General features: G+C 42.7%; 2 protein-coding genes across 8 annotated transcripts; both read left to right on the top strand.

Annotated features, from left to right (window-relative positions):
- The first annotated feature begins 32271 nt into the window (after window positions 1-32271).
- Window positions 32272-73275, top strand: IL2RB (interleukin 2 receptor subunit beta). 4 transcript variants are annotated; one of them, XM_061639049.1, is made up of 10 exons: window positions 32272-32306; window positions 41451-41558; window positions 45316-45430; window positions 48826-48895; window positions 50929-51034; window positions 55571-55722; window positions 58020-58182; window positions 62872-62998; window positions 64885-64969; window positions 67495-73275. In XM_061639049.1, the coding sequence occupies exons 2-10, from the start codon at window positions 41453-41455 to the stop codon at window positions 68281-68283; spliced, it is 1713 nt and encodes a 570-aa protein (XP_061495033.1). In that variant the 5' UTR covers window positions 32272-32306; window positions 41451-41452; the 3' UTR covers window positions 68284-73275. The 4 variants fall into 4 exon arrangements, with proteins under 4 accessions (XP_061495033.1, XP_061495031.1, XP_061495034.1 ...); XM_061639047.1 differs by lacking the exon at window positions 32272-32306 and adding an exon at window positions 37526-37666; XM_061639048.1 differs by lacking the exon at window positions 32272-32306 and having other exon boundaries at window positions 41124-41558.
- Window positions 73276-78454: 5179 nt separating this feature from the next.
- On the top strand, window positions 78455-123219 carry TMPRSS6 (transmembrane serine protease 6). Of its 4 annotated transcripts, none has more exons than XM_061639044.1 (18): window positions 78455-78515; window positions 80447-80603; window positions 85437-85579; window positions 86291-86358; window positions 87099-87283; window positions 100827-100868; window positions 102777-102981; window positions 103952-104088; window positions 105946-106058; window positions 106537-106646; window positions 108812-108957; window positions 112083-112181; window positions 113960-114073; window positions 114656-114772; window positions 117845-118013; window positions 119040-119311; window positions 120968-121104; window positions 121283-123219. In XM_061639044.1, exons 2-18 carry the CDS (start codon window positions 80453-80455, stop codon window positions 121442-121444), a joined length of 2370 nt encoding a protein of 789 aa, XP_061495028.1. In that variant the 5' UTR covers window positions 78455-78515; window positions 80447-80452; the 3' UTR covers window positions 121445-123219. The 4 variants fall into 4 exon arrangements, with proteins under 4 accessions (XP_061495028.1, XP_061495027.1, XP_061495029.1 ...); XM_061639043.1 differs by lacking the exon at window positions 78455-78515 and adding an exon at window positions 78527-78686; XM_061639045.1 differs by lacking the exons at window positions 78455-78515; window positions 100827-100868 and adding an exon at window positions 78527-78686.
- The last annotated feature ends 1948 nt before the right edge of the window (window positions 123220-125167 follow it).

Here is a 125167-nt window from a genome sequence, read left to right as displayed (position 1 = left end):
TGCCCTCAAAGCTAGCCTGCTGCCTTCTGACTCAGTGGAGGACACTGCACTATTGCCAGTGTTGAAGTAAGATTCAACTGCCAATGTGATTGGTTTTTCATACATGGAATGAGAAGGGAGGGCACCATTCTGTCCTTCACCTCAGGCAGCAAAACTCCTTGGACTGAGCAGAACCCTCTCTTGCCTCCCTGTGGTCTGTCGCCCGAGTTGCCTTTTTCCCTAACCCAGAACTGATGCTGGAATTGACCAAGAGAAAGATGCCTGAGATAATGGGCCACAGGAAGACAAAACAGCAAGGTTGTACTCCCCTCACTTTTGAGCCGCTTTTGATATTAAACACTTAAGCACACACACACACCCCTACCTCTTGTTTTATATATGAACAGGGCCAGTCTTGTAAATTGTCAAAACCTGGCTGATGGTATCATGTTTACTTTGGCCTCCTGAGTACGGCCCCCAATGTGTGATTTCCTCTTTCTTACAAGCTGTAAGTCTGATAAAAATCTGTAAAATAGAAATAGATTTTCGTGGTTGAGAAATGGTGGGTGTGTTGTGCTTGTAGACTAGGCCAACAAGGGCCTGTTCCAGGTTTGAGCAGTCCCTGGGCAAAGTGTCCTGTGGTGACCCCCTCCTCCTGGTGGTGCTTATCTGGAAATGGTGGCACTGGCACTCTGAGCAACACCGGACCACTGGGTCTAGCTACCATTTCTATTAATGCTTCACTCTGGGGCATTGTGGGAAATTTAAATGACTGCTGGACCCAGTCACCCAGCGCTGCTGAGGAGCACAGGACCAGAGCTGTTGTTTTTTGAAAGATGAGCCTGAAGCAGGTGTCAGCTGGGGCCTTGGCAGCAGCCCAAACACCAGTGTGGACATTGACCATGAGGCAAGCTGTCTACTTCTGCTTCATAGAAGAGCAATGCTTAAAGCAGCCATTGGTCTGCTTTTACAGAGGATGGTGGTGGTGCTGCTGCTGCTTAGACCTCAAAACACCTCCACCTTGGTTTACCAGCTCTTCTTCATCTGGCAAGGCAAGCCCTGCATTTAAGCACTTGCCTGGTAGCTATACATGACAAAGGATTGCATGCTGGTAAGTGAGTGGGCTGGTAGAGAAGGGAGACAGTGCCCCAACCAGGGTAGGTTTCTTGAGGGTGGGGTTGCAGGCTAGTGACATTTGTGGACTTATTTGCAAGGCTGGGCAAGGCTCCTGGACTTTCAACAGCTCCAAAACACACAAATTCAGTTGGTGAAGCTTTTTTCATCACTTCATGGCAGGAAAGACTGCCTTTTCCCTGTCAGGCAGGCAGCTGTTAAAGGCACAGAAGCCCTGTCATAGGAAAAGCTGGGAATCTTTCCTTTATATTACACACAGAACAAAATGATAGAAACGTGTTCCAGGCATGGGACAATAGGAGACTGTCAGGACATCTTAAAATGTGCTATAGAGATTAGCATGCATGCCCATTGCCCATTAGAACTCTTTATTTTCCTTCCTTTTCCTCTCCCATCTGGCTCATAGGCTATCATGACAGGAACAGGATTGAATCACACCATTTGATTTGGATTCCTGCATTGAGCAGGGGGTTGGACTCAATGGCCTTGTAGGCCCCTTCCAACTCTACTATTCTATGATTCTATGATTCAAATTATAAAAGCAGGGGATGTGTCGGATCCAAGACAAAGAAAGTATGCTAAATTAACGTACCTAGTCTGTGCATTCCTACTTTGCATCATTTTTGTAGGCCCCACATCTTTTGCATATGCAGTTTCCTCTTTTTAAAATATTGCTCTCTAGCAGTGCTCTTTGGTGCTGAGGGTGACTGAAAAATGAATCCCCTCCTCTGGACTCTGGCTTCAACAAATCACACTTAAATTGCTTCCTTATTAATTCCAAGGCTGGGTCTCATACTGTACCAAAGTAATCCACATTCTGTGCTAAGAATAGATTGCACAGATTAAGCACATTTGCATTTATTTACTTTGCATAATTTGTTCTGCTTCCATGATTTGGTTCTTAAAAGGGGTTGACATTGTTTGACCATGAAAAGGGCGACAGAGGTCTGAAGGGAGAAAGGGAGATTGGGGTGCAGGACCGGAAGGGACAACGGATACGGTGCTTTTCTTATACCACTGAGTCATGACACATATCTGAAAGCTAGAGGTTTCCATGTATCTCTCTCTCCTCATCCAGACAAGCAGGAGGCATTCAATGATCATAGCTCAGGGACAGTACCAGCCACGCAAAACAACTTGACGAAGGCGCAGAGCAGAGCCAGCGAGGAGTGTGGCCTGGGGAGGGAGCATGGCCTTGACAGGGTCCTGGGGGCCCGCTAAAGAAGCCACGTTCGGCCTGAGGTTCTCCACCCCTGCTATACATGTCCAAGCAAATCTCATTGAGTTCAATGGGGTTTATTTGCAGGAAAGCAGACACAGGATTAGAGGAGCCTTAACTGTCTTCTGTGAAGGACAATGTTTTGCTCCCTAAAACCTTATTTTGGCCAAAAAAAGAGTTACAGATCCTCTCAAAGATTCTGCAACCAACTGGTACAGAAATGGGTAGAGAAATACTATCTTACTGTTTGGCAGTGGTTCTGCTCCTACTTGGCGGGCCGTCTCCAGAAGGTAGTGCTTGGGGAGCATTGCTCGGCACCCTGGGTTCTCCAATATGGAGTTCCGCAGGGGTCAGTTCTGTCCCCCATGCTCTTTAACATCTACATGAAGCCGCTGAGTGCCGTCATTAGGAATTTTGGAGTGCGTTGTCACCAGTATGCTGATGACACGCAGCTCTACTTTTCCTTTTCATCTCCATCAGGTGAGGCTGTCAAGGTGCTGAACCGATGCCTAGCGGTGATAATGGACTGGATGAGAGCGAACAAATTGAAGCTCAATCCAGACAAGACTGAGATGCTGTTAGTAGGTGGTTCCCCTGACCAGATGGTGGATGTTCCACCTGTCCTAGATGGGGTTGCACTCCCCCTGAAGGAGCAGGTTCATAGTTTGGGAGTTCTTTTAGAACCATCCCTGTCATTGGAGGCTCAGGTAGTCTCGGTGGCACGGAGTGCTTTCTACCAACTTCGGCTGGTGGCCCAGCTACGCCACTATCTGGACAGGGAGAACCTTGCTTCAGTTGTCCATGCTCTAGTAACCTCTAAAATAGATTACTGCAATGCACTCTACGTGGGGCTGCCCTTGAAAACGGCTCGGAAACTGCAGCTCGTGCAAAATGCGGCGGCCAGACTGATTACTGGGACCAAACGGTCCGAACATATAACACCGATTCTGGCCCGCTTGCACTGGTTGCCTATATGTTTCCGGGCTCGATTCAAGGTACTGGTTTTAACCTATAAGGCCTTGTACGGCATGGGACCACAATACCTGATGCAACGCCTCTCCCGATATGAACCTACCCGTACACTGCGCTCAACATTGAAGGCCCTCCTCCGGGTGCCTACTCAGAGAGAAGCCCGGAAGATGACGACAAGAAAAAGGGCCTTCTCAGTGGTGGCCCCTGAATTATGGAATACTCTTCCTGATGAGATACGCCTGGCGCCAACATTACTATCTTTCTGGCGTCAGATAAAAACCTTCCTCTTCTCCCAGGCATTTTAGCATTTTTAGCTTTTAGCATTTTTACCATTTTAGCATTCTAACATTCCTGCATTTTAGTATTTAATATGCATTCAATATGTGTTTAATTATGTCTTAACTTTTGTATAATTAACTTGTTTTAATTGATGATATGTGGTTTTAATTGTATGTTACTGGTTTTGTTTGTTGTAAACCGCCCAGAGAGCTTCGGCTATGGGGCGGTATATAAATTTAATAAATAAATAAATAAATAAATTTGTCCTAAATTATAATTGAGCCTTGTTAGTTAATTAGATTGGACAAATATTAAACAATGAGCTAAATAGCATACAGTACAAATGGGATATAAAAGGAGACAGAAGGCTCTGGGGCAGAGTTTATCGGGTTCCAGATGAGATTATCAGAGTGAGTGAATCTAAGATGTTGTATCATCACATTCTGAGAACAGCGCTGGTACTCTGGACATTTTGGTAACTAATTTAAGTTTAAGCAACTCCCCTAACAGGAAAAGTTATTTGGGGCTTTTTAGTTTAGAGAAAAGGTGAGTAAGAGGAAACATGATAGAGATGTATAAAATTACTCATGGTCTGAAGAATGGATAGAGAAAAGTCCCCCCCCCTCCAATACTAGAACTCACGCACATCCAATGAAGCTGAATGTTGGAAGATTCAGGACAGACAACAAAGTATTTCTTCATCCTGTGCATAGCTAAATGATGGAATTTGTTCCCACAAGAGGTTGTGTTGGCCACCATCTTCGATTGCTTTAATAGATAATTAGACACATTCATGGAGGATAAAGGTATCAATGGCTACCAGCCACAATGGCTATATTCTCCATTCACTGTTGGAGGCAACATGTCTCTGTATACCAGTTGCTTGGAAGTGCAGGTGGGGAGAGGGCTGTGGCACTCAGGTTTGCTTGCAGGCTTCCAATAGGCATCTGATTGGCCGCTGTGAGACCAGGATGCTGGACTAGATGGGTCTTTGGCTGCTTTTGGTTCCACTGACAGAAAAACATACCTAGGACATAAGCACCCACATTTGGAGAGTACATTTTTGACAGGGAAATGACATAAGGGAAAGGGTTAAATACTCCCTTCCTCATCATAGCTGCTTTGATGAAATTTGGAGTTTCCTACAACTGCTTTTAAAAAATCAAAAGGTTTGATCACATATCTCCTGCTTAAGTGTGGCCTTAAACATGACTAGCAGACTAGTCAGTTTCAGCTCTTTGTGTGCTCCCTGGTTGCAGGCTGAATGTTCTCCCTCTTATACACTGGATCATTATCTGTTCTTTTAAAAACAGGGCACCGGCGCAGCTATCACCCACTCAGAGCATGGCCACGCCCATGAGTGATGAGTGACTTTGAACCAGAACTTACCAGACCAACATAAAAAAGTTAAAATGTGTTTAGAACCTGCCTGCTTTTGAACCAAGCATATGGAAAAAGGAATACTCCTTAACGAGAAAAGAATACTCCGTTCTCTGTGATTAATTCCCAGCTTCTGCAGCTGGTGTAAACAGATAATGCACATCAGAAGGAATTGCCTGCCGAGCCCTACCTTTTTAGAGGAAGTGCCATGGAAAACTTGAAAGGGTTCTGTTTCAGGACCAGCCCTTTTAACTGGATGCCTGTTGTCGCTTTCATGGTGATTTGCAGTTTGAACACAAAGTTTAAAGTGGCAAATGGGGAAAGCACCAGGCAAGGAAATTGCCTTTGCAGCTGGAAGAATGGTGACACGATGCCACACACTCCAGCACAACAGCTGCAGAGAAGCTGTAGAGAAGCTCCATTGCCACGTGTTAAAAAGAAAGAGAAAAAGAAAGACAGAAAAAGAAAGAGAAGGGCAGATGTAAAGAAAATCCTGAGAGGGACACAGAAGGGAGGGACCAAAGCCGAGGGGGGGGGAGAGAGAGAGGGAAGCCACAGAAAAATCCCAGCTGCACAAATTTAGAAAGGGGAAGGGCGGGTGCAAACAAAGGCAAAGAACAGGGCCAGGGGAGAAGAAAGGAAGCTCAGCCTTGCGGCTTGCAAGCGAAACACAATGAGAACTGGAGGGAAAAGTGTGAATCATCCCCTTGTCTATCTAGTGATTTTTAACAGGCACAGTTATGGAATTCTTCCTTTGCTGCTCTCCTAAGTCTCAAACACATGCGCATGCGTACACACACACACACACACTTTGTACATGCGGTGTTATGTTTCTCAGCCAGCTGGGTGATGTGGCTGATTGAGGATTGCCAGCTGGCCGGTTTTCAATTTGTTTGTTTGTTCTGCCTTTCAGGGCAGACTCCCCCCCTCTCCATGCCACAGTGCTAGTGAGTGGGCATTTTAAATTCTTCATCTGCTTAAATGAATGGCCAATCATATGTAAAAGAGCAATGGGGGGGATGTCTCACCCACCTGCCCAATCTGGAATGGCCAGCAACCCTATGCAAAGCTAATATGACTTAATAGTACATCTGTGATCAGAGGTGGAAAAAATAGTCAGCTTAGCAGAACAGAAAGAGGATATGAAATCTTTGCAGTGCAGCAGCCCAGCTTCTTTCTTTTTGGCCCTGGCAGCACATGAGAAAAGTGCTTCTGTTAGATATGTTAAGAGAGAGAAAGAGAGAGAGAACCCCAATGCCTCTGGGAAATATCACAAGTCTTCGTGAAGCTTTTAGCATCCCTCATAATTCCTCAGTCATTTTGCCCAAGCAACATTTGACTTGAAAATCTCTTGAGGCAATGGAGATGCATGGGATTTCTGAGATTTGTTGCCTGAGCAGGATCCTCCAAACTTGCCTCAACTATCACCTTAGGCAAAATGTGGTAACAACTCGAAGCTCCAGAATAGCCCTGCCTATCTCTTCTATAGGCATAATGGTGTAAAATTGTTTCCCTGTTTGGAGGAAGAGAGAGGGACTATACCTGCAACTTTTTTCAACCAATACCAATGCTGTCTGTTTGGCTGCCATCAGGCAGGTCAAACTGCTGCTTGAATCTTCCATCTGGGACTCTATGCCTTCCCACCTTCTTTCTCACTCTTTCAGGCATCATGGCCAGGCTGTGTTAGTTTGCATGGGGCTTATTGCATTAGTTTAACAGATTAAAATGGTAGCGCTTCTGTCCCGATTTCTAAAATTCCTTTCACACTGCAGTACTTGTGTTAAGGAACAGTAGATTATCAGCCAACATACCAGCATTTCATGCAACTATCTTTCACACAGCTGTAATGAAACGTCTTGTTTTTGTCCGTCACCCATTATACACATGCAACTGTAGTTCCCCACTGTGTAGGATGTCTAAGATCTCATCCTGTCGCCATGCAACTCCTCTCCCTTTAGCATCTGACGTGTGTGTGTGTGTGTGTGTATTGTATAGACACGGGGGGGGTGAGGGTGGGAAAAGCTGCTGCTACCTGCGCCTGAGCCAGAATACTGGGCAATATTTGTCAGGCAAAAAAAGTGAGCACCTAAAGGGCGGGAATGCAATGCATGCTGGGATGCCTGTTACATGAGTGGCTGCCACTAGTGAAAAACTCCTGCAATTTTCCCGGTTCCCAAGCTTGCAAACAGGTTATTTCTGGTACTATTTATCACAAAAATTAGCATGCATTATATTCCACTAGAATTCCAGGCATAGCATGTACATTGTGTGAAAGATGTATAATGTGCAAATTACCAGCTAAGAAATCATCAAAATAACGGAATAAAATGCCATGTGAAAGTAGCCTCACTCTGTGAATCACAACCCCACTCATGGTACCATGTGTCTTGTATTAGTGAAGAAAAGTGGAAACTGTTGTAAACAAATAGAGGAAATGCCATAGTTCAGTGGTAGAGCATCTGCCTTGCATGCAGAAGGTCCCAAGGTCAATTACTACCATTTTCAGGTAGAACTGGGAGAGACCTTATGAATCAGCAACCTCCAAGAGCATCTGTTGTGAACCACCCTGTTCAGATCTTGTAAGTTCAGGTTTATGGCTTCCTTTATGGAATCAATCCTCTCTTCTTTGATCTTCCTCTTTTTCTACTCCTTCCTGTTTTTCCCAGCATTATTGTCTTTTCTAATGCATCATGTCTTCTCATTATGTGTCCAAAGTAGGATAACCTCAGTTTCATCATTTTAGCTTCTAGTGATAGTTCTGGTTTAATTTGTTCTAACACCCAATTATTTGTCTTTTTTGCAGTCCATGGTATGCACAAAGCTCTTCTCCAACACCACATTTTCAAATGAGTTGATTTTTCTCTTATCTGCTTTTTTCACTGTCCAACTTTCACATCCATACATAGAGATCGGGAACACCATGGCCTGAATGATCTTGACTTTAGTGTTCAGTGATACGTCTTTGCATTTGAGGATCTTTTCTAGTTCTCTCGTAGCTGCTCTACCCAGTCCTAGCCTTCTTCTGATTTCTTGACTATTGTCTCCATTTTGGTTAATGACTGTGCCAAGATATTGATAATCCTTGACAGGTTCTATGTCCTCATTGTCAACTTTAAAGTTACATAAATCTTCTGTTGTCATTCCTTTAGTCTTCTTGACGTTCAGCTGTAGTCCTGCTTTTGTGCTTTCCTCGTTAACTTTCATCAGCATTTGTTTCAAATCATTACTGGTTTCTGCTAGTAGCATGGTATCATCTGCATACCTTAAATTATTGATATTTCTCCCTCCAATTTTCACACCTCCTTTATCTTGGTCCATTCATTTCATTGGCGATCACTCATGGCCGAGTAAGATTGTCTTCCAGGGTAAAGTCTTTAACAGTGTGCCCATAAGTGACTGTGGAGGCCAATTCTGGATCCACACAGCCTCCCACAGTGAGGACATAGGTTTCCAGATGGAAGATGGTCGCGATGAGGATTTGCTTGACGTGCCTTCTGCTTAGCTCGTTTGTCCCTTTCGCCCTGTACTTGTGCTTCTTCAAAGTCCATAGCACCTTTGATAATGGCCGACCTCCAATTGGGACGATCATGGGCCAAGGCTTCCCAGTTCTCGATACTTATGTTACATTTTTTCAGATTAGTTTGGAGAACATCTTTAAACCTCTTTTACTGTCCACCAATACTCCTTTTTCCATCCTTAAGTTGGGAGTAAAGTAGCTACTTTGGAAGACAGCGATCAGGCATTCGAACAACATGGCCAGTCCAGCGAAGTTGATGTTGGAGGATCATTGTTTCAGCACTGGTGGTCTTTCCTTCTTCTTGCCAAATTTTGTGCTGCAGCCATTAAAATTCGCCATGAACTGACTCTAGCCATCTCGTAACTCCTGTCCTTTGCTGGGATCGCATAATTATGTCTTTGATAACTCTATTTTATAATGTCATGTTTTAATATAACATAACAATTTTATTCTACAATGTTTATGTTTTTAACAACCTCATTTATTTTTATTCTATCCCTTTTATTGTATTCTACCTTTGTATATATTGGGATAAATTTTCCCCCCTCCAATAGTTTTATGTTTTATATGTTTTCCTTCCCTTTTCCCTTATGCTGCTCACTGACCGTAACAATAAAGATATATAGATGTTGGAGGATCGTTGTTTCAACACTGGTGGTCTTTCCTTCTCCCAATACGCTAACATTAGTCTGCCTATCTTCCCAAGTAATTTGCAGAATTTTCCAGAGGCAGCGTTGGTGGAATCTTTCAAGAAGTTGGGAGTGGCATTTATAAAAGGTCCATGTTTCACAGGCGTACAGTAAGGTCGGTAGTACAGTGGCTTTGTAAATAAGCATTTTGGTCTCCCTGCGAATATCCCGATCCTTGAACACTCTACACTTCATTTGGGAGAATGCGGCACTCGCAGAGCTCAGACAATGTTGAATTTCTGCGTCGATGTCAGCTTTCTGTATTGTCCAGCAATGTCCATATATTCCATGTTCCAAAGTTCATTTGTCTTTTGTGACCGCTAAGTGGTGACCCCACTGGACGCGGTGATCCAGTCAGGGAGAGAGATGAGGAAGACTGTGTTTAGGGTACCTTTCTAGCCCCCTCCCCATACAGGGTGAGCAGAGTGGATCCTGAATAGGACTGCTCAGTCATGGACATAGCTGCTGAACTACTCAACTGCCTTGGTCCTTGAGCCAGGATGATTGAGTCTGTATCCACCACCCACGTGCCAGTCCATGACTAGGGGCTTCTGGATTTCACAGTCCTGCCCCCGTTGCCATTTGCCGATCACCATGGGGCTTTTGTTTTGTTTTGCTTTGGTTGGAACATGCCTGTGCATGAATTTGTTTTATGTGGGGAGATCGGTGCATGACAATCAACACACAATCTTGACAGAAAAAGGCTTTCATCCAATGGCATGGATACCACAACGATTGGAAGTGTTTTATCTGCTGCAGCCTTCATCTGCCTTCACAGCCGTTGTAACATACACATTGTTATCCTCTGCCTGTTCTGCCATTGAGGACATTCTTGGATCGTTCTTTGTCTGGTTCCTCCCCCTTTGGAGGGGGAGGGAAGGGACAACAGGGAGGGGATAGGAGGGAGGAGAAGGGAGGGTGGGTTTGCTCAGTTGCATACTTTTTGAGTTCAATGGGATTTATTTCTGTGCAATCATGTTTGAAAATGGAGATGGACTGCCTTCAAGTCGATCCTGACTTATGATGACCCTATGAATAGGGTTTTCATGGTAAACAGTATTTAGAGGTGGTTTTACCATTGCCTTCCTCTGAGGCTGAGAGGCAGTGACTGGCCCAAGGTCACCCAGTGAGGTGTGTGTGGCTGTGTGGGGAACTCTGGTCTCCCAGGTCATAGTCCAACACTGACCTGGAGGAGGGGCAGAGAGGGTAGGAGGAGGGGGAGGGGAGGAGATTGGGTGGGTGGGCACTGGGCAGAAGGGAAGCCCCTTTTCTTTCAAAAAGGAAAACATTGTGAACAGTGTCATTGCTTTGCAGCGTTTCCCCCACCTTTTTATTCTACAGCAGGCAGATGTAGCCTCCCACCCAAATTTAACCAAAGCTGTCCCTGGTTACATCCACACCAGGCCTTTATTTCACTTTGGAGAGTCATGGCTTCTCCCAAAGAATCCTGGGAAGTGTAGTTAGTGAAAGGTGCTGCAAGTTGCTAGAAGATGCCCTGTTCCCCTCACAGCACTTCAATCAGAGTGGCTGACTGTTAAACCACTCTGGCCACTGGAGCTCTCTCAGGAGAATAGCAATTTCCTCTCAGCACCCTTCACAAACTACACTTCCTAGGATTCTCTGAGGGAAGCCATGCCTGTCTCCCCTAATTAGGGAAGCCAAGCTGCTGTGAGTCTGGCTTTTAGAACACTGACAGTTGGTTCTTACTGAGCATGCCTGACATTATCATTCAGTTCAATGCAAAATTTCTTAAATTAATTAAAAATCAGCCCGGCATTTTTTTAAAACTTTTGAACTGCAGAAGATGAAGGTCAGAGTATGGGGCAAGGTCATTAACAGGATTACAGGTCCTCTGTGAACATGGCTGATTTTTAATGAATTTCAACGAAGTATGAGAACTTTCAGGGGGGAAAGTTCAAAAGGGGTCTGGGTTTCTCTCTCTCCCTCTCTCTTTAGACTTTGAACTCTCGATTCTTTCTGGCTGTTTTGATTATCACCATGAAAATTGAGAGGGTTGTTAAGCAAGTGTTTCTGAGTTCAGGACTGTAAGTTTTGTAAGGTTTTGTTTTGAAATGAGCTTATGGGAAGCATCAGAATGGCATGGGGGTATTTTCAATTTAACATTGCGGAATGTGGAAAATCCATGCTGGCTATAGTATACAGCCACTCTTGTGGCTGTATAATTGAATACCACCCATGGTGTAGAGAGAGAAAAATTTCTCCCTCTCTCATAATACCAGAACTCAGGATCATCTTCTGATAAATTCATGGCAGCAGTCACTGATGGCTATGTTAACTTTAGTATCAGAGACTATATTTATTTCCTGTTTGTGGGCTTCCCCACAGAATCCCTGAGCATTCTGGGAACAACGCTGAGCAAAATGGGTATTTGGTCTGATCCAGCAGGGATCTTCTCATGTTGTTACCTGGCGATGTGGGAAATTACTATCATCTTTAGCATGGCTTCCCATTTTCCAGATCTGGATCCTTGGTCAAATTAAAACAGGCCCAGCCCTCCCGTTTTGAACTATTACAAGGAGAGAATAAGATAATTAGGGGGATTTGCCTTGCATTTTATAGTGGTGTGTTTGTATAGAAGGGTGTCTCATGCTGGCATGGTCATATCACACAACATGATCTTTTTCTCTTTTGTTTGCCAGTTTGATGGCTTTAGCTGCAAGGGAACAAACAAACAAAAGATAGGGGGATTATAGAGTTTTGTATCTGCTCATTTTGGAAAGCACATTGTCCAGCTCTATTCAGACCTGAGGTTTGGGTATTAATGGGGGAGGGAGGCAGAGAGGATATGAAGTGAAGTGACTGTGTTTGACTTCAAAAGCCAGTGAAACCTCAGACTTCAATTTCAGGGTCATAATAGAAAAACATTGTCCAATGCAATAGGTATTCTACCGCTCAGAAATGCAAAATACCAGGAGTTCCCCCCACCTTAAAAAAAGCTCTTTTTCACTCATCTACAGAAATATTTCACATGAACAGTGGCAAATAAGACAGAGTGGCAGTGGTGGCTGGTGACTGCATGTCAGTGGGGCAGTGGAATCCGCTCCGAGTTTTAGTCCACACTTTCAAGGAGCTCTTTGAAAATTCAGACTAAAAACTGCAGAGTGGTTCAGTTTGGATGCAATGCTAAACTGTGGCTTAGCATTACATCCATGAGCCTGTCTCCAAGCCTCAGGCTCTCCATCTCCCCCTCTCTTTTCCTCCAGGGTGGCTGTAAGGAGATTGCCATGACCCCAGCCTCAAGCTCAAGAGTCAGAGGAGAACGAGATGGCTGAGTCCAGGGCTTCTCTACCACTGACTGATGGTTCATGTTGCTGAATTTGAGGCCAGTGGCCAGACGCCTGCAGAACCTGAGCCAGGAACCTCCATCCCCCTCCATGGATACCTTTCCTCCTAGCCTGATTTGCCTTGGGGGCCAAGTACCTCCTGCTCCACTCTGCCTGCCCACCAGTATAGGAAATGCTCAAGACAGGAGAACATAGAATGAATGGAAGTACATGGTTTCAGGCCAGAGAATTGGCTCTTTAAAGATGCAACACTTGTCAGGCAAGTAGAAGCAGAAGACTAGATGAAGGGACTTGTAAGGCAGGGATGGGGAATATTCTTCAACTTGAGGGCCACCTCTCAGGGGCCACATGCCAGTGGTGGGTGGAGCCAGAGGCAAACGTGGATGGAGCTACTGGTATGACTCGTCTTTGCAAATAGTAGGCTACTTTCCACCCAAGCAGAAGTCAGAGGTTGCTCCACACACCTCTTACCATTCAGGCATGCAAGAGGCATTGTCAGAGTCCAAAGACATATTCCAGCTGGGCAAAAACACCCCACGTGGATGTGGAGCAGGCCCAGGGAGGGGTACAGCCTGGAGAGAGAGAATGAGAGAGAGCATTGCCTGGGGAAAGTTCTGCAGGCCATCATTCAGGTGGGCCTCATTCAGCCCCCAGGCCTGATTTTGTGCATTTCTGTCCTAAGACACCAGTTCATCTCCAGCCTTAACAGTGCAGGCTGCTTTCTTGGAGCTTTCCTTGCTGCTTTGCCTTGTGGGTTCTAGCTATGTAAGGATCAGAACAGAGATTAGAAACATGCACTTCCCTTTTTAAACTATCTAGACTTCATCGTTATGGGCTCATTCACACAGGAGCTGAACTTCGTATTAAAGACAAACTTTTTCCATCGCGATAGATTTGCAAGGTTCACACTTCCTACCTTCCAATCCTCTGTTTTTCATTCACACTGAAGGGAAAGGATTGATCACACAGCTTCCTGATGACCATGCCCTCTTAAGGTCAAATACCACTTCCCCTGGTTGCCTTGGCAACCGAGCATGGTTTGTTCCAGATTCATTAAAAACAAAAAAACCTGTGATTATTTGTATTGTCACAATCCAGCTGAAGTACATATATTTGTTTGAACAGTGTTATGCTTTTTTGCACAAGTTAGGAGGAAAAGAAAAATAAAGCACCATTTGCAGCAGGCTTGCAGAATGGGAGCCAGCCGCCAAATCTTAAATAAAAGAAGGGAGGAGGAGGGAGTGGGTGTGGAGAGGGGAACGATTGACACACCTACCTAGAAGCATCAGGGCATAGTGTCTGCCAGCACTAGAGATATGAAATGGAGATGGTTTTTCCTTCCCTTTTCGGATTTTAAAAGGATTGGAAGCTCAGGTTTCGGCTGTGAGCTGGGCAGCGCTGTATCAACTCCATCTGATACAGAGGCTGCGCCCCTACCTTCCCAATCATCTGCTCCCATTGGTGGTACATGCCCTGGTCTCCTCTCGCCTAGACTACTGTAATGCACTCTACATGGGGCTACCCTTGAAAATGGTCCAGAAGCTGCAACTGGTACAGAACGCGGCGGTGTGCCTGATTAAAGGCAGCCGCAGATGAGATCATATCAGTCCAGTGCTAAAAGAGTTGCACTGGTTACCAGTTGCCTACTGGGCCCAATTCAAGGTGTTGGTTTTGACCTTTAAAACCCTATATGGTTTTGGCCCAGTCTATCTAAAGGAACACCTCCAGCATCATCAGCTATGCCATCCAACTTGATCAGCCTCAAAAGAGCTTCTCTCCATCCCATCAGTCAAAACAGCCAAACTGGTGAGGACTAGAGAGAGGGCTTTTTCAATTGTAGCCCCCACCCTGTGGAACTCCCTCCCAAATGATCTCCGCCATGCCCCTTCTATGATGAGCTCCTGCCGGGCCTTGAAGACCTGGCTCTTCAGGCAGGCTTTTGGGGTGGGTTAGATTATATCTTCATTGTTTTTAGATTTTTAATGCCTACGTATTGTATGCCTATGTTGTATGTCGCCCAGAGTGGCTGGACAGCCAGCCAGATGGGCAACTAATAAATTCAATAAATAATAATAAAAATAATTGATGCAGTGCAATTTGATCCAATTTGCATTTAAAAGTGAATCTACCTAATTTACACTTTTTGAAAAAATCAGAGAACCAAAATGCAGCCATCCTTTGAAATTGACACTTCTTTGAATTTTGCAATGTAGTTCTTCAGCCAAGTAAGAATGCAGAAGAATGTATATACTCAGGGCCAGCCTTAGGGGTGGGTGAGTGGGGTGGTTGCTCAGGGCACCAAGCTGAGCTGAGGGGGGTGCCAAGCTGAGCTTGGTGGCTGTGTTTTTTGAATGTACTGTCTACAGTGAGCTAGGATGGCAAAAAGGAAGTGTCTGCAACCTTTTTCTCAAGGTTCTACAGGTTGTTTGGGTACTAACTACAAAAAAGATAATCCTTCAGTTAGCTTTAAAATATGATTCTTTTTCAGTTTCCACTTTGATGTCATTTGCACTAGGTAAAAATCAGTGGAACACAGCTTTCCTTTGAGGCAATGTCACTCAGCACTTAGCTCTTCAAACACTATAAGTGCTATATAAATTATAATAAAATAAAGCTGTAAGAGGTCAGCTGGATACCTTTTTGTTTATAACTTTTCTTTATTTTAAAATATAAAAATAATGGATATTCTAAAATAAAGAATACTTATCAAAAGATAGGAACTGCTACAAAAAGTATTAAAAGTAAAACCTGTGATAGCTGAGAAGGGGGTGTTGGAGCTCAGGGAGAAGACCTTGCAGCAGAAGCCATTTTGTGTGTGTGCTGAACTTAATAAAAAATAGAGGCCTACCCCTCCATGAGGCTTACATCTCCATAAGACTCGTCTTTTGAGATGACTCTTAACAGAGACCACATGACAGAGACTTCATTGGGATCCCAGAACAGGAGCAGGAGTCACTGAGAGCAGAGCAGCAAATAAGAGGTAGTTTTCTCTGGGCCCTTGTCATAGGTATTGCTGGGGAAAAGTCTGGGAGTAGCAGGGTCTGTTACACTGCTATGTTATGCAATCCTGCACAAGCCATACCCCTTGGTAACACTGCAAAGATGCAGGACTGCCCAAGGGGGGGGGACTGGGGCCATTTGCCCCTGGTCCCTCAAAACAAGTTCCTGTGTACCATTGGTCCCTACCCTGACCTTGCCACATTGCTCAGCAGCGTTCTTGGTATTTTGTTTAAAGATTTCATAAAAAGAAGAAATCATATATTAGAGTATAAGATGACACTGAAACTCAACACGTATGTAATTGTGGCGTAATAGGACCTCTCCCTAGACATGTTGAAGTAAATATTTTACATAGTTGTGTATGAAACAGAATGTATGCTAATTTGAGGCTTAAGCTGGCTGTAAAATATATCCTTGGGAGGCTGGAAGAGAGCGGCATACTTATTAGCTAGGCCTGAGGCCCAGTGTAAGGGAGTCTAAACCAATCACAGTAAACTAAAACCTTTCTTTATATCTGAGCAGCAATAGAGATTGGATTGGTCAAGCAGGCTTATGATTGGCCCAGGCCATGTAGCCCCGGTTACCAAGTCTGCTGTAAGTAGAGAAGGAACAGGGAAGGCTTTAAGGAGGGATTCTGTGACCAAATAATAATTCTTGTAGGGATCAGCAGCAGGGCCCCCAACTTCACACCTGCTCTGGGCCCCTTAAACTCTCTGGATAGCCTGCAAAGCTCACCAGGGGAGTGCCAAAGGCACTCCTCTCCCAGGGCACTATTCATCCTAGGGCTGGCCCTGTATATATCAGAGAAAAATCTGTGTAAAAATTGCATATAGTAGTGAACATAGCATTGAAATACATTTTATTGCAGGAAATTGCTTTACAAAAATGTGAAAATGTGGAGAACTGAACTTAAGATTGAAAAAATGAGAAACTGAGAAACATTGACGTTGACAGATTCCCTCATCCCTACTCACATTAAAGCAATAATGTTGGTTGATCATTTGCTAAATTAAAGAAGCTGCTCATCTAAGCTTGCCTTAAGATTCTGAAGCAGAAAATCTAGACTATATCAGATTTTGACAGGGAAAAGTACTGAGAGGGATGCAAACAGGAACAATGTCTCCGCTCACCCGCACATAAGCTTATTTATTTAAAAACCTGGTTTCAGGGTGTTTTTGTGTGTAGGGTGTGTTTTTTAAGTTTTAGAAGTTACTATAGTGGAGGAGATATGGGCTGGCGGGGGGGGAGGGAGGAAATTGAGATGGCCAGATGAGAAGATAAAAGGAAAAGGGGAAATGGTCATTGACGCAAACACTAAGCCGATGGCCCACATGCATACCACAGTGCAGTTACTTTCCACTTTGTCTCTTTTAGCTAGAATGTCTTGGCCGTCTGTAGTTCACACACATGGGGACCACAGCCCCCTCAAACACCCACGCTCTCCCTCCCCTGAGAGAGAGAGAGAGAGAGAGAGAGAGAGAGAGAATATGTTCCCCAGGCTACCAACATCACAACAAATTCAAAAGGTCAATATTAACAGGCCACCAGTGACCCCCCCCTTAATGAAATTAAACGCTGTTGTCTGTTTGGGTCCTTTTCTTAGGGGCAACAGTTTAACAAGAAAGTGTAACTAAAATAACAGCTCTGAGGAAATCAAACAATTTGTCTTAATGCTGTCAAAGGGCAGCATGGCCTTCAGAAAAAGCAAAATGTCTAGCCACTAATCTCCCACACAACAAACAGCCCAGGCACAGTTCTAAATACAGAAAGGTTAACATCCTGTTTACATATTTGAAACAACAAACCTCAAAGTTCTGAAACTTCAGTTGAACATACTTGGAATCCATTTGCACTGGAATGGCAGAAGGCATGGAAGGGGTCACTCTTTTACCTAAAGAAATGTTAACTCCACATAAGATAAGATGCAACTGTTACATTGGTTGAGTGGGAAATATATAATGAAAAACCCTGGGAAGGCTATGTGCATGTGATCATTTTATTATTGTACATATGTATATATTTTTATAAGATTTATATTCTAGCCTTCAAACATATCTTTCCAGAGCAGCTTAAACACATAAGAAGAGCCCTGCTGGATCAAGCCGAAGGGCCATCTAGTCCAGCCTTCTGTTCTCACATTGGCCAACCAGATACCCATGTGAAGCCCAAATGCAGGACCCGAGTGAAACAGCACCCTCCCTACTTATGTTTCCCAGCAAAAGGTATAGGAGGCCACCAACGGCAGAAGCAGAACAAAGTTGTGGCCATTTATAGCCTTATCCTCCATGAATTTGTCTAATCCTCTTTTAAAGCTATCCAGGTTGGTGGCTTTCACTTCATCCAGTGAGAACACATGTCATAGTTTAACTGTGTGCTATGTGAAGAAGTATGTCCTTTTGTTTGTCCTGAATCTTCCAACATTCAATTTCCTTTGATGGCCCCAGAGAGAGAAAAACCTTTGCCTATCCATTTTCTCCACACCATGCATAATTTTATATACCTCTATCATGTCTTTCCTTAATCACTTTTTTTTAAAAAACGGAAAAGACCCAAATGTTGTAAACATTCCTCAGAAGGGAGTTTCTTCAAACCCTTGATCGTTGCAACATATTAAAATTAAATACAATTAAATATACAGTAAAAAAACGCATATAAAAGTATAAAACCAATAAACACAAGATCAGGCTCTTAATAGTGTGGGCAGATGCAAAAGAAGGCAAGGCTCCCGCAACTTTAATAGCTGAACAGAAGAGGGAATTTCAGAAGTTGTAGCTTGCATGAGAAGCGTTCAGCTGAGGAGCTCAGATGAATCTTTTTAAAATGCTGGTTATACTTTGGCTTTTTTATTCATTCTCTTAAAGAATGTATGACATGAGTCATGGTACAGTCAGAAGGTTTTTATAATTGCTCTGTGTGTATAGATCACCATGTGTACAGATCACCATATGTAACTTCCACTTGTAAGCAATGGCTGAAGTGAATGAAAATAAATCCCTAAGCCTCATCCTCTCACATGCAACAGGACTGATATTACAGATGGTGAAAAACAAGATATTTAATACGATTATACAGCCACGAAAGTGGCTGTATACTATAGCAAGCATGGATTTTTTTGTATTCCGCAATGTTAAATTGAAAATACCCCCATGCCATTCTGATGCTTCCCATAAGCTCATTTCAAAACAAAACCTTACAAAACTTACAGTCTTGAACTCAGAAACACTTGCTTAACGTAAGTTAAGTTTTAAGTTTTCATGGCGATACGCAAAAGAGTCAGAGAGAATAGAGAATTAAAAGTGTAAAAAGAGAGAGAGAAAAACCCAGACCCCTGTTGGACATTTTTCTGTCAGGAATTCTCATAATTTGTTGAAATTAATTAAAAATCAGCCATGTTCACAGATTACCTGTAATCCTATTACTGACCTTGCCCCATACTCTGACCTTCATCTTCTGCAGTTTATATGTTAAAAAAATGCATGGCGCATTTTAAATTAATTTAAGAAATTTAACATTAAAGGCAATGATAAGCCTGGGCATGCTCAGTGAGAACCAACTGCCAGTGTTCTAAAAGCCAGACTCATAGCTGCTTGGCTAATCAGGGGGCCACATCCATGCCAGACCTTTATTTCATTTTAGACAGTCATGGCTTCCCGCAAAGAATACTGGGAAGTGTAGTTTGTGAAGGGTGCTGAGAGGAGACTCCTATTCCCCTGACAGAACTCCAGTGGCCAGAGTGGTTTAACAAGGAGCTGCTCTGACTGAAGCTCTGTGAAGGGAACAGGGCATCTTCTACCAACTCTCAGCACCCTTCACTAATGACACTTCCCAAGATTCTTTGGGGGAAGCCATGACTGTCTAAAGTGAAATAAAGGTCTGATGTGGATATAGCCAGTGATAGCTTTGGTTTAAATTTGGGTGGGAGACTACATCTGCCTGCTGTAGAATAAAAAGGTGGGGAAATGCTGAAAAAGAATTGTACTATTCACAATGTTTTCCTTTTGGAAAGGAAAGGGGGTTTCCCTCTGCTCAGTGCCCACCTACCCACCCAATCTCCTCTACACTCTTCCTACCCTACCCTCCCTCCCTCTTCTCCCCTCCCTGCCCCTCTCCCAGATCAGTTTCACCTAGCCTAAGCATGATTGCACAGGAGTAAATCCCACTGAACTCAAAAATCATGCAAATGATCAAACCTGCCCTCCCCTCCTCCTCCTCCCTCCTCCCTCTTCTCCCCTCTCTCTTGCCACTTCCTTCCCCTTTCCTTTGCTTCTTTCTCCCCCTCCCCTTTCTCTCCCCCTCCCCTTCCTCTCCCCCTCCCCTTCCTCTCCCCCTCCCCTTCCTCTCCCCTCTCTCCTCCTCGCCCTCAAGGTCAGTTTTTCCTACCTTAAGCATGATTGCATGGGAGTTAATCCCATTGAACTCAATAAGCATGCAAATGATCAAACCTGCCCTCCCCTTCTCCTCCCTCCCAACACCTCTCTTTTGCCTCTTCCCTCCCCTGCCCTTTCCCCTTCCAATCCCCTCCTTCCCCTTCCTTCTCTTCATCCCGCTCCCCCCTCCCTTCCTCCTTCCCCATGATCAGTTTTATCTACCTTAAGCATGATTGCATGGGAGTAAATCCCATTGAACTCAATAAGCATGCAAATGATCAGCCATGCGTTTCCCCTCCTTTCCCCTCTCCTCTCCCTTCCTCCTCCCTTCTTTCTCCCCTCCCCTCTTCCCTGTTCCTCCTCCCCTGCCCACTCCAGCTCTCCTTCCCCCCAATGGTCAGTTTTACATATGCTAAGCATGATTGCATGGGACTGAACTCAATAAGCATGCAAATGATCAAACCTGCCCTTCTCCTCCCCTCCCCCTTCTGCCTGCTCCCATCCCCCTCCTCCCTTCCTCCCCTTGAATCCATTCTTAGCAAATTTGCACAGGATCCCATGTCTTACCTCCCAGACTAAAAAGCAGAGAAATTCACTAATAGGCCAAAAAAAAAAACAACACCTACCTTGCAGTTTAAGAATGTACCTATAGCCCACAGATACAGTATTTCTACCAAATGTTAAAAAGCAGGGAAATTGGGCAGCTATAGTGAATGCACCAGGGGAGCAGGAGACCTGACCTCCTCTCTGAGGTATTGTACTGCCCTGTAAATTGGTCAAAATGCAAACACCATTTGGGTTGGTCTTTCACAGTCCAATCCACTTTCTGTGTAGCTTGGAAGAATTTGGTAACATGTGCCTCTGAACATATGGTGAGTGGTAGCAACACCTGCAATCAGCCCAAATAACAGAAACAAGACATATGCTGTGCTGATCCTGTTTTAGCAGGAAGGAAGCAACAATATTAAGAGAGTTGATTCAGGGCTGTTTCACTTAGCGATTTAATGTGAAATTGGTCCTACTTGCATCCCTGTTTAATTCACGGGGTTTATATGACATTGCAGGCAAAGGGAAGGTGTGTTGCTGCTTTTCCCTTTAAATCCGAATTAAATCAACCTGGTGAAAATGCAAAGTGAAGGAAAAGTCATCTCCACTTCTCTGCGCTCCTCCCATGTTCCAATGTTGGCTGCAGGTACATTCTTAAACCGCAAGGTGGGGGTTTTTTTGCCTTTTAGTGAATATTGCTTTAAATGTGTAGTACAGATGTGGCCTTTAAGACAGTGGTGTATAAAATTCTATATGGAGAAAATGAATACAGATATTTGTTTCTCCCTCTCTTATAATGCTAGAACTGGATGACATCCAAATGAAGCTGAATGCTGGAAATTTCAGGATACACAAAAGGAAGTACAATTTGGATCTAATACATATAAGTTTAATATGGGCATTTTACTGTTATAGATGAGATTTGTTCAGCACATAGACATTTTATTGTTATACATGATTGTTTTATACAAGGTTTTATGAATGCTAGCTATTTTATGTATGTTAAACTTATATGGATTAGAAAGACTTAGCACAAAGAATCGCATTGATATATAGGGAAGTTTTTAATTATGTCCCATGACATAATTATGTCCCATGATAGCCATTTCAAACATTATAAAATTACATGTAATGTTTGAATAGATCAATCTTCTAGCCCCACTGAATTCTTCCAGGCTTGTTTATGTTGGGTTTCTTTCCTTTTAGGTTCAGAATCTGAGTCACATCAAGCCTGAAAGGAGTTTCATGCAGGACAAGTCTGGGGGGGATTTGAGACTGTGCATAACTACATGGTTCAAAAAGCCTCAGAAGACTGTCCAGGGAGCTGATGAATAATGTCTTCACTGGAATCTATATAGGTCCTTATTTTGTGGTTTTCACTGCAACTGTAGTTATTCTTATTGCTGCTGAGTTGTGCTCAAGTTGAAACAATTGTTCTATGGAAAAGAGCTTCCTGGAAATGTGAAGAAACAATGTACAAAAAATGCCAAGTTGTTGTTTTTTAAAACCAATTTCTGCTCCTGTGCCTTTTACAGCAGTTTGCAAAGCTTTGCTTGCTAAATCCTGAACATCAAGCTGGCATTAAAGGCACAACAGCAGTCCAGGCTGTCTCCCTATGTTTCCTTTTCTGTAGGCTACTATTCTTAGTAATCAAAAAGGAGGGCAGAACAATCTTGGCTAAGCCATTGGCCAAGAACTAAGGGCTACTGGGAGGCTGCACCCCCTGCCTTCAAGGAACAACATGGTGGCAAGGGGGAGACCAACCTGGTCCCATCCATTGGCCAAAGAAGGAGCAGCTACAGGGAGTTTGCTTTCCCCCATGTTTAAGCTATAAATAGAAAGATGCAGCATAAATTAGGCCTACAGCAAAGCTGTATTGAAAATGAAAGCTGTGTCCAGAGAGGCTTGGAGCTATTTGCCTAGAAACAACTTCCCGCCCCAGGGAACATGCTCTTCTTAATTTCAGTTCCATTAATCGTGTTATATCTTCCCTATTTTACAAAAAATAAAGGAAAGAACACCATTCAATGTACTACAAACCCCCACTCCCCATGCTTATGAACAGAATTTACTAAAAATAGGTCCAAGCTAGAGATTTTAATCTTCTTAAGTCTTTGAGGTACTCTGGTCTTCTCAAAAGGTGTCCGCATACTCTTGGTTTCTGTGTCTGTCTCTTCCTTAGGTGAGCCTCTTCCTTCTCTGTTGAGCTGGCTTCTGTCTTTCTTCATTCCCTGATGTTATCTGTTGGTCTACCAGATTCCCCAGGTGATGTGTCTGGTGGATCATAGATGTTTTCCGTTTATGTGGACCACTTGGCCTTCCTGTATAACTACTTCATGTGTATAACCACTTCATGTGCTCCTTATTTATTTTATTTATTAAATTCTATTTGCCCATTCTTTCTGGTTCATGATACTGGTTGAATATTAACAGGAATGGCTGGAGTTAGAAGTGGTAAGCCCTTTGCTGACCTATTATAAAGGGATGCTTGTCTCCTCTGATTGTTTGTAATTTCTTCTCTGCATTGTTCCCCTCTTGCTGCCTGCAGAAGGTCACCTCTCATTGGCAATGAGGTTTTGGTTCAGTGTTCCATCAATGCCAGTGCTGGGCTGGTTTGGCAATCCTGTGATGGAGTATTCCTGTGTGCCAGGAAGGTTAATCAGAGGTCAGAGTCTGCTAACATTGCCTTGGCCAATGGCAGAGCTAAGATTGTTCTGTCTTCATAGCATATTCCACCTTGCCATTACTTAGTGAGTATGCTAGTATGCTGGTGAGTATGCAGGTGGTCATACTCTGTGTTCTTTTCAGATGAATTAAAGTCCTCTGAAGCAAATTGAGGCCCATTATCTGAAAATACTATGTTGGGGGACTTCCGGGAAGGGTTGCTTTGCCTGTGCTGCCTCTGAGTTGAGCTCTCGTCTCAGAAGAAGCTTTTCCAGCTTTAAAATCAGTCAAAACGTTCTTTTTGACTGGTAAAGATTTTCTCCCGGACAGGGAGAAACATAGAGATTAACCACAAAGCCTGTTTTTGTGGAGAGGACTGGATTTCATTTATTTATGAGAGAAGGTTCAAACTGCAATGCCGGACGGACTTTCATCAAGCTCTAGCTGATTACAGCGACACGTTTATCTTTTCTTCAAAGAAAAATGGACTCTAACAGGCAGATAAGCATCCTTCTTTCTATTGTCTTTTTTCACTTGGTTTAAATTGTTGCAGCAAAAAAGAGATTTGTCAATGAATCAGCTGTGAAGAACTTCTGGGTGAGTTATGGCTTTTCTCTTTCACTCACGAAATTAAGGAGGAAAGAAATCGAAAAAGCTTATATTTGTTTTTATTGCAAAAAGCTGTCCTGGAGGTGCATTCTAAAGATACCAACGGAAGAGGGATTTCTATTTCGAGGAGGGGGAAATTTTTTTATTTTTTTTGAGTCTATTTCATTTTGACGAATCTGCTTGTTCATGATGCCACTAATTGTTTTGATGTTGGGAACTAAGTTTGTTTTGTATTCCTGAACACATAAAAGATAAGGCAGGCTGTATTGTCTACACTGATGTCAGCAAGCCTGTAATATTAACCCAATTGTGGCTGAAATAATTTTTGTTTCTGTGGTTTTAAGAATGACAACCAGGAAAGTGATTGAGACCATGGAAGAAATTATGTTTCAGAAAATAATGGGTGAGATTGAGATAACGAAACAAACCCTGACACAGGGTAGACTGGAGATTAAAATTGAATTTAACAAAATGACGCAGGAGCTTAAAGAAATAGGAGATTCTGTGAGAGAGGTGTTTGATGAGATTAGAGATGAGAAAAGAAAAATTAAAGGGAAGCTACAAGCCCTGGAGATTGGAACAAATGTGAAACTGGAAAAAGATTTGGAGTTTATGGATGTTAGAAATAAAGTTTACTGTTTGGAATTCAACGTTGTCTCTGAAGAAACTAATGAAGATTTTGGTGGTAAAGTTATCAATGTCTTGGATAATTTTCTGGACTGGAATGATGTGATGGAGCTTGACATAGAAAAAATTTATGGAATTAACTACAGATATGTGACAATGGAAAAACTTTTAAGAGATGAGCCAGTGCATTTTGTAAAAAAGAAGAGCAGAGATGTGACTTTACAACAATATTTCAGCAACATATTCAGAATTGATGGCAAGGACATATTTGTGATGGGGGAAATTCCCATCAGACTCTTGTTATATGACTATGGCTATGACAGCAAGATCATCATGGGATACTGATAATGGATGAATGGATACTGAAACCACTGGATTTAACAGGACTATGGAAGATGGAAGATGGAATTAATATTGATAATGCAAGAATGGTTATGGAAATTATTGGACCTAACAGATTTGACGAGATGGATTAATCAATATGTTTATTTGGACTATGGCTATGACGACAAGATTATTATGGGATACTGATAATGGAAGAATGGCTACTGAAATTACTGGACTTAACAGGATTATTGAAGATGGAAGATGGAATTAATACAGACAATGGAAGAATGGCTATTGAAATTATTGGGCCTAACAGATTTGAATCAGATGGATTAAGCGACATGTTTATTTGGAGAAAAATTGAAAGATATCTCTCTCAAGGAATTGAAACCTCTGTTTGACTTTTTGTGGAAAGAATAAAGTAATGTTTATGAGTTTTGATGATTAATTAAGATAACTACTGGAGGAAAGTGATTTTATAATATAATTTTAGAGACAGGATTGTTATATATTGTAGACCTATAACTGATCTGCGACAAATCGGAAGTCAACATTTTATTTTATTGTTTTATTGTTTTTGTTTTGTTTTGTTTTTTGTCTTTGAAAATTTGAATAAAAATTAATGATAAAAAAAAATGAAAATACTATGTTGGGGATGCCATATCTTGCAAAATGAGCCTTCACTTTACTGATGGCCTTGTTTCTTGAGTCTGACAGCACACCAATCTCCCAGAAATTACAGTAATTATCAACTGTAGCTAGCTGTAGCTTCACTTTGAAAGTAAAGAAGTCAACTTCACCCTTTTTGTCTGATGGTATGATGAGTAGCTCCTGTGGTAAAAGGCTCTCTTTCTTTTGTTGATTATCATATAATCAGCAAGGATTGACATGTTTCATGGCCAACAAACACTGTCTGGCCCTCCTAAGACATCTGTCAATGGCCAGGTGTGATGTGGGTATTTTGTGCACAATTTCCTTATATAAGGAAGTTAGAAAAACTGTTTTCTGCCCTCTAAAGACAATTTCATTCTGTACATTGAGTTCATATTTTGTTAGGAAATATAGTTCTGCCCCTAATGGTACATGACTGGTGTTCTCAAGCCATCCTTTAAGTATTGCTTCCTTGACGCTCTGAAGCTAGATGTCTTTTTCAGTATCTTCCTTAATTTTGTAGAGTTTGGTTGTTGAAATTGGGAGAAAGTGTAACATATTGATAAATTCACTCTCTGGGTCCCCTTCTCCAGATGTACAAAGATGCTAACACCAGTAATTGACCTGCTCAATGTTTAATCTCTACATCATAGCACAGGTGCATTGACATGCACTATAATCTCGTTGGAGCACTTAGAGATTTCATTATTATGGTCTCAAATAGTTTGTGGTCTGATAGTACTCTGAGTGCATCACCATAAGTGTACTGATGGAATCACTCCACTCCCAAAACCACTGCTAAGAGATCTTTCTCTATCTGGGCATAACCCAGCTCAATCCCTGAGAGGACTCTGCTTGCATAAACAATTGGGTGGCCCTGTAAAGACTTTTCTTGAATGTATCACATAGTAGTGTTGTCCTGGCTGATACTTCTGCAAGACTGATGCATTGGTAATCATTTTTCACCCAACAAATCAAAAGCTTGCTATTCTAGACCTTTCAATTCCTACTCAACATCCTGCCTTATTGCATTGGTTCAGCAATGGTAGCCAAATGAGGACACAATTCAAAATAATTTTATTTATTTAACAGAATTTGTATACTGCTTGATTTTAAACAAAACCTCTCAGCAGTTTTCAAAGAATATAAAATATTTACATGGAAACTGTCAATAAAAGTTGCATTGCATCTCTTTTGTTGGAGTTGTTATGTCTCAGATTGCCTCAGTCTTTCAAGGGTCTGCTTTCAGTCCCTCTGCTGTTAGTACATACCCAATATATATTCCTACTTTCTGCTTCAGTCATATTTTTTCTGCATTCAGTTTGACATTTTTGTCTCTGCAGTGCTATAGAAAGGTCTGCAATTACTTCTCCTGCTCCTTCTTCACTTCTGTGACACCATGGCTCTTGTCTACTATGAAGATGTCATCTGCTATTATATTCATTCCAGTCCAAGAAGCCTTTTCTGTGTTTGGGATAGGCTCTTATGGAGCTGGACTGATCCCCATTGGCATACTAAGCCATCTTAACTGACCAAAGGGTGTTGTAAAGGTATTGAAAATGGAAATGGACTGCCTTCAAGTCGATCCTGACTTATGGCTACCCTATGAATAAGGTTTTCAGGGTCAGCAGTATTCAAGGGGGGTTTACCATTGCCTCCCTCTGAGGCTAGTCCTCCCTAGCTGGCTAGGGCCTACTCATCTTGCCACAGCTGCACAAACCAGCCCCTTCCTTCTCCCCAACTGCCAGCTGGGGGGCAACTGGGCTCCTTGGGACTATGCAGCTTGCCCACGGCTGCTATTAAGTATACTGGAATCTTCATCTAATCTTGCATGCCAAAATCCATTCATTATGTCACAGACTGTAAAGATTATCACTTTTGAATGTTCTGGCAACCTGTCATCTGTTGAAGCTAGAGGGTAGTGGCATCTCTTCAGTGCTTTGTTCAACTGGTTTGGGCCAAGGCAAATGCAAAGTCTGCCTGATGGCTTTTTTACCACTAGCATGGTGCTTACCCAAGTAGTACTGATTTTTCATGGTGCACTTGGTAGCTTTTTCAGTTGCTCTTCCACTGGGTCGTATAGCTCAGCAAGACTGTTTTCTTCGTGGCAAACACCCTGAGTCCACTGCATGGTCTACATCACCTCATAGCTCACCTTCCAGGCAACCTTGTCTCCTGAAAACATCCCCATAGGATCCCCATGGTTCATGTGAACGTATTCCTAACTTCCTGAATATATGTTGTTATTGCCTTGAGAGATGTTTCATAGGAAGCAATTCATAAACAAAGTAAATAAACAGGAGCAAGGACATTCTGATGCTGGAGCTCTATCAGATCTATGGCCTGTATGGCAGTGTTTCCTCACACAGGTTTGTTGCTGCCTCCTTCCACAATCACAAAAGTCAGCCGGTACCAGCACTTATGTCTAAGGTTAGGTCACATCCACACCATCCATTTAAACCAGTATCCTACCACTTTAAACAGTCATGGCTTCCCCAAGGATTCCTAAGAAGTATAGTTTGTTTAGGGTGCTGGGAATGGTAGCTCTGCCTCAGCAAACTACAGTTCCCAGGATTCTTTAAGGGAAAGACATGACTCTTTAAAGAGACATAAGAGTGTTTTAAATGGATGGTTTGGATGCAACCTTAATTATTATAATGTTGCATTTTCCTGCTGACTGCATGGAGCTGTCTGATCTGTTTGACAGGGGTGTTGGAACCCAGTTCACTTTGCAGGAGTCACCCTGCAGGAGGCCCCACTATCCAGCTGGAAACGCATAGCCCATCATCCCGCCAGCATAGCTGCATTGACTGCAGTTTGTGTAATGCCTCTTTTCTCCTGTGACTCAATAGAAGTCATTTTTGTGGGCTGAGGAAGAGAGCCATGGTGTCATCACTACCGTCTGATGTGCCATTTTCCTCCTGTACAAGTCTGACAGTGTCTCTAGTGAGCTTCCCTTTGCTTTTTCACATACTGCTGAAGTGATTCAGTCAGTTGCCATATCCCCTGCAGAGCTGCGCTAATGCTGGATGCTTCTTCATTACTTTCTCATGCTGTTTGCCATAGAACATACATCTTCCACTGGGTATGGAGGATTGGGTTACTGGTTTCAGCTGTTGTCTCACTGCATGCATTTCTAAAGAAGAAGCACCTCCCAGGGCTTTCAGTCTTTCTCGCAAGACTTCTGCTACACGCTATCTAGGCATCTGTCTAGTGTGAGATTATTTTTCCTGAGAAGCTGCAGTGAGTGGTCCCAGATTTCACAGACTGTCCTATGCCTAATCAAAATATATTAAATCTTCAAAACTGTGAGTTTTGTAGCCAGTGTGACCTGACAATGACATAAGAGGCAATTCTTTACCCTGTGATAGCTCTCTGGTGAAAAATGTGTGCCTCTCAACAGCTGCATTTCTTATAGGATAACACCGAGGCTCCCAGTACTGCTGTCAGGGTAGAACCTATGCTTAGTTTTAGGCCACACCTGCACCATACATTTAACGCATTATCATGCCTATAACTCCTGTTCGTACCAGCCATGTTGTGCTGGCACCTACAATACTTTTATCAAGATATGAATACCAGCACTTCATTGTTTACCAAAAAAGCATTGATAATACCACTAACAGTCTGTAGCCGATGGAAAGAAGAGTTCAAACTGTATATAAATCAGACTGTGCAAGAAAGGATAAAGCTTTTGTTTTATCTGTTATGGAACAGTACAGATTGGTATGTGCCACTCTAATTAGACTACATCAACACCACACATTTAAAGCACTATTATACCACTTTAACTGTAATGGCTTCCCTCAAAGAATCCTGGGAACTGTAGTTTGTGAAGGATGATGAGAGTTGTTAGGAGACCCCTATTCCCCTCATAGAACTATAATGCTCAGAATGGTTTAACAATCAATCCCTCTTCCCAGGGGACCCACCCCTCACTTAAAGCTTGCTATATTTTGAAGAAGTCACAGTTCATCTGCTGCTGCCATATTCAAGTTGTGAAAAGAAAGATGCATTGCACACTAGTCCAATAACAAAACTTTATTGAAAATAAAAGCTGTGTCCAGAGCGAACAGCTGTTCACCTGGAAGCAGCTTCCCCCCAAGAGAACATGCTTTCTTGAACTTCAGTTTCATTAATCATGTTACAACCCTCTCCATGACAGGAAGAACACTCTGCTGCCAGTTGACCCGGGATTTCAAAAGCAAAGAGAAAGGGCACTCTGGAGTCATCCATCAGCCAAAGGAACAAGAGCCATCAACTGCTATGCAAGGAAGAACACCAGGAAGGGAAGATCAGCTTGACCCAATCTGTATATAAATGCTTCTAACTCACCACTTTGTTCTGACTTTAAAGAACCGATCTTTCCCCTCTACTGCTTCCCTCCACTTCCCTTCCCTTGTGTTTTTTAGTTTGTAAGCCTGCTGGCTGGGCCTCTCTCTCTCTCTCTTTTGATGTAAGCCACTTTGACAGACAAGTGTCTGAAAAGCAGGATAAAAATAAAGTAAGTAAAATAAGTACTGCATGGAACCTGCAACAAAATATTGCACTCTAGAATGATCCTGTTCTCTATTCCAGCCAGCCATGTCCTCTTTCAAAAGATTCCATTCCATTCCCCACCCTCCAGATTTCTGTTTCCCTCTCTACACTTGTGTGTATTTTGTGACCACTGAGTAGTCCTCATTCGCCTGTTTTGGGGGGATGAGGTGGGGGAGGGATTTCCACCCTTAATTTCCCCCCTTAACATCCACCCTAAATAATCTCTTCTACTTCTGCAAACCTTGGGACTCCGATAAGCATGCAAATATCTCCCTCATGCTTCTCCGTGGCCCTGCTTTGACCACAGTCCTATTGGCACTCACCAACTGAGTTCATTGTTAGAGGGCATAGTACTGAAAAACAATTGTGGATGCATTCCTACACACAACCTCATCTTTGTGAGCACCACTCTGCCTCACATTTGGGGGAAAAACACTTTTCGATATGTCAGAATGCAAACATGATTGGCTCCTCCAAAATCCTTGCAAAAGTGGGATGAGCTAGTGCAAACAGGATTGTCGAGAAATGAATTTGGTTTTATAGGGGGGGTCATTGGTAGTAAACACGTTTAGGGATGGACCTGTATTGTTTTCAATATAGGTCTAATATAGGTGTACATCATGGGTCACCAAAGTGGTGCCCGCAGGTGCATATGTGGCCAAAAGGCCTACCTATCCTGGTGTACCCAGGGTCCCCTCCCCTTCCCATGCTGAAAGTAGAAAGAAGCATTCTATTGCCACCAATCAAATAGGCTGCAGTATGTGTTCACTGCCCTCAAAAGTTTCTCCAGTTTGCAAATGAGCTCAGGAGTCCAAAACGTTTGCCAACGTCTGGTCTATCTCTTTATGGGCATGTTTTTGCAATATATTTAAAGCCCTCCTGGGAATACACCTCTTCAGCCTGGCTGTTCCTGAATGACTGTGTAAGGAATACACATCTACTCAGTAGTCAGCCCCACTGAGTTCAATGGGACTTACTCTGAGTATAAGATTGCAGCCCGATGGTCCTTTTACTTTTATTTCCCCCATCTTTAAATAATTGAAAGTCTGTAGGCAAAGTTTTGCCTTTTTTTAGTCATTATATAGCACAGACTGATGGGAATCGCTGTCCAAAACATATGGAGGGCAACAGTTTGAGGAAGACTGGTACAGCACCTAGGAACTGGAAATCATCATTATCATGATCCATCATAGTGTGACAGGATAAGGGGTTGGTTTGGATGATATCTTTGGGTCCCCTCCAAGCCTGTGGCTTTATATCTTTAAGATGGGAGTCCATAATAGAACGAAACCAGCCTGTTAAGCACCCTTCTTACATGTCTCAAGAGAGTCAGGTACAAATATGTTGCTTTACAGACAACTAGCTAGTGATGCCTCCAGAATGAGAGTGTATGCCTCCACCCCTCACCTGGCTGGACACATTATTTATTTATTTGTTTATTTATTAGTCGCTCCCCCCCCCGAAATGGAACTCAAAGCAACTTACACACAAAACATTGTGCTCAAAGTGGCTTACAAGAAAAGCAAACAATTATAAAAACAATTTCATAATAAAATAATACAACAGCAGTAATAAAACAATAACAAATGTCGCAGCAAACAAAAAAACCTTTTCAATACCATAAGTATAACATATCAACCTAGAGGTAGGAGAACAATAGGCCAGGGGCTAGCCTCGACTAGCTTCATTTGGAGCTGGTAACCTATGGCTTTGGGGGCCTCCCTGGAAACCTAATGGGGAAACAAGATCTGTTGGAGTATTAAAGCTGTGAGCCCTTCCATCTTATGTTCAGGTTGTAGAGATGTGAAAATAAAACCATATATCAAAAAGACACCACCGTCTACAGTGACCTTCACTCCAAGGCAACCAAACCTGAGGTAGGGGCTAGCGCCCCAAAGTCTCTCACAGTTCAGAGACTGGGATGCGTATAACACTGGTGTCAGAAGTTGGATAGTGTTTCCTGAGAGAGGAATTGTGAATCAAATTGAATATGTTTATTGATCCAGCAACCATTACAGAAGAGGAACAGTGAGCAAAGCATGCCTGAGTCATAACAGAGGGAGGAACTGAAACACTCCAGCCGCAGATCCAGCAGCAAGCAGAGCAGCAAATGCCAGGGCCGGAGCAACTTAAAAGCAGTCTTGAATGGTAAATGTGAAGGCTTCCCATATTCAGCTAAAAGAGTCTGTAGTCCCTACTATAAGGAGGTGAGGGCTCTGCTTGATCAGCTGCTACAATGAACTGAAATTGATCCAGGAGCCCAGCTTCAGGGCATCCAGACCAGAGTAGCTAAAGAGATCCAGGGAGTGGATGGACAACTGAAGGGTTTGGACTATAAGAAATTGTAGTCAGCAGCAGAGAAGGAAGAGGCTATGGTGGTCCAAGAGCCTGTCAGTGAAGAAGACACCAGAAAGATAGAAGGAAAGCCCCAAGAACTGGAGGAGAACAGGCCAGAGAAGTAGGAAGAAAGTGCCTCAGAGAAGAGTGAACTCTAGGCTGGAGGTGAGGATCTGCTGTTGATAATTTCTTCACCTCATGTGTACCAGCTGTGGAAGAAAAAGTGCAGGAGGAACAGTTGGAGGAGTGTGTGCATGTGCGAGAGGGGCAGGCAGCACTTGGGAAAATGGGTGAGATAAAATCCTCAAGTGACTTTGCCCCTTGGCTAGCCCAAAATGGCTTTAGAGGGTAGGATCCAGCCCCTATAGGAGGTGCAGACCTTAAGCAGCAGCAACCTAGCGGTAGGAGAACAATAGACCAGGGGCTTGTCTGGGCTAGGCTCATCTGGAGCTGGGAAGCTGGACTTGTTCTCTGTGCTGAAATGAAAGCTATGGTTTTCCAGGCCTCCTTGAGAACTTAATGAGGGAACAAGATCTGATGGAGTGTTAATGCTGTGAGCCCTTCCATCTTATGCTCAGCTTGTATATATGTGTAAATAAAACCATATATCAAAAAGATACCACAGTCTCCAGTGACCTTCATTCCAAGAAAACTAAACCCGAGATTAGTGTTGGCATCCCTGAAGTCTTTCACTGCTGGAGATTGAGATGTATTTAGAAAATATTCTATCTTCATCAATCCAAAGGATTTATTGAAAACTGCCCTAGAAATTGTTAATTGAATGGCAACGTGTTTTCTTTATAAACAAACAAACAAGGGACAGTTACTGCAAAACCCCATAGTGGTAATATTGCACATCCCTGATCCTTATTGGAAATGTGGCGTAGCAGAGTCAAATATGTTATCCACCACTGATCAACCGGTAAAGCATATGCATATGCAAATCATCACATGTAATTCTTTCCCACTGAAATTAATGGGTCATATATGTAGGGATGGACATGTTAATTTATTTCCTGTCTCTTTCACTTTGGGATGTGCTCACTTACAAGTCCATTCCATCCTGTTTCTGCATTAATCTGCAGGGTTCCACCACTTTTCCTTCTTTCTTTTAAAAAATCCACACAAAACTCTGCATTTCAATTAATAATGTAAATATATGTTTAAAGCCAGCAGGGGAGGCCTTTCTTATTGTCCTGCCATTGGCTATTGTACACTAGGTGCTGACACAGGATCAGGGCCTTCTCTATTGCACCCTATGAAACTCTCTCCCACTGGAGGTGCAGAATGCCCCATCTGTTCTCCCAGGCATTTGGTGATTGAAAAGTAGGCTATTAAAGATTTTAGGGGGTGTTAAACTGCTGCTGTTATGTGTGATACTTTTATAATTAATTGATAATTTTACTTGTTTTGTATAATATTGTTTTATAGTATTTTCTAAAACAGTCTGTGATTCTTTTGTAATGAAGAACTGTCTAAACATTTCATTAAGAAATAAATGCATTTTCTCTCAGAATGCATTGAAAAATGTGTAAAAAATTTTTCTTTTGTTTGACCATGAACTGAACCAGATCACTAGGAAATGTAAAAGTTAGTGGATAATCAACATTTTTTGTCTGGGAGATACAGATCAGGTCAGCTTGTATCAGAATTCACAAAGATTGAATTCCTCAAACATCCTTATTTATTCACTAATAGGCAAAATACCTTGCGGTTTAAGAATGTACCTATAGCCCACAGATACTTCTCTCAAACTTTAAAAAGCAGGGAAATTGGGCAGCTATAGTGAATGCACCAGGGGAGCAGGAGACCTGAACTCCTCTCTGAGATATTGTACTGCCCTACAAATTGGTCAAAATGCAAACACCATTTGGGTTGGTCTTTCATAGTCCAATCCACTTTCTGTGTAGCTTGGAAGAATTTGGTAACATGTGCCTCTGAGCATATGGTGAGTGGTGGCAACACCGCCATCTCCAAAGATGGAGAATTACATTTTTGTATGTTTGTTGGTGTTCTTACTTTGCTTCTTTCCTGTGTTATTATTGTTTCAACAGAGAATCTAATCTAGAAAATTTTATTTCCCTCATTATTCATCCTAGAAATCTGTGTCAAATTTATTTTTATTAATTTCAAAGCCTTTTTATTGGTCAATGTCATATGATGATGAAGACAGCCTTTTGTGTTTCCAATTGGAGGTAATGTTCTATTTCTATTTTTGGTGCATCAACAGTTGAATCTGAAACTGCAGTTTGATGTGAAATCAAACTTAAGCAATGACTCTAGCTATTGGAAAAAACAACTTTTGCCTGCCCAAGATGCATGGTTTCAGCCTGCTATATTTAAACCACTTCATTTAAGGAAAGGTGGGCATGGTCATTTAAAAACATAGAGCACACCTAGAATTTTTCTAGAATATATTTCACCTCCCACTGTTTTATCTTGTGCAAACTGAGACACTCCTCATGTCCACTGGAGACTGTTCTGCAGAATCGTGAGTGCCATTGTTCCACAATTGTTTTTGGAGGTTTTTACTGTATATTTTGCAAAATGTTGCTGCGCTTCACATATTCACAGGAACAGAAGCAAAAGAAAATGATTTACTATAGGAAACTACACAAAAATTGCAAAGTAAATCAAACATAATTAAAGTGACTATCTGAACTATATCAACTGTATCTCTTAATATTGTTGCTTCCTCCCTGCTAAAACAAGATCAGTACAGCACATGTCTTGTTTCTATTCTTTGGGCTGATTGCAGGTGTTGCCACCACTGACCATATGCTCAGAGGCACATGTTACCAAATTCTTCCAAGCTACACAGGAAGTCGATTGGACTGTGAAAGACCAACCCAAGTTGTGCTTGCATTTTGACAAATTTGTAGGGCAGTACAATATCTCAGAGAGTAGGTCAGGTCTCCTGTTCCCCTGGTGCATTCACTATAGCTGCCCAATTTCCTGGCTTTTCAAAGTTTGATAGAAATATCTGTGGGCTATAGGTACATTCTTAAACTGCAAGGTTTTTTGCCTATTAGTGAATTTCTCTGCTTTTTCATCCGGGAGGTAAGAAATGGGATCCTGTGCAAGTTTGCTGAGAATGGATTGATCATTTGCATGCATATTGAGTTCAGTGGGAGTTACTCTCCTGAAATCATGCTTAGGATAAGTGAAACGGACCACAGAGGATGGAGAGGGGAAGAGGAGGAGGGTGGAGGGGAGGAAGGGCAGAGGGGAGGAGGGGGAGAGGGAAGGGGAGCAGGTAGGAGGGGGAGGGGAGGAGAAGGGCAGGTTTGATCATTTGCTTGTTTATTGAGTTCAATGGGATTTACATTTACTCCTGTGAAATCATGCTTAAGATAGGTAAAACTGACCGGGGGGGAGGCAGGGAGGGCTGGAGTGGGCAGGGGAGGAGGAAGAAGGAAGAGGGGAGGGAAGGAGGAAGGGTGAGGAGAGGGAAAAGAGGGGAAAGGCAGATCGGATCATTTGTATGCCTATTGAGTTCAGTGGGATTTACTCCCATGCAATCATGACTAGGATAGGTAAAACTGACAATGGGGGAGGGGAGGGCAGAATAGAGGGAAGGAGGAAGGGGGGAGAGGGGAGCAGAAGGAGGGGGAAGGAGGGGATTGGAAGGGGTGGGGCAAAGGAAGGGGGAGGGAAAGGACAAAAGGGAGGTGATGGGAGGAAGGAGGAGGGGAGGTCAGGTTTGATCATTTGCATGCTTATTGAGTTCAATGGGATTTACTCCTGTGCAATCATGCTTAAGATAGGTAAAACTGACCATGGGGGGAGAGGAGGGGAAAGGGGGAGGAGGGGATTGGAAGGGGATGGGGATGGGGAGCAAGAGACAAAGGAAGGGGGACTAAAGGGGCAAGATGGAAGGGGAAGGAGGGAGGAGAAGGGAGTGTGCATTTGATCATTTGCATACTTTTCAATGGGGTTTATTTATGTGCAATCATGTTTATGATAGGTTAAACTGACCTGGGAGAGGGGCAGGGAGGGGAGGAGGGGAAAGGAGGAGACTGGGTGGGTGGGCAGGCACTGCGCAGAGGGGAAGCCCCTTTTCTTTACAAAAGAAAAAACATTGTGAACAGTATCATTGCTTTTCAGTGATTTCCCCACCTTTTTATTCTACAGCAGGCACATGTAGCCTCCCACCCAAATTTAAACTAAAGCTGTGCCTGGCCACATCCACAGCAGGCCTTTATTTCACTTTAGATAGTCATGGCTTCTCTCAAAGAATTCTGGGTAGTTAAAGAAGGGTGCTGAGAGTTGCTAGGAGACGCCCTGTTCCCCTCACAGAGCTTTAGTCACAGTGGCAGACTGTAAACCATTCTGGCCACTGGAGCTCTGTCAGGGGAATAAGAGTCTCCTCTCAGAACCCTTCACGAACTACACTTCCCAGGATTTTGGAGGGCAAGCCGTGACTGTCTCAAGTGAAATAAAGGTCTGGTGTGGGTGTGGCCCCTGATTAGGCAAGCCCAGCAGCTGGGAGTCTGGCTTCTAGAACACTGATAGTTGGTTCTTACTGAGCATGCCCGATATTTTCATTGAGTTCCATGTAAAATTTCTTAAATTAATTAAAAATCGCCAGGCATTTTTTTTAACTTTTAAAGAGCTTCCCAGCCTTTGGGACACATTTAGGGCAGTGATGGAATCCATTGGCTAGTGCCAGTTTGAAAGCATTCCATCAACATAATAGGCTGGTATCTACTCCAGTTCATTCTTTATCGGCTAGCCACTGCTTTTACCCATCCACTTTTTTCCTCACAAAAAATACAGTATTGATATTAACATTGATAACTTTAAAGGAAATATAGATAAATAAAAGGAAATATTGATAAACCTTTTGTTCTTACTATCTAATTTTAGAGGGATTTTTTTTAAAAAAAAAATTCAGAAATAACTGTGGAAAATTGCTACATAAAAATCTGGTCTGCAGCTATAGAGAGTAAGTGAATGAATGGGAAATTCGGTACCAAATCCAAACTGGGTGGAATTTTAGCGCATCCCTAGTTTAGGGTATGACTGAGGCTCTTTCTTCCTCTCTAGGACCATACAGTTTTGACAAGGGGCTATCTGGGCAGAGCCATGCACCCGTCTATCAATAATTTCAGCCCCCTTTGTGCTATACAACTTTTGACACTTGGTTCTCCCCACCCATTCTCCCCACCCGTTCACATCACCTTTACAAATCAGGAAGTGGGATGTGGTGAGGTCTGGGGCTTTCTCGCTGTCAGCCTTCCAAGCCCTATTGATACTTCGGGGCCCCATCTCACTCTGAGATGGCAAACGAGCGCAGCTTCCTGTGCAAGATATTAAGTGTCAAGAAAGAGTGAGTATGAGATGTTCACTGTTTGCTGACAACTCATTCCTTTCTGATGCTGTCAAGTCTGCTCTATAGGGTAGCGGTCTCACAGCTGCAGAATTTGAGACCAACTGTCATAGTAGTGGGGTATCCTGAACACTGACTCAATGCCAACCTGACTCATGTGACTGCAAGACAAAGAGGACCATTATATAGCCAGGTAAAGAACATAGATATTAAATAATTCTCCAGTAGGGATGTTTTAAGAGAGTAAAGCTTTCAAAGCGAACTTATGATCTGGCAGGTTTGGGGTGGCTGAGAATGCTTGTTTAATTATTGTGGCTTACGTCTCATCCTGAAAGCTCTGAAATGTCTAGGACAGGGAGAGGATTTGTCAAGCAAAAACCTAGACCCCACGTTCACTCGTAAGCCCCGTAGACCACAGTCAGTAAATATTGTGTAGAGTTGTGCTGCACATCCCACTGAAAACTGGGACATACGTCAGTCAGAATTAATTTATTCCATTTCCTTCAAGGGGTCCTACACACAACTTTATTTATTTATTTCATTTATACCCCGACTTTCTTCTCATCATAAAAACCCAAGGCAGCTTACATATGGTTCCCAGGTGGTCTCCCATCCAGGCACTGACCAGACCTGACCATGCTTAGCTTCAGCAGGGTGCTGGCCTCATGTGCCTTCGGATCACTGGCTGGGAGTGGGATGCTCTAGCTTCCTGATATTCTGTGACTGAGTTCCTGGGGGACTTTTTCATCCCCTTCTTCACAGTGTAGGTTGGGCAGTTACATGTCACTAAAAAAAGTAGAGGTTTGCATACAATTTGCATAGAGTAATTTATAAGTATAAATGCAAATTCAGAAATTGGTATTAAAACTCACTGTACTATAAACAGAAATAATAATAATAATAATATTTTATTTATTGGTCGCCTATCTGTCCAGGTTAGTGGACACTCTAGGCAACTTACAATAACAAAAAGCTATACATAAAATACATATACAAAAACAAACCACAGTCCTAAACAATTTAAAACCAATTTCCAATTAAAACTTCATAAAATTAATCCTCCTCAATCCCACAAAAAAAAAAAAAGCAGCACACAAGAAACAAACAAAAAACAAACAAACACCCAGGCCACCTCAGCCAGCCGGCTTATGTATCCCTCCAAAGAGGGACAGGTGGTAGCAATCAGTCCCAGCTGGCTGGGTACCTGGGGCTTGGTCCTGCAGGATGCAGGTCTGCCAGGCAGAAGTCCCACAGGGAAGGGTGGTGGAGGTGGTGATCCCATAGCAGCAGCGGACTCTCCTTCCCTGGGCAGCGATGTTCTCTTCCTGCAGGCCCTGGGTCTCCCAGGCCACCTCAGCCAGCCGGCTTATGTATCCCTCCAAAGAGGGACAGGTGGTAGCAATCAGTCCCAGCTGGCTGGGTACCTGGGGCTTGGTCCTGCAGGATGCAGGTCTGCCAGGCAGAAGTCCCACAGGGAAGGGTGGTGGAGGTGGTGATCCCATAGCAGCAGCGGACTCTCCTTCCCTGGGCAGCGATGTTCTCTTCCTGCAGGCCCTGGGTCTCCCAGGCCACCTCAGCCAGCCGGCTTATGTATCCCTCCAAAGAGGGACAGGTGGTAGCAATCAGTCCCAGCTGGCTGGGTACCTGGGGCTTGGTCCTGCAGGATGCAGGTCTGCCAGGCAGAAGTCCCACAGGGAAGGGTGGTGGAGGTGGTGATCCCATAGCAGCAGCGGACTCTCCTTCCCTGGGCAGCGATGTTCTCTTCCTGCAGGCCCTGGGTCTCCCAGGCCACCTCAGCCAGCCGGCTTATGTATCCCTCCAAAGAGGGACAGGTGGTAGCAATCAGTCCCAGCTGGCTGGGTACCTGGGGCTTGGTCCTGCAGGATGCAGGTCTGCCAGGCAGAAGTCCCACAGGGAAGGGTGGTGGAGGTGGTGATCCCATAGCAGCAGCGGACTCTCCTTCCCTGGGCAGCGATGTTCTCTTCCTGCAGGCCCTGGGTCTCCCAGGCCACCTCAGCCAGCCGGCTTATGTATCCCTCCAAAGAGGGACAGGTGGTAGCAATCAGTCCCAGCTGGCTGGGTACCTGGGGCTTGGTCCTGCAGGATGCAGGTCTGCCAGGCAGAAGTCCCACAGGGAAGGGTGGTGGAGGTGGTGATCCCATAGCAGCAGCGGACTCTCCTTCCCTGGGCAGTGATGTTCTCTTCCTGCAGGCCCTGGGTCTCCCAGGCCACCTCAGCCAGCCGGCTTATGTATCCCTCCAAAGAGGGACAGGTGGTAGCAATCAGTCCCAGCTGGCTGGGTACCTGGGGCCTGGTCCTGCAGGATGCAGGTCTGCCAGGCAGAAGTCCCACAGGGAAGGGTGGTGGAGGTGGTGATCCCACAGCAGCAGCAGCAGCAGACTCTCCTTCCCTGGGCGGCGATGTTCTCTTCCTGCAGGCCCTGGGTCTATGCATCTTGCCATAGTTTGGAGGATAGTGTCCAGGAGACCTGCCTGCTTGCTCAGTTTGAGGACCAGGTGCTAACTATGTTAATGAGCAGCATCAAGGCTGCTGCTCTCTTCTTATGGTTCTATATCTTTAAAGCAGACTTGGACCAGGCAGGCCTTCAAACAGAGGACTGTCCTCCATAAAGTAAGGACACATAGCTACCGTATCACAATGTCCAGAGCCCTCAAAAATGGATGACAGCACAAGCTGGTGAATGGATGCAAGTCCATCTAAAGGCCATTACTCTCCAAGTACATGTGCATATGATTACAGACTTAGATAAATTCATGGACAATAGATCTGCCTATGACTGTTAAGCCACCTAGTCTAAGAACAGCAATTCTAGGTATAGAAGCAGTATGATTATCAGATACTGGGAACAAGCAACAGAAGATGGCCATCTTCAGCATGCTCTGCTTATCTAATTGGCCACTTCTGGAGGCAGGACACTATACTAGAGCAGACTAGACTTGTCTGAACCAGAAAGGAAATTCTTATATTCTGGTTCTTATCTTTCTGAAATCAGTAGTCATCTTACAAATCAGCCTTGGGCCCAGTTCTTCAAGGAACAGAAGTTTTATTCATATCTCGGCTCTGTTTATTAAAAAATAAAATATAAGCATAACTTTCACACAAGGAATCATCAGTCCAGAGGGGATGGCTTTAGCCCTGTCAGTCCCTATGTTTTCCATAAATCCCTATCTCGGATGGTGACGAGGAACCTGTTCCAAATGAGATCTGGGTCTCTAAATCATGCTCTGCAGCTTAAGTGGGTGTCAGTGGTATGGAAACATTCATTCTGAGAAACCTTTTTATTCTGAAATCTTCCTCTGAGAGTTTAAATGTCAGTACTGCTGATTAGTCTATAATTACTGAGAATGTATCCAGGAAAGGAAATACAATGAACATCTGCACGATCCATTTGAGTAATGTGATCTGTTGATATTCTGGGTCACGAGAAAGCCCCAGGAAAGGATGGTCCATGATAGTTTGCTTTTTCACATCTGTTCGGGGTGTGTGTGTGTGTGTGTAAGAGAGAGAGAAAGAGAGGATACAGTGCTGCTGAATTCCTTTCCACAGACTTGGGCTGGCCCAAGATATTTTGCTGCCTGATGCACAAGACAGGGTGAAACCACCGCCTCATTCCGTGTAGGAAATGTGACTGGACTGGCAAATGAATCTTGCCAACACTGGCAATGGGCCTGTGGAGCTCAAAGGACTGAGTGGAGCTCTGGGTATTCCAGTAACTTAGGAGGTGCATGGCACGCTGTGTGGCCCACACAGCTCTGATCTCCAACAGCGGGGAATGACCGGGGGCTGAGGAGGAATTGCTAGGAGGCCTGCTGCCCTCCAGGATCTGCTGCCTGAGGCCATTGCCTCACATTGCCTAGTGTTAGAGCTGGCCCTGGCATAGAAGCATGCTTGCTTGCTATAGAGATTCCATCCTGGTTGCCTTTTCCCCCCCTCCATCAATGTTTCACTTTCTACAGTCATGAAGACCAGCCCTGCAGTACTGCTCTGTGTTCTGTCATTCACGATGGCATCCATGGATGTGTCTTCGCAGCCCCAATCTCATCACCCATCTGAGCCCTCTCCAGGTAAGTGGCAGCAATGCTGGTGTCGGGAGGGCATCTCTGCCCCACCACATCAGCTGCTGCAGTGTTCACCCATAAGTCTATTTCAACCCATTTCCGCATCAAGCTGCAGCATTTTTTAATTAAAAAATGCACAAAATTTGTACTTACAGTAGGACCCTGCCTCACTCATACAGCAGGTTATGTTCCGGACCCCCGCTGTAAAGCGAAAACCGCTGTAAAGTGAAACCCATTGAATAGAATGGCACGCAATGCCCGAAAACCTCCGTAAAAGCGGAACAAGCGCCATATGAGTGGGGCTTTAGTCTAATTGCGTCTAATTGAGACCGCTGTATTAGCGAATTGCTGTAAAGCAGGGCCCTACTGTACTAGCTAAGTAAGCAATGTGTATTTTGTCTCAACATATGCAATTAAAATGTATTTTGACACCTTTTTATTTTTATTTTTGAGCTGAAAACTATGTCGTAACATTGAGGGAAGCGAGAGGGATAGCTACATTATCCAGGGGTTTGAGAATCAGATTGTTTTGTTGCAGAATTTGCAAGGATCCATTTCTTGCAGCATCTCTAAATGGGCCACAGAACATGCCCCCAAATCCTCGGCTATGTGCAGATGTGCCATGGTAGGAACTCTTCAGCACACAAGTTAATGTGGAAACAGTTTCCACGTAAAATTTGTTGCATATAGCCAAAGGCCTTTGCAAATCTCACTTAATTTATACTACAAATTAACAATTGTCAAAATAATGATGTATGTAAATAGCATTCATAAAATCCATCACTGATAAAATCCATATCCATCATATTTACTGTTCATGTAGTGCATGTCAATAAAAACCACTAACAAAATTAATTTAAAAGCAATGGGGCTTGTGGCTATGATATCAGTATGGCAATGAATCTGCTGCAGGTTTTAGTCCAAACTTTCAGGAGCTGTCCAAGGTGCTTTGAACAGTTCCTTGAAAGTTCAGGCTAAAACCTGGAGTGAATTCACTGCCCTGCTGACATTGGAGCCACCAGCCTCCATTGTTTAAAAGTGTGCATATGATTTCTTGATAGCTGTGACAAATGACACCACCATATAATAAATAATATAAAGCTGGTATGTCTAATAATCACTCTGCCACAATGTCTTGAGGTGTTTTATTCAACTACTGTAAAAGGGATATTTGATAAGAATTTTTCTCTTGGGTCAGCAGCATGTAATGGATAGAATAATAAATAGTGGGTTATCTCTCCATATTATAGAATTGGATCCAAAGTAACATTTTGGCTTCTGCTATGCCATACTGTACCTGCATACCTCCCTTCCAAGATATGCAAATGGCATTATTTGGAACCAGAGTTACATGAAGTTCCTCCATGTTTGGGAGATGAATAATGTTTGAAAATAATGTGTTCTCATATACAGCCCATCCAGACTAGTAGAGCTTTTTGCAGCTGTATTTTGCAACATATCATTGATGCAATAATTATGCATTAGCAGAGCTTGGAAAAGTTACTTTTTTAAACTACAACTCCCTTCAGCCCAGCCAGCATGGCCACTGGATTGGGCTGATGGGAGTTGTAATTCAAAAAAGTAACTTTTCCAAGCTCTGTGCATTAGTGGTGGATTTATATTGAATCAACTGCATATCATTCTCATTTATTAGTTGTTCTGCGATGCTTCCCTAGTGCATTATAACCCCCTGGAGCAGCCCTCTTGTGCTATAGTGCAACAAAAGCAGGACCAAAACCAAAATGCACTGGAACATTTGTGGTAGTAAACAGAATTTCAGCAGGAACCTACAAGACAGGCACCGATTGGAAAGAAAGCCATATGTCCACCCCGGAACTTTTGAAGGTGCAAATAGTACTGAAAGTGGGATCATGTGTAACTGCTCTGCTACCATCATGAGCACAATAATCCTGGATGCACAGTAAAAGGCTGTCTGGAGGGGCCCATAGGCTTTCTTGATCTTAACATACCACTGGGAGAAGCATGTGTGAATAATGACTTCACCACCTTTATGCCCATTTTAACCAAAAAGCACTCCCAGGCTTAAATTGCTGCATAACATGGGTGATCAGAAGAAACTGGGGTCCAAAGCCCCCCAGATGTGTCTTTTCCTCGATCATAAATCTGTTGGAAGTGTCACAAAAGGCAACTGACCAATTGTTACTGTTTATATTTGATCTTTATCCCCAATGAAGCTTCTTGAAATGACACTACAATACATACCCACAACCTAACCATAGCTTATTTTCTTCCCATGATGAGAGATCCACTTGTATTGATGTCCACTGCAGAAACTGGCAGCTAGTACCAAGTGGGCTTCATTATCCTACTATGTCTGGAAGTTGTAAGATGGAGGGGTTAGTCTAGATGTCATCTGAGAGACCCCTGAAGCCTGGTAATTCTTTGTTGTATAATTGAGGTTTGGTCAGGAGAGGATTAATGGAATGACTGCCAGATATTATTATCCTGATGGCCTTGGCACAATGGTCACTGATCCCCCTTTCTTAAAGACATGTTGCTTAATCAGCAGTTCTGGAAAGAAAGAGCATTTTGGAAATCAGGAATCAGCTTCTTCCCCCACCCCCCAAGCGGGTGGGTGTGAATGAAGAAAAGTCGGTCTTATCTTACAGCTGGAGCTGGGAATATACGGAGGCCTCATGTGCTCTCTGTAAGAATCCAGAACAATGGCTTTGGTGACCTCCCCCAGAACTCTTAACAGGGGAGCAAGATCTGTTGGAGTGTGAATGCTACAAATCTGATGCTCAGCCCATATATATGTATAAATATAACCATATATATCACAAAGTCACCAGGAACCTTCATTCCAAGAAACCCATAGTCAAGGCATGCTGTGAGACCCCTGGGATATTTATTTATTAAAGTATTTACATACTGCGCTCTTGCAAAACATTAGCAATATAAAAATACTTGAAAAGCAATACAGAATAATCCTTAAATGACTGCCTGCTCAAGAAAATGTTAAACAGCTGCCTAAGCCTGTCAGCATAAAAAAAGTCTTCTCTTTCTGCTTAGAGATTAGGGTGTGTGTATACCATGTGTATATCATAAGGTATTTATTTATATCGTGCTGTTCCTCCCAAAGGGAGCCAGGGTGGCAAAGTAGATTACATTGTTGGACATCTCTCAGATGAGCCCCTTTAAGAAACATATTACAAATAACTTTCAGTGGGCAAAGATGACAGCATTCTGTTTGGTAAAGTCTATGACATTGCCTGTGTTCAAAGCCCAGGTGGACTACAAAGTTCAACCAAAGGCAAATGGAACACCCCAGAATTATTATATGGAATGATGCCACATTGCTTCATGCCCTGGTTATTGTAGCAGTGGTGAAGAAAACAAATTATGGTCATTAGGGAGACATTACTAGCGATGAGTGATTTCCCCTCTCCCCAGGCCAAATCAGTTTGGCTTGGAAATAATCAGAGCTGTTCTCCCATATTTGAGAATAGCTCTACTTTTTTTCTGAGCCAATCCATCTTTGGAAGTCACCCGCCCGCAGCCTCACACCCTGATCTACAACTCGACAACTCCTAACAACACTGACCATTGGCCATGCTGGCTCAGGCTGATAAGTCCAGCAACATCTGGAAGGCCACAGGTTCCCATCCTTGCATGAAATGAAATTTTCTGTGCTTGTATGAAAGCTTTCTTATGCTCCCTGAGTAGAATAACTTATCCCAGTATTTTTCACGGAGCATCAAATGAAACTCCATGCTATTTACTTTCACCTCTTCATTAACAGAATCCTCAAGTCTGGTTTGCTTTTATGACTCAGTGGTGACTATCATTTGCACTTGGACCCCAGTGAAAAATGCCACTGAAGCGCAATGCCAACTCACAGCTTCTGTTACGTTTAAGTGAGTATTTAGTTAAACATATCTGGGAATGGTAAAGAACAGCCTTGTTGGTCTGTCAGGCCTGTTATCCTGTCTTCAGTCTTCATTTTTAACAAAAAAGGATCATATGCTGCCTTTTATCTGAGGAGGCTGTTATATTGTCAGGAAGATATATAGGATGTTTGCCTCTGAAAGATCTTGCAGCATCCTGAGCTGTTCCACCTGTGTGGGAAAGTGGGGAAATAAGTGAAATATCCATTGTCTTTTGTTCTGAGCTTTCAGTGCTTTTAGGAATAACTTGTGCCTGAAAATCCGTGCCTCCTTCATCCTGGGAAATAGCGGGTCCTTCCTGTCCTCTAAGAATTTGTTTAGCTCTTAGCTTCGGTCATCACATACATGATTGTTTATTGCTTGATGTCAACAACAGCATGTCAAGGCTCACATATGTGAACAAGCCATAACAGCTATGGCTTGGCCGCTGTGATACATGTGTTCGTAACCTCACAGTTGGACTACTGTAATGCACTCTATTGGTCTGGGATTGGTCTAGAAGCTACAGCTGGTTGGGATTGGTAAGGAAGGTACATCTGGTGCAAAGTGCTGCAGCCAGATTGTAAAGTGGAATGCCTGAATGTACACATATTGCACCTCTGCTGAGGGAACTGCACTGGCTGCCAATCAGCTACAGGGCCATGTTCAAAGTCTTGTTTTTAACATACAAAGTCCTGAACAACTCAGGACCAGGTTACCTGAAAGACCACCTACCCCGTGAAGACCTGTCAGATCACTTAAAGCATCTGGGGAAATATTACTCATGGCACTACGCCCTACAGAATATTATAAGGTGGTGACCCAAAAACTGGCATTTTCTGCTATTGCCCCTGTACTATGGAATGCCCTTCCCTCTGCCACGTGTGAAGCAGCAACCATCAGACTTATCTTTTTGCCCAGGCCCTCTCTGTTCAGGCCCCGTTTTATGTGTTTGAATCCTCTGGATTCCTGTTTTATTTGTTTTTGTATGCCTTTCTATTACTGTTGTGTTGGTTTTATGCTGTATTTTTGTTTTAATGATATTCTTTTTATATCATACACTGCTTAGAGATTTTAAAAATATTCAGCAGTTTATGAATGCTTCAACATTAAATAAACATCATAGGGTGACATTTTTGTCACCATGAACACAAAGTTTTTCAGTGTGGGCAGTTTGCACAGCATTTCACACATGCATTTATTATTATTATTATTATTATTATTATTATTATTATTATGAAGAAGAAGAAGAAGAAGAAGAAGAAGAAGATTTATATCCTGCCTTTCCTTCCAGTAGGAGCCTAGGGCGGCAAACAAAAGCACCAAACACACCCTAAAATATCATAAGAACAGACTTTTTAAAAAAGAAAACATCCTTAAAAACATATCAAAACAAAACATCTTTAAAAAATATCTTTTTTAAAAAAGAAAAAGCTTTAAAAAAATTTTTTTTAAACCTCTAAAAACATGTTAAAAAGCAATTCTAACACAGATGCAAACTGGGATAAGGTCTCTACTTAAAAGGCTTGTTGAAAGAGGAAAGTCTTCAGTGGGCACCAAAAAGATAACAGAGATGGCGCCTGTCTAATATTTAAGGAGAGGGAATTCCAAAGGGTAGGTTCCACTAAACTAAAGGTCCGCTTCCTATGTTGTGTGGAATGGATCTCCTGATTATTATTATTATTATTATTATTATTATTATCATTTATTGCATAAGATGGTTTCTGCAGGAGCCCCTCACCTGCAGAGTGCAGTGATCAACTGGGTGTATAAGGGATAAGACGGTCTTTCAGGTATCCTGGTCCCAAGCTGTATACTGCTTTGTACAAAAAAACCAATAACTTGAACTTAGCCCAGTAGCTCATAGGTAGCCCACGTGATGTAGTCCATCTGATTTTCTTTATCCTTGATTCCTCTTCACTTAGGCTTGCTTCACACATTTACATGCTTTCCTTGGTTTTCTAAATTTTGCTTACTGTACATTTTAGTCTTTTTCAGATGTTCAGAGAGGAGATCAGAGCTTGGAAAAGTTACTTTTTGGAACTACAACTCCCATCAGCCCCATCCAGTGGCCATGCTGGCTGGGGCTGATGGGAGTTGTAGTTCAAAAAAGTAACTTTTCCAAGCTCTGGCGGGGATGCGCCAAACACATATAAGATTGGGTAGGTGGGCAGGCTTCCCCCCTCCCCTATGTGTTTCTCATCACATGTCTGGAATGTGTGTATGCTTGTATGAGTGTAGGCACCTCTCCCTACAACAGGGGTATTGATTGCACAGATGACAAGCATAGACACTTTACAGACATGCAACAGCACACACGGGTTGGGGTGGAGGTAGCCTGCTACCATGGCACCCCCCCCTTCCCTGCTTCCCAAACATCTGAAAGGAGAATGGATGACTGACGGGTAAATGTGACACAAATGAGAAGCATTTAAGGCAATAAGCTAGTTCTAACAATAGTGTAAGTCTAGTGATGGCCCATTCACACATGCAATTTATCTCTTGATGTTGCAGCTGCAGTCAGCAGAGATGAATAAGCAAAAGTGAGCTAGGCATAAATGGCTGTCAGATGAACATGTTGACCTGACTCCATTGAAATCCATTGTGCATGAGACAAAGTGAGTCTAAATCAGGGAGAGCAAATATGATGCCAGATGTGTTGGACCACAACTCCCATGATACCTGACCATTGGCCTTGCCACTTGGGGCTGATGGGAGTTGGAGTCCAACAACATCTGGAGGATACCATTTTGGCTACATTCTGTCTGCAGTGTTATATCTGAGTTGATTCATGTATTCATCATCAATTGCTTCATGTTGCAGCCATCCAGCGATGAGCATATATATGTAAATCATCCCAAGTGTATAGTACAGTGCAAAGAAAAATCAAGCAAAATGTGTGTGAGCCAGCTCCTTGCTTCTACCAATGGATGTAATCTTTACCAGAGAATCCTAATGTACATTTGTCAATTTATTATCAGATTTCCCTTTGACTCTGTCCTAAACAACTCCTAGAGATTCAGGTCTGCCAGGGCAGCAGCTCCTGACAATGATAAAAAACTATCAACTAAATCTGAACTTCTGTTGGGCACATCTGATTGCATCTTATAGGAAGTCAACAGTGCAATGTTGATTTACAATTACAGATGGCTTTTGCACACTATGTACACCAAAAAGTATGAAGTGCAGATGCAGCAAGAAATTGCTTCATGGCAGCTTGTAGCAAGTGTATGTATCATACAGGTACACTTTCCAGGAAGCCAGGATTAGCTGTGGCTCCCTGTAGAGTTCATACATAGTGGCAAACCTGGGCACCCTGCCTTAACATTGTATGAAATGACCACCCAATGTGAATTTGAGCATCTCACAGGAAATGTGTCCTATAGGACTTCCTGGGAACCTAAGTCATGTCAACTGCATGGTACTTCTAACAAGAGCTGCGAGCTGATCCTTAAGGTGAGTAATCTAATGAGAAGGTACAGGCTAATATTGGCTAATGAGAGGCTGTTCATATCTTTGTTGCTCCCATTACTGTAGGCTGAAAATACGGCATTTCCTGGAATAAACTAGTCTTTCAAGTGCCACCAGACTCCCTGTCTTTCTGTTACAACAGACTAAAATGTTTCCCTTTTGTGAGCATCTCTGCCATAATAGTTGTAATCTCAGCCTAGGGATGGGGTTTGCTATCTGATTCCATTCCATTTTTCAATTCGTCAAATGGGCTGCTAGTTCCTATTCTCTATAAATTGTGTTCTGCTAGTTACCCTGATTCCTGGTTCTCCCTTTTTTTGTTATTTTTTCTGGAAAATTATGTAATTTTCTCCATTATTCCTTATGCTGCTGTATATTTATATAATGTATACAGCAGCAGCAGATTACGAAAATAGTTATGTAAATAATTATGTAATTCTCGCCATGGATTTAAAAAAATAATACGGTGTTGCTAACAGCCACAAATGCACACAAAGAGTGGGAGCCTGTTCAATAATGAGATGAACTTGCGGATTATCCCAGAATTCGATACCAAATCCAATTTTGTGATTATTCTACACCATCCATATCTCAATCTCAACGGCAGATAATAATTCAGATTTGTTTACTGTTGGAATGTAGGGAACCAGAGGATTATACCTCCATTATCCTCTCTCCATGTTGTTTTAATCATTTCCTTCTTCCTTGGTAAGAGAAAATAGAAAGTGGCAATGCTCCTCTTTCACTAAAGCCATTGACCTTCCATGGACCTATCTACACTACAGCCTGAAAACTAATTTAATCGCCCTAGGTTGTGTATTTTATTTTTTATTTATTTGTTGCATTCATATGTCACCTTTCCACAACTTGAGTGGCCCTCAAGTTGGCTGACAATCACAATCCATAAAATTACTCATAAGTAAATAATGTTTTATTATATAATTAAAAAATGCACCATTGAGACATCAATAATAATAATAATAATAATAATAATAATAATAATAATAAAATATCAAAGTTGTGCCTCCTTCCAACGGGATGTAAGCATGAAGCCTCCAGTCAAGAATGGGGAGAAATTTGATTCAGTTGGCATTTAAAAGTGAACCTGCCTTAATTTGCACTTTCTGAAACAATGCACAAATCAAAAAGCAGCCATTCTTTCAAACTCACACCTCTCTGAATTTTTCAGTGCAGTTCTCCAGCCAAGTACTATCTATAAAAATGTATATACTAAAGTATGCATAAAATGGATATTTTTGTGAAAATAACATCGAAACATGCTTAATATTGGGGAATTGCATTGCAAAAATGTGTCTCTTAGAAGAAAATGCATAAAAATGTCTGTATTAGGAAAAATTTTCACTAAAATGCTGATGGATTTTCATTAGGACTTTTTTAAAAAAACGCAAACTGATGTGGAATGGCACTCAAGAGTAGAAAAAAAAGAGAAACGGTGAGAAACCAAAATTGAGAGATTCGCCCATGCCAACCTCCAGTTTTAAAGGGGGGGGGAGTGTGTGCCACAGGTATCAGAAGTTCTTGAAACATTAGCTGATATGTTCAAATTATACATACCGGTCTTTCCAACTATTCTTTCCAATGTCATCACTGTTGTTGTTGTTGTTGTTATTAATTAGATTTATTAGTCCCTTGATACTCAAAGGTCCCCAAGCGACTTACACAATGTTAAAACAAAAACAAATAAAACACATTATATAAATATATCAATAAACAACAACAAAACAATAACAATAGCACCCCACACAGCTACAGGAAGGTTTGGCAGCATATTAGAACAAAACATTATCTCAATCTATCAAATGCCTGGGAGAGAAGGTACATCTTTACCTGGTGCCGAAAATATGTCAATGAAGGTGCCAGGCAGACCTCACTGGGGAGCATATTCCACAGATAGGGAGCCACAACTGAAAAGGTCCTCTTCCTTGTCACCAGCCTCCGTGCCTTTCATAATAATAATGATTGATTTGTCTTCTAATAATGTTTTTATTTCTCTTCAGGGTTACTCCTTGACAGTTACAGATGATATTCTCGTTGTTGTGTCTTGCCATACTGGGGAGAACTGGGTGCATATTCAAAATCAAACATTTGACCTTTTTCAGAACAGTGAGTTGAAAGCGCTTAAATTTCAGTTCTGGATATCATGCAGTATGCTATCTTTTCAGACTGTATAAAGTGGTGCTTTCCAGAAGTTGTTGGACTACAGCCTCCATCATCCCTGATCTTTGCTCATGCTAGCTGGGACTGATGACCCTTGGAATCCATGAACATCTGAAGGGCTATCACATTGACAACCCTGATATAACACCTTTTTGTATTTACTACACCTGAGCTTTGGCTTCTATATAGCCAGATTAGCACTCAAGTATAAAAAATAGAAGATGGGCTCATCTCAGGGCCAAGTATCTTACTTAGATGATAAAATGCCCCTTCTGGGTACCCAGACGCATCCACCGTCATCTACCAATGCCTTCTATGAGATTAGTCAATGAGAGATGTTCAGCTAATCAACTATAGTGCCAGTATAGCATTTTAATAGTTGTATCTATTGCTAGTCATACTTAAAGCAGACCCACTTAAATTAATGGGCTTTGCTAATTTAGGTTTATTAATTTCAGTGGGTCTACTCTGAGGAGAATTTAGTTGTACACAAACAACCCTATGTTATTTGTATTTTATGCAAATTTTATGCAAACTGTGTATATATGTGTGTGTGTGTATGCATATATGTGTGTATGTACTTTTGTACACATTGCTTGGCTGGATAACTGCCCTGCAAAATTTGGAATTTGGAATTTCATGTGAAAAATGACTGTTTCAGTTAGTGTATTGTTTTGGAAAGTGCAAATTAGGTAGGTTTACCTTTAAATGCAAACTGAATCTAATCCCTCCCCCACCCACCAGTTCCTACTTATGTCTGAGTTTGGTGCCATTTTGGTCCCATACACAACAATGCTCAGAGGTAAAATGCTGGAAAGGTATTCCAAGACTGTAGCTTTCTATCCCATTAGGGCTCCACCCTATACATATTTCTCTACAACTGATTGAAATCAACTTATTCCTAAGCATATCTGTTTATAATGAAGTTCTTATCTATCCTTTTTTTTTCTTTTGCTTCTGCTTCCAGTTGGGAAACTGAGACAGCCAGGCTGGGGAAATTCCCTTCTGACATTTGTGCCAGCCTTAAGATCCAAGGTACACATGATGGGGAGATCTGGGATCTCCAAAGCTTTTAAAGCTGTAAAAGCTGAGATGAGGGTGGGCTGCTAATTCGGCTTGGAAAGTGGCACTTGGGATGGGGGGTGTTTAGACTTTTCTCCCCACGTCATTTTCCTGATCAAAATTAAAATGCAAACCAAACTGAATTTCTCCTCCAACCCTACTGAAAAGTCAATGCTAGGAGTGCTCAGAAGAGATGGATATCAGTGGAAATCTTAACTGGAATCAGAAGCCAAGATAAGGAGCAAAACAACCAATGATGTTTAATATCTATGTGAAGCCACTGATAGATATCGTCTGTAGCTTCAGAGTTGGGTATCATAAATATGCTGATAACAACTGTGGAACTCAACAATTTCCAGGGAGCTAACATAGCTTCTCCAGCAAGCACCCATTGAGCATTATCAGAGCACACCCATTGAAGTACCAGATGTTCCAGAAGATAAAAAAGAATTATATGGTCTATAGCAACCTAGTGAGGAAGAGCCACCGCTCAGTGGTAGAGCATCTGCTTTGAATGCAGAAGAGCCCAGGCTCAATCTCCAGCACCTAGAGAACTGCTGCCAGCCACAGTTAGACAATACTGAGCTAGATGGACCAATGGTCTTACTTAGTATAAGGCATATTCCTGGCTGGGGGCGATAGGAGTTGTAGTCCAAATCATCTGAGGATGCCTGGTTGGGGAACTCTGCTCTATAGTATCAAAAGCTGCTGACAGGTCCAAAGGAATCAACAAGGAGGAATTCCCTCTAGCAATCTCCAGATGAAACTCGTCAAGTTGTCTCTGTACCATTATTAAGGTGGAAGCCAAACTGGAAATAGTCAAGGAATACCAGAGATTGCAGAGCCATGACATATTTCAACACCTTAGTCAGAAATCAATTGGACACCCATCAAAGGTTTTCCAGATCTTCTTTGTCCAATGACATATTTTAAAAGAGTGGATGAGCCAGTGTTTCTCTCGGGCCATGTGGAAGTTTGCAATTTTGCAAAGAGAAATGGCAGTTTTGCCCAAAAGGTCATTCAGTGGTACTTGGCTGGCTTTAACCAGCTATGATGGACGAGGGTCCAACTTACGTTGTGACCTTTACATTCCCCTGTGATTCACAGGCACCCACAGTAATCCACTGGGCAGCACTATTCCCAATCAATCCCTGGGAACTCAACACACAGCCGAGGCTAGGCACTGGCTCAGTTCACATGATCAAATCTTGTGACCAAGCTCCATGCATTTATATGTAGCCCCTTTGCTCCTGTTTTGCTCCTCGCTTTGCACAAATAGGGAAACCAACCAGAAACTGCAGTTACATGACAATTGGGAACTATGGTTAATTGTTCCAAGCAATCCAGAAGCCAGCTGTATTAAACCATGGTTTAAAGTTGGCTTCCAAATTCTGGCTTGTTTAGAAACCATTAGCCATATTTTTCCAGTCTGCACATAATGGGAAGCTATGGTTAAGTGCAGCTTCCTGGTTTGTTTCACTGCTTGTGTGGTGGAACGAGTGAAGCAGCAGCAAATGGACTGTGTATGGTACATACAACTTGTGTAGATCTATTGGGAAGGGTCATCGCTCAGTGGCAGAGCATCAACCACGGATGCAGAAGGTCCCAGGTTCAATTGACATCTCCAGGTAGAACTGGGAGAGACTCCTGTCTAAAACCCTGGGAAGCTGCTACCAGTCAGTGTGCACAATACTGAGCTAGATGGACCAATGGGCTGAACCTCCCTATGTTCCTAGCTTATTAAGCCAGGATTTGGTTGTGCGAATGCACTCACTGTCTCTTAGTGTACCTTGATAAGGAGAAAGACTCATGGAGAGCAACAGCCAGGCAGCATCCATCTCTCAGGGCAAGGTTAATGATGGATGAATTCATAACAAGTAGCACCAAAGTTTTCCTGCTAACCTCCAGGTTTCAGCAAAACATGCCAGATCTACTTCCTCCTCTAAAATAAGGCCATGAAGGAGAGATGTGTTATTTTTTAAGCAATCCGTCATTTACCATCATCAAGGTCCGCAAAGGGTAATGTGTGTATACAGAACACACATCATTTACGATGGGTGAAAGATTAGACTAGGGGTGAGGCCAACCACATTTTCCATCTTGATGTTTTATGTGGTATTTTTCTTATCCCACCATTGTTATCTCCTATTTCTAGGCATCAAATTGACAGTAAATGAGATAGTCAGAAGTTCCTCCACACTAGCAAAACTATCTTGTCAATCAGCCACAACAAACCCAATAAAGATACTCCTGTAATGGTTATGACCCCAGCAGGGTGTACTGGACTGACATCTCAACGTGCAACAACAAACATTTGGCTCTTTCATTTACTAGGTGGGCAGGGTTACTTTGCCAGTGACGTCGTTTCTCTCGACACATCTCTGGCAGTGACAGAGGAGAGAGCAATGTGGATGGTAAACATTTCTCCCTATCCCTTTCACTAAAGCTGTTGTGGCTGTGACTCCAGCATTGATGGCTACAAAGGGATACAGAGATACAGAGAAAGTGGAGCGTTGGTTCCTGACCCTGCAGCAACAAACACTCTGTTCTTTCAGTTCCTTTACCTGCAAAGATATTCTTTTGTTCCTCCAGTGGCGGCAGATGTAGGGTAGAGGGGAGGACAATGTGGATAGTACAGGCCTCACCATACCCTTCTCACTGCAGATCTTGTGGCTGCATTTTTCTGTCTCTGTGAGACAATCATGAAGGGAGAGGTGGAAAAAGATATATATATATATATATATATTTAAAGGCTAGTATTACTGATGCCACTGAGGGTTACTGCCACAAGGCCTGACACAGGGATGTCCTAACACAGACATTGTTGGACTCCAATTCCCATCAGCCCAAGCCAAGGAGGCCAAGGATTAGGTATAATGGGAGCTGTAGTTCAATATTTGACGTGCCCCAGGTTCCCCATTGCCAGGCTAGGAATGGGAGAGAAGTTCAGTTCATTTTGCATTTTAATGCAAACCTAACTAATATGCAATTCCCAAAACAATCTGCAAGCCAAAATGCAGCTATCTTTTGATATTTTCACTTTTCAGTATTTTGTGATGCAGTTCTCCAGCCAAAAAATGTGCATAAAACTACGTAAATTAGAAGAAAGTGTGCATAAAAATGATTCACATATTAGTGAACATAGTAGGGAAAATTGCTTGCAAAATGTGTATATTAGGCAAAAGTGCATATGGAAATGTGTATATTGGGAGAAATGGACACTAAAACACTAACAAATTTTCATGAGGGAGTCTGTATTTTTGTTTAAATTGTAAATGGTTGTGGAAATGAATTAAACTGCACACTAGAAAAATGAGAAACTGAGAAAAAACGAAACTGACAGACTTATCCCTCCCTCTCCTTGGCTAACAGTTTCGTTGTTATTCATGTTAGCTAGCAGTCCTCTCTTGTTCTCTTTAGTTCAGCTCAAGCCTCCTTGCAATGTCCGACTCGAAAATGCCAGCAAGCCTTCCTACAATTTAACTTGGGAGCTCTGTGTTGTCTCCTATTATTTGACTTCGGCAGGAATGCTGGAATACGAAATACGGTATAAAAGAAATGATTTTGGTGAGGTGAGTGTGAGGAGACTTCCTTATGGATGGTAAAGATTTTGATTTATTCTTTTTCAGCCCACTTTTCTCTCCTTGGGCACACAAAGCTGCTTTCATATAAGATTCAAAGCAATAAAACCTTAAGACAAAGTGATACAATTCAGAGACATGGCAGAAGCCCCGCTTCCTCTTGAGCAAGAGAAGAATTTGTTGGTTAGTTGTCCATGCTCCTCATTTGAGAAGATAAGGACAAGGTCAAACAAATCAGGATATCATGCCTCAGTCAGTTGATCAACCTTAAACCAACAGATCAGGATAATCACAGGGCAGATATCCATGGGGAATGGTTGTGCGGGTCCCAGCACAATCTGGCGCCTCTTTTATTCATATATGAAAAGGAGAGTTTCACAGGAAGCTGCCTTTTACCCGGTTAAGCTATTTGCCCATCTAACCAAAAGTTAACCAATGTGGTGCCCTTCAGATGTTGTTGGACTCCAATTCCTATCACTTCCAGCTGGCATGGCCAATGGTCAGGGATGATGGGAGTTGGAGTTCAACAATATCTGGAAAGCACCATGTTGGCTATCCCTATAGCCCAGCCTTTCCCAACCAGTGTGCCTTCAGATGTTGTTGGACCACAACTCCCATCAGCCTCAGTCGGGATTGCCAATGGTCATGAAAGATGGGGATTGTGGTCCAACAACATCTGGAGGCACACTGGTTGGGAAAGGCTGCTCTAGCCCAATACTGGCTAGTCTAACAGATGGAAGGCTTTCCAATCTCCAGCTATCCAGTCCTTTTAACTGGAGATACAAGGCATTGAACCTGGAACCCTCTGCATACAAAGCAAGTGCTCAGGTAGGGAGCTATGATTACCTCCTCCCTCCCTGATGACAAGCTTGGCAAGGTTTCAGTGATCTGCTATATTCCTTTGCTACTCATCTATAGAAGCAGAGTAAATTTTGCACAGTAATCAGATCTATAGCTAGCTCATTTTAAAAAGTAAGTCTTTCTCCATGGAGCTCAAAGTATGTGTCAACTGAGGAGGCTGCTTGATACATCTCTGTATGATTTACTGCTCTGGTTTTGCCTCCTTCCATTCAGCCTCTGCTGAAAACAGATATTTATCTGCCCTGTTCTTGAGTTGTCCAATCATTCCAGATCATTCTACTGAGTCAAATCATTAACCACTCCCAACATAGAAAAGCCACATAAATACTTGCCCTCATAGGAAAGATCCATAGAATAATGACTCCTACAGAAGCACAGGGGTAGACTCTTCTCAACACATTACTCCTATGCATACTTTCCACATGTGATAGCCACTGTCAAATAGTTGTTAGAATACTGGTCTAAGCCTTTTACCCAGTTAAGCCAGGTAACCGGCTTTCCCGGTTAAGGGAAAGCCGAGTTCAAATCCTTTTTCAGCCCTGAAGCTCATTGAATGACCTTGGGAGAGTCACTCTCTTTTAGCTTAACCTACCTTGCAGGATTGTTGTGAAGATAATATTGGGGGTGGAGTGGGAAGATAACTTTATAAGCCACCCTGAGCTCTGTGGAGGAAGAGTGAAATTCCCACCATGGGATACAGATTTAATAAAACAAATAAAATAAAATATTGTCAGGGCGAAAAGTGAAACATACATCCAATTTTGATCCTGATAAAGTGGTCCACAGCTATCTGAAGTTACAGAAATAACTGAAGAAGACTGAGCACGGGGTGGCACCTAATTTTATGCCTGGTCTGAAGTGGGATAGGACATCAGTTCTAGGACAGTCTGTTGGATGAATCATTTCCCAAATTCAGGAAAAAGCTGTCTGAAAAGCCCTTGCCTCAAAAAGGATATAACAGAGCTGGAGAAAGTTCAGAACAGGCAACCAAAATAATCAAGGGAATGGAGCAACTCCTTATAAGGGACGATTACAACATTTGGAACTTGTTAGTTCACAGAAAAGGCAAGGAAGAGGAGATATGATAGAGATGTATAAAATGATGCATGTGTGGACAAAGTGGATAGTGAAAGGTTTTTCTCCCTCTCCCATAACACTAGTACTCACGGGCATCTAATGAAGCTGAATGTTGGAAGATTCAGGACAGACAAAAGAAAGTCCTTTACACAGCGCATAGTTAAACTATGGAATTTGCTGCCATAAGAGGTGATGATGGCCATCTACTTGGATGGCTTTAAAAGGCGATTTGATAAATTCATGGAGGATAAAGCTAGCTAGCAATGGCCATGTTCTATTAGAGGGCAGGGAATGGGCAAATCTGTCGTGTATAATCAAAATAATTGCCTGTCTTTGACTCCATTTTGCAGGCTAACACAATCCTCTTCATGGCTCAGGATCAGAAATGGCTAAAATTTGAGAGTCTTTCTCCTGACACAGTCTATGAGGCAGCTGTCCGCGTGATACCACGTGGGTACAAGAGCATATGGAGCAATTGGAGCACACCTGTAACATGGAAGACTGAACCTAAAAGTAGGGCTCACAGAAGAAGGCCTGTGTGATACTTGAGTAATGGGGTAGATAAGGACTCCAAAGCCTTTACAAAAATGGGGAAGGAGGACCGAGTGTCAGGTCACACAGATCATGTAAACAAGTGTGCATATATATGTTGTGGGATATGGGAAAATGTCTTTGAGACGTGCAGATACCTTTTCAGTATGTGAGCAATATGTTGCATGATCAAGAACATTTAGGGTTGGCCACACTTTACCCAGACTTTAGGGATAATATCGCACAATTTACACCTTCAAATGATTTAATAAAACTGACTATCCCTAAAGATAGGAAAGCTTTTACATTAGCCAAGTTCAATGTTTTACCTTCCGCTTTCCTGGAACCAGATATAAGAGAGTACCCTATTGAGAGCATCTGTGCCCTTGTGGTTCAGGAGTGGTGGAGACAATTGCCCATGTGTTACTCTATTTTTATCATGATTTTAGATCTATTTTTATTACTCCAATACTAACAAAAACTCCTGGCAGATCCAACTTGTTTTATCTGGAGGTACTTGTTGTCTGACCGGAACCCCCGGGGTCACAATAAAAGTGGCCAGCTTCCTTGCAGCTTCTATTGAGTGTCGGAGAGTAAGCATTAAATAATATTTTTGTAATGTTAATCTCTAATAGTTTTATGTTTTACAAGGAAATCTTTTATTGTGGTCTGCTTCCTTTTATTATGTACAAGAGTTATATTATATGCTGCCCTGGGCTCCTGCTGGGAAGAAGGGTGGGATATAAAACAACAACAACAACAATAATAATTTACTTTTTTTCTATTTTGCACTTGTTGTACAATTGTGTATGGACTGGTCTTTGTCCGTAATTTTATCAATCAATCAATGTTTCATGATCAGAGGCCTATGCACATGCAAAAACAGGAGCAAATCAGGCTATTTCTAGTCCATGTCAGTTTTGCATGTATTTACCCATAAGCCCATTCTGTCTCACCAATACATTCATATGAGAGACTTAAAGAAAAACTGTATGAAAATTCACAATGAAAGATGTATTTTCCCCCTCAAAGTATGAATTTCTAAACCTATTTTGATACTTATAGGGTGCAATCCTAACCTCATTTACTAGGGCAAGAGTTGCCAATGTGGTGTTCCTGGGCATACACGTCCCCTCAGAGGAATTCCCTGTCACCCACAGGGTCCCCTCTCCCAGCACCTGTTTAGTTGTTGCCCTAGGCATGAATGAGCCTGAGACTTCCTCCCACACTCAACTATATGCTGGAAACTACATCCCTAGCAACTGAGTAAACCACACACACCACTGAAATTAGGCTCGAAAGAAGCATTCTCTTGTAGTCTATAGAATAAGTTGCAGTGTGGGCTTGGTTGTGGTATGCATGCAATAATTTCTCTGGTTTGCTAAGTGCCCAGAGACTCAAAATGCTTGGCAAGCCTTGTAACTAGGGAGAGAGTCCCCCTGGACATAGTAGGATTTACTTCTGAATCAACACTCTTAGGATTACATTGCTGAACGACTGAGTTCTATGCTGTAACATTTCAACAGAAGTATGCAGTCCGGTTGATAACTATGTTCCGATCTGCACATTCATTAAAAGGTGCAGGTAAGGCCAATGCATATGGTAAATTGCAAATGTCAAGTTTTTCAGGCACCTCTACTAGAAACATCCAGTGGAAAGGGGGCATAGATTGGATGGCCAGGTGCAAAAGAGGACAGGAGTCCTGTACCTTGATGTAGAAGAGGGAATCTCACCTACAAAAGGAGCCCTGTCCTTTTGTTTGTCTAGTTGCCCTAGGCATGGATGAGCCTGAAACTTGCTCCCACACTCAACTGTAGGCTGGAAATTACATACTTGGCAACCGAGTAAACCAGCTTTAAGGACCAGGCAAACCAAGGTTCATTGGGTTGTATCCAACACTAGTCATACTTGGAGTAGATCCACTGAAATGAATGAGCATGGCCCGTGTAGATCCATTCTCAGTAAAGGTTAATTGGATACAACCTGTTGCACCTGCTTTCTTCCCCTGCTTGAGTTGTCTCACTGCGCAAGGCAAATGATCCATAGGTTTATAAAGTAGGGATGGGATGATCTGTCAGTTTTGGTTCTCTCGGTTTCTCATTTTTCTAATCTTAAATTTGGTTCTCCACATTTCTGCAACAATTTGTGTTTTTTTAAAAAAATTCCTCATGAAAAATTTTCAGCATTTTAGTGCAAATTTCTCCTAATAAATCCATTCTTGTATGCATTTTAACTAATGTACACAATTTTTACAAGCAATTGCTCCCAATATTTGTATGCTTACATATACTTTTGTATGTTATTTTCACAAATATATTTATTTTATGCACACTTTCCCATAATATATGTATTTTTGTAAAATATTGCTTGGTTGGAGAACTGCATCACAAATTTCGAAGGATGGCTTTGTTTCAGTTATATTGTTTCAGAAAGTTTAGATTTTATAAATTCAGCTTTAAATGCAAACGTAATCAAATTTCTTGTCCATCCCTACTATAAGGTGAGCCTCTGGGGAACTCAGTAATGCAACCTTGCTAGCCCTATTCTTGCTACTTTCCAAGTGGCAAGCCCCTTATGTTACAAAGCGCCTTGTGCTACAGTTCCCAGGCATCCGACAACCAGCTACCTGTTAGGATCCTGGGAAGCACTGCACAAGAGACTTTGACAGGTGGGCAGGACAACTCATCTGTCAATCAACTGATTTCCTAATAATGTCAAATGATTGACAGATGGGTTGTCCCATCTACCTGTCAAAGTTTTCCTGTGGGGGTGGGGACAAATGACTATCTAGCCCACTGGGCCAAAAAGGTTTCCCACCCTGGCTTAAAAGCATTCCAAGCACTTCAGATAACCATAACAGGTCGGGGGAGGGAGCTGTGGTTGTCAAATGCAGCAGGTATGAGCAACTGAGCTTTACTTGGAGATCTGGTTGTGTCCTGTTTGTCTAAGTATATGGAAACATTTAGGTATGAAAAAAAGAACCAGAAGATGGCACTCCAGAATATGTAACCTAAATGCCATAATACAACACCTAAATTCCAGCCAACACATTTTTTCTAGGAGAAGGGACTCATGACCTTTTCATAGGAGACACTTAGAGCATTAACATACATGAGGCTTCCGTTGCCTTTGTGCCTATTCTGCACAATTTATGGTGTTGTTTGATCAGGTGGAAAGGAAACCAAAAGGGAACCATTTGTAATGTGAGTGAGCATTCTGACATATGTAGGCTTTACATTCACATTATAATGTAGAGCTAGGAAAGGTTCAGAAAAGGGCAACCAAAAATGATCAAGGGTATGGACCAACTCCTCTCTGAGGAAAGGTTGCAGCACTTGGGGCCTTTTAGTATAGAGCAAAGGCAAGTAGGAGGAGACATGATAGAAGTGAATAAAATTATGCATGACATGGAGAAAGTAGATAGAGAAAAGTTTTTCTCCCTCTCTCATAACACTAGAACCAGTAGCCATCCAATGAAGATGAATGTTGGGAGATTCAGGACAGACAAAAGAAAGTACTTCTTCGCACAGCACATAGTTAAATTATGAAATTTGCTCCTCAAAGAGGCAATGATGGCCACTAACTTAGATCGCTTTAAAAGTCAATGGCCGGGGAAGATGAGAGTTGTAGTTCAGCAACATCTGGATGGCCATCTGGGTTACAGGATGCTGGACTAGATGGACCTTTAGTCTGACACGTGCAGGCTCCTCTTTTGTTCTTAATACCTACAAAAATGTGTGAGCTTTGTGCTGCAGGAAAATTTTGCAAATGCAGGAGATAAACTGGTTGTATGTTCTAGGCAGTGCAGTTTTGCAGTATTGCAAAGTGGTTAGAGTGTTAGGCTGAGACCAAGAAGACCTGGGTTCAAATCTTCATTCAGCCACCAAGTACAGTGTGTGTCCTTGGGCAAGTCGCTATCTCTCAGCTTAAGCTACCTCACAGGGTTGTTGTTGGGATGAAATGATGGTGAAGAACTTTGCTTCCCTGAGTTCCTCAGAGGAAGAGCAGGATAAAAATGTAAATATGATTTATTATTAACTATTTCAGGCAGCACTACAAAAGTGCTTCAGCCTTTCATAACCTCCCTCTGATTTGTTAAATGGAGCTCAAAGCTTGCAGTTTTGCATTCAGTTGTACATCCTTAAACCCATTCACTCCATTAAAGGTTAGAACTGAGCCAAAGTTTCCCAGATGAAATTTTTGGAGAAAAAATCTGAGATTTTTCTTTTTCACCCCTAAGAAAAAAAAGACTGCCTTGCAGATGTTTCTCTCAATATCCTCCAGCATTTTTTCTAGCATCCACTGGTTTCCCACTACCCTTACCTCGCAATGCCCTGGAATGGTGTTACGTCTGGGTCACTGTGGAGGCTGTAGGGTGGTGGCCAGGCTGACAACACAGTCGCAGCAACACATACAAAAAAGAATCATAGCAGGAAAAGCAGCTGTGCATCTTCCACTGCTAATGGGTGGGCTCTACCGCTGAGAAACTGTTGGAGAATTTCTCATCCCCCTTGAGAAATTCTGTGAAATCTCCATCCAGTTTCCCTGTCTACCAACAGGGTGAATTTTGAGAGGCCATTTGCACACAGCTCTAGTAAGGACTCCTCCTTTGGCTCAGATGGGAAATGCCTGTCATCAATGAATAGCTAACTTCTCTTTGTCTCCTTCTAGCTCTTCTTGAAGCACCAGCTCCAAGTGCCTTCCTGCCAGTTCTTCTCACGCTTGTTGGGTGTGCCATCTTCATCTCCATCTTCCTCATCACCATTTTCTTGCTGGGCAAAACACCGACATCAAAATGGTAAAAGAGAACAACGATCTTGCCTCCCTCTTCCACCATCATGAGATATTAACCATGTGTCTTTAGGACAATTAAGAGCCCCCCCTCTCCTCCCACCCACCCCTCACAAGCACTGCCCCTCTGCAGTTGACCATAACATTGGTGTCATGTGCTGCTATTATTACTGTTGTTGTTGTCACTTTTCCATATAAATATGTTCAAAAAGGTTCACAACAGAACAAAAATGCAATTGACTGCATCATTAGCAATCAAGTACTAAATCATTTCAAAACAATATCCAACAAATAACTCTGTTTGATTACATGAACTTTATAACATTTAAAGTCATCATAAAATGTAATGGTGGTGAGAGCAAGCCTGCTGGGATCATCTGTGTAGAGCAGCTGATTGCAGCGGAAAGTAGAGCTTGAAGTCAGCACTAATCAGCTGATAGGCACGGATTTCAACTTCTATGGAATTGGCTGAATTACCACTCCACAGTGAGCTGATCCTTGAAGGTGCTTGCAAAGGACCGAGCAGCACTCTTTGCAAGCCCCTTACAAACAGCCCTGCTCATTGCTTTGAAGTATGATGATCAGCTGATCGTCACCACTCCAAAGCACCTTTCAGGGTTCTTTGCAAGCCCTATGTGAAGAGCCCTGTTTGGTGCTGGCAATCAGCTGATCAGTGATGTTTAAAGCACCACACAAGACTCTTTGGAGGCCCTGCATGGTGTTTAGAAATCCCAGCAATCTTGGGGACTTCAAAGTGTCCCATCACCTGACATCATTGGTAGTTGTGATATTTGTTACTTCTCACAGGGATCCAGACATCAACAGGATGTGGTGGGATGGAAATGATGTGGTAGAATGGGCTGTTACTTCTGACTGTAGGTGGGGGGTCCCAATTTTAATCTTTTAATTATCCTTGATGTAAACTCATCATAAGCCAAAGGGTAGCCCAGCAGAGATAGACATGGGCTTCAGCCTTTGTCCCTAATGTAATTTTCTGCTTGCAAGGATTTATTTTCCTCAGGGGGAATATTCAAAACTGGTATCCCCTACTTGCAGTATGAAGTAGTACAGACTACTCCACTGTCTCATGTTTCTGTTTATTTGTTTATTTATTGAATTTCTTAGTCGCCCATCTGGCTGGCTATCCAGTCACTCTGGGCGACGTACAAAATAGACATACAAATATAATAGACATTAAAAATCTGAAAACAATGACGATAAAATCTAGCCCACCCCAAAAGCCTGCCTGAAGAGCCAGGTCTTCATGGCCCGGCGGAAACTCATTATAGAGGGGGCATGGCGGAGACCACCGCCTTCTTCTCCATGGCCAGAACCAGCCCAAGATGTCTCCAAAGAGACATCGGAGCCTTGTTACCAATTCTCTACTTCTCTGGATTTCTGCAACTGAAGTAGGAAATCTCACATGGTTCCCAGTCATCCAAATCCTCCTTTTCTATTGTGCTTTGGAGAATACAGAATAATGCATCCTTAGATTTTGTTCATCATAACAAAATAGAGAGCACTAGGCTGAGGCTTTATGATGTTGTTTCGTGCCCCTGTTGCCTTTTTGCAATGAAGCGAAACAGGGAAGAGCCATTGCTCAGTGGTAGAGCAGAAGGTCCCAGGTTCAATCCCCAGCATCTCTGGGTAGGGCAAAGAGAGACTTCCTGCCTCAAACCCCAGAGAGTTGCTGGTAGTCAATGTAGACAATACTGAACTTGATGGACCTGTGGTCTGATTAAGTATAAGGCAGCTTCCTATGTTCCTAATGAAATGGTCCACCATTGATACAACAGGTCCACGGTCCTCCAATTTCTGCTATGTATGGTTGTTGGTGTTCACCAACCCAATTTCCCCTCTGCATCCTTCTCACCCAAGCTCTGTCTGCTTTAGCTTAAGGAAAGTGCTGAAGAGCCATTTGCCAGACCCAGTGGAGTTCTTCCCATCTCTCGCTGCTCTCCACGGAGGAGATGTCCAGGTATGGAGGCCTGAGAAGCTGAGAGGGAGACTGAGGACAAGCCTGCTGCCTATAATTAGGGACAGACAAATCTGTCCATTTTGGTTTCTTTCCGTTTCTCCTTTTTCCAGTCTCAACATTCAGTTTGCAACATTTGCACGCCACTTTGCAGATTTTTGTGTGTGTTGACAAGCATCCCAACACTTCTTATTAGAGTATTTGTATTGCATGTGGGTTTTGACTATTTGAAAATTGCCATTGACTAATTTAGATAAATCAGAATCCATGCAAATATTGCCGGTATCTGGTAGGGATGGATTAATCTATCAGTTTTGATTTTTCCTGTCTTTCTCATTTTTTCAGCCTTGAATTCAGTTTGCCAGATTCCCACATCAGTTTGCTATTTTTTATTTTAAAAAAGCCCCCCCCAAAAAATTCTCAGCATATTCGTGTGCATTTCTCCTAATATACACATTTTCTATGCAATTTTCCCTAATACAATGAGGGAGGAAGGGCAGGATATAAATTTAATCATAAATAAATAAATAGCACATTTTTGCTAGCAGTCTTCCCTAATATAATGAATTTCTGTACACATTTTTGGGTTTGGGAACTGCATCCTAAAATTCAGAATAGTACAAATTTTGAAGGGTAACTGTTTTTCAACCCACAAATTGTTTCAGGAAGTGCCAATTAGATAGGGTCACGTTGAAATGCAGACTGAATTGAATTTCTTCCCGTTCAGGTTTGTAGCAGTAAGTAGTACGGCCAGTCTAATGAAGCTACTAGACCATATTTCCTACAGACTTCTTTTTTATCATATTCAAACCATATGCCACCTTACTCTGAAGGGAAGCTAACAGATTAGGAACAATGTAAACCAGAGCCACAGAATCATAGAGTTGGAAGGAAACCGTAGAGGTCATCTAGTCCAATCCCCTGGTCAGTGCAAGATCGCATGCAACTGTAGCATACCTGACACAGATGGCTCTTCTGCCTCTGCTTAAATCACTCCAAGGAAGAAGAGCCGACCATATCCCCAGGCAGTCTGTTCTGCTGTTGAAGAGCTCTTACAGTTAGAAAGTTTCTTCTAATATTTAGCTGAAACCCACCTCCCTGAACTATCCATCTGATGGTTCTAGTCCTGCCCTCTGGAGGAACAGAGAGCAAGCCTAGCTTCTGCTTCTGTGTCACAGCCCTTCATATATTTGAAAACCATTCAATAATCTTAATTATTAGCCAAAATGCTATATACGCTTAAAACTTGCTGCCAAGGGAGACAGGAGAACTGCAGCTGACTCCCCCAAAGGGTGGTGGCTGGGTTTTTTTACAAAAAGAAAAATTGGAAGCAGCTGCTGGGGGCTTGGATTTTGATCAGAGCAGTGGTGTCATGGGATGGAGTGTTTAACCCCTTTGCCCTGTCCCATTTTCTAACCTAAATCACACTCTCCACCCCCAAAACTTCTAGCAAGTATGATACAGCTAGGCTGCAGCAGCACCCATCTGCCTTTTTTTTTTGCTGCTGGGCTAATTAAAGCTTTTAGGCAAGAGGGAGGCATTTAGATCTGGAAAACAGTACGGGGGGGGGAGGAAGTTTTCCCTCCTACACCACAGCTTTGATCAAAACAGGAGGTCCCTGTGGCTGCTTTAACATTTTAAATTTTATATAGAGAAGGCTGCCCTTCATCTACATGTACAATTAGAGCCCTCATGTATTCTTTTAAATATCTAAAGATGGTTAGTGTCCATGCACAACACCCATAAAAATGCCTCCCTCCCTAATGATGCTTCTCTCCTTACATTCATTTTAATTATTTTTGGTCAGCAGCACACAGGACAGCCGCATAGGGATGCAAGTTTCATTTCACCTGTTAAGTCTCCAAGCATCCCTCTATCTGGCAATTGTAGTGTCAGACCATAGTTTGCTGGGAGCAAGCAAAAAGCAGAGCTTGGAAAAGTTACTTTTTTGAACTACAACTTCCATCAGCCCCAGCCAGCATAGTCACTGGATTGGGCTGATGGGAGCTGTAGTTCAAAAAAGTAACTTTTCCAAGCTCCGGCAAAAAGTAACAGGGGCCTACAGTGACTTCAAGGCCACTGGACCAACTCCATAAACTCAGTTGCACAGCTGATCCTTGCAGAAAGCAAGCTTGGAGTCTGCTGATAGACTTGCCTTGCCTTTTCTATTGCGGCATGGCTTGAAAAGGAAAAATTCATTGCCTGATGTCATAGTGATTGACAGGTGGGTGGGGCACTGCTCACCTGTCAAAGTATCTCACTGAGGTTGAGGGACTCAGGATTTGACCCACCACCCAGATCCATATCCCCACCCTTGGATTATAGGTCAGGGAAAGCTATTCTATATATGGGAATGATGTTCAGAAATGTGGTTTATTGATGGAAGTTTATTGATAAATCAGTTTATTGATGGAAGTGAAGGGAGACCTCCCCAGCTTCTCTATATTTGTTTGATGGTTGCATTGCAGCTGTTTGAACATTACCCCTTATTTTATTTTTGTGTTTTCCTCCCCCCAAAAAAACAACAGAAATGGTTGTCCTCTCCAGCATCTTCCTTCCACATGGTCACTGCAGTTCCAGATGTCTCTGTGCTTGAGATAATGCAGAAAGGCAACCAGGAGTCTTGCCTCCTCCTTCCCAAGGAATGTCTTACTAATATGGACACACCAGAGACCAGTGGACATTCCTCATCCAGCTGTTTTACCAACCGGGGCTATTTTTTCTTCCACCACCTTGACTCCCTTGAGATTGAGCCCTGCAAGGTGTATTTCACCTACGACCCTGTTGCTCAAGAGTTCAGTGGCGGCGAGGATGGCAACTCGGACTCCTATAAAGTGCTCCATGAAATGAGGGACAACCAACCGCCACCTGCCTATAGCATCATGACAGGCCAGGAGAATGATTCTCTTCTGCAAGAAGCAAAGGGTCCAAATCAGAAGGTTGGAGCTTGTCCAAGAGCTCTTCCATCAGGGGGGAGCTCCCCAGTGGTGTCAGAAGTGGAGCAGGATGAAGACAGAGAAGGGGATGAGGCCACGGTTCAATCCTCCAAGTCTCCAGAGCAGCATTCCATGGAATTTTCATGTGTCCTAGAGCAGTCTGGAAGCAATACTGATGGAACAGAAGCAATCAGAAACATTGATCCTCCTAACGGTTCCAAGGAAGAGAATAGGCCTGCATTTCTCCAGGCTATGGTTCAGAATCCAGGCCAGGCCAATGATCTCTGCAGAGCCGGATCCTCCAGTCAGGTCCCCAGTTCTTCTGAGGCCTATTTGTCCTTGAAGGATCTCCAAGGCCATTACAGCCATCATTCTGTTTGAATTCTGAGAACCATGCAAGGGGAGACTGTTTCTGAAAGTAAGACAATTAAACCTGCTCCTTGAAATATAAAATTCATCAATTCAGCCTCGTCAAAGAAGAAAAAATGGAACACGGGATTTTTAACAGGCAGTGGGACTTGCATTTTAAGTAGCATGGAAGCTTTGATATATTTTAACCTGGTTATAAACAGTCTCGTATGTAAGCACTCACATGGTAGCCATGAGTGACAAGGAACTACATGCAGGTGAGCACATAGAATTCCATACAGGCAAGTGAATAGATTGTCAGAGGAAGAAGCTGAATGTTGGAAGATTCAGGACAGACAAAAGGAAGTACTTCTTTACTCAGCGCATAGTTAAACTATGGAATTTGCTCCCACAAGATGCAGTAATGGCCACCAGCTTGGATGGCTTTAAAAGAAGATTAGACAAATTCATGGAGGACAGGGCTATCAATGGCTACTAGCCGTGATGGCTGTGCTCTGCCACCCTAGTCAGAGGCAGCATGCTTCTGAAAACCAGTTGCCGGAAGCCTCAGGAGGGGAGAGTGTTCTTGCACTCGGGTCCTGCTTGCGGGCTTCCCCCAGGCACCTGGTTGACCACTGTGAGAACAGGATGCTGGACTAGATGGGCCACTGGCCTGATCCAGCAGGCTCTTCTTATGTTCTTATGTTCTTATGAGTGCTCTTTCTCTCTTCTGCAAGTAGAATATAAACCAGTGATGAGAAACTTGTGGCCCTCCAGATGTTGCTGGACTCCAATGCTCATCATCCCCAGCCAGCATGGCCAATAATCAGGGAGGATGGAAGCTGTAGTCCAGCAACATCTGGAGAGCCAGAGGTTCCCCATCCCAGATATAAACAAAGTAGGTTGCTAGAAACCAGAAACCTCCTTCTCCAAGCCCAGCATAAAAATGCAGCAATCTGACTGAGAATCAATGGAGTTTTCTATCCATCCTCTGCTACCTTCCAGCAATATATCCATCCTCTGCTACCTTCCAGCAAGACTTTGCAGGCTAATAACTTCCATGGGTTCATTTACAAATAGAAATGGGCTGCCTTCAAGTCGATTCCGACTCAAGGAGACCCTATGAATAGAGTTTTCATGGTAAGCAGTATTTAGAGGTGGCTTTATCATTGCCTTCCTCTGAGGCTAAGAGGCAGTGACTGGTCCAAGGTCACCCAGTGAGCTTCATGGCTGTGTGGGGATTTGAACCCTGTTCTCCCAGGTCATAGTCCAACACTCTAACCACTACGCCACACTGGCTCTCATTTACAAGGCTGGTGTAAAAGTTAGGTAACCTGCTTTTTTATTATTTCTATTGAAACGTTTACAACATCCCTCTCTTTTTCGTCTCCTTTCCGTTTTTGAAATCAATCACCACAGAAGTCAAGGAAGTATATACAAATCAGCTTTTGGGCCTCCAATGTTTCTTTTCTGCAAAACACTACTTTTTGCTTGCTAACTCCCAGAGATTTCTTCCATCCATCATTCTATGGTCTAGGGTAGATTCCTTTTGCTCTTAAGACCATTATTTCTCATCAGCCCTGCCCATATAGGGTTGCCAGGCTCAGGGCCTGAGACTGATCCTGTATCTTTAGGAGAAGAGAAAGTCAGCCAAGTGAGGCTGGGCCTGGCAACCAAGAGGTCTTCTGTATCTTTAAAAGTTGTGCAGGGAGAAGGTAGAATTCCACCTTGTGGTTTTTCCTATTACAGTGTTGCAAGAACACCTGCACTTGGCTGACTTTCTCTTCTCCTAAAGATACAGGATCAGTCTCAGGCCCTGAACCTGGCAACCCTATGCCCATAGGATCCTCTCATTCCTTATCTCAAGTGGCCATTGCACCCTTTGCACAAAATAAGCTGCAAGCCCACAACCTATAGGGAAAATAAGAAATAATGGAAAGAAGGTTCTCAAAGAGGATGAGGCAGAGGGATGGTCTTCTGAGATGTAGACCTCTTCTCTGTCCCTAAGTATATCTCAAGGGGGTTTACTTGTCCCTGCTCACTCGCAGGAACTAACCATGCAATTCTAATCATGTCCACTCAGAAGTAAGTCCTATTGAATTCAGTGGTGCTTACTCCCAGGTAAATGACTTATACCAAATCAGACCATTAGTCCACCTAGCTAGTCAGTATTATCTCTGTGTTGACTGGGAGCAATTCTCCAAGGTTTCAAAAAGGAGTCTTTTCCCGACTTCACCCAGAGATGCTGGGAACTTAATATGAGATCTTTTGTAAAAAAAATGTTTTTATCATAATCATAATAAGTATTACAAAAGGAACCAAGAAAAAAGGATAAACAACTATAATAACACAAAACAATACAACCCCACAAGTTAACAACCCAATGTCATTAAGAATTCACCAATACCCCAAAACTAATCAGATTCAATGATTCCAACAAAAAGCATAAATAATGAAATATAAATATGAAAAGGAAAACAAGGGGGATAAGATGCAACTTAGATTTTGCCAGTAATGGAAGTAATCCCCATTGACTTTGAACAGGGACTTACTCCCAACACAGAAAGCTGCATTATCAAATCAGACTGTTCGGCCATCTAGCTCAGTATTGTCTACTCTGACTGGCAGTGGCTCTCCAGGATTTCAGGCAGAGGTCTTTGCCCTGGGACCTTCTGCATGCAAAGCAGGTAGATGCTCTACTACTGAGCTACAGTCCCTCTTGACCTTTAGGTCCAGGCATGTCACAGGGTGAGTCAAATGATTATGATTAAAATGATTCAAAGCCCTTTGATTCAAAGCCAGACTATGACCCTGTAATGAAAACAAATATATTATTATTATTATCATTATCATTATTATTTACTGCTGATGAATTGTATTTTCTTGACTACTGTAGTTTCTTACCACTTTTTAAAAAACTTTATTATAGTATTTGTTGTTCTTACCACTTTTTAAAAAACTTTATTATAGTATTTCTGATATATTAGTCTTATTATTTTGAATTGTGCTATGCTATTAGTCACTTTGAGGTCGCTTGCAGAAGAAAGGTGGACTACAGAAAATACAGAAATACCTACAATAGGACCATTAGTGCATGTTCTTCCATGTTTAAGTACAGGAAATATTTTCACAATAAAAGCAAACCTAATTTCCCATTACAACTGGAATATTCTAGTGATGTCTTTTTGTCTTGCAGGACAAAATATCTCTCTTTCATTTGATTACGATAAGATTATTATGGAGCAGCAGAGTTCATAGCCTGTACTAGGGACAGGGGAGAATATCTGCTAAATTGGACTTAGTACCGGATTTTGACTGAATTCAACAGTCCACTGTCTTTTTGGACTGGCATTGATATTTGCAGTGGGCTGTGGCTGTAATCAGCATGGCTTTTATTTTTAATCCCCCCCTAATTTTACGTAATTATCTTTGTAATTACAGTCGCTATTATCCATTAACTTCCATGGATTTACATAAGCATTTATGTTAAAAATTATGTAATTTTTTTTGCCACCAAAAAAACCACCCAACAGCGGATCAAATCAGTGAGTGCAAAAGCAAGTGGGGAAAAAAAAATGTGGATTGGGATTGAACAACAGAATACAAGCAGATCAGAACTAGGCAGCGAACCCCCTCCCTAGCCTGTACCAGTAAAAATTTGTCTAATTGATATAGCCTGTTCTGTTGTTTCCCTTACTTGAGGAAATCATCACATAATTTACAGAGATGATGGGTGAATCATCTCACATAAATAGATACAGTTCTGCACCTGTGCCTAAAACAAAAACAGAATCATTTACTTCAAAGCATTAAGTATTCAATTAACATTTGCCATGCTTCCGCCCTGCTTTGAAGCAGATGTACTATCATCACAATAATATTGTGTAGAAGTACTGCTTTTTCCATAATGCAGCATTTGCATGACTGCCATAATAGCCATTTCCAGTTATCACATGTATTTATTTTTCTTCTTCATCACCTCTTCCTGGACTTGTATCAAGATGAATCAAGAAATCTTAGAAAATGAATTCCTTCCAAATTTCTAGAAATCTGCAAGGATGGAATGAGCAATCAAAGAACTTTTCCAGTTTACTACAAAGTTTCTCCATTTTAAAAAGAAAAGAAAAGTAATGTACTTAAATGCATGCCCTCATGCACTGATATTAGAATTTTAGATTGTGAGTTACTTGGGACAGGACCCTGTCCTTTTGTTCTCTTTGTAGCAATAGGCACACCAATGGTTTTCTCTCTTGTATACATCCTTTAACTCTGTTGATCATGTTGTAAAGCCAAAACATCTGTGTATTTATGTTGGACTCCTAGTATGTAATAAGTATTATGTAATAAGGAATGGAAGTTTTTATTGGGCGTAAATTTTACCATGGAAAATACTGCACTATAGAGTTTGTCCTGATTATAGAACAGGAAGCCATGAAATACCAAAGTATGTCTGTGCTGCCACCTCTGCAGTGTTGCATCGCTGGGTGGTTTTCTTGTTAATATTGTGCTTGCCTCAGTGCTAACCTCAGTCATTACCGACACTCTTTGTTCTAACAAAAACAGGAAATGTAAGTCAAAACATTTAATTGTAGATTGCACTTATCTGATAACAAATCAATGCTGTGTACAGGTTTGTTTGTTTGTTTGATTGATTGTTTGTTTGTTTGTTGGCAAGTATTGGCCTTCATGTGCTTACTAGATTATTTATTTTTTACATTTATACCCCACCTTTCTTTCACCATGGAACCCAAGACGGCCTCCCATCCAGGCACTGACAAGACCCAAACCTGCTTAGCTTCAGCAAGGTGGTGGCTTCATGTGCCTTTAGATCATAGCCTGATTACAAGAACCACTGATGATAACTGGGTGTGTGTGTTCTTAATACATTAGAAGGGAGATCCCCTTTCAGTTTTTGATGTTGACCGTGATCTTAGGGCAGTCACTCACTCAGTCTCCCAGAGATGTCACACAGATAAAATGGGGGGATCCATATATGTTATCTTGAGCTCTCTGGAGGAACTATGGTATGCAAATGTAATAAATAATAAAATCCCTGTATTCAAACGAAATCACATTTGTTACACTGATTTCAGAAAGATAGGTTAGAGGGAAGCCCTCTCACGTCACCCTGCATTTTATGATGTTAAGGATATGTCTGCACTCCACATTTAAACTTTTTGGAAACACACTTTGACTTTCCTGGCTCTCTTCAAAGAAACTCAAGAAGTTCTTTCTTAAGGCCTCCTATCCCCCTTCACAAAACAATTCCTCTTAGGATTCTTTGGTTGGGAACCATGAAAGTTAAACAGGTCTGGAATTGACTTAAATATGACTGTTAGCTGCAAACAGCCATAGTTTGGGAGATCTGTCATCACTTCAGAAATGGGAAGTTTAAGCCCACCTATTTAGGCCTATCTATTGGACCCCTGGAACTCTCCCCATGCCTACCTTCGTCCCCAGCCACACCCACTCTCCTTAGCCCACACCCCTCACCAGCCCTGCTTCACAGTCTCCTTGAGTGTTTTTGCCAGGCTGGAATATGCCCTTTAACTCTGATAATACCTCTTGTTCTCCTGGATGGAGGATAGATAGTGTGTTAGTGTGTGCAAAAAGTAACCTACAGAGGTAAATTTTACATTTGTTGCTCCACCCACTTTTGCTTCTGGCTGCCCCACCCAACACTAGGGATGGAAAGATCTATCCGTTTCAGTTCTCTGTTTCTTATTTTTCCTATCTTAAATCCAGTTCTCCACATTTCTGCAGCAATTTGAAAGTTTTGTTTAAAAAATCCTCATGAAAATTCTTATTTCAGTGTGAATTTTGCCTAACACATTTTTGTAAACAGTTTTGAGTAATGCACACATTTTTGCAAGTAATTTCTCACATATAGTGCATTTTTGTATCTTTTTTTAACCTGTGTTTATTTTTATGCACACTTTCCCCTAACATATGCCTTTTTGTAAGCAGTGCTTGGTTGGAGAATGCTTTGTAAAATTTGAATAAGTGTGAATTTCAAAGGATAGCTGTGTTTTGGTTCCCATATTGTTTCAGTAAGTGCAAATGTGAAAGGTTTGGTTTGAAATGTGAACTGAATCAAATTTCTCGCCCATCCCTACCGACCACTGGCGTGTGGCCCCTGGAGGATTGTCAGAAGGGAATGTGGCCCTCTGGCTGAAAAAGGTTCCCCAGTTCTGCTTTACTTGGTGACAACACCTCAGTTTCTGGGCATGCTTTCTGGTATCCTGCAAGGGCAACAATTAGTAGGTGAGGAACTTAAACAGGTTCTTACCAGACCTTCCATTGATCTTTTGTCATCTGTACACTGCACTTTATTCTGTTATTCCAACAGTTTCTTACCTGGTAATTATATTTGACCTTTCACGCGATGTAAAAGCTAGTTCCAGAAATCTGGTGGAATGTAGTGGAAGTTTAGCACTAATTTTCATGATAAATAATACCAGAAACAATCTGTTTGCAAGCCTGGGAACCCAGAAGATCACAGAGCTTTGCGCTAGCTGCAGCTGCTCAAGTGACAGGCATCCCGGCATCCAAGGCGTTCCTGCCTTTTAGGTGAGCGCCAATTTTTTTTTGCCTGATGAAAATTGTACTGTTATTCCGGCAAAGGAATGGAGAGCAGCATTCCCTTCCTCCTTCCCCCCTCTGTCCAGACACTAACGCAAGCAATAAATTCTGGGGGAACTACAGTGTGCATGTGTATAATAGGTGAGGGATGAAAACAAGGCACTGTTCTTTGCAGCGTTGTGAAACACAGTTGCATGAAATGCTGGTATATTGGCCAAAATAGCCATGGTTCCTTGAAGCAATAGGTACTGTGGTGTGAATGGAATTTCAGAAATCAGGACAGAAGCGCTACCATTATAACCCATTCAAATAATGCCATGTGGAATGCAGCCATAGAATCTTCTGCCTGAAAAACAAGTGCTCTGCAGTTGGCCTTCTCTTAGCTCTTCCAGGAAACCAAAAGGTCTCATATGGATGCCAGCATGGAAGACTTGAGATTGTGGTGCTTGAGCACTACCATTTACTCCATTAAGGCCCCAAGGAAATGAGGACTTTTAGAATACAACAGGAGCAAAGCTGCAAAATGGACTAACAGAGCCCAGCCATCATCTGCTTTAGCAGACTGCAGCTCTATGTGTTGATGAAGTGTGTTTTGGTGGCAGTTGCACAGAGAGGTGATTTTAATGTCTACCAGCCATGATGGCTGCGCTCTGCTTCCACTGCAGAAGGCAATAAGCCTACCAGTTGCTGGGAATCACAAGTGGGGAGAGTGCTCTTTCATTGAGGTCTTGCTTGTGGGCTTCTCATATATACATTGGCTGGGTCCTGTGAGAACAAGATGTTGGACTATATAGGACCTTGATCTGATCTGGCAGTGCTCTTCTTGTGTTTTTATGTTCTTATTCATCTTGTGAAACAGGTGCAGGATGGGCAGAGGCGGTGTGGCATTTCCATTCAGGCAACACCTTGACATCCTTGCCAGTGTGTCCCTTGCTTGTGGTGTACGAAGTGACGCACAACATCCCCATGGAAACATGGGCATCAAGAACCAAATTCAGCTCCAGTGGGTGGGTGCAATTCCTTTGCAACTGGGTCTAATTTTGGCCTGCCATGTCCTTGTTTTGTTCAGATACATGGATTCCATGGCGATGAGGAATGAATGAGCTATGAAGAACTACATAGATTCACATTTCATTCTTCCTTCTTGATGATCAAAGCCCCAGGAAGAAAATGTTACATAAGAAAATGGAGATTTGTAGGGGCTAGTATGCACATTTGGGGTCAGGGAAATCTTGATCTTCCTTGTTCTGTTCCCCAGGATACTGCAGGTTCTGTATCTAATTTTAATCAGTTAGGTCTGGAATGGCAAACCTCATCCCCTGGACCATGAATCATCTTCAACATCAGCATATTTTTAAAAATCTGCCGTAACTGTTGCTGCTGTATATCACCATCATCAATCATCAATCATCAGAGAGAGAGAGAGAGAGTTATTAGCTGCATGACAAGTAGGGATGGGGCAGAAATTGAATTCGGTTCATACTGAAAGCAGATTTTATCAAATTCACATTTTCTAAAACAATATGAAAATTGAAACATAGCTATTCTTCAAAATTTGCACTTACCCAGATTTTGCAATGTAGTTCACCAACCAACCAATGTTCACAAAAATGCATATTGGGGAAAATGTCCATAGAAATGAGTATATTCTTGAAAATAACATACAGAAATGCATTATATTAGGAGAAATTGCTTGCAAAACTCAGTCAAAACTGCATACAAAAATGTTTTTCTTAGGCGAAATTTGCACAACAATGCTGAAGGATTTTCATGAGGATTTTTTAAAAATTCACAAATTGTTGCAAAAATACAGAGAACTGAATTTAAAATGGGAAACAAAGAGAACTGAAATTGACAGATCTTTCCATCCCTAATGACAAGTAGAAATGCAATTGGCACAGCCTTTGCTGGCCAAATGAAAAAATATATATATTCACCTGCTGGATTTTTGTGAGGGAAAAAACAGGTTGACAACTCTGGTTGTGACCCTCAGGGAATTTGCACAGAACTCTGAAATAATTACACCCAGAAGGAGCTCTCTATCTAACTTGGCTTCTGGACCTTTGAACCAGGCATAGCTGTAGCAGCTGCCAGGGGATAACCATCCAGTTATATGTTTAGGATGATTCAAATGTGATTTTGGGGTGCAAAGGTGGTTATACCCCTGTTCCGTATTCAGTCTGCACCTGTTGAATTCAGTAAGGCATTAAGAATGGCAAATAAGGAACTAGAAACAAGGGCCAGCTTCGTACTGGGCCACAGTGAGTAAAAGAAGTTTTGTCTTCAAAACAGAAAGTGAGGTTGAGGAATGGAGAGATATGAAAAGGCACGGAATGTCAGAGCTGGTTGTGTCAACAGACTGGTGCCAACAGCTTATCAGTGTTGCCTGTTTGGATTGTGCTCTGTCAGCCTATCACTGCTGAGCCCACGCCATCGCTTTCTCTGCTGCTCACTTCGCCTCCTTTACCCAGTCTGCTGACATTTCTCCAGCAACACACACACACACCTGTCCCTAACCAGCAGTGTATCATGCAGACATTCAAGAAATAAAACCCATGCCCCAGGATCTACATGATGGGGGGGGGGGGGTTGAGCCGTGCCTATTGAATGTTGTCTGTTGTACAGCTGTTAAAAGTGCAGGAGCTCTTCTAGGAGGAAAAAGTAGCAACCCTAAGATGGAGGTAGAAGCGTTTGTTCCAGGCAGAAGGATGTCTCCCCCCCCTCAGTCTGATTTTGGCTTTATCCCCTTGGAACCAACAAGTGTAACTAAGACAGGGAAAAGTTGCTCAGCAACTAGTTGGCAGTGCTCTAGAGGGGGGTCCAGAGGGAGGAGGAGGTTGGGAGCAAGCTGTGTGTTACCCTGACTCTTCACTGCATCATCCGTTCCACATCCTGCAGGCTGTTCTCCTACAAGTCGTCCTTCATCCCCACCACCACCCCACCACCAGTGTTTTCCTTCTGTGTTCCCCCATTTGGAAAGCTGCAATGTCTTCTATGTTTGGTAAAGAGAACTCTCACAGTATTCCCATGGAATGAAAGATACCACATAGGTAAGGGGATGTCTTTTGGTTGGACAAAACATCTATTATTGTTATGAATTAGATTTCTTACCCGCACTTCACTGTTAAGATCCCAGAGCAGGTTACAACAATGTAAAACTGCCATATTCAAATCAGTTAAAACAATGAATAATCAAAAGGCTTAAGGTGGGTCCTAAAAATATGTGTGTCAGGTGTCAAAGGCCAAGGTAAAGAGGTGCATCTCGACAGTGAAGGTGCCAGATGCATACCTCTGTGGGAGGGGAATTCCATAGCTCAGGGGCTGCCGCAGAGAATGCCCTCTCCTGAACTTCCAAAGGCAGTGGAACTATCAAGTGTGCCCCCCGCCTGAGAAGGTCTGTAGAGCATTAGCCTTGTGTAAGCTATCGAGCAACACAGAACTCTTCATGAGGAAATATTTGACAAGAGATCATTTAAGCACAGCTTTCTGTGCTGGCTCGGAATAGGGCAAAGGCCGAAAATAGAGGACAAAAAACATTGGATAACCGACTGATCGCAGGGAAGACCTTGGGCCTCAGTAAATATTCAATCCTGCTCAGTATTTACATTTGTGGGGGTGGGGTGGGGGGGTGTGATTTTGGATGAGACCGCACCAGGCCACAAGTGCAACGGGCAGCTGTGAAGGTAGGCCTGTCAATTTGGGACCCCATCAATCTTTAGAATTTTGCTTCAAGGGAGGAAGAAGGAGGTTTGGAGGCTATTTTCTGTTGCTGGGCTCTGGGTGGCATTATAGTACAGCCCAAGCCTTCTCGCTATGGATGTGTAAAAGCCCTGTGAAGAAATAGCAGCGAAAAGGTATTGAGGGAAAAGAGAGGGAGGCCTTTGCATCATGGGTATCCCCAGGAATTTTCCTGTGTGGGAGGTGTTTCTAAGAGGGAGAGGGAACAGAACACTGAAAGTGGCAAGCAGACTAATTTCTCACCAAAAAAAATGAGAATAGTGGCTGTGCATTTTGTCTCCTATCTCAGGTTCTACAAATGCTAGAAACTTACTCTTTAAAAAATGACAACTGAGAATCTTGGGATTATGGTTCATCTGTGGAGGGCAACCACCTCCTTACTTTCCCCCCCCCCATGGACGACCATGCTTTGCATTGTGACTGTAGTGGCGATGTGGGTGGGAAGCAGGTGGCGGGTGTTGTGATTCCCAGAAGCAATTGCATACATGAGTCAGGAGTATGTTTATTGGCTTGTTTCATACCCTTTGGTAGGGTTAGGCAAGACTGCACTGTCTAGATGATGTGGACTACAACTCCCATCATCCCTGATCATTGGTTACATAGTGATAGGAGTTGTGGTCCATAACATCTGGAGGACACCACCTCATCCTGTCCCTGCCCTTCGGTATATAACAGCCTTCCCCAACCTGATGCTTTTGGACCACAGCTTCCATTATAACTGATCAACGGTTATACTGGCTGGGAATGATGGGAGTTGCAGTCAAAGTCATACGGAGGGCACCAGGTTGGGGGTATGCACACATTTCTGTTTAGTTGCTTATTTTCACCCTCTGACTGCCACATTTAATTCAAAGAACTAGTTCTGCACCGGGAACAGGGCTAGCCCTATTGTTAGGCAGAGCAAGGCAGCCACCTCAGGTTGCAGATGCTGGAGAACAGGGAGATGGAGGACAGAACTATGTGTGTGATGTGGCCTGCCCTGCATCCCCTAAACTGTTGCCATCTGGAGTGGTGGAGGACACTTTCTGTACATGGACTGTGGGGGGGAAGACACACTGTCCTTTGCCTCAGGCGCCAAAATGTCTTTGGCCAGCCCTGAAACCCCACAAAATGGAGGTCAAATGAAGAAAATTCTGGCCTTTGGTTGTTTTGGCACACTCTCATCTTATGCACTTATTTGTTACATTTGTGACCTTCTGAGTGGATCAGAGCCTAAGAAAAATCTTGTGAGAGAAACTAGGTTGAAAGTATGGTGGTCATGTGTCCCGTTACAGCCTATTTTAAAGAGTCCTCTGTTTGAATGGCTGTTGGGCCCAAGTCCAAGTTAAAAATCAAGAACCCTAAGAAGGGAGAAGAGAGGCCTTGAAGTTGCCCATCAACAGTTAGCACCTGGACAGCAGAGTAGGCACTTGTCTTCCCCACTATGGTAAAATGTATTACTATTACTATTAAACTTATAGAAATGATTCCAAAAATTCCACCTGTACATACAAATTGCATCTATACATCGATGTTACCTCATCCAGCATCCAAAAAAGGGCTACAAACAGGGAGGGTCTATATTTCTCATCTCCAGAGTTGCACAGAAACCTATAACACTGACATATGGGGCTGTGCCAGCACAGAGCTAATTTCAGAACATTCTAGAACTCTAGCCAAGCAACTGGTGCTCATCCTTTCTTCCTCTCAAAACAGGAAGGTGCCCTCAGTTGGTGGCAGCCTGCTGGGGTATTAATGTGTGAGATATACAGTTGTAAAGTTATGGAAGTTTTGAGTCACCTTCCAGGTAAATTGTATTGATTTGATTGTGCTGACTGTGACATAGAACCTTAGCCATAGATAATGGAGACTGATCCTTGCTTTGCTATTTGGCAAGTTGCCCATGATGGAGGGTGAGGATCAGGAGGACCATTCAAAGGAGCATCCTCATGAAGGACACAAGTGTGGTCTTCGTAACTGCCGACGGTACATTCCGCTTTGGATAGTCTTGGTTCTGCTAACTGGAGCTGGAGCTCTAACTTGGTATTTCATAGGTAAGAATTCTGGTATTTTGTTGTTCTTCTTTATGATGGTTGCTGACTAGGGATAGGGAGAAATTTGATTCAATTCACATTTAAAGACAAATCTCCCTAGTTCACACTTTCAGAACCAACATGAGAACTGAAACGCACCCATCTTTCAAATGCACATTTCTCCAAATTTAGCACTGCAGTTCTCCAGCTAAGTAACATACCAAAATGCACATATATGCATATTTTAGTGAAAATAATATGAAAAAAATGAATTCTATTAGGGGACATTACTTTGCAAAAAAATGTGTACATTAGGCATATAAAAATGTGTATAGTCAGAGAAATTCACACAAAACTCCTAATGAATTTGCATGAGGACTTTAAAAACAAATGCAGATGGGTGTGGAAATCTGGAGAACTGAAGACTGGAAAAATGAGAAAGAGAAAAACAGTATATTTACCCATTTCTATTGTTGATGGAGGGGGGATAAGGTTTGTGTAAGTATCCCGAAGATACTTACATCCATACCTGACCTGTCTTAAGGCTTCTTCACATGACAGTTTGCAACTCACTTTTGATGCGCTGAACTCCTTTTTCATGTGGCTGAATGGAGAAGCAATTGTATGTTTCAAAATTATTTAAGGAAGAATCTGCAACTGAGTGACCGGTCTACTTCTTAGGTTGAAAGTCACACAATCTGTTCACTACTTGATGAAAGGAACTAGAATCAGCATTATTTTGTTAAAATGTGACAATTTAGCTTAATTACAGATAGCTGCTTAGAGGAAGAACCTGGTATATATCCTCTTGGGGTAGTTACATGTAATCTGCTTAAGTGAGCATCAAGAGAAATTGCCCCAAGCAATTTTCCAAGAAACGCTGAAAGAAATAAGTTTTGGTTTTATTATACATGAAAGAAGGGACATTCTATGTATTTCAAAGTTACAGTTTATATGATTATGCTATATTTATTTATTTTATTTAACGAAATTTATATGCTGCTTGATTGTAAAAAAACCCTCTAAGCAGTTTTCAAAAAACATTGAAAATTATTGATAAAACAGTTAAAAACAAGTAATTAAAAACAATTTTAAAAACAGTTAAAACAGCAACAGACTAAAAAGATTAAAACGCATCAACATCTATGTGTCTGGACAGGCTTGCCTAAACAAAAAGGTTTTAAGCAGGCACCAAAAATAATACAACGAAGGAGCTTACCTGATGTCAACAGGCAGAAAGATCCAAATAGTAGATTTTGTAGATCAAAGTGCTTGAGGGAGCACATCTGGAGTAAGGTGGTGCTGCAAGTAAACTGATTCGAAGCTGTTAAGGGCTTTATATACCAATAGTACCACCTTGAACTTGGTCAGGTAACAAACGGGCAAATGGTGCAGATCCCTGGCCAGAGGTGATATGCTTATGGGGTCTCACTCCTGTCAGCAATCTGTCTGTAGCATTCTGCACTAAATGCAGTTTCTAGGTCAAGTGCAAGGTAAGCCCCACATAGAGTGCATTGCAGTAATCCAGACTTGAAGTCACCAATGCCTAAATTACTGTGATCAAGCTTTTCCAGTCTCGGAATGGTCATAGTTGTCTTACCAGGCACAGCTGATAAAAGGTACTTCTAGCCATTGAGACTACTTGGGCCTCCAGTGACAGAGCTGAATCCAGAAGCACATACCTTGCTCCTTCAGGGAGAGTGCAACCCGATCCAGGGCAGGCAATTGACCAAATTCTCACCTACAGAAACCACTCACCCACAGTGCCTCTATCTTGCCAAGATTCAATTTTAGCTTTTTTCCCCCTTCATCCATTCTACCACTGCATCCAGGCACCGGTCCAGGCCCGCACAGCATCTCCTGATTCAGACATTACAGAGAAATAGAGCTGAGTGTCATCACTCCTAATGGCTGCTCCCATTGGGATCATATAGATATTAAATAGCATTGGGAATAAGATGGTACCCTGCGGCACCCCATAGTGCGACTGCTAGAAGACTGAAAAACAATCACCCGATGCTATTCGGTCCTGTAGGTAGGACTGGAACCACTGCAACACATTCACCCCCTCCATTCCCATTCCATGGAGCCAGTCCAGGAGGATACTGTGGTCAATGGTCAAACATGCCGAGAGATCGAGAAGCAGGAGCAAGGTCACACTCCCCCTGCCTCACTCTCTGTGAAGGTCATCTATCAGGGCCATCGAGGCTGACTCAGTCCCATGGCCAGACCTGAACCCAGACTGGAGTGGATTGAAATAATCCGTGTAATCCAAGAATGCTTGCAGCCACTCTACCACTACTCTCTCCTCCACCTTCCTCCCAAAAGAGGTTAAAGATTTCATCAATTGTACTGTTATAAGTAGTTTAACTAAATATGGTGTGTTATGGCATTGTAGAATTTGTTAGATATAGCGCTGTAATTTGAAGATTGCCTTTTTTTTACGGAGAGGGGAAGTGACAAGGTTCAGTGGTAGAGCATCTGCTTTGCATGCAGAAGGTTCGAGATTCAGCTCCAGATAGGACTGGGAAAGTCCCCTGTCTGAAATGCTGGAAAGTCACTGCCAGTCACTAGTACAGACCAGCTGATCCCTTGCATAGCACTTTGCAAACCCCAACTATTAGCTGCCTGGTGGTGCCTGCACACCCTCTTTTGGTCCATATGCATCTTTATCTGCCTCACACCTAATGTCAGGTGTAGGGTACATGGCTGTGGCTTGGCTTGGCTAAATGAAGCTTGTGGGCCAAATGGAGAGGCCTGATGGGCCTAATTAGGCCACAGGCTAGAGGTTCCCCATTGCTGGTATATTGAGCTAGAGTCTGTTTCAGTATAAGGTGGTTGTGGAAGTCTGTAATCCTGCATTTTTAGAGTGCATACCTATGTAAAGTTGATAAAACCCTCGATAAACAGATTGATTTTCTTGAAATCTATCAGGAACAAAAATACTTGGTGTTTCCCCCCCCCCATATTTTTTCCCCTATGGCTGTTTTTCATCCTCCTTTGTGTACATTATTATACACAATGGCAAGATTTTTCTCACCTTTTCTTTCGCAGCATCTTTCCTTCTTCACATCCCCAAAACAAGCACAATGGTGTTCCGTTTGTTATGGGACTAAGAGTACAATCATACCCCTCCAAGGTTGCTAGCTTGGGGGGCAGAATCAGTAGGATGGCTGGTCTCTGCCATCAGAGAAGAGCACCAATGCTGGATTGCAGGGGCAGAGCCCCATTGTAGCAGAGGCTCCAGCTGCACCCTAGTATGGAGAAAATTACAGCCAGTGCAAGCAGAAAGGCCATTTCAGGAGCAGGGCGCCAGCAGTTTGGGATCCACTGGATCTAAAGCTCCACAGCCTCTCAACTATGTCCCAGACAGCCAGTGTAGCAAAAAAAGGAATAATTGCCCATCCCATCCCCATTTAGCACTCTGGCCAGTGTGAACCAGCATGAGATGGGATGGTGAGATGCTGGATCTGCTGCTCTACTCCTCCCTGGTCCCAAGTTAGAATTGCTCTGCCCATGGAGTGACAAAAAGGTATGTTGTTACCTGTGTGTGCCAAGATATCCCTGTGCAAAACTATGTTGTCCATTCTAGGTTGCTATAAATGAATGCATCACAATGTTTGAGTCATTTGGTACCTTCAGGTACACTAAATGTATCCACATCACACGAGCCACAATCACCTGTGAATCAGGATTCCGAACAAATTAGAACAGCACAATCTTATACATGTCCCCTCAGGAGTAAGTCTTGCTGAATTTAATGGGGCTTCCTCCCAGATAAATGAGTATAGGTTTGCAACCTAAGTGCCACTGCTTAGACTAAGGCTTCTCTGTACATTCGCCAGCATGGTAGGGGAATGAGGTGGCAGAATGGAATATTTCATTTTAGACTGCAGCAAGGAATCATGTCTTAAAATTAATGTTTCCTTATTTAACATTTTATCTCCAATCAAATATTGCAATCCAAAGCAGCTCATACAGAACAAAAATGAGACTGCATTTTTTTTTAAAAAAACAAAATCACAACAATGCCTCCTTGCAAGTAGAAACCCAGCACACAGGAAGTGGTTTGAACTAGAACCATTTTCCCTGATGTGCACTGTTGTTTTTCATTTGCAGGGAACTTGTTACATGGGGGAGGGGTGCATTCATAAGGAGGAGGGGTGCATTCGCAAATGACATCCCCCATCTGTAATCCAAAGTGAAACTGTCCATTCTACTGTCATCTCATTTTCCAGGCTTGGTTAGAGTGGCCATGTGTCCTGTTATACAGCCCTCTATCTAAAAGGCTGTGCAGTCTAAGTCTGGCTTAAAGATAAAGTACCCAAAGAAGGGAATGGCAGAAATACCTTGAATTTGCCCATCAACAATACTTAGCATCTGAAGAGCAAACTGAGCAGGTACATAGTTGTACCTCACCCTACCCTGGTGAGATATATTCCTAGTTAATTTTGATTTTTTCTAAATTTGCATTGACCATATAAATTAGCACATGCAAAGTATATACAAATCGGTGTCCTCTTTTTTTGTGATGCATTTCCTCTTTGTCATTGATGTGTAAGTGGCCACCTTAGGCTTCATAAAGCAGGCATCAGCTTTACTGAAATCAATGGAATGTCCTCCCAAGTAAATGTTTTGCAGATCAGGGTGTTTTCATTTCTTAGGGCTTTGTCTAGATTCCTTGCCTTGTGTGTTACTTCTTAAGCACCTAAAATAACCAGCAGCTGTACAAAATCTAAAACAAACAAGCCTTGTCCACAAGTTTACAGTTACTTTAGACTTACAAGCTAAAGTCCTGCCTTTTCTCTTCCACTGTATGGAACTCATCAATACATCTCATTGCCATGGCTGCAGACTACAGACCTCGGCATCTGGAGGCAACACCCCTGCATTTCTACTCTGGCAGCCTGAAGATCCTTAATCGACAGTATTCCCTGGATCATGGGCGGATGGAATCCAGATCTTTCTGGACGGAGATAGCAAAGACTCAGAAGATGGTAGGGCACAACCTCATGAGTTGCAGAGGGTACTGGATTATGGGTAATAGGGTTGCCAGCTTTTTTATGGGTCTTTCTCCAATGCCTGTCACAGCAGGGTAACTTACTGACTCCCTCTGCCCTTCTATTATATTTTCCCAGCATGAGAAGCCCTTCGTCTAGCGAATTTCTACATATCCAACTGCAGTAAAGGAACAGAAGCAGGCAAGGGTAGCCAGGTGTCCAACTTTACAGAGTTGTCTATTTCACGGTGTCCTCTGTTTAACGATCAGGAACCATAAGCAGGGAGAGCAGCCAGGCCTTGTTAATGGCATTGCCTGTTAATGCACTTAGCAGCTGAACAGCAGACTGAGTGGACAGGTCACCTGGTCACAGTCTTTCCCACTATGGCGAGATGCATTGTATTTCTACTTAAATTATAGTAACCACGTCTAAATTTGCCTCCATGCATATAAATTAGCATGTGCATACATTGTATGCAAATCGGTGTCCTTTTCATCCTCTTTTTTGGATGATGCATTTCCCCTTTTTGGCCAGTGCAAAAGTGGCACCCTAGAGCAGAGATGGTCGAAAAGATGGCAATCCTCCTCAGAACTAGACAATTCACACCTGTGTGTTGAATGATAACTGAATTATATTGTGAGAGAGAGGCAGTATTCTTTTGTGATGACATCATTGCCTAGTAGTTATTTGAGAACATTCTCTTTTCAGCTGAAAGACCTTATCTATGCCACTGACTTGGCTCCTTACTACAACTCCAGTACAGTCTATGCCTTTGGGTGAGTGAAGCATTATTAAGGCCCCTTAGAAGTTGCAGTATATTTCTTCCTATATATTATTGTAAGTATTCATGCGTAGCATGACACTCAAGGGGTGGTGCAGTGGCAGGTGAGTCGCCTGGCAGCGTCAGCGTCGGAGCACAAGTCACCTGGTGTTGGCATCAGGGCGTGAGTTGCGTGAGTCACCTAACAGCAGCAGCACATGAGTAGCCCAGTGGTTGCAGCGGCACCCAGGGTGAGCAAGTGGGTGAGTGAGCAGAGTGGCAGCGATCAAGGCACCCGGCAGTGGCTGGTCCTGGTCCTTGGTGGGCTGGTCAATCAGTGGGTGGGGGAGGAGGGAGGGGGCCCATGGGGGGAGGGAGACCCATGGGGGGAGGGGAGTGCTGGTGACCCATGTGCAGGGGGGAGGAGGACCCATGGGGGAGGGGAGAGGGAAGGGGACACATGGGGGGAGGGAGGGGAAGTGCTGGTGCCCTGTAGAAGAGAGGAAGAGGGAATGCTGGTGACTAGGGGGTGTGGTCTGGTGACAGCAAGTGGTGTTGGAGGGTGAAGCAAGCAGGGGCGAAGCCCATAGTGTTTATAAAAGATGAAGAATCTTCCGTACTTCCCCAGATGAGTCTCAGCTATGATGTTGGGTTAGTTAAAGTGGGAAATGTTTAGCTAGCTCCAGTAGCAGTCACATGATGCACAAAGGAAAATGGAAGAGTGGTGGTAAAAATGGCTCCTTCTCTCCTTGTTAGGGAAGGATCTCTGACCTGCTTCTTCTGGTTCGCCCTTCAAGTCCCCAAAAGCCAACACAAGGAGATGACTGTGGAGAAAGTGAATACCACACTCTACAGAGAGCTTCTTGGCAGCATCGGTAGACCAGGCCACCTCTCCTATCAGACAGAATACAAGGTTGAGCCAGAATCCCTGGTTTTGCTAGGTAAGCACTGACAGCATATGTGCAGTTTGTACCTCCAAAAGGTGAGCCTATATAGAATGAAAAGGAGATCACATGACACTAGAGAAGAAAAAGAGAAAGGAGGAAATGTAGAATGGAGTAAATGTGTCTATGAGTAGTAAAATGTGAAAATGGAAATGGACTGCCTTCAAGTCAATTCCAACTTATGGCGACCCTACGGAGTTTTCATGGTAAGCGGCATTCAGAGGTGGTTTACCTTTGTCTTCCTCTGAGGCTGACAGTGACTGGCCCAAGGTCATCCAGTCCCAGTGAGCTTCATGGCTGTGTGGGGATTCGAACCCTGGTCTTCCTGGTCATAGTCCAACACTCTAAGCCAGAGCTTGGAAAAGTTACTTTTTTAAACTACAACTCCCATCAGCCCCAGCCAGCATGGACACTGGATTGGGCTGATGGGAGTTGTAGTTCAAAAAAAGTAACTTTTCCAAGCTCTGCTCTAAGCACTATACCACAAATATACTGTCAATAAAAAACAAAGAAAGGAAAGATGCAGGGGATTGGATCTAGACTTAGTCATCATTAAATTAGACCAATGAAATCATAACTAATTTAAATCCCATTTATTTCAGTGGATCTACTGTAGGGATGAGGGAGGAATTCAGTTTGCGTTTATCCTACTTAACTCACACTTCTCAAAACAATATGTGAACTGTAACTGAGCTGTCCTTCAAAATTCATGCTTCTCCAAATTTAGTGATGTATTTTTAGTGATGTATGCGAAATTATATAGTCAGAGAAATGTGCACTAAAATACTGATGAATTTTTATGAGAATTTTTTTAAAAATTACAAACTGAAATGTGGCAAACTGAATTTAAATTGAGAAATATGAGAAACAAAGAGAAACCAAAACTGACATATTCATCCATCTGTAGTCCAATCTAAGCATAACTGAGTTTGTATCCAAACCAACCCATCTTGTAAAGAAATGACTTCTGATGAGGTATGCTTCTTCCTTAAAGAAATCACACTATAAAAGTTTTGCAGCCATTAAACGATACTAAATTACATGTGTTTAAAATATATTTTAAATAAAAGAATGTGCAGGACCACCATGGGCAAGCAACCCACACTGCAAGCCTGTTTCCAAGCATGGATCACATTTGCTGGATCAAGGTGCAGGCAGGCAGTCTTTAAAAAACTTAAGAGACTTTTTGTTTGTTTGTATTGCATCCCACCTACCTAGCTTTTGCTGCTGTTTCAAAGTCCCTTTCAACGTTATCAGTTTCTGAAGTTTGGACTTCCTCTTGTCGCAGTATTCCTTGCAATGCTCCCCCAGATAACACCATTTGAAATCTTGACTGTGTTTCGGCAATGAGTGTTCTGTCACTCATATGTATGATATACTTACATTGCCAACCTAAACTAGTGAAACACTCATTTCCACTTTCCAGAGAACCCTGAAAATTGTTGTTCTTTGGATAGAGGTGGGGAAAGGTGGGGTTTCAAACAGTATTTTCTCAGCATCCTGTCCAAAACAGACTTCTTTGCAAAAAGCTATGACAGCTGAAGTGATATAAAACAGATGTGTTTATACCATGCCCCTAGAGTTTTGGCCTCTTTTATCCACTACTTTATATTTCAATGTATTGTGCCTCCCCATACAACTGGCTTCATTAGGTGTTTCTTTATCAGATGTTTGTCCCTTTTAGTGTTGAACTTGTCAGTGAATGGATTTTGGTTTTTAATTTCTCTATCCAAGTAATTGATGGAAACACTGAATGAGACCAAATCTAAATGTTACTGAAAATCTCCCTACTAATAATTTGCCATCATAATCCATTCGCTTTTATGTACAGGTTTTCCATTTCTGAAGCATTCTGTGTGACAGCGCCTAGCTCTAAGTAATTTATGTATTATAATGTGGCAAATCACACTTAGCAAAGAGCAGAAGGGCACATTTTAACATATCTAAGTGACAAACGTTATGCCCTGGCATAGATGGACACATTGTTAAGTCTCAATGGGACTACAGTGGGTTGGGTTAACCAATGCTTCTGAACTATTTTGAGTGTCTCATATGGAGCTGATTGCAGTACTCAAACCTCAAACTTCATATCAGCTCTTACAATGTCTTGGGATAATGCCTATGTTCATTCATTTGGGGAATGCTATGGTATGCAGATATTACAGAATATGGATAACAGTCACTAATGAGTCATTTGTACTGGATTTTTAATAATGCTATTTATGTAATTTGTGAGAATTATTTTAATGTTTTTTAATTATGTATTATGTCTATTTATTTATTTTGTAAACTGCCCTGTTACTGTTTTTAGTGAAGGGCAGTATAGAAATATAAATAAATAAATAAATAAATAAATAAATAAATAGCATTAACACAGCACTTTCAAATCATTTCTCATCCATTATCTTATTGTAACCTTTACAACACCCCTGTATTATCCTCCTATGACAAAGGGAATGAGACTGAGAGAAAGTGGCTTGCCTAAGACAACCTTGTGAAGTTATGACAAAGCTATAATTCAAGCCAGGAATTTCCTAATGTGTAGCTCAGTTTATCACTGTGATGTCCAAAGTTATTTTAAGGACCAAACAAGAGGAAACAATGGAGATTCACAATCAGATCACCTGTCTCTTTACATTTTTGAAAGAAAGGGGGGGGAAGGTGCTGAGGATTCATGTTCAGATCAGGATTGTAGTGATAGGGAAGGAGATCAACCCTTTCCCCAGTGCCATTTTCTAATAATGCCCTTCAAACTGCTATTTGCCTTGTTGAGGAAAACTAACCCTAACCCTTCCACAGCATCCTGATTCTGATCTGAATGAGCCTTCAACATCTATTTGTTATATACATTTTAAAGGGACAGGAGATCCAATCATAACTGTCCATTGTCCCCTCTAGTCTGGTCCTGATGTTAATTTTGAGGATTGACTGCTGCAATGGGATCCATGTGGGACTAGCCTTGAAGATTGTTCAGAGGCGTCAGCTAATACAGTCCATTGTAATCATATCGGGACTGAACTGTGTGCACATTCATCTTGATTCATGATTTTGTTGCTTAGATATATTAAAACACATGACAAACAAAATCTATGAAATTCACCTACTATGTTTGTACCCTTCTTTAGAACAGGTGGTAACCTCTCTCAGAATGGGATGTCAGCAAGAGAGTGTCAGTGAAGGGATGTCAGCAAGAAGTGCAACCCAGCTGATGATAAACCTCTCACTAACATGACTCTTTCTTAGGTGAATACCATCAAAATGCAGGAGAAGGGTTTTAAGATGGTGGTGGTGGTTGGGAACTCACTGGGCTTGTGTAGTAGCAGTTATTGTTGCTAAATTCAGAGGTGGCTCATGGTCTGTAGGCCTGATCTAGCCCACCAAACCATAGGAAGTGGCCCACCACCCTCCAAAGCATTAAAGTACTCCCTCTTAAGGAGGAAGTGGTAACAGCTGCTGTCTTGCATTTTTTGCCCAGAATAAGGCAAAGGCAGTGGTGCCAGATAGCACCCTGCTATTACTTTGTGGTTATATCTGGCAGCTATCATCTCTTTCTCTGTCTTTCTGTCTCTCTGCAAGAGCTTTTAATACTTGTACTGCTTTTTTTAAAAAATAATGGCAAGGTAAGGGCCCTTCCAATGTTTTGACAATTCTTTTCCTCACCACCCATGCAAAAATGGCTTTTTTTGTTTCACCACCTTTGAATAGAAGTAATGAGAATAGGAAGGGCCGTTTTTGACACAGCCTTTACAATTGTATTTATTTATTTATTTTATTAGATTTTTATACTGCCCGACTAGCATTAGCTCTCTGGGCGGTGTACAACAAAATATAAGAATACAAAAACATCTCAAAATCTCATAATAAAATACAGCATAAACATATGTAAAAACAAGAAATCAGAAACAATTACAACAAAATTTTAAACTAAAACAAGTTACATATTAAAACGCCATAGCAAAGAGGAAGGTCTTAACCTGGCGCTGAAAGGACAACAATGTCGGCGCCATACGCACCTCTTCGGGGAGACTGTTCCACAATTCGGGGGAGTATCCGAATCTGCAACATATTCTGAAGCAAAAGAAGGAGTTGTCACAACATGAGCATCCTGTGTCCCCGTTTTTTATACAAAGGAGGTGGGGCAAAATAGCTACGCGTGTGCAACAGAAAATGCATAAGAAGTTTAATGCCCCCAAACACTCTTAGGATCAATATTATAAGTAAAGCCCTTAAAGCCAAGCTGCGCTGCATCTTTTGCCTTGACGGTATTTTTCTGCAGTCATACATATCATTTATGCCTTTACATTCAAGCACTTCAGTCCAAACTGATATAAAAGCAAGTGACAAAGAAATATATGTGATTTCCTCTGTTTCATATGATTGTGACTTTACATAATAATCCTCCTAAGCCATCCGCTTGGGTGTTTCATCACTGCTGGGAATTCATACTTCCAAGGCTGAACATCTCATCCTTCCTCCTAAGCCTCTTTCCTCTGCTCTCTGTCTCCATGGATGTGACCATAATCCACTCTATTCATCAAGCACAAAGTCCTGGCTATTCCTTTGATTCTTCCTCTCCTTTGCTTTCTGTATGAAGTCCATCACATTGTTTGGTGCCATGCACATTGCTGGTGCAGTATAAATAGCAATACTGCCCCTCTAATTGGAGATAATCATTGCTTTCCTTCCCTACTAAGTATAGAGTGTCATGATTCATTATTTAATGGGTAACTGTAAAGGCTTTTTGTAGTTCATACAGGAGCCTCACTATGAAAATTATTTGTCATATTACACTGTGATGGCAAATTCTTTTAATGCCTTCTTTCCTGGAGGAATTTGTCCTGCATTAACTCTCCTTATTTTCTTTGATATGTTAAAAATCAGAAAAAGATATATCTTCTTCTTTTAATTACTAACTAGGTCTCGAAATAATTTCTAACCATGTACAGTAGCTGCAGATTGAGGCTGCTTCTCAAGAATGCTTCTTTAGGCACATCCGGAACCAAGCCAGGATTTCTGTAGAGGAAAAGCAGCCTGGGCTAAGCTTAGGCAAGTCATTATGGCTAACATGGAGCTCCTGCCAAAAGCAGCTCTGTGTTTTTGCCTCCACCACAGTCCTTAGGAAATATCGAGAAATGTGAAATGCACAATGTGCTGCCGTTTCTTGCCCATTTGCCCATTCCCACACTTTACCTCATCACCTGCCACTCGCAAGGGTAGGAAAGCTTTCAGCCTGATGACATGGCTTCATGTATTTTGTACAGGACCAAGTCCAATGTTTTCTAGCAATTTTTCCCCTTAGTTCTTGGACAGTAGGGTGGGGATATAGGTGGGCCCAAAATCCCCATCAAATTTCTGGGTCAGGTGGACAAGATCCACAGGCAGTTGCTGCTGCCTGAATGCCTCTCCTGGTGGTTTGTGGTTGCTATTTATTTTATCCAAAGGAGCAGCATGATGTGATGATGCAGTGTTGCTCTGACAAGGGCTTCTGCGAGTGGGGATGGAGGCTATTTTTGTTGCTCCTGGATATTTAGCGGAGCAATAGAGGGGGCCACCAGGAGGAGTTCTAGTGGGAGATGCTGAGTTTCACCCCAATCCTGAATTTATCCCAATCCAGAAAACGCTGCTGAAATGGTCTCCCCCATTTTGCTATCTACATACAGGGAGGTGACATCTATATGGTCCGCATTTTGACTGAACTCTGCATCAGAGGTGGGGAATTGCACCCCAACCCCTGTAGGCCAAGGTTGATTGGTGGGTGGACCTGTCACTTGATACTACAATGATCTGCACAGCAGTTTGCAAACCCCGAGGGATCAGCTTATCATCATTGCTACTTGTAAAACCCGTACACAGTGTTTTGCAGGCCCCAACAATCAGCTAATAACCAGTACTTGCAAAGCCCCCTAGGTAATGCTTTGCAAGCCCTGACTATCAGCCAATTATTGGGATTCCAGGCACAACGGAAACCAAAGAGACTGGGCAAGAACAGCACACACTTACCTTGCCTCAGCATGAATTTCTTAACTCTTCCTTAACTTCTCTAAAGGATCATTCATGTAGAAGACACCTTCCACCTGCAGACAAAAGAATGGGGAAAAGGGGGCGAAATGCACCATTCTTAAATAAGCACAGTGACAGCACTTTCCAAGCCCCAAGGATCAGCTGACTGTCAGCGCTTGCAAAGCCCCATGCACAGGCCTTTGCAGCCATCTGCAAACTCCTTTTTAGCCAAGGCCTAGATGCCAGGCGTAACGCAGGTGGATATTGTATTTTAATCTTGTTTTGTACACCGCCCAGAGAGCTATTAGCTATGGGCGGTTTAGAAATGAAATAAATAATAATAATAATAATAATATGGCTTGGCTAAAATAGTCTCATGGGCCAAATGGGAAGAGCTGGTGGCCTTATATGGTCCAGAGGATGGAGATCTCTTACCGCTGCCCTAGATCATATTGACTGGTGATGGAAGAAGAGGAATAATAGGATTGCTGCTTCTGGTGACAGCCACACATGTGCCATGAGATTTGGTTCTGACCGTAAGGTAGCCAGATGCAAAGGACGGCAGAGGATCTGGTTATTCCTTCTCCTGCAAGGGTGTGACTAGAATGTTCTTGCATTCTTTTGGGTTGTATTCACTGGGTAGAAAAAATTGTACCCAACAATTAAAGGTGTACGGGTCCCATCTACTTTTATGTTGGGTCAGTTAAGGATGTGAATAATTCACGACTGATTTCCTCAAGAGGAGAAAATAGCACAATATGTTTTTGAGAGAGCATTTTCCTGAGAATCTCAGCATCTCAACATTTAGAAAGCAAATCTTTAGCTATACTTAAAAAAAAAGAGGTTCTGAAAATATGTAGGCAGCATCTGCCACAATCTTCAAAGTCGGGTGCTTCATAAAAGTTTTGGCATTCAGGGAGAGGTGGGGACTTCAGTGCCATGCAAAGCTTTTTGCCTCCCTCCATGGCTAGCAGAATAAAATATAGAAAATAAGCAAATGTATGCAAAATTGCTTACTTTGCATAATTTATACAGGTTGCAGAAATAAGCAATTTTTGCACAGAATTTGAATTAATGGTGTAGAATGCTGAGGTCACACAGCCCTGCTAGACTGAGCAGACCTTACATTAGGTGCTTCCACATTAAGTGTTGACTCTGGAATGTCACTCTCTTCATTCACACACTTTTTATGGGGCATCTTCTATATAATGTTATTATCATAACATTTTTCTCCTGTTGTTTCTCCTTGCTTCTTCCATTTCATCTGGGTGCTCATTAAATCCAATTTTCTAAAAGAAGTGAAAAGCAACACAACATAGATCACCATAGCATTACCCTTCTGGCTTTTCTCCGAGGTGTGACTTTGACATCTGGAGTGATATTTAGGATATTTATTCACTCCTATAATTGGGCACATTTTACCATTTTCTTTCTGATTATTGCCATTGTAAGGTTGGATTTTGTTTATCAGTTATCATAACTGTGCTATAGTTGGCGTTTATCTTTTTTGAAATAAAAAACTATTAATACTATAGCACTTAGCTGTAATTTGTCTAATTACAGCTAAAGCATAAGTACACAAAATAAACATTTCTTTTTTTAAAAAAAAAGAATGAATAAATAGAAGCAGGAAGCCATTGCATGAAATGATTAACTAAAGAGCCAATTCCACCAATTTTGGGAGAAGCAGGATCTTCATGGCATCATACCAAAAGGGAGGCCTTCCTGACTGAAGGAGGGATGCTTGAGGAACTCAGCTTTTGCCAACTCTAATATGAACTGACCTCATCCACACCTCCCAGACAAATGTACAGACTGCAACATAGCTAGTAATTTCACACTTCTGTGAATGTTGCAAGTCGTTTTTGGCTCAATAAAATGTATCAATATGCGTTTAGGAGTGCATATTTTGAGACTAAAATGTTTAGGAGTGTGTATTTTAAGAGGAAATACATTCAAAAGTATTGATATTTAAATGAGATTTTTAAAAAAAAATAAAAAAAGATTAATGGGGAAATGAGGCAGAATGCATGACAGAACACACATGAAAGTGACAGTGACTGAAAACAGTCTGATCTGCCTATCCTGAGATTGAAGGCTACCAGTTCAATGTAGACTTCTGTGGATGTAGGTACTACTGAACAGAATGGGACATAATCCTGAATAAATACCAGGATCTTGGTAGAAGGTTGCTAGTCCCACCTCAGGAATGTTTTTGCCTTTGCTATGGGGATGGATTATCAATACCTCGGCACAGTCATTAACCAAAATGGAGACAATAGTCAAGAAATCAGAAGAAGGCTAGGACTGGGGAGGGCAGCTATGAGAGAACTAGAAAAGGTCCTCAAATGCAAAGATGTATCACTGAACACTAAAGTCAGGATCATTCAGACCATGGTATTCCCAAACTCTATGTATGGACGTGAAAGGTGGACAGTGAAAAAAGGGGATAAGAGAAAAATCAACTCATTTGAAATGTGGTGTTGGAAGAGAGCTTTGCGCATACCATGGACTGCGAAGAAGACCAATAATTGGTGTTAGAACAAATTAAACCAGAACTACCATTAGAAGCTAAAATGATGAAACTGAGGTTATCATACTTTGGACACATAATGAGAAGACATGATTCACTGGAAAAGACAATAATGCTGGGAAAAACAGAAGCGAGTAGAAAAAGAGGAAGGCCAAACAAGAGATGGATTGATTCCATAAAGGAAGCTGCAGACCTGAACTTACAAGATCTGAACCAGGTGGATCATGACAGATGCTCTTGGAGGTTGCTGATTCATAGGGTTGCCAGAAGTTGTAATCGACTTGGAGGCACATAACAACAATGGGGATGGAACATTATGAGATTGCTGTGTTGGGTACAGCGTGGGACCACATGCTCAATTTCTATTTCCAGCTCTTTGCACAAGGCAACAATTCAGCAATGCTAAAGAGCTTGGTCCATAGCTTAGTGCTAGGGCATTTGCCTTGCATGCAGAGACCCAGGCTCAGTCCCCAGCATCTCCAGGTAGGGCTGGGAGAGATGCCTACCTGAAACCCCAAACAGCTGTGGTGCTGGCAGTCAGCATTGTCAAAACTGAGCTAGATGACCAATGGACTGACTTGGTATAAGATAGCTTCCTATGTTCCTCTAGTCCTGAAGCACCACTAAATCACAGAAGCATTTCTTCTCTGCTTGCTCATCTCTGTAGGCCTATATCTGGGTGCATTTTCCACCTCCTCCACTCCTTTTTACTCTATTCATACCAAGCTGTCAAAACAAAACAAAACAAAATGTTAATTGTCTTTTCCTTTCATTTCTCTTGTCAAAACCATCTGACAGTAAAGAGCAGCTCAGTGTCTCTTGCACTGTGCATCACTCACCTTAGGTTTGTTTTCTTCCCACTTCCTTCCCTGCCTCTTGCTTCGATGCAGCATGTGCTTATTCAGTTCAGAGGGAACACTTTATATCTTGTAGTAGAGATTTCTGAATAGGGCAATGTTTATGCATCATCTGTGTGCTGGGTGCTACTGTGCGTTTTGATGCAGGAGCAAGGCTGCATTGATGCTCCCACCCTTTATTTATTTACAAGATTTATAAACTGCTTAATCAAAGAACTCTGCAGGTGGTGTACAAATAAAATTGTAGCACAGCTAAACTCCACAAGCCAATTAAAAACAAATGTGCATAAACCCACCATCATTAAAAACAACAATAAAATCAAGGAAACTTTAAAAACAAATACAGCTAACTAGGCATGTCCTATAATCCCCCCAATTTGGATTTGGTGCTGTGTTTTCCATTAATTCTCTTATTCTCTATCATTGAGCTCCTATTGGGAGGAAGGGTGGGATATAAGTCAAATAATTAAATAAATAAATAAATTGTTGGTTGGATTTTTAAATAGTGATTCCCATGGCTATTTTGGAAAATTGTTGTTTTTTTAAAAAAAAAACTGCCTCTAAAATATCAATATTAAAAATGATATTTTTATTGATATTTCCTTTCATTTATCAATATTTCTTTTTAAAATATCGATAGTGATATATATATATATATTGTGAAGGGGAAAAACAGATTGGTAAAAGCAGTGACTATCAGGCACAGAACAGGTCCTTGAAAACTCAGACTAAAATCTGGAGCGGATTCCACTGCCCCACTGACATGGAACCACCATCTGCCTTTGCCTACACATGAGTAATGTGTAAATAGGGCCATGGACTCCAATAATATGGCAACTTGTTTCTCCATTGTCCGTGTTATAGTTGTAGACAGCTGTGGCTGCAAGATGATGGGCCTTCATCCTAATTTCTTCTGGTCCACATTGCAGACCAAGGAGCTCTAATGCTGGGTTAGTATGGGTGGCAGAGATGCTATGGAAGAATATTGTGCTAATAACAATAGTAGTAGTGGTAGTGGTAGTTGTTAATCATTTAAAAACAGTAGAACATGGTCCAGTTTTTAACATGCATCCTGTTTAGTGCTGCAGTACAAAAGACAGCTGTGCTGGATGTTCCTGGGGGGATATGTCTTATGTGAGCCCCCCCCGAAGTATTTCGTTGCAAATTTAGCTCGGAAGGCTAGTTGTGATGGCCAAGTTATTAGGAGAGATGCACAGGGAGACAAGGAATTAACTAAAGAAGTTGTGAGATTCCAGATGAGCGAGTGGGAGAGAGGAGTTCATGGCAGAGGGAAAAAGGTCCACTGAAAAATGGGACAAGTTGTAGATGGTGTCAGTTCAGGTTAGATGTCAGATTTGAGCACTGATACTATAGAACAGTGGCTTCCAAACATTTCCCCCCATGGATCATTTGCAAATTGTTGACAGCCTTGGTGGACAAGTTAGCAATTCTTCTGCCTTTTGTAGTAATTGTAATTTCATAGAATTCAAACTGTAATACAATAAAATAAAATATAAGAAATAAGTGATAAAAATACAATTAAAAATCAATATGGAAAAGGGAAAAATCGCTATGAATATTCAATGCGATGGATGTGCCATCTCCCATCTTCAACCACAAATCCACAGACACGCCATGGAACACTTTAATGCAGCGTACAGACCACAGTTTGGGAACCCCTGCTATGGATGGTTCCAAGCTATAAAACGTATGGGACTGCCTAATGCCAAGGCAGGTAATTGGTTTATCTAGTTTACTACTGTCTATCTGCACTGACTGGCAGTGGCTCTTTAGGATTTCAGACAAGGGTCTTTCACAGCCTTAGCTGGAGACTGAACTTGGGATGTTTGGCATGCAAAGTTTGTGCTCCACTGAGCTACGGCCCTTCCCATAGTTGAAAAGCCAAGGTAACTATGAAGGATGCTTGAGCAATTCAGTCTTTGTGAATTTCTGTACAAAATGACCTGATTCATACTTCTCGATGCTAATGTACAGATCAGAATTTAGCTATTTGCTAGCTTTCTGTGCTTCTCCAAATATTGCAACATAGTTCTCAGCAGTTTAAATGTATCAAAGTGTGCATTTAAATACATACTCGGAGAGAAAATAACACTGAAATGAGTTTTTTAAAATAAAAATGCATTGAAATACTTATGTTGAGAGGTAAAAACCTGTGAAAGTGGCATGTATTCTAACTGACAGATTTGCCCATTTTTATAGGTGGGTAAGTGTCAAACAACACATTATACAAGAACTCTGTGATTCAATCTCTTATTTTTCACTGAAATGTAGCTGCAGTGGGCTACCAATTTGTTTACTGTAGTGGTAGTGGGGAAGCGTGTTTAACCCTTTACTCCATGCCATTTACGCCCTCAACCAGCTGCTGTTAGCCCACAAGGAGGGTAAACTCTATTTGTATTTCCCGCCCCCTCCCATCTAGCCGAACAGAAGCTTGTGAGGTGGGGCATGAAATGTCATGGAGAAAATGATTAAGCACCCCCCCATCTTCACTGCTGCAAGCAAATGCCCATGCTCCTCCCCATCTGCATTACAGTTAAAAAGAAAGGGAAGGGATCTTCTCATGGATCCGCTGCATGACATGCAGTTTGGCTGTAAACATTTGCTCCCAGCTGGGCAGAGGTCATTTTTCTCTCTCTTGCTCATAACAATACCATTACCCTGTGAAGTAGATCCATATTTCCAGATTGTTCCTTTGGCACTTGAGTTTCTTCTGTTCTACTTACTTTTTTTTCATGAAACATATAAAACACTGTGGCATGCCCTCGTCATGGAGATCTGCCAGTCCCCCTTTTCTGTTTGTTTTTAGACATCTGTTCAAGTTTTTCAGCATGCTTTTCATGTGTGATTTTAGAGACTCCTAAACTGCTGGATTCTACTTTTAACTTGGCTGCTATTTTCAGATGCCTGTTTTTGTTTTTGTTGCAAATTATTTTGTATTGTTTATTCATTCTACTATTTTTATTGGGTTGTATCCAGTAGTGCCTTTGCACGAGGGCAAAGCATGCTTGCTTGTGCAAGGTAGGCCACCTTATTTTTGCCAGAAAGAGATAAAAGGAGGTGCCCCATCTACTTTTGGCTTCAAGCCTGCCCACAGTTAGTATGTGGCCCCATCACATTACCCCCACAGGAATGCATCTTTCAAGGTTGCTCCCTCTCCAGTTTAGTGCTGCACAAGTCAGTTTGGACAAGCTTCAGGTTCACATGCACATCCCCTCTCCCTTCTCTGGCACTGCCAACAGGAGGAAATAAAAAGCATCCACTTTGGGGCTTGAACTACGTTTGTCATTACATTTGACAAAGACAAACTGTGGTTAGCTTAAACTATGGTTTATTAAAACAAGCCAAGATGAAACATGTGGTTTCTGACCCTGGTTTGTTCCATAAATCAAAACTAACCATTCTTCCTAGCAGGGCTGGCACCAGACTGCAGTGGGCCCTCAAAGGTGGAGACAGTAGTGTAAATAGGCCAGTCATGCCAGTGCATTAGTGCACTGTGTGTGCATTCCTGTCATCACTGATGCAGCCAGGGCTATTTAAGCCCCCAGAAGTGATAGTGCCATGTGGGAAGTAGTGAGGCCAGCCTATGACAGCAGCAAGGGGGTTTGCCTGGGAGAGTGTCTCCCACTCTGTGATCCACACCAGCTTCGGGTAGCAGAGTGCATGCTCCACAACCCAATGTCAGTGCAGATTGTGGAGCAGGAACTACACCCACCCATCCCCAGCAGCAGGGGCCCCTCTTAGCTGCAGGGGCTATCAGCCAGTGCCCAACCTGGCCACCTGTTGGCACTGAGCTTGCTTCCTAGTTTGGACATACAAACAAAAGTTAGTTCAAAACTGAAACCATGTACTTCAAATCTCCTTCTCTGGTGTGCACAGGAGGAGGAGGAGAGAGGAAGAGACTGGGAGTGCTTGAGCAGTCTCATATGTATAGTGCTAAACTATGTTTTGGCATTCTGTCAAAATCAGGCCATTACTGATAATGGGGAGAGAGAGGGAGCTTGTGGTGTGCCTAGTGTGCAACGGAAAAGGAAGCTGGACATGGATGGAATGGATCTTTCTAGCATTTTTAATTTTTTGGTCTTGCAGGATCTCATTTGTTTGTCTTTTTTATGTATTTTTTTTCTGACAGAATCCAGTGTGAAAGACATAATAGTCCTGAAATCCACATTGGGTAGGCTGTTTATTTCTCCCTTATTTTTATGTTTGTTGCACTGAAGTGTGTGTGTGTGTGTGTGTTTCATAGAAAACCAATAAATCAATGTGACATCAGAAACTGAGATTAAAACTATTCATTCAGATTCAGGTTTATATGTTATGTTCTTATACTGTATATTATCATTACACTTTGTATTGTGTACTGCTGTTTTATCTGGTTCTTGATAGCATCTTTGGGCCCATCTTTGATGGAGAAGAGTATCATCATAATCATTTTGTTATTGATCCTGTTTTTAATACCTCTAACGGCAGGGAAGGCCTGGAGTTTGCTGTGGGAATGCAATATATGCAAGACATACATTTTTCAAATGAGATGAAGAGCGTCTAATCATCTTAGAGACGATTCCTGTATACATTTATCACCTGTGTGTGTGGGTGTGGGTGGGTGGCTGCATTTGGAAGTTACACTACACCATGATTGAGCATAACATGAATTAGCCTATCCTCCTTCCAGGCTTGTGTGCTCCCACTCTCCTATCTTAATCTTGTACAGCCAAGAAGAGGAGTTCAGAAGCTTTTGTTTCCACTTTTAGTGAATCGCTGCTTCCCATGTTGTCCATGTTGTCCATGTTGGGAACCGTGTTTATGGGTAATTTAAACTAGCCTGCTTCAGAAATATTAATGTTAACAAATATTTTAACTCCAGATGACACAAAACCATGGTTAATTAAAAGCAAAAGCTTCTGAACTCTTCCTCCTCACAACATGGGAGGAGTAGGAGAGGGGAAGAGAGAGCACACAATCCCAGGAGGAGGCTAGGCTTGTTCATATCATGCTAAACTGTAGTTTAGCTGACATCCATATGGAGTCTGTGCCTGTGTATATTTGTTTGCTTATTGTTTGTGCTTATATCCTTGGGGTGGAAAATTGGATCTAGCCAGCAGGTGATTGACGGGTGGGTGGCTACCCACCATCATAATGACTTCAGGTGTCTGATACCTGTCAAAGTTCAAAGGCGGTCACTGTAACCTCTGATTGGTGGTTACAGCTACCTCCTTTGAAGACACACTTTCAGCACCAATCAGCTGATTAGCACTTGGAGTGCACTTTCACAGAGGCTTGATGTAAATGCCACTCAGCTGATCAGCAGTTACAGGGAGCCCCTTTGACATCTTTTAAAAAGGAGCATCAGCCTACACTATACATCCACTTGCAAAGGAACAATTAGGAGCTCCCTTTAAACTCCCATTTTTCCCCCTTTGTAGCCACATCCATGTCTGCCCCACACCTGGCATTACATGTAATATGAAATGTGAGGCAGATGGCCATAGTTTGAGGATCCACCCAAACATTCTTAAGTTCAAAGCTGTAAAAATGTAGTGTATGAAGCAGGTCAGAAATGAGCAGAAATAAAGAGCACTGTTCAGTCAAAGTAAAGCATGTTTTAAAAATCCCATTGATTTCCATGGGAGATTTCAGCATATGCTTTACTTTTTTTCCATTGAAATCTCCAGGACAAAAGGGCTTAACTTTGGGATGGACCCTGAGCACAGTTTGGGGATGAAGAGGATTGAGATGGCTAGCAACACTTTAATTAGCTGAGAGGAGAGTGGTGCAACTGAAGAACCAGACGTGGAATAAATTAAGATCGCATTAAAAGTACCTGGACTTAATACAGAACTTAAACCCCTACTGTTATATTTTGCAGTGGTCTCTCCTATGGATGAAGAGTTTTTTAAGATAACATAAGGCTGCAATCCTACACCCACTTTCCAGGGAGTAATTACCACTGAACTCAATGGGACTTACTTCTGAGTACACACATAGATGATTGCTCTGTAAAAAGCCTTTCCTTCAAGACACCTTTTCCCCCAATCTAGTGGGACTCTGCAGGTTTGTCTTGTTTTGCTTTTTACCTGCTCAGGTTGCTACAGATACAGCTACATCAGAGAAGATGCAGTGATCAAGCTGAAGGGCCCAGACTACCTCGCCTCCAGCTGTCTTTGGCATCTCCACGGCCCCAAGGGCCACATGATCAAGCTGCACCTAGAATGGACCCTCTCAGAATGCAGAGACCGATTGGCCATGTATGATGCAGCTGGACCACTGGAGAAGCGACTCATCACTTCGTAGGTAGCTTGGATGTCATATCAGCCTGAATGGCATGGGGAAGTGGAATCTCAGGGTCGGTTTGCACATCATGGTAAGCCATGGTTAATGGCTTACCGTGAACAAGCAGATAGCTCCAACTTTGCTCCTCCCGTAGTATAGCTATGAGCAACAAGCCATGATCCTCTTGGCTTAATGTTATGTTTTAACCAAGGGATTGTGGTTTGTTTTGCTCAAACAAGCCACAATTGTGTTAGATGTAATAGTAATCCAAGAGTTATAGCCTGTTATTATCATTTGTGCTAGGAGAATCTAACTAGAATACAGAACCCACTTTAAAAAAACAATCCCCTTAAAAAAACACCCTAGTTTCTAGCCCTCTTGATGACAGAGAGATGTTTGAAAAAGGGGTGAAGCTTCCCAGTTCAGCATGACTACATGTCCTTTCCCCATAGCCTTCATTTGGTTTTCCCCAACAATATTTTATTAATGTATTTATTTGGTACTTCATTTATATCCTGTTTTTTCCCACCATGGGGCTCAAGGTACTGTACGTATTGTTGCTAGGCAGTCATCCATCCAGGCAGGATACACCCATCACTTATTGCCCATCTCTTACCCATAACTTCCTCTGCTTTGCTAGTCTTCACAATATCAGTGATTATTTCAGCAACACACCTGGGTAATGGCCCCAAAAAGCTTCCTTTCATTGTCAGCTGATGGCTCCATGTCAATGAGGCAGTGGAATCCACTCCAAGTTTTAGTCCGAACTTTCAAGGAGCTGTCCAAGCACTCCTTGAAAGTTCAGGCAAAAACCCGGATGAATTCCGCTGCCCCACTGACATTGAGCTCTCAGCCGCCACTGCTTCCCTTCCTTCTTTTCACCTCCTTCTGTCTCATATTCCCATTTCAAAGCCCCATTCATCCTCCCTCTGCATCTTCCCACCTTGTCAATACACACCCCTCCTCCCTTTTCACTCTCTGCCCCAGACTGTACGGCTGCAGCCGCCAGGAACCCATGGCAGAAGTCCTGTCTTCAGGTCCCATCATGTCTGTGGTATGGAAGAAGGGGATGTACAGCTACTACGATCCTTTCATACTCTCGGCGCAGGCTGTGCCTGTTGAAGGTGAGCAAGGATCCCGACAGGTCTGCATAACAGAGAGAAAATTCAGAGAGCCCTTGTCAGACCGTTCGCCCCCTTGGCCAACTATCACCCATCACAGATATGTCTGTTTTACCACTTCAGCAGCCAACATCATTATCTGAGATGTACCATAATGGCTGCCTAATATACAGTACAGTAGGCCCCCGCTTTTCGGCGGCCTGCTTTTCGGGGTTCCGCTAATACGGCAGTTTCCAATTAGAGTAAGGCCCCACTCATACGACTCTTGTTCCACTTTTACAGCATTTTTCAGGTGTCGGGCGCCATTTTATTGACAGAGTTCCACTTTTAGGCAAACTCTATATTAGGCTGCATTAACAGAAGTATAGTTTCCAATCATGTGAAGTATTAGTTCCCCTCCATTCAGCACTGGTTAGGCCTCATCTTGAATACTGCGTCCAGTCTGGTCTCCACACTTCAAGAAGGATGCCGACAAACTGGAACAGGTTCAGAGGAGGGCAACAAGGATGATCAGGGGACTGGAAACAAAGCCCTATGAGGAGAGACTGAAAGAACTGGGCATGTTTAGCCTGGAGAAGAGAAGACTGAGGGGAGATACGATAGCACTCTTCAAGTACATGAAAGGTTGTCACATAGAGGAGGGCCGGGATCTCTTCTCAATCGTCCCAGAGTGCAGGACACGGAATAATGGGCTCAAGTTGCAGGAAGCCAGATTTCAACTGGACATCAGGATAAACTTCCTAACTGTTAGAGCCATACGACAATGGAACCAATTACCTAGAGAGGTAGTGGGCTCTCCGACACTGGTGGCATTCAAGAGGCAGCTGGAAAGCTATCTGTCGGGAATGCTTTGATTTGGATTCCTGCATTGAGCAGGGGGTGGACTCAATGGCCTTATAGGCCCCTTCTAACTCTACTATTCTATGATTCTGTGAACCTTTATATAAACAGAAATAAGACAAATTGCTACCTTATATTAAGGCTACTATTCGGGAGGGAAGATTGTGCAGTAATAATCCATGTTAGCCTCTGGGTGTCACATCTACCTCACTCTAACATAGATGGGCCTTGGGCAGGCATAGCCCAGTGGTAGAGCACCTGCTTTGCATGCAAAAGGCTCCAGGTTCAATCCCTGGCATCTCCAGTTGAAATGGGGCCGGGGGGGGGATTCTTGAAGAACTGCTGCTGTTGCCAGTCAGAGTGGACAATATTGGGCTGGACAGACCAGTGACATAAGGCAGCCTTGTGTGTTCACATCATCACATTCACAACAGGGATTCTCTCTCAAAATTGGCATTATGCTACCTAACCAGGAATATCTTGAACCAGATGTTGTTAGATTCCAATTCCCTTCAGCCCCAGACATCATGGCTAAAGATCAGGGATGATGGGAATTGTAGTCCAGCAATCTTTGGAGGGCCAACTTCCTACCCTGTTAAACAAAGGAAAATAAGTGGATTGCGGGCCCTATCCTTCTGGTTTACAAGGAAGTAAAATGCCTCAATTGTGTGAGCAGGCATGGCACGCATGCATGTGTGCATGTGCACACACAGGCACACACACACTGACTATACGGAGGGACAGTGCAACCAAAGCAGCTCTCTTATCCCAGTCTAGTTTAACAGCAGCCCTGTGAGCAGCCCCTCACTTTGAATCAGAAGCAGTGCAGCCGGGTGGCTCCAGTGTCAGTGGAGCAGCAAGGTAGACCACTCTTTGAAAGTTTGGACTTAAACCTGGAGCAGATTCGCTGCTCCACTGACACCGGAGCCACCAGTCTCCACTGGTCTGAAGAATGAACACAAGCAACTGTGTGTGTGTGTGCGTGTGTCAGCTGGTGTCGGAATATTTCTGTCTTTTTAGCCTGCCAGATGAATCTGACACTGCAGGGAAGCCAAGAGGTGCAAGGGAACATCAAGACACCTTACTACCCCAGTTACTACGCACCCAATACTCAGTGCACTTGGCACATGATGGTGAGCTCTTCTCGTCCTTTCCTAGATGAAACCGAACTATGTGTGTACTTCTGCACCTAAGCAATAAATTAAATTCTGGACCAAAATAGCCCAATTGCATTATGCACTTATTTTTAATTTTTACGATGACATTCCTACCCTGCCCTTTTCTCCAAGCAGGTCAGGGAGGAGTGTGCATGGTTCTCTTCCCCCTAAGCTTATATAAACTCCCCCCTCCGTTCTGTTCCCTCGCCCTCATATGCTGTTGCTCTCATTTCTGTGTTTGAGGCCCATAGGCAAAGCCCCTTGACCTAACACGATGCAGACATGCTACGTAACATTTGGGATGAGGAAGGTGTGGCCTTCCAGATGTTGCTGGACTCCATCAGCTCCATGGCCAATGTTCAGGGAAGATGGGAGCTGTAGTCCAGCAACACTGAGAGGGCCACAGGTCCTTCACCCCTGTTCAACATGGGCAACAACATTTCCATCTTTGCAGGTCCCATCTCTGGAATATGGTGTTGTCCTTTGGTTTGATGCTTACACTCTCAGAAGACAAACCTATGACCTCCCATGTACACAAGGACAATGGACCATCCAGAACAGAAGGTAAGGAGATCCCACCACTTTGGTATGACTATTTAGCCACCCTGGGCTCCTTTTCAGAGGAAAGGTGGGATAGAAATTAAATAACAAATAAATAAATATGTCCCTTTCTTCACAGACACTCCAGCTCATTTCTTAGTGGGTTGGAATGATCTCCAAGGCTTCTGTTTTTGTTTTCCCTGCAACCCATCTCTCAAGAAGGCAGCTGTTGGGAAACATCCTCTCCATCTGCTTCTAATGTGCCGTATCTTCTGTACTTTCACTTCTTCTGTCTCTGTACTTGTAACACCTGCTTGACAGGCAGAAATTCAAGAGGTGCAGTTTTCCCTCTTTCATTACATCTCCATATCAAGAAAAAAACTCACTTGTTAAATGTCTTGCATAACACTGCTTCATCCAGACTTGGGGTGTGTGTGTCACACTAACTGTTTTGGGGGTATACTTTCTACCTCAGTGCAATTTCCAGTGTATGGTGGGGTGATATTTTGACTCCAGATACTATTTGTGTCTGTATGTCAGAAGAGGTGTGCTTCACCATACCCAAACATACAGAGCCAGAAAACCCTTATTCAGAGGAGATAGGATGTTTCTGTGCATTTGACTCCAGTGCACTTTGTTGACCTGTCCCTGACCATTTTTCTATGAAAGAAAAAAGATGGGGTGTTTTTACTACCTCAATCTGCTAACATTGGCTGGAGTAGTAAATACTGGGGCATTTTATGCTCCATGTGGTTTTTTGTTTCCAGAAGGAAAGTGGTAAGTGGTAGCTGGCTGAAATTTGGGAAAGTTGTCAAAGTGGCAATTTGTGACAATGTCCTAGAAAGACTGCCTTGTAGGTCTGCTTATCTGTAAACTGTACAATGAAAAGTATGCTGGGTGTATGGTTTTGTCCCAAGTCTGGATGAAGGGTGAACCTCTGGTCACTTCCTCACAAAGCATATATTGAGCAATCGTCATGATTTGTTTTCACAGAATTTGTGTGGAGGGTATATGCCTTTCCTGACGTTACTAATTTCAACTTTCCACTGTCGTTTCCCATCACTTTTCTTACTGCAAAAAAGCCGGGTTGGAAGGGGGGGGAGAAGATTTGTTTTGCAAGACAGTGCTATTTAGCATTTGCTATTTATCACAGTGCATCCACTTTTGTGTAGTTGGTTATGAAGGTACCCTCTTAATGTGCAAACAGCACATACCAACATTTACCCAAAATGTATGGGATCTGTGCAAAACTGCAATAGCCTGGAAATGCCCTTTGTCAGAAGAAAAGGTAGCATTCCTAATTTACTTGCAATCATACCTGGAAAAAGGAGATGCACCTACCCAAAGCATTTGGGGTTCCCTTGCTATGCTGCTTAAATTAACTTGAGGGCTGCTTCCATGTGGATCAATCCTAAAAGTGATCCAAACTCAAGTTTGGACTGACCAGCTCATAATTCATTCCTTCTATATTTTCAGATGCTCTTGGAGGTCACTGATTCATAGGGTCGCCATAAGTCGTAGTCGACTTGGAGGCACATAACAACAACAACAAATATTTTCAGAAGTATCATCACAGTGAATGTCAGGAGGGCAATCCTTCTTTCAGCAGTTCTGTTCCAAATCCACCTCCTGTTTTTAAACTGTCTAGGGCCAGCATCTTGCATCCTCGGGCAGCATACAAGGCTCCAGGGCGCACTCTTGATGCCAGTCCTCCACCCATAACCCATGCTTAGCGGCTGGGTCTTGGAGATACACAGCATTTTAATTACCCCAATACCTTGAAACATATGAATCTGCCTCATACAGACTCAGACCATTTGTCTATCTAGCTTGGTATTGACCTAAATACACTGACTGACAGCCGGTCACTAGAGTTTCATGCAGTGAGTTTTACCCAGCCCTACCTGGAGATGCCAGGGATTGAACATGGGACCTTCTGCATGCAAAGCAGATGTTCTACCACTAAGCTACGCCCCTTCCCTTTCCTATTGCCATAGAGCAATGCTTCATAGATTATCAAAATAGCAGGTAGCTCACAGTCTCCTACCTCAGCCTTAAATTTGACCTTTGAGGAACTCCCACTTCTCAAATGTCATAAAATCTTTTCTCCCATATTCCCATTTTAGTTGAAGGCAATACTTTGGACTTTGAGATATTCTGCCTGCTCTTCTTGTTTTGGTTTTCACCAGGTTGTGTGGCTTGCGGACGTTACAAGCCTATGCTGAAAGGATTCCTGTAGTGTCCAGTGCTGGAATCACCATCAGCTTCATGTCTCAGATCTCCCTAACCGGGCCTGGAGTGCAGGCTGCTTACAGCCTATATAATCAATCTGACCGTGAGTACAAAGCATGCAGTTCAGCAGCTCATTGCGGAGCTCTGTTACGGAGCTCTGTTACAGAGAAATCTGATCATGCTCTTTTGTTTGGAGCTTTGCTGTCTTGAGGGGTGTTCACACGGTACATTTAATGAGTGCACAATCTGTGTACCTGGGTGCACAAATAGTTGAGCTGTACGAATCAACAAGTGTACACTTTTGCAGAAATACTTGTACATGTGTAGAGACAGCTTGTGTCTGTCTTCAGTGTAATGTCAGAACAAGCCATTAATTAACATGTCAAGGGCCTATTGCTATGGCTGTGCCTGACAGTCTAATGTAGCCTTTCCCAACCAGAGTGCCTCCAGATGTTGTTGGACCACAACTCCCATCTTTCCTGACCATTGGCAATGCTGGCTGAGGCTGATGGGAGTTGTGGTCCGACAACATCTGGAGGCACACTGGTTGAAAAAGGCTGGTCCAATGAGTAACCAGGGACTCAGCAAAGAACACCAAGGGCAGAATTCAACTGATGCATCCCCTTCTCCTCCCCCTAAATCCATTCTAGGGGTTCCCACAATGCTCTGGAGCAGACTGGGGGACACAGAGCACATGTGGGGGGGAGGGAGGACATCCCATTGCACAAGCAGAAATCCTGGAACATTCACATACCACTACTTTGGATACAACCCCAATATTTCTGCTTCATGATCAGGATTGCAACTACCCTGTTCCACTCCCCCTCCTGCTACCCCCAGTTTTCCATCCTTCCCCCCAAGACAATCAGCATCCCATGTCCACCAGGCATGTTCAATCTTCATTGGGCTGTTTTTGGATCCCCCTCCCCCTTTTGTTTTGTTTTTATTTCTGCAAATATCTCTCAATCCAGCTGATACCTGCCCTGGGGCCCCTAAGTACCCCCCCATCTGACACTCTGGGCAGCACCTGCGGCTGGATCTAACCGCCATTTTAATTTCTCAAGATTCCCTCAATATCACATCATTCTAAAGCAGCCTTTCCCAACTAGTGGGCCACCAGGTGTTGCTGGACCACAACTCCCATCAGCCTCAGCCAGCATTGCCAATGGTCAGGAATGATGGGAATTGTGGTCCAACAACATCTGGTGGCCCACTAGTTGGGAAAGGCTGTTCTAAAGCATTGTGAGAAATTGAAATGGTGGTCACCAGGCACCTTGCACTGCTCAAAGCACTACTACTGCTTGACATCACTGACAAGCTAGCCCACCAGGGTCTAGCAACAGAGGGGGATCCACAAAACGGCTGTTGACCAGGGCTCCCTCAGGCCTGCAGCTGGCTCTGAAAACATAAACTAGTTTAATAGTTTTTCTTATTTAAGGGAAATCAAACCCTGTAGTGCACTGATGGGGAACCTCAAGTCCAAGGGGCCAAATGAAGCCCTCCAGGTCTCTCTATTGTTGGAAATGTGACTGTGCAACTCAACTTTGAAGCCTGGGAGGGGAGTGCATGCTACATGGAAGCAGAGGTAAAGAGAAGTCCTCCTAAATTCCTAGACTGTTCTGTCCACTCTTACCTAAGTCCACCTTTCCTTTCAAGTGTAAACTGATACCCTCAGAGGAAACTAATCTCCCTTCCTGCTCCTTCTCTGATCTCAGTCTTCCTTTGTTCTTCTTGCCAGCATGGCTCCCTGAGGAGGAGCACAGATGCAGCAGACATCCCTTCTGCAGCTTCGCCTATCTAGTTAGTCAGATGCAGGTTTTTCTATGTAAATGTAGTTCCTACAATAAACTTAGTTTATTATTTTCTTATACCAGACTCTCAATGCAATTTCTACCAAGCTGAAGTGTAGCTACTGCTTAGTGTTTACTGCACACGCTTAATTCCACAAAATACTATTATAATCCATAGATCCTAACATCTGTCTGGCTCTCAGGACCTTCTCCTGTCCACATCCCTTCCTGAGCCACAACGCTTCTCTCCAGGGCACACCCCTCGCCTCATCTGCTTTCCATCGGCCTTGAATGTTTTTGCTTGGCTGGAATGTGTCCTTGAAGTCTGATAATGCCTTTTCCTTGCTTGGATGGATGGTCAGAGAGGGGTGAGAGTGTGTGTAGAAACTGGCCAATTGGACAAAGGTGACATTTACATTCATCTCTCTGCCCACTTTTGCCTGTGGCCCTGCCCACCACTGGTGTGTAAACCTTGGAAGCTTGCCTAGATGAGAAGGGACTGTGGCCCTCAAGCTGAAAAAGATTCCTCACCCCTGCTGTAGCACTCTCCCTGGACTTCTCATAGCTCAGGAGAGTGGGGAGTCCTTACCACTACCAAGAGGGTTTGCTGTCTAGGGCACGACCAGTACATTTTCTGGTACTGGAGTCCTTTTGCAGGTGAGCTATGCTAATTCAGTGTACCTGATAATGGAACTGGCAATTCTAGTCATCAGCTGTGCCACCAGTACCCCTGATGATCGATAGTTCAAATGTGCCAGCAGTGTTGAATAAAGGGGCACGGCAACAGCCACTCAAAACCAAGACAGCATGAGCCTCTTTTTTTAGAGTTCTTTCCTAATGTTGCTTTCAAGTTTGATGCCACCATTTCTAGAGAAGCTGAAGACTGAAAGCATCCTCATATAATATACTAAAAGCCACTAGGCACATTACATTTTTTTAGATGTACCCTTGCAAAGGTAAAAGTGTGGATGTGGCTGAGGTATGCATAACTCACTGGGAAGCTCTGGTTTTCTGTAGCTCCCTGTCAAGTGTGCATTCTTTAGCAAAGCTTCTTAATGCACTATGTGTGCGTTGGCCCTAAAGTAGGCTAAATAAGCTGTGAATTAGACTTGATAGAAGCCCAGTCTTTTCACTGCCTATTTGCAAATACTGAACACTTGTAAACATAAATATTATGGCTAAGCTTAAAGGAGGGATGGATGGATGGATGGATGGATGGATGGATGGATGGATGGATGGATGGATGGATGGATGGATGGATGGATGGATGGATGGATGGATGAGAAGTAAGGAAATAGCTTTGTTCAAAAACTCAAATACAGCCCTGATCAGGTCTGTTTTACCAAGTGTGAACTCTACACAAACACAGTCAAATGTCACCAGGTTTGGATTGTGCTGTCAATGAACTTGCATTATTTCACTCTTTTCTTTTTAAAAGCATGCCCTAGAGAGTTCCTTTGTTCTGTGAATGGGCTGTGTGTGCCAGCTTGTGACGGGATCAAAGATTGCCCCAATGGATTAGATGAGAGAAACTGTGGTGAGTGGCTATTCATTATTCCCATCTCTTCCCTTCCCACTGTGGCTGCCCTTCATTGCCAAATAACCCTTCAGCCCTTCCTTGGCCAGAGGTATTGGTCTGTTTAATTCAGGAGGGGATACTGAAGGAGAAAGACAGATTTCTAAGGCAAATTTCCCCAACCTAGTACCCTCCAGATCCTTTGGACTACAACTCCCATCTGCCCCAGCCAGCGCTGCTAGGCATCAGGATGGGGGTGTTTATTCTAAGTAGTTAATCTGCTCCATTCAGGAAGAAGTATTTGCTATTTATTCTCACCCATGGGTTCAGTCAGGTTCTCCCTCAAACCACATGTTTATTCTGAGACAGGATATTTGTTGGGAAAAATATTTATTTATTGTTAAAGTATTGATACCCGAATTTGCAGCTTCTCCATGGTGCCCCCAAGGTAAATAACATCAGTGCAAAGCAATTTCAAACACTGTTCATAAAAACACAAGGCAAAGCCGTGAGCAGCATCAGGAACATAGTTAAAAACAGCAAGCAGCCAGACTGGGGTGTTTTGCAGGTGTTTTCTGCATTGGGATGGCTGAGAAATTTGATTCAGTTCACATTTCCAGCCAAATCTATCCAATTTGCAAACAATATGAGAACCAAAACACAGACAATCCTTCAAAATTTGCACTTATTTGAATTTTGTGATGCAGTTCGCCAACCAAACAATGTTTACAAAAATGCATGTTAGGGGAAAGTGTGCATAAAAATGAATATATCAGTGAAAATAACATACAAAAATGCATCATATAACAAGAAATTGCTTGCAGAAATGTGTATATTGGCCAAAACTGCCTACAAATCCATGTTTATTGGGAGAAATTTGCACAAAAATGCTGGAGAATTTTCATGAGGATTTTTTTTTACAAAAATTGCAAATTTCTGCAGAAAAGTGGAGAACTGAATTTAAGATTGGAAAAATGAAAAACAGAGAGAACTGAAATGGACAGATCATTCTATTCCTAATTCTTTAACACACCCTATTGCCATCTGAAAAGGCATTCTTTCACTATAGCACAACAAAAGCAGGAGCAAATATAAACTGGAACATTTGTGGTATAAAAAGTTATGGAATTTCTGTTGGCTTGTGTGCGTTGTTGTGTGAAACAGCATACATTACGTTGGAGTTAAGTTGAGCAAGAAACTTCTTCAGAGCATGTTAAGAGTCTTTATTAAGACATTAAGGCCAGAGGCTTAAGAGTAAATACATGTAGAGATTCTTCAGTCACCCCCCTTCTGGTACATCTCTCTCCATAGATCAACACAAAAGACAGCCTCTCAGCTCAGAGGCATAATTCAGAAGAACAACAACTCACATAGACTCTGTTACAACTTTCCCAGCTGTTATCAGATGGCTACCATAGCAACAGCCCTGGCCGTCCGTTCCCAGACAGGACATAGACATAACTCCCCCTTAACCACAGTTACGTCTTCACACTTGCAGGCTTCATGGAAAACTACTAGAGACAGTAATGCCTACTGGTCACCAGCCCAACAATTTCAGCAGGCCTGATTGGAAATGAAGCCATAACAACCTGAAACTTTTGTAGGCACAAACAGTATTGATCACATATATCACGATACTGTCATGAGCCCAAATCGCCATGAATACACAATAAAAAGGACAGCTGTAGGGGCCCAAAATCAAATAATTGTCCACTGCCCACCCTCATCCTTCTTCAGCTTGAGCACTTCTTTGTCGTATCTCAGTCCCTCTTATTTTCTTGTGCTTCAAAATTTGCCAGTATGCCCTGCAAAGTTCCAGTGCCAGGAAGACACCACATGCATTGAGTTCTCCAAGGTCTGTGATGAACATCTGGACTGTATCAATGGGAGCGATGAGGAACGGTGCAATGAAGGTAGGGGGGCAGGTACTATACTAGAGTACTATACAAGAACGTTGGCATCAATACTAGGATGTCAATAAAGTGTTTCACCAGAATGTACTGCCTTTACTATGTACTAATGTACTATCAGTTAACACAGGATATGGATATATTCTACAGAAGATGTCAGATGTCACTGTACTGTTAGTAGTGCTCTTTCTGCAGCAAATAGCCCCTTCAGGGGCAAATAGGATCGACCCCAGTATTTTCACCACACATCATTTTGCTTTTTTTGTCTTTTACCTATAGTTAGTCATTCTGGGCAGGGATTTCTTGATTGGGGGTGGGGAGGAGTCAGGCATGTCGATTTTCCACCTGCTCCTGAAGTCAAGGAGGGCTGTACTGCATTATTATTCTGAAAGTATGGACCACTCCTTAATGTAAGATTGTAGGACCATTGACCATGGAATTTTTACAGTCTGTACAGTACCTATTACACTGTCGGTACTATGTGTTTTCTAGTTGTAACTGTAGTAGAGAAAATAGTAATAGTAGTTGTAACAGTATAAATAACACTTCCCATTCCTTTTCATCTCCCCAAATATGCCTTTCCAGGAATTCCCTGTGGACTTTTCACTTACCAGTGTGCTGATGGGACCTGTGTGAAAAAACCCAACCCTCAGTGTGACTCAACCCCTGATTGCAAGGATCACTCTGATGAGATGCACTGTGGTGAGATATTAATAGAAGAATATCTATCTTAGAAAAGTGTGGGCAACAAATTCAGAGGAGACCTTCTACTTATAGTGGTATTGGCAGAAAAGCTGTGAAGAACATCATTCTTTTGTAAGCTGACTCTACTGGGCTGCAATCCCATACACACTAGCCTCTAAATAAGTCCCACTGAACTTAATAGGACAGGGATGAGGAATCTGTGACCCTCCAGGTGCTGTTCAACTACAACTGCCATTCCTGATCACAGGCCATGCTGTTGTCCAGCAACATCTGGAGGGCACCAGGCTCCCCATCCCTGTAATAGGACTTACTTCTGAATAGATATGCTTGAGGATTGTGCTCTTAAAACAGCGATGCAGAACCCGTGGTCCTCCAGATGTTGCTGGACTACAACTCGCATCAGCCCCAATCAGTGGCTATGCTGACTGGGGCTGATGGAAGTTGACATCCAACAATATCTGGAGGGCCACATCCCTGTTAGAATCACAGATGATATTAATGATATATTGATAATATTGCTGTTAGGGTAGTCTGTAAGAGATGTGGCAGATGCACTACAGTTCAATGCCCAGCTTGGAGGTGATCCAAAACGCATGATTCACATTATGCTGAAGAACTGTCCTATGTTTATGAGACACAAATACTGTTGATGCAGAAAACCAAGGCAAAATGTTTTTTGGGTCTTCTGAGAGGATGATTTACAGGAGGCACAAACAATATAAAAAGAAGGGATGGTTCAACATGGAGAGCTTTAGTCCTAGACTTTAAGTTGGTGTATTTGGAGTGGAGGGTGGGGTCAACATTGTCAGAAGAACAGCAATATTCTTCATACATATTTATTTTCAGTGAAACACTGCAAATTCAAAGTTTTCTTTGCTGCTGAAACGTGTGAAATAATACTAATATATACTGCAGTGGAGAGTTCCACTTTTCACCTTTTCAGACTGGAGCTGATTGCAATTGTAGAAAAGCTCATCTTAAGGCAGAGATGGGGAAACTGGTACCCACCACATGTTGTTGCGCCATCAGCCCCAGCCAGAATGGCCAATGGTCAAAAATGATGGGAGTTGTAGTCCAACAGCGACTGGAGGGCCACTGTTTCCTCATCACTGATTTAAGAGAACACTGGATGGTAGAAGATAATGGTACACACTGTCACCTTGCTTATTGTGGCTGGTTTTTGTTTTGTTTTTTAAACTGCAAACAGCACCTTCAGGGGTAAATAGCAGCTAAGCAGATATTTTCAGTGAGAAAATGGGTGGCCCACAATCTGGATTGAGAGTATGTTCCAGATTGGGGCTTTGCCAGATGTTTTTGTTTTCTCTTCAGAATAAAGGTGGCCACTTAAAGCAAGCTCTTAAAAAGCAAGTTTAGGATTAGTTTGGTCTACATTGTCATAGAGTTTGCTTTGTCCCAATAAGAAATAAGGGGGAACTGTTGTTCCAAGAGTAACCGATGCCCAACCTTTGTGCCTTTCCATAGTTTTTTACAATGTTGAGCTTATTGGTTAGCATTGCACACTGAACTCCCTTTATCCACTTCTCCTTGGAAGGGCGCTTGTTTTGTTTCCAGTGTTTTGCAATGAAAATGTGAGCCATAGCTAAAGAACCCCTGATCAACTTCCAATTGTATTTCATAACTGCATTTTAAAGGCATCCTTACAGGCATGTTTTATTTATTTAAGCTTTATCCTGCCCTTCTTTTAAGGCAGGGATGAAGATCCTGTGGCCTTCCAGATGTTGTTGGATTCCAGCTCCCATCAGCCCCAGCCAGTATGGCCAACTTCTGATGGGCTACAGGTTCCCCCATCCCTGCTCTAAAGAGTTCAGGATGGTGGTGTACATAATTCTTTCTCCACCCCACCCTTTTATCCTCACAACAATCCTGTGAGATAGGTTAGGTTGAGAGATTGGCTCAAGTGATCATCATGGCTGAGTGGAGATTTAAACCTAGATTCATGGGCATCCATAGGAATTTTTCTAGGAGGATTTTTTTTGGGGGGGGTAAAACACTGAAAGGAGGAGCAGTCTAATTTCTCACAAAAATGAGTGTAGTGTCTGTACATTTTGTCTCATAGGTTCTACAAATGTTAGAAACTTACTCTTATTTTTTTAAAAAATGAAAGCTGGGAATAGGTGGATGCATGTTTTCTCTCATGCTTCTCTGATATCCACTGCACCACTCTAAATCTTTCAGTCAGTGCCACAAGGGCAAGGTGAAGTCCTGCTGTTTGGAATTGGTTGGCAATTGGCTGCCCCAGATTTGCTACCTGAGACATGGCCTTCAGCACTCCTTATGACTGAGCCAGCTTTTGTCATAATTAATTGTATATAGCCACAACGCAACTAGTGCTGTGCTGAAAATGTCTTCCACATTTTCTTTCTACCATTCTCCATCAATTAATGAGAATAGAAATGACATTTGAAAATGATCAAGGGGGGGGGAAACAGCGAAACTCTTATGAGTGGGGCGCAAGATTTTTTGTCACACTTACCTTATTTCTGATGTGGCTGAGAAGTGTCCATGAGTGTCCTTTATTTCACTCTACAAATCATCTCACCATCGGTCTGCACTTTGCAGTCTCCCAGGTGCCCTCACTTCTATTAAACCCCAGGGGAAGACATCATGAGGTAACTCCTCCCACAGGGCTTCTTCATATTGGGGAGTGCAGGCAGCTGGGGAGACTGCAGAGTGCTTGAGAAATGTTTAATGGAAAGAAAAACACATGTGAACCTTGGCCATGCAGCAATGAGGTAAGCTCACACTTCGTACCCCAGAAATTCTAAGTGCCCTAAGAATGTGGCAGGAAAATGGAAGCTTCTTTTGCAAGGTGAGGAAAACTTTTGAGAAATTGGAGGTTTCAACACAGCATTAAAAGGAACCAGACTTCTCCATAGCCATGCCCTTGTATATTTTAAGAGCTGCTTTTTTATATATATAGGGCTCAAGGAACAGACATTAAGCAGGAAAGTCAATAAAACCAACAAAGGAAAAAGGAAAGTTCAGGCCATTGTTTTTCTCCTATATGCCTTCCTTTCTATCCCCTGGTGATTATTTCTCTTTCCTCAGACTGTGGATTGCAACCTGCAGTGAACCGAATAGTAGGTGGTGCCCATTCTATGGAAGGGGAGTGGCCATGGCAAGCAAGTCTGCAGGTTCGGGGTCACCATCTTTGTGGCGGAACACTGATTGCAGATCGCTGGGTTATCACCGCTGCCCACTGCTTCCTGGATGACAGGTAAATGGGGATGATGAGAAAGGGGAGTTGATGGAACCATTACAAATGAGACTCTTTAAGCAGTTTGCTGACCAACACTTGGAGAAGACTTCTTTTTCAACATGATGATGCCTGGGTCCATATTACTAAATTATTGTGGGCTTCCTTTTATTATTATTATTATTATTATTATTATTATTGTTATTATTATTATTATTATTAATTAATTAATTAATTAATTAATTAATTAATCAAACTTCTATCCCACCCTTGCTCCCAGAAGGAGCCCAGAGTGGCAAACAAAGGACAAAACATCTCAAAAACAATTTAAAACATTTTAAAAATAAAACATCTAAAAAAACCTTTAAAAACATCTTAAACGGCAATTCCAACACAGAGGCAGACTGGGATAAGGTCTCTACCTAAACGGCTTGTTAAAAGAGGAAGGTCTTCAGTAGGCACCAAAAACATAACAGAGATGGTGCCTGTCTAATATTTAAGAGGAGCGAATTCCAAAGGATAGGTGCCATAACAAAAAAGGTCTGCTTCCAATGTTTTGTGGAACAGACCTCCTGATAAGAAGGCCCTCGCCTGCAGAATGCAGTGATTGACTGGGTATATAAGAGGTAAGATGGTCTTTCAGATATATGACTCCAAAGTCCCCCCAGGGTGGCTCACTTAGCTAAGAATGCAAGAGGAGAATTCTCCCAATAAGGAATGTTATAATTACAGTACTCTGCAGATAGGGGCATGCCCTTAACATAAAATGGAGGGGGCCATAGCTTGGTGGCTGGGTGCATGCGTTGTGTGCAAAGGGTCTCAGGTTCAACCCGTAGCATCTCCAGGTTAAAGGATCTGGTAGTTAAGTAATGGGGAAGATCTCTATCCAAGAGCCTGAAGAGCCCTTGCTAGATTTGGTGGACAAATGGTTTAACCTGGTGTAACTTCCTAAACCCAGTCCCCGAGTGATCTTTTGGGAGCCTGAGAAAGGGAGTGGCATACACATAAGATCTTTCTTAAACCCATCCCTAAACTTTTGCCATGCAGACAGGCTTCCCCCACTGTCTGGACTGTCTACCTTGGGAAGCACCTTCTGAACGTCAGCAATCCCAATGAAGTCTCCTTCAAGGTGAGTCGTATCCTGCAGCACCCCTACTATGAAGAGGATAGCCATGACTACGATGTGGCCCTGCTGCAGCTTGATCATCCAGTCATCTATTCCGCTTTCATCCAACCCATATGTCTGCCTGACAGCTCCCACCTCTTTGAGCCAGGCCTTCTGTGCTGGATCACTGGCTGGGGTGCTGCTAAGGAAGGAGGTAATTTACAATATATATCTTATCCTTTAAAAAAAAAATACCCTTTTTGAGGCTTTTAAAAAAAAGAACCTCACTGATGTTGTGCAATTAGCAGCAAACTTGTGAGAATGCAGTATCCTGAACTTTCCTGTATGTATAATGCTTGGGTACACTAGATTGCCTGTCCAGTCAAAAAATTATTCAGCATCATAGGATATGATAACAAGCCGAAACAGATTGTCCAACTTGCTTTGCGGTAAGATTCTCTCAAGCTCCCCCTAGTGAATCTTTGCATGAAATCATGCAAAAGGACAAGTGTCTTGATGGCACTTTAAAATATAAAGCTTGGTGGTAAGCTTATAATCCAAAGAAATTGCTTCAGAGTTGAATAGGGAAATGTGGGGAGGTTCTCACTGCTCTATGGGAAAACCCTTTAATTGTATGGGGAAGGATCTAAGGCTTGAAACCTCCAAAGCCAGAATGCTTTGCAAATAGCACATAATCTCAAAAGCAGAACCTTTTCATTTGTGAATCCAAAGTGAGTATAGAATTGCAGCCTTAAACTTTTTTTAAAAAATTAGATGCAGATCAAGGATGAGGAACCTGTGTCCCTCCAGATGTTGCTGGACTACAGTTCCATTCATCCCTGCTTCCGGCAATGTTGGCTGAGGCTGATGGAGGTTGGAGTCCAGCAGCATCTGCAGGGACACTGGTTCCCCCATCCCTAACACAGATATTCAAACCTGAAATATACTAAAGTGTTTTTATTTTAATCTTCAAAAACCACTTTAGCATATTTCGGATTAGAACATCTGCATCAAAGTAAAAACAAATCAAAACACAATCACCACTTTGGAAGTCAAAGTTAACACTTCCAAAGTTAATACTGCATCCCACTCCTAATAACATTTTTCCCACACTGATTAGGAAATGGATGGCTTTACCTCCCTCTATAGCAGGGATGGGGAGCCTTTGGCCCTCCAGATATTGTTGGACTGCAACTCCCAGCCCCATGGTCAAGGGTGGTGGGAGTTCGAGCACTACAACATCTGAAGGGCATCAGTCACATATATGCAGTGGAACAGAACTTGAAAGCAGGCCTGGGAAATCTGATGCCCTTCAGAAGTTGTAGCGCTCTCCCACCACCCTTGACCATTGGCCATGCTGACTGGGCCTAGGGATGGGCAAATCTTGCCTTTTTTTTTTATTACTCTGTTTCTCATTTTTCCAGTCAAGTTCGGTTCTCATCTCCACATCAGCTTGTGATTTTTTTTAAAGTTCTCATGAAATTTCTCAGGCCTGCTTTAACGTTCTGTTCCACTGCATATATGTGGCTGAGGCAGGGAATAGTGTTCCTTAGAACCAAGACCTATGTGATCAGATTGACCAGACGTTGAATTAAGGCTGAAGCACCTTGCACAGCTCCTTGAAAGTTTGGACTAAAACTCAAGAGTGGATTCCACTGCCCCACTGATATGGAGCCACCAGCCATCGCTGGAGCTCAGAATTCCCATTGTTCTTTGAGCGAAGCAAGGAGGTCACAGGGAATTGATTCTGCCTAAGCCCCACTGAATGGGTGGGGATTGTGAATGTGGGATGAAGGTGTGTGCTGTGGGGGATTTCACATGAAAGGGATAGGAAGATTTCTTTTGTCTTAACCTTGTACCCCACCCCCAGGTCCCACCAGTAAGATCTTGCAAATGGTGCGTATACCACTGGTGCAGCAGGCCATGTGCAATGAAGCCTATCACTACCAGGTCACATCCAGAATGCTCTGCGCTGGCTACCATGATGGAAAGAAGGACTCTTGCCAGGTAATCATGTACACCACTTTCCACCATACAGAAAAGTCTTTTCAGTTCCTGTTCAACCCACTTATTTGCATGCAACTCATTGCACAATGCAAGTTGCAAAGCATATGCCTTCCATCTGCCTCCTCTTCTTCCACTTTTCTTTTTACCTGACAGATATTGTCCTTCCTTTTTTTCCCAGGGTGACTCTGGAGGACCTCTTGCCTGTCAGGAGCCCAGTGGCAGGTGGTTCCTAGCTGGCCTAGTGAGCTGGGGCATGGGATGTGCACGGCCCAATTACTACGGGGTCTACACCAGGATCACCAGTGTGATGGAATGGATGAAGCAAACAATGAGGAGCTGAGCAATGCCCAACCCATTTTCCCCTGTGAGGCAGCATGGCCTGGGTGGAGGAGCCACCTTCAGACCTCACCTGTTCTTTCCAGTGTCCTAAATTGTAGGGACCTCCCACATCTGCTCAAGTCCGACTCAATATTCAAATCAAGGATATAATAATGGTGAATAGCAGAAAGGGTCTTTGAGAACCGTAAGTGAAGGTGAGACTGATATGAAATCTAAAATGTGGGATCTCCCTGGCTATGAGGAACTGAGTGTTATACTTCCTTGACATTTGGTCAGTGCTTCTCAAGGTAGTGTCTGCAGTGGGTTTGCTTTCTAAAATAACCAAACATGGAACATGAAAAATCTAAAGACAAGAATAGGGAACCTGTGGCTCTCCAGATGTTGCTGGACATCAACTTCCATCATTCCTATTGGTTGCCCATGCTGGCTGGGAGCTGGAGCCCAACAATATCGGGAGGGCCACACCGGTTCCCCACCCATCTTAAGAGCTTGAATTACCCCAGACATTGAAGGTGGGGGTAGCAACTGGAAGCCCTTCTAGCTAGAACTGAACTGAAATTTCCCAGAAAGCATTTCTCTGAGAAATGAGAAAATGTCTGAGATTTTTCTTTTCTTTTTTCTCAACCCACTGGGAGAAAAAGGCCACTCTGCAGAATTGTGTGTGTGTGTGTGGTGGCTGCCATTTTACTCCCACAATGCCTCAAAATGATGCTAGATCCAGGGCATTGTGGGGATGCAAAATGGTGGCCAGGCTCAACACAGTTGCTGCTGCTGTCCTTCCATCAGCATCATGACAAAACAAATCACCTTGAGACAAAAGAGAGCAGCTATGCTACTGCCACTGCTAATGGGGAACTCCACACCTGAAAGACCTTTTGAGAAAATTTCTCCTCTTGCTGGAGAAATTTTGTGAAATGATCCCCCAATTTCTTTGCCTACAAATAGGGTGAATTTTGAAAGGCTATGTGCACACATCTGTACATCTAGCCATCTTCAAAGAAATTATTTTTTAGCAAATGAAAATGCCAAGTCAGAATTACCAGGCACATTGGAAAGGACCATGAGTAGATGCTGTTTGTTAAGAGGCATGAACTTCATGAGAATTGTGTTACTCATGCATTATTCCCAATAATGAACTATATGGGGAGGGGTGCCCTATGTCATGGAATTGCCCACTGTCCAGAGGACAAACCCAGATGGCTCCCATCTGGAAAGGAATCCCACAATAGTCCTGCTTCTGCTCTGGATTTCACTGGGTTTCAGGCTTGAACATCCATCCAGGAGCAGGCCGTCCACTGCAATTCTTCTCCCAGGTACATGACTAGCCAACTGCCAGGGATGATGGCTCTTCTTTGATGAGATCTCCCTGATAACTTTGCCTCCTATCAAGAAAGGTGGATGATGGAGACTTTTGCTTTAGAAAGACACTGTCACCTCTACTAAAAATTCAGCTTGCCTAATTATTTTGTAGTAGAAAGTGACTTTTCACTACATCCTGTCATGGAGATTTCTCTACCTGTATGAGAAACCTGAATTCACTCCAAACATTTGGTTTATAATGTCCACCCTTCCTGCCCAGGACAAGTATTGTTGCATACCATACTACTGATACCATCACCCTACTTGCATTGCTTTGTACAAGAAACATGCCATTCATTTGTGGTAACAGTCGGCCTTGTCAATCTCACTTCTTTGTTCTTTCACTGATAAAAATCGGCTATATGTATGAGTAATAACTTGGTCCTATGCATATTTGAAATAAATCTGTGTGTCAAATGGTGCTTACTTTCAGGTTATAAACAGGACTGCAGCCTGATTGGCTGTTTGAAAATGAGGCAAAGATATGCATCTGATTCACTTGTACTCGGATTGGTACAAACATTAGGAGAAAAACCTAGCTTTTTCCCCAGAGAAAGTTCGCACTTACGCTACAATTTTTATCTGTGTCAGATGTGTTTAACTTGCATGAATTCCAAACTCTGATATCTGAGTAATGTCATCTATGAATGAGGCAAGGGTTCTGTAACAGAACAACCTCAATGAACACACGCATACACACTGTAATTTGCAGGGCTTTTTGCAGAAACTGACAATGAAACTCATCTGAAACTAGTCTAGAATGTAACACTGAAGAGTTTTTAGCTATCAAGGACAACCAACCTGAGAGGCTGCTGTCAATCCTACTGCTAGCAAGAGGAGGTTAAACAAAGTTAAAATGATTTCTCAGTGAGAACTACAGCACAGGACAGCCTTCTCCTTAGCATCCCAACAACATAGAATTTGGTCCAAGAAATAGGTCCAACATATGCTCAATTGCCAACCAGCTACATTTCAAGTATTAAATTTGGTCAAAGTGTGGTGGACTAGCATGTAATGCATGTTGGATCTGCTCACAAGACTATCACTGTGTGGACCTCCGCTCAGAGGGGGCTACAAAAACAAAAAAATCTATCAGTGTGGTGACAAGAGGAGATGGTAGAAACACACTGACACACTGCTGAAGAATATGTGGCCCTCTAGATGTTGCTGGACTCCCAACTCCCACCATCCCTAATGAGAGATGTAAAACTTCTGGAAATTTTGAAGACTTGGGGGAGGCAGAAATTTTGGGAAAAACAAATATATGCAATACTAAACTTCTTATCAAACGTAAACTTATTTTAGTGCATTAACATAAATTATATTATTTATAACTTAAAACATAAAATTGTACCATATTTATGAAATTTAAAACTATAAATACCATAGTTTTGTACAAAAAAAAATTGTGAATATAGCCAATGATAGTCCGCTTCTTTCTGTGGGTCTTGGTTCAATCTCAGTTCTCGTCCAAACTTGCAGATTTTTCCTCCAAGGCTTTGGCACCCACAACCGGGTCTTTTGCAGTTTCTGCCCCACCTCCCTTGACTTTTTTATCCTCCAGCAAGGCAACAACTTCCTTCTTTCCAGGTCTGTAGCAAGATTATTATTATTATTATCATCATCCCACCCTTCCTCCCAGTACGTCCCAGGGAAGCAAACAAAAGCACTAAAAACACTCTAAAACATCATAAAAACAAACTTTAAAACATATTAAAACAAAACACTGTTTTGTTTTGAATGGTACGACAATGGAACCAATTACCTAGGGAGGCAGTGGGCTCTCCAACACTGGAGGCATTCAAGAGGCAGCTGGACAGCCACCTGTCGGATATACTTTAAGTTGGATTCCTGCATTGAACAGGGGGGTTGGACTCAATGGCCTTATAGACCCCTTCCAATTCTATGAAACATCCTTTAAAAACATCTTTTAAAAAAAAAGATAGCACAGTCATTTGAGGACAGGGGTGGCAAGGTTAACCAGGATGGAGGGGCCAGGAGAAAACAGCAGCAGAAGAAAGATACTTGCTTCTTGTATCTCCAGACAAGACCAAGGGTCACCAGAAGAAGGCAAGCAGCAATTCACAAGCAATGAAGACACTGTATGCTCCTCTCATGAAGATGGCAGCACCCTCTAGGTCAGGGATGAGCAAACTTGTGCCCTCCAGATGCTGTTGGAGTGTTAACTCCTGTTATCCCTGACTGTTGGCAATGCTGGCTAGGGCCAAACACCACCTGAAGGGATATAAGTTTCACATCCCTGCCTTAAAATAATTACTACCAGTCAAAGAAAGTTAAGTCCCAAGTTTCCTAACCAAAGTCTTATGGTTGAAGAAAGACTTTGGCTCTTGAGCCAGATAAAACG

The sequence above is a fragment of the Rhineura floridana genome, chromosome 8 (genome assembly GCF_030035675.1).
Source record: "Rhineura floridana isolate rRhiFlo1 chromosome 8, rRhiFlo1.hap2, whole genome shotgun sequence".
NCBI lineage: Eukaryota > Metazoa > Chordata > Lepidosauria > Squamata > Rhineuridae > Rhineura > Rhineura floridana.
The sequence above is the reverse complement of the archived record's forward strand: the minus strand, read 5'-3'. Positions and strand labels throughout refer to the sequence as shown.

Bases quoted from the DNA above. Each gene is read 5' to 3' on its own strand.
- IL2RB (XM_061639049.1), top strand. From the start codon at position 41,453: ATGAAGACCAGCCCTGCAGTACTGCTCTGTGTTCTGTCATTCACGATG. The intron at 41,559-45,315 runs GTAAGTGGCAGC...CTTCATTAACAG, and splicing joins CCCATCTGAGCCCTCTCCAG to AATCCTCAAGTCTGGTTTGC. The intron at 48,896-50,928 runs GTGAGTAATCTA...ATTTCTCTTCAG, and splicing joins GCTGCGAGCTGATCCTTAAG to GGTTACTCCTTGACAGTTAC.
- TMPRSS6 (XM_061639044.1), top strand. From the start codon at position 80,453: ATGATGGAGGGTGAGGATCAGGAGGACCATTCAAAGGAGCATCCTCAT. The intron at 85,580-86,290 runs GTAGGGCACAAC...TTCTCTTTTCAG, and splicing joins TAGCAAAGACTCAGAAGATG to CTGAAAGACCTTATCTATGC. The intron at 106,647-108,811 runs GTAAGGAGATCC...GGTTTTCACCAG, and splicing joins TGGACCATCCAGAACAGAAG to GTTGTGTGGCTTGCGGACGT.